The sequence below is a fragment of the Centropristis striata genome, chromosome 13, assembly GCF_030273125.1.
Source record: "Centropristis striata isolate RG_2023a ecotype Rhode Island chromosome 13, C.striata_1.0, whole genome shotgun sequence".
In the NCBI taxonomy this organism is placed as follows: domain Eukaryota; kingdom Metazoa; phylum Chordata; class Actinopteri; order Perciformes; family Serranidae; genus Centropristis; species Centropristis striata.
Window position 1 is genome coordinate 18002887 of NC_081529.1, and position 144179 is coordinate 18147065.

A 144179-nucleotide genomic window follows, 5' to 3' on the forward strand; every position below is an offset into this window, starting at 1 on the left:
CAGCTGCTTCTCCTTTGGCCAGCCTCCAAATGGATGACTGAGGAGAGTGAATGAGTTTTTAATTTCACTTGTTAATGCTCCATTCTCTCTGCTTCTCCTCCCTCAACCTGCAGTGCCAACACTGGCAGATAGGGGGAAAACTGGGAAACTGGGAGGAGAGGGAATAAACTTAAGAGGACATTGATTAGGCATGAGCTGAGCAATTTGAAGTGTGTCATTCTGCTTTCTCTTTTCTTTTGTCAGTTAATTAATCATGAAGGGTTTTACTCGAGCATGTCAGAGAAGGGGAGGAGGAAAGAAGAAGCAGTGATATTGTTCTGCTGCTCCCTAAGCGGAGACCTCCGCCACAGCTGTCGCTGCCTGTCTTAAGTGTCTTTTAACTCCAAAACCCCAGACAGGTGAATTCAACATGCCTCGGGCAACATGGCTGCTTTAGCTATGGCTGCTGTACATATGCAAAGAGAAGCCCACAGGCCACCGTGAAATCCTCTTCATAATTCGGCCCCTTTTCACCTTGCACTGACACTTTTACATTACCCATGTGACCTTTCTGCATCATCAAATGAGGAAATGAGGGGAAAGCAGCTTAACTGCTGCTGGTAAAGAATGCTAATAGACTCAAGTCATTAAAATGAAAAATAGATGGTGGAACGGCTTCAAAGAAACATCTCAGGTGATAGGTCAGGTCTTCTCATCACGAAAGTTGCTGGCACACATGATCACACTGTAAAGTTTCCTTCAGCTGTTTCCAAGGAAACATTTTAATTAAATGTGTTTGTGAGCTGTTGGTAAATGCACCTGAAATATTCAGGTCGCTTGCAATAAATACTGAAGACAACAAGGTGCTAAAACATGAAGTAGGTGATGAAATACAACACTACAGAGTATTTAGTCTGCGGCATACAAATAAGGATAAGACTGAGATGTTTAACACAGCTTGAGCCAAGTCAGAAATTTAACAGACAAAGAAATGTTTAAAGAGTAAGCATAAGTTCCTAGAGAATAGTTTCAGATACACCAGAGACGCATTAAAAACGACAGGCAGCTGGGCTGTGAAACTTATAAACAACTGCTGGAGTACGTAACCCCTGGATGCTTTAAACTGAGTGCCTGCGGCATGCAGTTGGATGAGTTGTGACACACATCCTAAGTGAGATGGATTACAGAGAGCCAGTTTGATTTGAATAACAAGCAATTTACCGGCTGATGCTGCAGAGGTGCAGGTCTCTGGCAGTAGAGGCCACGAGCTTTCATTATACCAGGTGTTTGAAACATCCACTTGTCACCTGTTCGAGCCCAATTCAGCCACGGTGCTGGGGGGAGGAGGGGATGGCTTGTGGTTGCTACTCTTTAACTACGCTAACGGCATCTTATCACATATTATTTGCATAAAGCTCATTTAGCATGATTATAATCAAAAAGAAACAGAAGTTCCACAGTTGATAAAACTGGTATTGTATGTTAGTTGTGTAGTTCTTGAGAGACACAAAGAAAACACACACACAGTGGCCTGGTTAGTGAGGAACAAATGGTCAGGTGAATAAAATACTTTCTTTTTACATTTAGTATGAACACTGAAAAAATTGTAAACCAACCTAAAAATTACTTAATTTGGTAATGAATTAATTGGTTTACCAATTGATGTAATATACGTTGGTTAACAATTCTTATTTCAGTGTACTGCACTAAAAAATATGTATTATTGCATGCAGTATCCATATAACGGGGACATACTACTTACATACATACCATGGCGCCTTAAACTTTCCTCTGGCTCGATACAAAATGTGATCATATGTCTGACTTCATGGTATTTTTTGGTATATTGCATTTCATATACTATGTATTGGTACATACTATTTACTATGCCAGAAAAATATTTACACTGTTCCAATGTCCTACTGCATTGGGACACATTTTGCTGTCTGCAAGCCAGCACACTGCACTGGCTTTTCTGACCTACAGCCCTCTGCATAGCATATCTGAGCCAGAGGGTCAAAGGTGCAGTGTAATAATACTTGTAGTATATTTAATTTATATGCACAAACTTTGTAAGGGCAGCGGCAGAATGTGCTTAAAGAAAAAGACAGTTTAAATACTTGGCCGTGTGTATGGCAGTATAGGTGTTGGAAAGCACAGCGTCTCATACAGTGGGTGATGTGTGCCCTCTTGTGGAAAAATATCAACATCGCAGTCCATATTTTACACATCAAATCCTTAATTAATTTCCCAGATCAGTGACTTGTAAAACTCACAACAGGGAAACTTACCACTGAGGTAGGAGAAATGGATAGTGAACTGTTTCTGTTTATGACAGTAAACAGATAATAATTTCACATGAGAACTTACTCCGCGATTTATAACAACCCATAAATAACTGTGAAAGCAGGAACTTTGAGAACATAGACTTTATTCATTTCATATAAAAATGAAACAAAAACTTTCAAAAAAAAAAAAATGCTTCAGCTAATCTTCACAGGGACAAGAGCCAGCCTGCATCATCCCAGACATGATCTCACTGAGGGTCGCCACACCATCAGTTCACATCGCTGCATATAAAGACAAACCTGTGCAGAAAAACCACCAGCAGAGGCCGGGGTAAGCCCAGGACACACTCCTCCTTCCCCTCTTCCTACTTCCCTGACTCCTCCTCACACTCCTCCTTTCCCCCCCTTTTCTCCTTCGTCTAGTTTTCCTTTTTTCAATCTTCTTTCTGACCCCTCATGTCCCTCAGCCCTCCTCCTCTGATTGGTTCCAGACGTGCCACTGAGCTCTTCTTGCCGACTCAACATTCCACAGCTGGAGACTGCACACACTCACGCACACACACATTCACACACACTTCTTCGTACTCCCTCTCCTCCTCCCTTCCCCCTCTATCTTGGTCCAACTCACGGAGCAAAAAAAGCTGTGTTTTTTTTCACAGCAGCTCTGTGAGACACCAAAAGCCTCAGACTGAAACGGCTCCAAAGCATTCCTGCAAGCAAAAAAGATAGAAATGCACTCGGAGGCAAGAGCTGAGGGAAAAAAGAAAAATATTTAAGGAGGCAAATGAACTCTCTGAAAACTGTGGTCATTATGCTGTGAAATCTTAAAATGAAGTGGAAAAAAGAACAGAAGGAGGTTTTCTTTTAACCACATAATGAATTCACTTTTAAAACATTCTTTGGCTCTTGTATATACAACGGTGTCATTCTCTTGAGGGATGTTTTCCTTTGTGGGGCAATGAGATGTTCAAGTGTTGGCAAATATCCCCAAAAAAGTAGGAAAGTTTCCGAATATCTTCACCAGTCGTATTTAAGTAAAAACACAGTGAAACCTGCATCATTAAAAAGACAAATAGATTTTAAAAAATCCAGGAGATAAAACACAGAGAAGTGAACTGTGGTACATAAAAAAGATGAATCAGACATATCAAATTGCAAACCCTTTTTTGTGGTGCATACAAAGAGAATTACTGCCCTTAAAAACTGCTGAATCAGCACCAGATGCTGGCTTGCAGATCCAAAACAAACAAGGGTTTGGGATCACAGGACAGCAACTGTGTCTTAAGGAAAGATTACAGTTGAATTAGCTGGAGATAATAGTAGAAAGTGCCGAAATGTACACGAAGCTGCAGAAGCTGAAAGTTTGATCATGTAGTCCACTTAAAGACCAGTTTCAAAACCAAGTGCAGAACTTAGTATTTGTGAACAATCCTAGTGTGCTGCCCTCAGACGGTCACCACTAACAATGGTCCCTGTCACCCTCCACACATTCACATTTGGACTTCTTCCCCCTCAGCCCATCCGACAGCTGGTGCTGACGTGTCAGGTCAGAAAGGAGGAGAGAGGCAGACCCACAAAACCACACATGCATCATCAGTAACAGTGCTTTACAGCTGCACAGATAATGACAAATCAACGGGAAGGACATGAACGTAATAACAAAAACACACCTCAAGTTCATGTTAATACTGTCACGGCAAAAAACTGAAAGAAAAGCAAATTTAAAAAAGTGAATTTGGTCCTGAAGAATATTGTGACTGTGTATTTAGAGGACGAGACAAATGGTTTTAGTTCAGAGTTGGCTGTGATGGTACTTTTTTGTTGTGTGAGTCTTTCAATCAAAATGGGAACAACAAAGAAAATATACACCGAGCAAAAATTTACACTGGCACCAGGGAAGACAGCGAGGAGTCATTTCATAAAACCGATTTATGTCGAACCTTTCCAGCTGCGATAATACTAAATTCCCAGTAGATCCATTTATGGCCTTCGTGAATGCTTTTGGGGAAAAGCTGAATGATCTGATTTGTCCGGAGAGAAATTGCTTGAACTGTTAAGTCTTGATGAAAGAGGATTGAGAAACTCAGGGATTCAATTTAAAACTAAACATCTGCTGCGCTCTACACAGCCCTTCAGCACTTTTAAAAATCTTTTTTTGGTTTCAAAAGAGACAACAAAAACATAAATGCCCAAAGTGTGTCTGAGTCAGCCTCTCCTGTGTCAGGTTGGGTCCAATCCCGGGTTCAGTCGTTCCGGGCCGGCTGTGCTACTCCGCCTGCTCGTTCAGCTCCATGTCAGACACCAGGATGTTCTTCTCCACCTGCTCTGCCAGGTTGGAGCTAGTGCGGCTGTAACGAGCCCCCTCGTAGGACCCCCGGGACCCAACAGTTCGCCGACGGTACAAGTAGATTACGCCGACGATCAGCGCCACCAGCACCAGGCCTGCCACCATCACAACAATCAGAGTGGGTAGGTGGTTGCTGTCCACTGGGAAGAGGTGAAAGATGAATGTCAGGATTAGTGTTAATAATTCACTCTCTGGTTAGTCTATGCAAATTATGTTGCAGCAAATAATTGTACTTACTTGTTGTAGCTGAGGTTTCAACAACTGTAAGTGGAAGAAGAGACAGTTAGTAAAAAAAATATTTCATTAATATTCTGCAATAATTGGTGGGAATGCTGGAGCCATGACTCAGCACATTTAGACCTAAATTTACATCCGTATCTCTCAATTTCTGATTGTAGTATTGCTCTAAAGCTGTTTTTGGGACCTCTGTCTCAACACACTACTATTGTGTTTTATCACTAGTTCTCCTCAACCATGACATAATGGCTATAGACAACTGCCTACATTTACATTGATTACTCCCATTTCTTACTGGTGTATTGATCTTATGCTTCTTCTGACACAATTCAGCTCTTCGATTAACTTAAAAATATAATTTTTTTACATTATTGGTATTAATCAATTTTTCATTGCATTCATATTAATTCCACCCAATCCTACTTTTTAAACTATTCCTACTTCAACTTCCTGACACAGAATGGTAGCCTTCCTACCCAATTTCATCAGAAATTGCATTCTCGAGTTTTGATTGCACTTGATCATAATTATCTTCTATTGAGTGATTTCTGAGGGATTGTTCTGCTCTGTTTTCATCCCTACAAATGTATGTTTGGAACCTAAAAAATAATTCTGGTCTCATTTTTGAGTTCAATTTCAATTGTTTCAATTTGTGCTTACCGCGAGGCAGTTTGCAGATGACCCCATGTGTTCGATTTCTGCAGGAGCCTGGCTTCCACAGGCCGCTGTTGCTCTGGATCCAGAAGCAGGAGTTTGGAGACAGAACAGAGAAGGCGACGTCATGCGTCTCCCAGTTGGTGTACGACATCTCTGTGTCCTCGCTCCACACTAGACCTCTACCTGCAACAGGAACGCATGCACACACACTTAGAAGAGCTTCAATGAACTCAAGTAAAACTGTTTCCTTAGTTTTATCTTTAAGGAGAGCTAATTTGTCATATCATGTTCGGCAACATCTCTGTTCAGTAATTTTCAAATATTGGATTAAATTTATCTCATTATCTTACCAAGCTTATTTCAGGCCATTTCACTTAATTTATCTAATTGCACTGACTAATAATGATGCAGTTTAAATAAATTAATTTTTCTGAGATAATGCACCTTGCTTTATCACATTTACTTGACATGAGAGAAACACTATTTATTGGGTTTCTTCTACTTAATTAATTGTTTCATGATTATTCTATGAACCATAATCATAATCAGGTAAAATTTATTAAATTAGGAGAATTATCTGCAAGCAGAGTGAGATAATTTCACTACAAGCAGAAAATCTGAAGTTTAATAAGTTTGCTGCTGTAAGGAGAGATGGAAGAGACTGTCTGATGCAATGTGGCTGGACCTTTCACGCTGATGCCCAGCCAAGCTCCATGCGCCTGCTCTGCATAACTCTGGATGTGTTCCCACACAAATCCGTTCTCTGTCTCATCCAAGATAGAGAGAAGTTCAGCTCCCACTAGAAGAGACAAAAAGATAGAAATACTCAGAGATGTAACAAAGGAGACATGGGGATTGATCATGTCAGGAGATTTAACAATGGTGCAGCCAGCTCGATGAATAACACTTCTAAATTTAGACATATTGACGCAATTGTCAATTGCAGTGGGGAAGGTCAGAAGTGTTCAGCTTAACTGGCTTTCAAATTACAGTTTATTTTTCACTTGCTAACATGAATTTTAAACTAAAGTCACATTGTGAAAAGTCTTAACATGATTGGCAAAACAAGTGGCTATGTGGAATAGACTGGAGAGATTATAATTGCAGCACTGGCATTTCTGAAATTAGTTTTTTGTTGATAACTTCTTAAGTAAATTAGTATATGCAAAAATATTGAAAAACAGAAATGATGTGTGAGCAAATTGCTTAATTTCTGAAATTTTTTGTTGCGTAATCCTTCAGTCAATACATTGAAAAGGTCTTACTCTTATTATATTATGAAATACTGACTTATATGAAAACATTCAAACTTTAAAGACAAAAAAAAATGTAATGCTTCTTGTTGTTAGTGTTATTTAGACAGTGTGTTATGAGTGACAATATGTGCCATGTCTCTACACTGTCAATCAATATGTGCTGTGTGTGAGTCTGAGTGTGTGTTTGTGTGCGTACATGACTAAATGCGTGTGTGTGCATGTTTGTGTATGTATACTTACAGATGTGTATGTGGGGGAGGGAGGGGTGGGTTTTGTCATTTTTATTGTCTGATTTTATTCTTATTTTTTGTAAAGCACTTTGTGTTGCATTTTTATGTATGAAAAGCGCTATATAAATAAAGTTTGATTTGATTTGATTTGAATATAGGAGTACTGCTAGTGTTCTGGTCAAATGAGCTTATTTTGAGAAATGTGTGAAGTGTTTTGGTGGTTTAAGTTTTGTAGGCGACATTAAGTGTTTGGCCAAGATGCATGTAGGTAATGCAGTATGTATGAAGAGTTTTGAGAAGATTGGCTTAAATATTGATGGATGCTTGTTTAGTTCAACAATAGATGAGTGATGGAGCCTCTGAAACTCTTCCCTACCTTTTTTGCAGGATGAGCGTGCATCCTGCGGCAGTCTAAGGCTTTGCAGGTTGAAGGCGTAACAGTGGTTTCTGAAGGGCACCCAAGCCCACTCACCCACAGAGTGGGGGCACTGGCCGGGGTAGATCCAATTGTGAAACACAGGCTCATCTGGCAAAAAGAAAAAGAACACAGACTAATACATTTAATTTATGGTAACCAAAAGCCGACATATTTTCTGCCGGTAACTTGTTTCAGTTTGTACAAGATGCATTTGCAGAGTTCAGTACTTAACAGTTCCAATCAGAAGTGTGATTCATCAGGTGGAAAATCAAATCCAAAATCAACATTTGAATCAAAAAAGTGTTTGTTCCCTCATCATATTATGTATCTACATTTACTGGGAGCTCCATTAAAACATCATCACTTTCATATGAACAATAACTTCGAAGAAACATGAAGAAAGAAACATGAAGAAAGAAATTTGAAGAAACATAGTTAAGAAGAAGATTGAAGCTTTGAGTGTAAAGGAAACTATATGTGGTCCAGCTCTAATGAATAAACATACATACCACTGATTTGACAGATAGCAGCGTCCAGTTTGGCATCACAGGGAGTCATAGTCCAGTGCCCAGTAGTGGTCATGTGACCGCATCCCGCCATGTGGAAGGGTTCCCCATCTTTCCAGTTTGAATACTGCACTTCTTCTTCACCCAGCCAGGTGAAGCTCCGTCCCTGAAAACATAAAAAAATAAGTTGCAATTCACTGGCCAGAAACACTGTTCCACTTACGTAACTTTAATAATCTCATAATAAGATGTACTGTAATTTAATAGGCTCACTCCATAATTGTAGAGACCGATCCAGGCAGGCTGGTGCAGGCTGTTGATGAGCAGTGTGAGGTAACCCTGCTGGTAAGGATCTGTCACGGTGGCCAGGGTCCCATTTAAAGATTCACAGAGGTGCAGAGCTCCGGTCCAGTCCAGACGCTTCTGCACAATCCGGTACGTCACCCCACCCAGTTCCACAGGCTTTAACAGGGTGGCAGGGATGAGAACCGGGGCCGGAGGGATACCTGAGTCTGTAGAAACGACAAAGTCACACACTTCTCTTTGTGCTGCAAATATTTTGCGCTTTAAAACAGACATTGTTGTGGTTATTATTCAACATTACACCTTGTTGCCTTTGACAGATGAAGCCATTGCTTTCCATCTCACAGGCTCGGGAGCCCCACATGCCAGTGTTCTTCACTGGGTTCCCATGAATCATCGCCACACAGTTTCCCTGAGAGGCGACAGTGAAGTCATCAGAACAGGAACACATCAAGGACAAAAACTATGACATGCGTGCTGAGAAGGGAGTGCTGTACATACGGGGGTCCTGTTGTGGTGCGGGCCACTGTTGTCGAGTGGCTCTCCAGGAGCCCAGTTGGTGTAGCTGAGCAGGCCAGCTTTGGCCCACTGGAAATGACCTTTAGAGTCTGAGGTTAGACCCACCCAAAAGTCAACACTGGTATTTTTAAGCAGGGTGGTGACGAAGGCTGTGAGGAAGAGAATCGATTGCATCAGTGTGTGATGAGACTCTTATGAGACATTTATAAGCAATTAAATGAAAATGTGCCCCTGTACAGTTGTCATGAAGTGATAAAATTAGCTAAAAAAACCAAAACTGCTTTTTGTACCAGGCTGTAAACATGTTTACTTCTGCTGCAAAGTTGGGTTCTATGAGGACTGACTCGCTTTTGGATCCAGCCACGTTTCCAGTCGAGCAATTGCAGTTTAATGCACTTCAACGCTTCACTTTTTATCTCAGGAGGTTGCTGCTTGCTTAGAACACTCGCATATTTACGAAAGCATTACTATTTTAAACACTTCCACCACGCTTTTAAGGGTGAAGAAACCTTGTAATTCTCATAACGTACCATGACATACAATATCCCTTTGATGCAGCTCACAGTGGGATTATACACATTTACCGAACACAAGTAATTACAGGTTAGAAAAAGCATCTTCATTCAAGTAGAGAGGTAGGTTTAGGAACATTAGCTTTATTCTGGCTGTATTCAAGTGTAATTACCTTGCTCCAAATGATTGGACACGATGGCAAGTACACCTCCCTGAATGTCACATTTCAACTTGGCTGCAGACCATGTGACTCGGTTTGGATGATCAAATGCTCTGAAACACTGCAGAACATTAAAAAATAGAAGATTTCTCAGGTTAGGTTAAAACAGGAGCAGATGGATGAAATAAAACATTAATATGTTTAATTGCATTCTAGACATCCTGCATCCTTTATAAAATGATGCTGGATTACTGGTGTGTTGTAGCTCTACCTTATGTTGAAAAGAAGACCAGCCGTCAGGACAGCCTGCAGGTGGGTGGGGTGTTGATGGCGTTGGAGGAATGGTGCCTGTGACATTCACTCTCTTACAGATGTAGGGCAGGTCAGAGTGGCACTTCTTATCAGCCCACCCTGCTGTTTTGGGGGTGAAAATTACAATGTATGTGTACTGTGTTTGATTTAGTCTCTTGAGGTGTCTTTTTCCAGCTGACCTTACCTTTGGGGGTGGACAGGTGGACACATCTACGATCACGGCTGAGTGGATGTGGCCTGCCAAGGTCCCAGGACACATAATTGAGCACAGAGTGGTCAGACCAACGGAAACGGCCATCGTTTTCGAAGGTGTGAAGCCCCAGCCACCAGTCATCACCTGCCACCTTCACCATCTGAAAGTGAGAGAGGAACTGTAAGGGCATGTCGAGGCCACCGTGCAAAATATAGACACACTAATTACACAGATCACACACAAGTTACTGCTTGTTAGGTATTTCTGAAGGTTTGTGTCCTCATGAGGCTGGATGTTTAACCGCAAGTAAATAATTGCATCATTTTGGATTAAATCAACTCATACAAACAATGATGAACTTTTTGAAATAAAGTGTGCAGTGCCTTGTCCAAAGTGTTGGCCAGGAAAGTTTCTTCTGCTGCTGAGTGGACGGAAGCCAGTGAGGAGTCGAACCAAGAGCAAATCCTCTGGGCCTGGTCCCAGGTGGTGCGATGGTCAAAAAACTTATACTCAGCCTCCTCGAAGCCAATCCACTCCAGTGAAGTGGTGCCTGACAAACGAGGGGTGAGAGACAGTCATGAGACATAATAGGAAGGTTCTGAAATAAGCCCTCAGGAGATCAGCTCAATATGCTGAGAGAAGTTCAAAGCTAAGAAAATAAGACTGACCTTCAGAGATGTCTGGTTCCTTCTCGACACTACCTAAAAACACACACAAGGTAACAGTGTATTCATGCGAAAGACCAAATGTTCAATGAACAAAAAAGGGTATTTCTAAAGATGGACTGAAAATGTGCAACATTAAACAGAATACAAAAAACACTAATTCTTAGGTATAATTTCAATATATATATATATAATATGCAGCAGCGTTGTTATATCACTGTGTATTGTTTTGTGCTTCATTTTCACACAAAATTCACACAGAATGTGGCATGAGGCATGAGGTGTGTTTATTTGTGCTTTAGGATGTAATCACTGTGAAACAATCCAAAATCCTTCTCTTCATTCACTCCCCAGCTCGCTCGACCACCTCCTTTTTCCCTTTCTCTCCATGGCCTGTTTGATGCGTTTACAAACACCAATTGGCAAAAGTTAAACAGTATAACTTTAAAGGTTTCTGGTGCTAATGTACCAATAGAGTACAGTGCAATCTAATGCTGTTCCCTCTCTTCATTCACTTTCTAGCTCGCTAGACCACCGCTGCTTTTTTCTCTTTCTCTCCCTGGCTCATTGATCCTGTGTGTTTTCAAACTCCAACTGACAATAAGTTACACAGTATACCTTTAAAAATATACAAAGCATCTGGTAATATACCAATACAGTATAGGACGATCTAAATAAACCCAAAGAAAGGGTCTGGTGTTGTTGTACCTCTGGGGATTTTGCAGATCCAGTCTAACTCAGAGTCGCAGTGCATGGCCAGCCAGGTCATAGTGCCCAAGTCTGCTGCAGCACATTGCCGGACATTGTAGTAGTAACGGCCAAAGTTCTGGTAGGTAAACTGAGACACAAGCAAAGAGTAAACAGATTGCACTTCAGTATCTGTTCACAGGTAAATTGCATCTTGTTTTTACTCACAGCCAGTCCATCGCTCCACTTCCAGCTGCCGTTGTCCATTGGATTTCTGCGGTTTAGTCCGATCCAAAACCAGTGCTGCTCATGGTCCTCTGACTCCCTGTGGGCCACATCATCATCATCATCATCATCATCATCATCATATTACATCACATCAAACATCACCTGGTCTGAGTGCACACCCACCCAAAGGCCTCATGGAGGACCTGCAGAACAAAGTGCTCCTCCTCAGGGCTGCTGATACTCAGCAGGTTAGCTCCTTGTCTCCGGCAGGCCAGGTGAGCCTGCAGCCAGCCTAGCTTCTTCTCCAGCTGGGAGGAGTGAAACACCTGCACACCGGCGATAAGGGTGGAATTATAGTCCGATTAACAATGTAATACTGGTGGAAAACGATGAGTATTATCAGTAGTATTACTTCCACTCCTGTGTCAACAACTTGACAGTAAAAACTGTCTAGAACTTGGTGCTGTTAAATCGTTTTTTTGTTAGATTTAACAGATTCATATGAAAACTGTGTTTCGGTTTTGGTACTGAAACTATACATATGTCTATATTCCTATGCAAGGAATGCTATGTATTCATTATATAACCTTTGAAAAACACATTTTCTGCTCTATGTCACATGTTACAGAAATCCACTTTCCTACGGACTATTCTATATGAAAGATGTGATTTATTCCAGTTATGAATTAAAGTATCATACAGTGGGTTTTGGCTGGGTTTTTCAATGGTCGAGAGGGATATTTAGAGGACAGGGTGGCCGATGGTGGATACATCATTCAGATGCTACAAATTTTCCTCATATTATCATGTGGACAAGTCACTTGGAATGCATAAAAGATACATAATTTTTCACTCTGTAAAAGTTGAAAAAATTGTTTCTGAATCACTTTGAGAACATTAATCATCTTACTCTGTAAAATTTGATCATTCTACATCTATAATACACTCAGACGCTTCAGCATTAAAATGAGTAAAGGTTAATTAACTATGCAAATATCAGCCAAGGCCATTTAAGCCGGAGACTGAATTAATTAATTAATGAAAATACAAGTGTGACTGGAATAAAAAGACCCTCCCAGCAGAGCACTGATGGTGTAAAGCTGTGAAACATCGCCGCGGTGAACCTTGTAACAGTAGCGCAGGTTGCTGTTGCTCTTCCAGCCGCTGGGACAGGCGCCGCTGAGGCTCGGGGTTGGCTGAGGGACGGGGGGCTCGGGGCTCAGAGACGTGTCCTGGTTCTGACGGCAGATGAATTTCGCCTTCGATGACGCACACTCCCTCACCTCCCACAGACCTGTTGCAGAGCCCATCGCCATGGAAACGCAGCCGCCGTGGACGTTGACTGAAATAGATACAGGGTGAAATGTAGGTGAGTGGAGAGGAAGAGAGAGGCGCTGATGAAACGTGTGGAAATAGAGGAATGACAAAAAATGTGTGGAAAATGTGATTACACATTTCTCATAAGACAATGATGAGTGTTGGATGCTATCTTAAAGTTTTCTCAAAACTAGGGCAACACTTCCTGTAAACCCTGTTGGAGCTTTTTTTTCTAATATCCATAATTACCTGCTATGGATCATATTTTTTTTGAATGGTGTTTGCACATGGATGGATGAACTAAGGGCCCAAAATGTTGCTCGAAGAGACACATACGGAGCACGGAAAATGCAAAATGACCACAAACAACCGAAAAACTATGACAAAAAGACTCAAAACAAAACCAAACAACAACAAAGAAACTCAAAGTGACAACAAAGAAACTCAAAAAGACAACAAAGAGACATAAAACAACTAAAAAGAGATGGAGAATGACTTCAAAAAAGGGGCAAAACAATCACAGACAAAAATAACTACAAAAAGACGGCTGTGTGTGGACAATAGTAGTGGTCCTCATGACACAATCACAGGCTTTAAAAACAGCAAATAGGAGTTGGAGTTAAACTGAAATACGTATTTCTGCCACTACTCGATCTACAGTGCAACCTAGAGGGTTTATTTTATTCAGGAGGATTATGAATATCATGAGGATAGAATAAGGAAGCAGAAATCTACTGATACATTAAAAAATAGTCAGAGCTCCTTTAACCAGCCAAGTGCAGCTATAATCTGTGCAGAGGTCAGACAGACATATCTGTGGATCTATCTGTGACTCAAAAGCCAGAAGTCCACCCGCCCACAACGGCTTTATCCCCTCCACGTCTGGTTTAGAAATTAAGGCTATTGTGGATCCAAAACCCATGATGGCCTTTCATAAGAAGTATTCTGCCTATTTACTACCTATTTCCTCTGGTGCTAAAATGATGGTGACACGGTGTTCAAATGTTTTTTTTTGATACATTTAATTTAAATGAGAACATACGCCTGCTGGCTGGCTTTAACAGCTGCTGATCTTTTTCACAGATTGTCAGCTAATCAAAGCTGCTTTATAGCTCAATCTGGATATCAGAATGCTGAATAAAAAAATCTGCCTGGGACCAATCTATTTCTTTCTTTGGAGATTAAATCATTAAATTGCCTTTGATTGAGAATGGACCTCATGTTAAGTGATACAGCACTGAAGATATTAATGACAGCAGATCTGCACATTCTGTAATAAGTGATCAGATCACAGTATAAATCATTTACATGCTGATTTAAGACACATGTAAATCACCTGGCTGGTCACGATTCCAGTTGGTGTAGGACACTTCGTCCCCGCTGAGCCAGTGGAAGGAGCCGGGGCTGCCCTGGTCATGGAGACCAATCCAGAAGGAGTCACCAGATCGACCTAACACCAGGCTGCTAGCGAAGGCCTGCTCGAACCTTTAAACATTTACAGGAGCTATTATAAAAACTTTCTATTTAGAAAATGCTGGCAAAATGCACTTTAATGTGTGTGTGTGTGTGTGTGTGTGTGTGTGTGTGTGTATTAATTGCTGTTGGTACCTGTTGGTAATAGTAACAAGAGCAGCTCCCTGGGCCTCACACGACTTCCTGGCCTCATCAAAGGTAGACAGGTCTTCTCCGACCCAGTAACATGATGGACTGTGCCACTTCCAGCCCTGAGAGGAGAGGAGAGGAGAGGAGAGGAGAGGAGAGGAGAGGAGAGGAGAGGAGAGGAGAGTTTAATGAAATATAAATAAATAAATGGATAAATACATAACAATATAGATAAATACAAAAAATAAACCATTCAAAGAGTGCCGTGGAAAACTTTAAATATGCTAATTCAGTCATTTATCTGGATGTGCATCAAAATACACATGGCAGACAGATTTCTGGATACTGATAATCTCTGCAATATTGTTGCTTTGAAAAACGAAGGATTGTGCAATATGTCAAAATAATCAGGCATAAAACTGGTAATATTATAGTAGCAATTTCTAGGTGAACAACAAGGAAAAGGGAGAATCACCACAACACAGAATCTTAAAGAGAGTTTTGGATGGATGTGTGATGGAAACCCATTTGACCAAGGAGTCATCGAAAAAAACTCACAGAAAGACAGACAAGAAAACAACATATTAAACATATCCCTTCACAGGGATTAAAAAAAACATCTGCTGTCTGTGAGAGAATAATTTGAATACCATTATAACAGTGAAAACAGAAGTGAGTCCACTGACACCAGACAACTGTATCCCAAATGCAGATAAAAAAGAGCAGGTCTAGGCATGCAGAAATAACTTTTCCCTGGCCTCAATCCCTCCTGACAGCTCTGGTAGGCCTACTGTAGTTGTGGACGTGTACAGATGCAGAGCGCAGCCAACACGCAGAAGGTCACAGGGGGAGATTTCTGCAGGAGAATGATCGTGAGAGACACTTCGTATACAGCTTTGTGTGAATAAGCCCAACCTCAGGCTTTTTGCACAACCACGTTTGGCATCTGGACAAAAACCTCAAAGATTACAGCTGCTGGAGAGGCTTGATCTGTTCAAACTCACGTCTTCTTAACACGCTTTCCTATCCTTCCTTTCCCTGTTTTACAGTCAACAAGCTACAAAGTAAGCTTTTTTTGGAGCAGCAAAATAGCAATATCTTTCTAATGCAGAGTGCATGAGTACAGCCTGCTATCTGGGCAGTGAAAACAAGCTGTAAACTTTTTACATTAAGCCCGAAACATTAATATTATAATTTATTTGGAGTTGTGTTTCTGGCCACCTGATGGATGTCCAATATTCATTCTATTTTATCTCTGTATTTGGTCTCTACCAACTCCTGAGAGAAATATCAGGCTCTTTAGCCGCTAAGTGCTGCACTATGCTCACCAGCTGGTCACTAATAGTGTCCCTCTGCAGTTTGGTGCTGGATAGGTAGTGTACAGTGTGTTTTTAGAGCTTTCCTGCTGAAACATAAGCCATAAAGCTAAAGAGTGAGCTGAAACACACTATAACGCTGTAGCCGAGAGATACATACATCCATTATCCTTAACCCGGGGGTCTGGTGCAGACATTGGACGAGAGTGGGGGTACACCTGGACAGATCGCCAGATTATCACAGGGCTGAGACATAGAGACGGACAACCATTCACGCTCTCATTCACACCTACGGGCTATTTAGAGTCACCAATTCAACTTAAGCTGCATGTTTTTGGACTGTGGGAGGAAGCCGGAGGACCCAGAGAGAACCCACGCTGACACAGGGAGAACATGCAAACAAGCCACAGGCCGGAATCGATGTTTTCGGTTTGATTTGCTTGTATTTCAGCAGGAAAATTACAGAAAAGCTATTTTAAAACACAATTTTTATGAAACTTGGTAGACGGGTGAAGCACGGACCAAGAAAGACCCCATTCAGTTAAGGAGTGAATCCTAATCATAGGGCGGGTACACTACACAAATTATTTTGCACTTTCGTTAATATTGTTTTATGGCGCATTTGTGCTGCATTCAGGTAGGACCAGAATAATTGAAAATAAGAGTTCCGGACGGGGAAAATTCACATGGATACCCTCTCAAGTTTAACATTTCACACCGTCTTGATAACACTTTATTTGTGCATTACTTTGTTATCATCAAGATATAGTTTACAGTCATTTAGAAATACACTTCCTAAGTTTGTTATTGTGCCTCCAAAATTCATTATTTGTTATAATTCCAATCTTGGAGGACATCTGGGGCATTGCTTGGAGAAAAATAAGAGTCTGTGTCTTTAAACAGCTAAATAATCACAAAAGCTTAACACAAACCAAAAGACCTCACAATAATTGTAGAGGCCCCTCAGTCACTGAGGGGCCCGAAGCAGCTGCTGTCGCCCGGGGCTGCCTCCAACGTTAGAGATGTTGTCCCATCTCTCTGTTTATTCACACATGAAGCAACTCTCGATAAAATCACTCTGGAAGCATAACCTACAAATGTAGCCCTCATGCAAGAAGTGACTGCTCCAGTGAGTGCATTACAGTGATAAGCAGTCCATTACTTTTCTCTGAGTAATGATGCCAGCTCTGGATGGGGTGTATGGTTTAGGGATCATGTGGTGTAGTGTTGCTGAAGCGGTCAGCGGGCTTTCAGTCATTGTTGTTTCACATGTTGCGTGAAGTGAGGCTCATCTGCTCGAGACAAACCACATCGCTGCGGGGCCCTGCAGTGAGTGCCATGCCAAATGACCCCCGTCACATTACCACCCATGATGCTTTGCTCCCCAGGGAGAGGAGGAAGATTCATTACACCAAGCAAATGGTCCATCCATACAAAGATCTCTGTTGAGTGTAGCAGCTGAGAAACAGCACGACTTTCAATGTCAGACACCATAAATCAATGCTTTACAGAAAGATGCTGCAGGGCAAAACACACACTAAGATTATTTTTATCTCTATGATTATACCAATGGTGGAATGTAACTAAGTACATTTAGTCAACTATTGTACTTAACCCTTTATCAGGCAAAGAACTATATTTGGAAACTTCAGGTAATATTTCGGTAATAAAAAAGTTGCAAATTTACTAGATTAAAGTGGCAAATCTACAAGAAAAAAAGTTGCAGATTTAAGAGATTTAAAGTGGCAAATCTGCGTGAAAAAAGTTGCAGATTTACGAGAAAAAAGTGGAAAAAAACAACTTTTTTCTCCCAGATTCACCACTTTAACCCTTAATAGGACACTCATTGAAATAATTGCAAATTCCAAATTTCAACCCTAGAGAATATTGGAGGATGTTACATACAGCCAGAATGTGTAAAAAAAAAAAACACGAAAATAATATTTTGAGAAAAAAGTTTACGAGATTAAAGTGGCAAATCTACGAGAAAAAAATGCGAAGATTTATGAGATTTAAAATGGTGAATCTGGGAGAAAAAAGTTGTTTTTTTTCCCACTTTTTTCTCATAAATCTGCCATTTTTTTGCACAGATTTGCCACTTTAAATCTCTTAGATCTGCAACTTTTTTCTTGTACATTTGCCACTTTAATTTAGTAAATTTGCAACTTTTTTTTCGAAATATTACCTGAAGTTACCAAATATAGTTCTTTGCCTGATAAAGGGTTGAATACAATTTTGAGGGTCTTACTTGAATATTTCAATTTTATGTTACTTAATACTTCTGCTCCACTACATTTTAGGGGCAAATATTGTCATTTTAATCCACTACATTTATCTGCCAGCTTTAGTTACATTTCAGGTTGAATTTAACTGAAATACATGATACATTTAGAATGATTACACATGTTTATAAATTGAACTGATGTACATTAGTAGTTAATATATTAACTTGTTAAAATTAGCTCTATCTATGTTGCTAACATAAATGCATCAAAAATAATAATCCAATATTACATTTGGAATATATAAAGTTTATATATATAAAGTTTTGATGCTGACTTTAGTAAGTTTTGAATGCAGGACTTTTACTTGTAGTGGAGTATTAGTACTTTTACTTAGTAAGATATCTGAATATTTCTTCTACCACTGGATTTGACCCTCTTACTTGGGGAAATAACTCCCTTGGACAGTGACCAGTAGCAGTAGTGGTCAGGTAGGAACAAGTCAGGTATGAAAGGCCTAAAGTCTCATATGGGGAGAATTATGAACTGGGAAATCAGAGACAGATGTAAATGGCTTCTCCAGATGGGATTTAGCTCGCCATGTCAGCACAAGTTGTGGGCGTGTTAGTGCATTTCTGTTGTCTGTACTGAACACACTTGTTGAATGAAGATATAAACAACGTGACCCAATTTGAATGCCTTAGAAATATAATTGTTTTTGCTTCGTTTTATTGAGCCGTGTAAAAGTACAGCATGCGATAAGCCAAGGGAAGAATCACAGTCTTTATAGAGTGATTTACATTACAGTTACAGATTGGGGGCGGACTTGTGAAACAGTGGAAGGGTGAGAGAAAAAGGAAAAAAACGGGTCAAAGGTGAAGGAACGGCTGAAATACTTAGAATAATAATTATGCCCGCAGCAATGCTACGGACCGTCAGCAGCTGGAATAAGAGCACAGAAATGCTGCAAGCGAGGGAAATCGAGATATATGGAAGAATAAAATGTATCTAGTCCAGAACTGGAAAAAAAATCTGAACTGAATACTGAATGCATGCATACTTGTTTGCAGTCTTGGTGCTGTGGCTTCCCATCACTCTTTGTTCCTGGTTTCTTACAGATGGAGGCCAGAGTACCATTACAGGGACTGTCATCCCAGCGGCCCTCCTGACACAAACAGAGAGAGAGGACACAGCTGTTAAATGTATACAAACGGAGGAGACTCGCTGACACCGAGAGTCCATTACTTTGAGGTGATTAAGGCCCCAGAGTTCAGGGCTGAAGTGTGAGGGGGCGAAGCGAGGTCACTCACAGCTCCCCACATGGAGACGCAATCTTCTGGGGTGTTGCGGAAGTTGTTGGGTTCAAACGGGTGCCAGTAGGTGAAGATGACGGGCGTGTGGTCGGTCCATTGGAAGTCCATTTGCATATCAGTGTCGTGGAGCCCGATCCATAGCTGGTCAATGTCTTACAGAGACAGAGGGGGAAGAAGGATTCAGATATTTATCTTGAGAGGAAAAGTAGCAATACTACAGTGTAAAAAATTGTCTTTTACAAGTAAAATTCCCCCAAAAAATTGTAAAAAGTACAAAAGTTTTGCTAACACTTTATAGAAAATGTTATCAACAGTGTTTTCACAGACTTAGGAGGTCATATTTGGCAGGAGGTTTGGGAAGAAACTTTGACATTTTCCAATAAAAAAAACATTATTTGACATATTTTGGACCATTATTATTAACAAATATGTGTACAAAAAGTTGGAAAAGCTATTGAAAAGACTTCCACTTGGGATAAACTACAACCCAGACTTCAAAAGAGTTGGGGTACATATAATAAAAAGAACTGAGTGCATCAAATTCAGAATTCAGACTGTATATTTACAAAAAAACAAACAAAAGTTTCAGTTTTGATCAGTTTAAACATTAAATAATGTTTTTTTTTATATTTTTCAGGTGGATTGATGTCACAAAGGATGAGCAAATTATCACATTCTGTTTTATTTTGGTTTGAGACAACGTCCCAACTTTTTGGGAAAAAAGTAAGTTAGTTAGTTTTGATTCTCTCCATAATGATTTTACATTTATTCAGTTTGAGTGGTGCTCAAAACAGCTTGGGTGCACCTAAGCTTTATAATGGTAGAGATTAATAAATGATACATTTATAATAGTATCCAAATATTTTATTTTTTCATTTGGTAATAATTAACATAAACTTAATAAGGTATAAATTATGTTAAACACGGTTAAAATAACATAAATTATGGCATTACTAACAATTAGTACACAGTAATTATAATGTCATTATTTGTTGAGAGTAGAATACCTCAATGATCAATCTACCATGCATCATGATGAATACTATAAAGTGTTACCAAAATATTAGCTTCAGCATTGATGCATTAATGTGCTAGCAGAGTAAAATGTCCAATATTTCACTCTGACTGTATTCCAGTGTCTATAAAGTAGCATAACATGGAAATACTCAAGTAAGGAACAAGTAGCTTAAATTGTACTTAAATACAGTACTTGAGTAAATGTACTCGGTTACTTAAACAGAGAAAACAGATCAACAGTGAGGTTAGGGAGACAATCAGAGATACAGAGAACAGAAACAGGATTAAAAATAGGATTTGGGTTCCAGCTTTGCTGAAATATGAAACTGACAAACTTTTCCATGAGGTTCAATAACTACTTTGGAGTATTTCCATGACCTAAAAATTTGATTCCTCGCTTCATGAGCTGTTTTTCAGCTTAGTGAAAAGGAGTGAACTGCCTGGTTTTCACTATTACTGAGCTTTCTCTGGATATGTGGGCATACAATGCAGAAAAACAGCAGGACAATGCCCTATAATGTAAATATTTTACTTCTTTGAACAGAAAATAGAACAAAATCTATCAGAAAGTGTTTTTTTAACCATATTCTTTCTTCAGGGTTCATGCTAAAGAAAACACAGCTGAAACATCAGTGCAGTTTGCTCCCCTGTGCTTAAAATAGAGACTGAAGAATAGAATTTAAAATGCGTTCTAATAGATCTGAGTGTGTGAACTCTGTGTGAACCCTTTGGACTTCACCTTTAGTTACACGCAAGGCTTTCTTTCTCTTTTCCTTGCTTGTGCCTGATGCAATTTCTTCTCCTATATTTAAACCCTCACTTCACCCGTCGGGAACACAGGTTATCTTTCAAAATGTTTATTATACTCCTTATAGTCTAGAGCTCGTGTGTATCCTGTGGTGCACACACTTAACTCTGATTTCAGAGAATTATTTTAAGATCTGGCTCCCAACAGAAGGCAGCTCAGAGGAAACTTCACAGTAGAAGAAGTCAAAATGGGGAGAAAAAAGGGTCGAATTACCTTTCTTCAGGTTGCGAATGATGAACTCCAGCTCAGGCAGGGTGTGGATGCTGACCAGGTTGGCCTCCATCCTCTGACAGGTTTTCTGTGCTGTGTCCCAGTCAGTCTTCTCTGAAGTCAGCTTGTAGCAGCCAGCCTGAAAGGCCTGCCAGCCCACATCACACTCATATTTCTGATCATCTGCCCACGAGTCTGTGGGAGCCGCAAGATAAAACCCATCACTTGCTGGACTTCAGCACCTGGGCAGGACTGAAACTGCTATATTTGGACTGATCCAAACCTCTGTACTTACCAGTGGTGAAGGGGTCCAGGGTGGCATTGGGCCTCTTCTTGCAGACGTACGGCAGAGCGACAGAACAATCGCGGTTCTGCCATTGACCTGATGACTCAGTTCTTATCACAGCACAGTTCTCCTCCTCAGCATGGTTTGGCTGCTCTGCAGGATGACAGTTAAGAATAGAAACCATTCAAAGCATCACTTACTCCAAGGTGCCCTCTTTCAAGGCACTTAACCTCGAAATACTCAGCAGTAAAAGGCTGCAAAAGCACTGGAAGGCCACAGATAGTGTCTTTGTACTCGGAGCAGTATGTTTCCACATCATTCTGTGGGAAATACATGTTTTAAAAAAGGCACTTGAAGCTTAAAAAAGACAGAAAAGGTCGATTTTGCAGTCTAACCTTTCTCCCAGTTGAGATATTTCAGCGGTGAGGAGTCGGCCCATTGCCAGCCTCCATGGATGTCCAGGTCATTGAGGCCAATCCACAAAGCAGCGCTGTAGCCTGTCAGTAAACCTAAAACAGCAGAAAAAAACCCCACACTTCTCAAATATTATGTAATATGAGAAGAATTTGTTTGTGTAGTTTTGGGAAGGAAGACACAATAAAAGAAAACACTCAATAAAGTGCTTCCACATAAGCCGGACTATCCTTCCAGTTAGCCGATTTTAGCTGTCAGCACTGTATCGGTGAGATGACAGAGTGACTGATATTGGCAACAGAGTCACACTACTGCAGAAATCAATGACTCCTGTTGGGAGAGTGAATGTGCACGGCAAATATGAGTAAATATTATGCTGCATAGAAAATTCATTGCACTCAATAGCGTATCAATATTTGAGATTTCTTTCATGTTTGTCACGAGCAAACTGCAATAAAAAACAAAGGCATGACTATAATACATAACAGCACAGCCTCTTTGTGAAAGGTAATGTGGTGATCACTGATGAAAGACTTTTGAAATATAATAAAGAGATAGTTTGGAGTGTGGTTGCATGAGATACTGAGCCACAGTCAGTGTATTTCCTACAGTAGATGTCGGTCGGCGTGCCTCCAGTTTGGAGAAGACACTGACATGGAAGCGAAGCAATGTATTTCTAAAGATGAAGGCAGCAAAATGTAATTTAGCCACCGAAAAAAAGTCAATATTGCTATATTAACAATATATTTAACCCTTTTAAGTAGAAATGAGGCAGTAATCTGTGCTCCCTTCAAAGGCACCAGGCTCCATTGACAAAAACAGTAATTTTACCTTTGCAGAATATTGAAGTTGCTGGTCTACTGCTCCCTCAATCAGTTAGTTTGCTTGTGTTATTGTGATTTTATTGTTTAAAAGGGTTAGTTTAGATTCACCAAAGCCACACAATAACAGAAACAGACTAACCAGCCAAGGCAGCAGTAGACAATCAATTCCTGTGTTCTGTGATGTAAAATTACTTATTTTGTCAAGGGAGTCTGGTGGCTTTGAACATAATATAGAAAGCTGCTTCAATTCACCCTGTGCAGCCTTCAACTAATATTTATTTTACTTTTAGGTGACTAAAATACATTTTGCCACAGCAGTTCAGTGCTTAGTTTCTGTGTTGTACTTCTACCTGCCATTCCAAACTGGGGGTTTGCAGACCAGCATCTACTGTAGGTAATACACTGACTGCAGATAAGAACTTCACACAACTGCACTTCAAAAAATTCAAACCATCCCTTTAGGAAATTAATGTTATCATCATCATTGCTGATTTTTATCAAAAATGTGGAATTTAGAACAATTCTAAGTAATCTTTTGATAGGATAAGATTTTCTCTCATTTTTTATGCCAGGATATAAACCTGAATTGTCTAACTTTTTGCTCTGTTTTGGTTAATTTGCACATTTCCTGAGGCTTGATTTGATGATCTATTGTGTTCAGAGAAAACTGCTATTTCCGATACACGCCTCTGCATACAAACGTCCTGTACATGTGTGCACGTTGACTCTACCGTTGATGTAAGTCTGCTCATGTAGCTTGGTGATGCTAAGCAAGTCAGCTCCCTGCTGCTGGCAACTGATCCGAGCCTCGCTCCACGACAGTGTAGCCTGGAAGTTAAACTGGTAACAGCTGTCTGTCAGCGTGTCGGTATCCCAGAATGTCTCACAGCCACTGCCTGATATGAGTGAAGCAGATATGACGTTTGTTAGACTGGTAAACAGTTGGGTGAGAGGAAATTGTGGCGAGTTTCTGGTCATCAGTGCAAAGTCATAACTCACTCTTAACAGGACAGAAGCCCCAGCGCTCGTCTTTGCCGTAGTCGAAGGTGGTGGCGCACCAGAGGTGACCGTCCTCACGGCCAATACTGGTGCAGTTGTGGAACCACTGGCCGTCATAAAGGAAGGGCAGATAGCAAGGGCGGCCATGAGAGTTTCCCTGGATTGTGTAGATCTCTGAGGAGTAGAAAGAGGGAAGAGAGACTTTGAATCCCAGCATGCAGCAGGAGAGACGGGACATAAGAGTTACGGCTGTGAACTGTGCTGAACTAAATACCTTATCTGTTTTCCCAGTGAGTTGTACAATCAAACACACGGTGAAAAACAGAGGATGAGGTTACAGTCAAAACAGTCAAATAGTGGTCAGCAGAAGGAAGAGCAAACAAACAGAAATGTGTAGGTTAGCAGCAAAATGATTAGTTATTATCAGTGGTGGAATGTAACTACATACACTTACCCAAGTTCTGTACTTAAGTACAACTCTGAGGAACTTTGAGGTACCATTATATGTAACTATACTTTTTTCCCACTACATTTAGAGGCAAATGTACGAATTCTCACTCCACTACGTTTAGCTGACAGCTTTAGTTATTTTTCAGGTAAAGATTTACCATTAAAAACCTGTCATCAATTTAAAATGATTGCACATTCTTATTAATCAAACCTCATAACGGCAGTGGTGAAATAAGTATTCAGATCCCTTACTTAAGTAAAAGTACTAAAACCACACTGTGAAAATTACTCCACTACAAGAAAAAGTCCTGCATTGAAAACTTACTGAAGTAAAAGTACAAAAGTATCAGCATCAAAATGTAGTTAAAGTACCAAAAGTAAAATTACTTTTTATGCAGAATGGACACACTCAGATTGTTATATATACTCTAAATATATTATTGTATTATTATTATTATTATTATTATTATTATTATTATTATTGGTGCATTTATGTAAGCAGCAGTTTAATTTTCCTCAAAGTAGGGCTCATTTTAACTACTTAATATACTGTTATGTGGTTTAATTAAAAAAAAAAAAAAAAGTCTAATCACTTTAAATTCATGATGTTTTTATGTTAAATCCTGACCTGAAAAGTAACAAAATCTTACAGCTAAAACTAGTGGAGTAAAAAGAACAATATTTGCCTCAAAATGTAGTGGAGTAGAAGTAGAAAGTAAAATAAAATGGAAATACTCAAGTAAAGTACAAGTACCTCAAAATTTCACTTAAGTGCAGTACTTGAGTAAATGTACTTTGTTACATTCCAACACTGCATAACCGTATATTAAGGAGTTAAAATTAGCCCTACATTGGCAACATTCAAATTTTGCTTATATAAATGATCAATTATCATAATCCAATAATATGTATGGAATATATAAAACAATCTGAGTGGGACCATTCAGCATAACAAGTACTTTTACTTTTGGTCCTTTTGGTACATTTTCATGCTGATACTTTTGTACTTTTACTGAAGTAAAGGATGTAAAAACTTCTTCCACCACTGATTATTATAAAATATATTTCAAAACAGAATGAGCTAAATCTATTCACACAAAAAAAGACAAGATCTAAACATTGACATTCCAAAGCAAAATCCAAATAAGACCACAAGCATTTCTTCTACCAGGCTAGATTAGCTTATTAACGATACCTGATTTCTACAGTTTGAAAAACACCCAGAGGTTTCTGCTCTGCTCTCTAGATTCCACAACTAAAATATTGTTTGAAGGAAAGGGCGACAGAGACGGAGAGAGGGAGAGGCTGGATTTGTAGTGTTACCAGAACAAGTCAGGCCAATGGAAAGTAGGGCAGACATGTTAAACGAGGGAGGAAAGATTTCTGAAGCTCCCTCCCTGATTTCCCTCTCTGCTCCACCGCTGGCCGCTGGCTGGTTGCAGCCGAGCTAGCTGTCCTCCGCTGACTAATGTCAGAGGCATTTCTCTCCAGCAGCGAGTTGACTTCACAAAGAAACTTGTGAAGATCGGCACTTGAAAGTTTAAAAAGTGCCTGTGCCCAATTCCCTTGCCACAAAACAAGTAAAAGAGGCAGAGGAGGAGGAGGATAGAGAAGAAAGTAAAGAGATTTTCTGCTCTTACGTTTATGGCAGATCTGGTTTTAATTGCAGTGAAGCGGAGCCTGTTAACTGTTCAGCTGACGGAGCCTCGTATAGTTTGTCACTGTGACACTTGATATTGGTAAGAATGGTACTGACAGCGGAAATGAGGCTTAGCTGTGAACCACCATGGTTAGATTTAATCTTGATTGAAAACTATACATAAATACAAATACACTCAAGGGCAAGGACGACTGTGTGTGTTTACTGGAGTTTACAAACACCAGCAATGTTTTCCTTGGCTTTCTCACTGGCAGCCAGCCACTTGTCCTCAAAGATGCCCTAAAAGCAAGATTTTGCTTTATCCATTTGATCAGACACAGCTGTGGCATTCACAACAGTAAGTCTGTCTGCCGCACCGAGGCAGCACAACATACAGTGAAGGAGCCGCTCACTGGGTCACTGTCTCACTGCAGCTAGGGAGCAGGGACAATCATTTACAGAGAATGGGACCAATATTTGTGATCTCATTTCTTACATTTGGAGGATTTTGTGGGCTAAATAACACTCCAAAGTCAGGTTAAATTTGGGTGAAGGAGAAACTGGCACAGGCATTTTCCAGTTTATCCTGAAGGGGTCCCTTGACCTTTGATCTCAAGAAATCTGAAAGAAAACTGATTCTATGGGTCTCCACTTATGATAATCCCATGTAGTTTGGGGCAAGTTTTTCTTCTGCAGTATAAATGCATTATTTCCATCTATTCCTAAATACGTTATTTGAAAATGTCTTCATACTGGAGCCCCTAAACAGTCTTGGAGTTGTATAAATTGGGTATGACCAGAAAGCTGAGACTCTTGTGGATTCAATAAACCCAATTGTATTCATGTGTTATGATGTTAGCTCCCACTGTAACCATTTCATTGCAGTGAGAGCATTTTTAAAACTTGCTCTCGCTGTATAAAATGACCTGATGTGAGCTCTACTCTCATGAAACAACCACAAACTAGAGACCTAGAGCTTTCAGAGGACGGGTGGCTTCCCTTAACATATTGACAAATTTTCAGAACAGAATCGCTCACCATTTAGTCACAGTAAAATCAAATTCTTGTTAGTAGTGATACAAATATGTGTGACAAAGGATATCAACCTCTATAATTAAAACGTATAAGACATTATACATGGGAATGGCCATCATATACTAATTCAGGACTTAAATAACTTGACACACAGTGCTGAGCTGCACCTCAAATTAATCTTCAGGATCTCAGCTTTTATATGACCTTTTATCTCCCCCTGAACATCCCCTGTCCCCAACAGCCTCCCCTCCGGCCAAAAGGAGGGGAATAGTAAGGGGTAATTAGCCAAGCAGGCTGTGAAAATTGTCTTTCATCTGTTGTGCTGTCTATAAAATATTCTATGTTGCAGAGGATTAACGATATCGAAAAAAATGTTTTAAATCCCTGCTATGCAAATATCAAATTGTTTAATTATAATCATGCTTACCACGATTTGTTTTGGAGCACAGGTCCTGCACACCGCCATACACTTTCCACTTGCGCGATGAAGTGAAGGAGGTTGCGGAGGAGTTCCAGAGCGTGGGTGAGGGAAGGTAATTGTTGAGGTTTTCCAACACCTGGCCACAGTTCCAGGTCCAGCGGATTCCAGGTGGCTCGCGGTCGCAGGTGTACACACCCAGAGGAGACCTCTCCCATCTGGAAGTGACATTACCAGTGGTCACGCCCAGGCACCTTGAGGAGCCCAGGTTGAACAGGCGACCCCGGGTCACCCACTTCCAGCGCTGGCTGTCTTCCTGACAGTCGGTCGACAAGACGAGGGAGTGATCCTGCACCCCCAGGCACCCCTGGGCGCCCTCATGGATGAAAGCAAAATTGTCAGCGTCCAGTGGCGCTGTGCAGAGAGAGGGAAACAACAGCATGAGTCGATAATGTTGATGAAAACAGGATTACACGTCCTCTGCTAATGTGGCAAGAGAACAGGTCAGCAGCTGGATCAATATGTCCATTAATGGACTGGGCTGGACTAGAACTAGTTTCAGTTGTGGCCTCTGGTGTTCCTGCATTATATAGTTAATTAATAGTAATAAAATCCTGTACACATTATACCAAAGAGCTCTCAGCAGGAATTAATTGCAGAGTGGTTGCACATGTTTTTAGGTTAGCAACATCACGGGTGAAGTATTCCAACATGCACCAGGTGTCAATAATTCACCCCACTCCTTTTTGACCTGGGATTGCCTCTCACCTTATTCCCTACATTCTGAGGTGTCTGCTCTCATGTCGGGTTTGACTCTGTTGAGAGCAGCAGTTGGAGGTTTTGGGGGGGGGGGGGGGGGGGGGGGGGGGGGGGATATATAAAAGGTCTTTATCTGATACACTTGACCCAAATAGCTGAATGTTTTCACTTTAAATTGATGAAACTGTAATGATCGTCAGGGGGCAAACGGGTAGCTGTTTTCATTCTGCAGACTTTTCACTGCCGTGCTCTGACACCTTTATTGGCTCGACTTCAGTGTGATTCTCTGAGGAGCTTTAGCTGCCTGCAAGGTGTAAACCTACAGAGCTTTGCAGTATTCACATGCACACTTGTAAAAACATCAAAAAAATAAATAAAATGTTACCAGAAAAAACTGAGAGTTACGGAAAAAGTGTTGAACATAACACATTCAGAGCGGTGGCGAGATGCCAGCCTCGGTGACTGGATTTACAGGAACAAAACCCAACTTTCTCAAGAAATATATGTGGTTTTCCTTCATGCCTTTTCTATTTTTTTCTTGCAGGATTTAGAGATTGGTAACCTAGAACCCAGGATTGTGAATATAATAGTGTGTGGTTGTGTGAAGGTGGTAGAAAGAAAAGACAAGTCAGGAGCGTAGGAGTGACTCTAAATTAAGGTCATGCTAAAATTATGTCTTTAAAAAAAATAGCCCAATAATACACATAAATCCCTTCTCTCAGACTGGAGCTTCAGAGGAGAAAAGCGAGACCCTTAGCATTCCTACTCGGCGGGCTCCTGTGAGAGGCCAGGAAGTGGGGAAGGTGGGAAAAGATCACTGGGCATTCGGTTGAAAAACACAACTCTCCTATGTGTATACTTCAGTCCGCTGAGTCGGCAGCAATCCCTCGTTTCCTACCTCTGAGCTCAAACACTCCAAACCTCCTGTGCTGCTTTTATAGACACAGAGACAATAGAGTCTCATCAAGAGCCCCATAAAACCCCCTGTAATCTTGAGGAGACGACAAACACGCCCCTCTTCTCGCTCTCAGCCTCTGTGGTCGAGTTTCTCAGAAGCAGTGTTAGCTCATTTGGTCGGTAGCAAACAGACACGGAGGCACAGCGGTTCAGCGCAAGTTTGAAACTTCTCTGTACAGTGTAATCACATATAATCACCACCCTGCTCTTTTTATAAAGCTGTCCTCTATATATCTTACAGTAACACCCACCTGTTAGGCTTGTTTACTGCTACTTCATTGTTTTGAATCAAGAGAGATTCACCCTTAAATCTTCACTACATCTAAATATTGCTCCAGTGAGCACAAAAAGGCTCAGTAGGTCTGGGCGATATGAAGAAAAGGGTCATCAGTAATGTGGATATAAAGACTAAGTCAGTTAAGGCAAATAACAGAACAGCTAGAACGATCTGGTAAATAAGGAAAACTTTATCACTTTACTGTAATAAACCTTTAAAACCAGGAAATGTTACAAAAGCCAAGTTAAGAAATTATTAGAGGTTCGAGAAAAAAAAGTAAAGCGATATTTTGCGTGGCGACATTCTATCGATGCATGGCCACCAAGTATCGAGCGGCAGGCCGTCAGTATTTTCGCAGTTTTTTTTCTGGTGGTTGTAGCGGGCTCACTTTTATGAATATACTGGAGAAGTTGTCAAGATAATGCTGCAAAGTTCGGCTTTTTTAATGTTTCATTCAAAAAGATTCAGAGCAGTGAAGCTTATAGTTTTTGAAAGTTTGATAAAATGCTGCAGTTGTTGTCGTCCATACATGTTTGATATCAGTTGAGTTCAGTTTGACTGAATACTTTGTTGGTCAGTCTGTGGGTTTGACTCTCATTGTGGCGAAATAAAAAGACTGAAGTGAGATGAATAGACTGAGAATTTTCTCTTATTTGACAAAACAATTCTTGATTGAATTTAATTTTGCGGAAACAAATGCAGTTAAACAATTAAATCACAATATATTACATCACAATACTCACTCATATCGCAAAATGCTTAAAATCGCAATAATATCGTATCATGACTCAAGTATTGGGATAGAATTGTATCATGAGGACTCTGCTGATTCACACCTCAAGAAATTATGATGTCCAAAATCTAAACATATATATAAACACATATATATATATATATATATATATATATATATATATAAACACATATATATATATATATATATATATATATATATATATATATATATATATATACACACACTTTATGTATATTGCCGAGTATCACATGTCATTTTCCGGATGAACTGATTCATCAATTGGATTTTTTTTTTTTAAAAAGGCCAGAAAATCTGAAAAATGTCCATTACAACATCCCAAACCTAGTGGTCGCAGTAACTATAAGGATGCCACCCCAGAAGTGATGGTACAGAGTGTAGGAGCAAAGGAGAAGTGAGGATAACGAGTATAAAAGCAAGAAGTGAAGATACAGAGTATAAAAGCAAGAAGTGAAGATACAGAGATACAGATTTAAGCCAATACCGATCGATACAGATACATATAAGATATGCTAATATCCCAAACATTGATCTGGCTCTAATCCTAACCTTACTGAAGTAGTTTTGTTGCCTAAACCTCAGGAAGGATTTTAAGGGTAGGAACAAAGGGCAAATGTGGGTATTCCGTTTTAGTAGAAATGTCATGTGAACAAAACAGGGGAAAAAAGCTGATATTTCGGCGGCCTAATGTTGATGTTGATGCTTCATTTGGTTGTGATTTGCCATTAAAAAGAAGAAGCAAGTGTTATTTCCTGTAAGTGTGCAGAAGCCAATTTAAGACAGCACTGCCTTGTCAAAATAAGACATGAGGTCACTACATGAAAGTGTGCTCATGGGAATATCTGAATAGAGAAAGTATTGGTTTACTGTCAACCAAGACAAAGAAAACCAGCATTTGTGAAGACAGAATTGGTGATATTTTTTTTGTAGTTTTTACTTCTGTCAATCGACCAATGCTTTCATCTCTAAAGAACTCACAGATTATTTTGCATTAAGCCCTCAGGATAGTTCATATAAACCCCTCAGTGACAGACTGGTCCTCAGTTCTCTGCTGTAACTCATCTCTACTCTACAATTACAGTGGGATGTCTACCACAACAGACAATAAAATGCTGATCCACTATAATCTCAGCTCAGGATTTAGTTACACTTGTGACTGCGACTAAAAAGCCTTATAGATACTTGAATAGCCGGTGTTACACAATGCTGACTTGTTAACGAGGCTTACATGCCAATAAATCAGTCTGATGCCATTTTGTGATTTTCACAAAAAGAATTAAAGCCATTTTTAAATAGACCACAGTGTGAGCTCGTACAGTGCCTGTGGGAAGATTTTCACACCAGAACAAGCCCGGTAAGAATCAGCATTACATGTGTTGAATTCACTTCTGTATATGCATATAAGCTCAGTGTTAATATGATATGGTATATGAGAAGTTTTAGAGCTGCTAGACAACCTGAAGCTGCAGCTCCAGACAGCAAGAAGCAAATCCAAAAAAAAAAGAAGTTTTAATTCCAGTCTGGAGGCAACACAACTGGATGTTTGATGTGAGAAAACTCCGGGCAATCAGAGAGAGTGCAGAATTCCAGATTAACTTTAAGCCATTGAGCCCTGTGAAAGCTAAGCCACAACAGCTCTCCTGCTGTGATCTCATCCTCTTCTTTGCCCTGTCACCCCTCTTTTTCAAACGCTCAAGACAGTTTCCTGCTGAAGAGAGAGGCTGAAACTCACAGCCAGCGACACTCGCCAAAGAGCCGCACGCTTTCCCAGAACCTCCACCTCCTCAATTCGGTCATCGGTTGGACCAGGTTTGAGGATACTTGCAAACGTGGGTGACAGATCAACAGCAAGTCTTGGCTTGAGACATCATGAGTTCAACAAACTTCTCCATATCTCATTGTTTGCTGGAGTGTGACTCACTGCAGCTGCCAGATAAAACTAAATGGCCAAATTTCTTTCACATTCATTTGTTATATATCTGAAGATCTAGGTTGAGGTTTGAGCAGAAGGTTTTTCCCATAACCTCTCTTTTATTTTTACAGATGTGTGAGATTAAAAAAACACAGGCCTTTAACTGCCCAATGTGATAAAATGGCAACCAACAAATAGGCAGGAAATTCCAGCCTGCTGTGTTTGTTTCTTTGGTGTTTTATGGTGGTCTGGCCTCTGAAGCAACCCAAACTGTGGATAGGTCTAAACTCATCCCAGAAGCATGGGAGAGCAGAGGGAGAGACAGACAGGGGGTATCGGGAAAAACTGAGGAGCAGATTTGCTTCTTGCAGACACACTCAGAAAAAAGAAGCTAACGGGAACCTCAAGTAAAGTGTGTGTCAAGTTTAGAAAACAAAGCAAGAATGAGTGCAAACTTTATATCGTTCCCACACTTATGCACGCTATAATGGAGGTACAAACTTATCACAGTTTAGGTTTAACTGTTAAAATCATAACAATTGAGTGTGTATATTTATATACAAGTACTGTACAAGTATTTCCATTTTATGTAACTTTATACTTCTACTCCACTACATTTTAAGGCAAATATTGTACTTCTTACTCCACTACATTTAGCTGACAGCTTTAGTTTTCTTTTCAGGTTGAGATTTAATATTAAAAATGAATTTAAAGCAATTAGACATTTTTTAATTAAACCGTATAGCAGTATATTAAGTAGTTAAAATTAGTCCTATTTTTTACAAAATGAAAACACTGCTTACATAAATGCACCAATACAAATATTCAAATAATATATTTGGAACATATAAAACAATCTGAGAGGGTCCAATCTGCATAAAGATTACTTTTACATTTGATACTAATTTTGATGCTGATACTTTTGTTCTTTTACTTCAGTAAATTTTGAATGCAGGACTTTTTATTTTTTGGTAATAAATCTATTGAATATTCTATCTTAAATCATAGATAAGATATGCATGCTATAGTGGGTAAAGGAGAACAGTGCTCAAATTAATTTTGATGAGTATTTTGTGTGAGATCAGGCACAACTTTGCTCTGAAGTTTAGCACCAGAGACGACCACCACAAAGCTGAATCTGTCGCCACAGATAATAATCTTACTTTGAAATCCAATGACATGTTAGCCTGAACTTTCATGCTCAGACAGTTTCATTGCAGTTCTGCCAATAATGAATCAGAGGGGGGATTTCCTATAAATCATGGAGCATCCCTGTCACTCCGTTTCTTTTTTTCCTTTATTGATTCTTCGTGTTGTGGTGACAATACATGGCACAGAACAGCACAAACCTAATTTCTCATGACAATTCAGTGCATGAAAGTTCCTGACAACATGCTCAACTGTTCCCAATCAAAGATATTTCCAGTGTTAAACTCTGGTGGCTGGAAATGGCAAAAACAACAATCCACAGAACAAAACCAAAATGACAGCATTTCATAAAACAAATCAACAATGATTATTTCCCCCCTTAGATCCATCTGCAGCTTATCCATTTGGTCCAAAAGTGATTGAAAAGAGATTCTAAACTTTGGTGGATTTGATGGCAGATGGGTGCCAGTCATTTTAAAATTAAGAAACTAAGCCTCTCCAAAAACAAGAGCTCCAGGTTATTTAGGTTGTGTATCTTGTAGTTTATTGTTAGATGCGAGTATAAGAGTGTAAACCTACACAATCTAAGTATCTTATTCAAACCAGAAGAGGTAAATGAATGTTTTAAGAAGCAGTATGGTGTTCTGAATGTGGCATGATTAGACCAGAGAATCCAATGCAATGTGTTAACTTTGAAAGGGACAGTTCACCTCAAACAAAATCACATATGTTTCTCATGTAGTGCCATTCATCACTCTCACTTGTTTTGTTTTGTGTTCCCAAGTGTTAGAGATATCTGCCATAAAGATGTCAGGCTTCTGTCTGATATAGTGAAACTATATGACACTCTGTGGAGCTCAAAGGGCAAAAAACACCTAATTTAAACAACTCAACAGCTCTGTCTCTTTCCAGAAATCATGACCCAGTTACTCAAAATAATCCACAGACCTTGTTGTTTCTGAACTATTATAGTTCCTACATGAAGCTATGCACAACACCTGGTATTTCTTTTTGTACAAGTCAAACAGAATGAAAATGAAATGATGGGTAAATGTGGTGGTTAATAAGTTATATTGTGATAGGTTAGTTTCCCCAAAGTGTACAGTATTTACAGTTAAATGATTTGCTATATATTATTGCCCAAAAAAATAAAGCTGCTTAATAACCCGTGTTGCAAGTCCACTTCAATCAAAGCTACATATAACATTATAGTCCAACTGGTCAACTCTGATTTCCAGAAGCAGAAACACTGGAAACATCATTATGTGCTCAAAAAGATAGCAAAAAATAAATAAATCCATAAACATTGAATTTAATCTTAACTTGACATGGTTTAGGTGGATCACACTCCACAGCATCCCATAGCATGTAAAGGCCTAGCAGCAGCTCAGCTCCGGACTGAATGTGTTAATTGCTGCCTGTAACAGGATGCAAAGGTCACATCTGCCCTCAGGGTGCCAAATGAAGCGTCACTGCACGTCAGTTTTACCATGCAGCCCAAAAAAACCACAAGATACAAAAATAGAACAACAAAACCAAAAAGGTGCGTTTCTTTGCGGCTTTAAATAAACTTAACACGTGAATAAAAATCACAATAGAGACAGTACGCCAGCAGCCGCTTCCCTCCTCCCCCAGTTTCTCTCCACATCTGGTTCCACTCACTGCTCGGACTTTTGGTTCGTGGCATACCGACGCACCAAATCCAGCATACGCAGGAATATCTGCCACTATCTGCTTTCTGGTGCACTTTAGCACCTACAAGTCGTTACCAAAACAAAAGCATGCACAAAACGTGAAGCGTCGGCGCCGTTTTTCGACTTTTACATCAATGAAATTAAGCGAAAGTTGAAGTTTTTCCTCACCCGTAACGCTCCTCTTCAGTTCCAGACTAAAGATGAATAAATATAAAGTGCATTTGTAAAATATAAGTTGCCGATTTGTCCATGTTCTCCTTGAATCCGTGTTTCGGTGACGGCCGTTGCCTTGCATGCTCACAACTACAACACACGCACACACGCGCTGCAAAAAAAAAAAAAAAAAAAAACCCAAACCAGAAAAAAAAGCGAAGTCGGAGCAGCAACTGCCCCGGTGCTTTACTTTGAGGACGGAGGATGCAGAGTTGGTGGCGAGTTTGACCGCTAGAGCTCCGTCTGCCTCAGTCAGAGCACAGCGGAATGAATGGAGCCGCGTCAACAACGTGTGTGTGTGTGTGTGTGTGTGTGTGTGTGTGTTTCCCAACATGAGGTCCGGGGACCTCCAGGCGCCTGTTAGAGGACCCCCAAGAGACACAAAGTATACAGAGGATTGGTGACACTAAAATAAGCCAGTAAGTAAATGGCTATATAAATAAAAAGTCTTAAAAAAAAAACATTCTTATAGCTTTAAGGAAAAGTAAAATACATAAAAAAAAAAAAAAAGTAATTCTCATAGCAGTCAGGAGAAAGTAAAATAGCCTAAATAAATAAAAAAATGTAATACAATAAGTATCATAAAAGGAGTTACAATATTATAGCTGTCAGAAAACCCCCCCAAATAATCTAATAATTAAAAGAAAAAAGAAATATATATATATATATATATATATATATACACACACACACACTATCTGGCTTTATAAAAGCCAGTCTTATACCAGTCAGGAAAAAGTTAAATAAACAAATACATTTTTAAAATAGTGCCAAAATAAAATGTAAAATCCACCTATTTAGAGGATATTCAAAAAGTATACAAGTTTACATCCTAGTAATTTATTTTTTCAAAAAGTAGTAGTAGTAGTCCTCCTTTTATTATCTCTGCGTTAGAGATTATGTTTTCGGATTAACTTGGTTTTTGTTTGGCAGTAGGATTACATTACTGGCCTGAACCCAATCACAGGGCGGATATACGTATTTTTCACTTTCTTTAACAAGGTTCAAACAGCTTTTTCAGAGTAAGATTCAGGCACTTTCAAGGTGCTTAACCTAAAAAGTTTCCTTGCTCATTTGATAATAAATGTAACTTAAAATTATGAAAAAAATGTGCAGAAATTATTTATACCGACAGAAATCAACGTATATAAACATTTTTATTTTACCAGCTGTTAATGTTATATTACCTGTGATTATACATTTTAATCATGATTATTTCAAGTTGAGCCTTGGTGATGGTCTTTGCTGTGCTCTTCTGGTTTTTAGAGTTTTGTCTCTTTTGTGCAAAAAGTTCAATAGGACTTCATGTTAAGCTTTTTTGGTTTTATTTACAGGTGTGTCTTTTTGGTCACAGATACACAAAGGTGGGGACACTGGTGTGGTGAGCACTGCTGACTGGTTGTCGGGATGAGGAACATCACCTCTCTGGTGGGGAAAGAACCAGAGCTGTTCCAACTATACTTGACCTTACCTGACTGGAGGTGCGCGGAAGAGAGGCGCCCTGCAGGAGTGGAGATGAGGTGGTTAAGCTCCTCAGAGGAAAGGCAAGAGGTGTGGATGCAATACGTTCTGGGATGTGGAAGACTCTAAGTTGGGGATTTTCCTGAATGGGATCTCAAAGTGCAGACAATGTGGTTCCAGTGGCTCTATCACGATGTGACCTTGCCTTCAGCACATACTGTGGCCCTTTGCAGTCGAATTGGGATGAGAATCACCGTACCTCGAAAAACGGTGGATTTCTCCCTTTGGGTTCAGAGAGAGTTGCTGCGAAGGAGTTCCAGTAGCTTGGGGGTCTTGTTCATAAACTAGGGGGTTAAATGGAGCGTGAGGTTGACAGGTGGATTGATGCGTCAGCAGTGATGCAAGTGGTGAACCAGAACGGGAAGCGGAGTCGGAAGGCTCACATCATGTTCCAACTCTCATCCACGGTAATAAGTTTTGGGGTGTGACTGAAAGAATGAGATTGCAAGCAGCTGAGATGAGTTTCCGCCAGAGGGGGATTAGGGCAAGGAGCTCAGATGTCCGGAGGGAATTCAGGCGAGCCACTTCTCCTCTATGTCAAAAAGAGCCATTTGATGTGGTTGGGGCATCTGATCAAGATGCCTCCTGGGCGCCTTCCTTTGGAGGTTTTCCGGGCATGTCCGACTGATCGGTAGTTCAGACCCAGAACATGCTGGAGACATATTTTATCTGTTAGAGAAGTTAGATTGTTGCTGGGGAGAGGGAGATTGTGACTACTTTGCTTTCAAAGCTGTATAAAATGAAAGCATGGACGAATCGATTTGACAGCCAAAAGCTGATGTATCCTGATCCATAAACATGTACCGTAAGTGTCAAGAGAGAGCTATACAGAAAGAGGACAAAAATCAATGCTTGAGGTTCGCTCCACGGGCGAGTACATGGGCAAGTATTCAATTTGTGGAGTTTCACATCGCAGTTGTTCGCATTGTGTCTTTTATCATTCAAAATGCCACCACAGAGACAAAAGAGCCTCCTGAATATCGGCTTTTAAAGTGGTGTTTGTATTAGTTTTGTCCTTCACCTCCTAGTGGCCCTATGGGGGGAAACTAATATCAGCTGCTTGCAATCTCATTCTTTCAGTCCTCCATTTATAAATGAGAAAGCATTCATCATGATGCTTTCTGGCCTTTAACGAGTTGCTTGTTCCATTTATCAGAGAACATAACTTAACGCTAGCTAGGTGAGGCTGAAGATATATTTGATTTTAGTCTAGAAAGACCATAACAATAATTACACTCTGAAAGGTGAAAAAAACTAATAGACATAATACTACTGACTACAGTTAATCAAGGTTATTCCACAATGACAGCAATGATGGTTAATGCAGTCAGACAGAAGCCCAGAACAAACACATTTTAACCAATAGTATTTAATGGTTTATGCAACTCTCTGCTAAGGCCCAATCTCCCCCAACAGTACTATTAGGTAAACCAGTCCCTTGCATTTTATTGGCCAAAAATAAATTCAAACATACCTAAATAAATATGTGTGTTTATGGTAGGGGGTCAATCAAAACAATAACAGTTCTAATTAAAAGGCAACTTGAAAAACAACAGTTTTCTCCATAAAACTGGTTAAAATTGAAAAGTTTTTTAAAAAAAATGTAAAAGGGGTCATTTCTCAACAGCTTCCACTTCATATCAAGTAACACGACTCTAAAACCTTTCATTATAAAAACAGAGGTGGAACACTGCCACCAGCTGGAAGTTCTAAGCTTTGGTCACAGTTTGACGAGGAGACGAGGGAGAGGGGAAGGGGAATAGTAGCTTCTGTCCCTCCTTGTCACAAAATATCTAGGTCTGGAATTTAAGCGGGGCAGGGGATCCCAGAACAGTGGGTTGGGTGACATAGTGCCATAGATGTTTAGGGTTCAATACAATAATGGGCCAGACTGGTTCTCTCAATTGAATTCAGGGAGATGAGAACAAACAAAATGTTTGAGCTTGGGAGTTCAGACTACCTTGGACCAGAATGGCTCATGCATGGGTGTGTGTGTGAGTGTGTATGGGTATGAGGCCTTCCACAGTCCTTTCCATCTGGCTGAAGCAGTTCTAAACTTCTTTTTATTTTCTCTTTTTAAGCAGAAAAGAAAAATCCCAAACACTGAACCCCACTTTTCACTAACACAGTGCCAAACCTCGCCCCTTTACTGCGTGAGTTGTCCAGGGCTTTGACCCCCAGAACAATGCCACCTCTTTGAGAAAGGAGGACAGGTAGGCTGGGATGGGTAGACATGAGAGGGGTGAAGAGTGACGTGGGTCTCCCTTCCCAACCCGTCCATGACATCTCACCCACCCCTTGCCGTCATCTGACCTGTTTCTCTTTCTCTTCATGGCAAGGCGGGATGCTGTCGGGAGGGAGGACACAACGTGGCGTCGCCCCCGCCCCACCCCAGTCCCCCAAACGGTTCAGTCAGTCAGTTAAGAGGCATCGGCTCAGTTTGAGGCGCTGCTGTTGGAGGAGCTGGATGTGGAGGCCACGGCCATGCCCGAGGTGCCCGAGGAGGCCACCGACTTGCGGATGTGGGGCAGGAGGAAGGGGTCACTGGCCAGCTGGTGCACGTCGATGCGGTCCTCCTTACGGTAGACTAGACAGCGCCTTATAAAGGCCTGGAGGAAGGCAGAGGGAGATTAGAATGACTGATGAAATACAAATCTGAGGCGCTGATATCAGGCAAAGCAATATTTTGGTAAAAAGATAAGAAGCTCATAAATATACATACATTAAAAATTGAAAAAGAAAACAAAACCTTAAACTATGCATGTGAACATGAGGAGTAACAGCATAAAGAGAGAGTGTTTGGTTTTATTGTACATCTTTGACCTCCACAGTGAGGCGATAGAGTCAAGTACCTTAGCTTCAGGTGTGACTACTGGTTTAGGGGGAAACTGCACATCTGTTGCCTTCAGTATGGTGTTCTCCTGCAGGATGTCCTGCTGGGACTGGTTGTGGCCAAAGGGCTAAAGAGCAGAGAGAAAAGACAAATTAAAACATTCATGCAACCCAGGGAAATTATCCCTATTCCATTTGATTGACTTTGTCACCGACTTAATAGCTTAAATGTCTTATTGCAACATATTTCACAAGGTATTCTCATAAACGGCATCGTATAATTTCTTACAAAAACATATGCAATGTTTTTTTAAGTATATGATGCTCTTGATTACCTTTCAATGCATATATTCTCTCGCAAAATTATTTCACTCTAGCTATTTTCAGTTTTGTTATCTGTATGATCTTGCATGTTGTGTCTGTTTTTGTTGAGTAAACCAATAAAAAAAGTTGGGGGGGGGGGACTAAAAAAAACATGTAATGTTGTTATGTGATGGTTGCAGTTTTAAACGTGTTGTAACACAGAACTACTTGGTTATATTTAGGCAACAAAACCACTTCTGGTTAAGAACAGGGTTAGGCTTAAAATAAGTACTTCTATACAAAATGACTGGATGCAGTTACATCACTGATGTATAACATGAGTTAAGAACAGGAGACAAACACCAGTTTCCTGGGTCAAAGCCCTAGCTGTGTGCCATACACCTCATATCCTGTCTACCCCTGATGCATCTATGCATCTATATTGTTGGATAGCTTCCAAATTCAGTGCATTACGTTTTGTAGAAATAACGAGGAACCGTTCATGACAACAGCCTGTATTTTCTGCAGTGTGCGTCTCCTACCTTGCGACCGTACAAACACTGGTAGAAAATGACTCCCACGGACCACACGTCCACCTTGTTGGAGATTTTGGGTGGTTCCTTCCCAACCACGAAGCACTCTGGGGGCAGGTACCTAAAAAAAAAAAATGGGAGGGCCACATTAATATGAATCAGTTTCAAAACAAGAAAATTATAATGTCGAGCTTCAAGCTGCATTCTGTAGTTGTGACATGAAAACAGCGAACAATGTGAACGAGGTTGATCCTCAATGAAAAACAAGCTTTATATTGGCATCAAGAAAACAACTTAAGCAGATACTGATTACAATCACATGTTTATTGTTACTTTTGAATATTCACGTGTTAATAAGTCTGATACTTGCATGTTTTATGAATTCTCCTGCAAAATGTGTGAGCCATAAAACTGTTGTGCCTGCAGTGCTGCTTCTGGGAAACTAGAGCCAATCCAGTGTGCTGTCAGACATAGTAACCATGTATGACATTGCTCTGTGTGCCAAGCCCTAAAACTCACTGCTGCAGCATTTTCCAAAGCAATACAAAGGGAATTCCATCATTTATATTTACAGATATATTAGATATGGTCTATATTATTTTTGCATTGTGTAGCAAGGTTGAAAGTGTTAAGTTGGGAAGGTGCTGAAACCCAAAGAGTCATTCATCACAATACAAATTTTCTATTTTGCACTTTGTACACCTTTTTTTTTTATTTCTTTACATAATTCCCAAAAAGTTTGAGGTGTTTTTGCTAAAACACTCACTTCCCACTTTAGATTCTGTCATTTTGTTTTTTTCCTCTACAGCATAAAAAGCCTCCACACAGCAAAATGATGACTTTTACTTTGTAACGCAGTGCGCTGTGGCAAGGCAGGCATAAAGAAATATTTCAGCCATGACTCCCGAATATAAATTTGACCCTTGAGGACAAACGCTTGGTCATAAAAATAAACAGCACGATTCATTATATCACAGATGGTGGCACCCCTGCAGCACGGTGGCAGCTTCCAGTGTAAATCTCACCAGTATGTCCCTGCTCCCTGCGACGTCAGCTCCATCCCGTCCACTGAGTTGTAGCTGTCATCATCCATAATCTTCGACAGGCCGAAGTCTGTGATCTTGATCTCCCCGCAGGCGGTGCCGTTCACCAGAAGAATGTTACCTGAGTGAGGGGAGGAAGGGATTTACGAGCATGAAAGAAAATATCTGCATAGTTCAGATTTACATTTACATTTTGAGACAAACATGACACTTATAATCCGGATGACTCAATTCTGTTGAATGCACCAATTAAACACGATCAGACAATCTTAATGAAATAATGGACAGCCACTGGATTCAAGATATATCATAACTATAAGGAGTAGGGATGGGCGTTTGGAAGAAACCTGTCAACTCGAGCATCTATAACATTAATGATCAATTAATTCATTAATAGCTATGTTTTTATATACTCCAGTATGTATAAAACATGCATACATGCGCAAAATAAAATACATTTTATTTTTGATAACGGATACTTTTACTTCCTGTCTAAAACTAACTCAAGTTAGATTAAACTGTAAAGATAACATCAAGGAGTTCAATGTTTTAGCCCCCGAAGAGGCATGAAGTTAGTTTTCACAGTAATCTTGCATATATAAATGTGTTTTGTGTTCAAACAAGTTTTTGATAAAATTAAACCTAGTAATTCATGCTAGCAAGATTTGATACAGTAAGCTAGTTTTGCTCCCAATGAATACTCTTGTATTTCTGTATGTTTTATAATTGTTATTGCAACTTTCAGTTTGCAAACTGTAGCTTTATCCAACTTAATTCTCAGCTCATTGGCTTATTGGCGTAAGGCCGCAGAACTGAACGATCGGCAGTGTTTCAGTTAAGTGAGTACTGACACACAGTCAGAGATGAAAATAAAAAAATACACAGATCAATTAAAAATTCCATGTGAATGATCAAATTCTTAACGACCATTAATCAATAATCGATTAATTATTACCATCCCTAATAAGGAGCCCAAAAATTGTTTTGTGTTTGCACATTAAGCTGCTTGTAAATAATAAATGTTAAACACCAGAACAAAAATAATCATTTATGTAGTTGTCGTGGGCAAAGTGTTAACCAGCACTTTTACTGATTTACTTTAAAGTAGAACTGCCGAAAGAAAACTGTGACAAGGTCATATAAGCTTGTGAAGTTTAAGAGACCTACCAGGTTTAAGGTCGTAGTGGATAATGGGCGGTCTGATCTCATTGAGGTACTTCAGGGCGTTAACAATCTGCATGATGATGGAGCGGCCCTCCTTCTCTGACATGAGCTTGTGCTGCTTCAGGTAGAAGTCCAAGTCGTTGCCCTCGCAGTACTCCAAGACTGTGCAGAACCTGCTCCGAAACAAGGAAAAGTCCTTAATCCACGTCAGCAGGATTCATTACAGCAAATTTAAACAACGTTAAGGCTCTAAATATTGATAACTGGCTCCAATTAAACATAATCTGCACAAACATGAGTATATGTGAAAGACACACGTTTGTTTAAAAAAGAAATAACTTACGAGTCAGTGTCAAGCGAAAAGTAGTCGTAGAGTTTAACTATTCGTGGGTGGTCCAGCTCTTTATGGATTCTATATTCTCTGCACGCGTGTCTGAAACAAAGAGCACATCCAACGTTTACACCATTGGTTTGAGATGTGGTTATTACACAGTGAATCTGATGGGTTCATGAATAATGAAAGGACCATCATTTATAGCCACTGCAAATACAGTAGTATTTCATTAAAATTGCATAGGACTCACTTGTGATAATTTTCCTTTTTCTCGTCCCTCCAGTTCTTGTTTAACTGGTGGATTTTGACCGCAGCATACCTTTGCTCTGTTAAGTCAAAGGCCTGGAAAATAAATGTCTCGTATTAGTTAGGAACTGCTTTTGGCACCACTTTCTTTTAACTGCAGCGAGGCTCTTGCTTCACATTAAATGGCTGTGTTCATTCATCATTTTTACAGCGATGACAGCAGATTCTTGGAACAACTCTCACATTCTGGCACAATCATTTACTTGGAGATGCTGATGATGTCAACTTAGTGTAATGTAATGAAACACGCATACTGAATATTTTCCAAAGTATGCACAGCACAGCCACTTAAGTTTGTTTTCACCAGTTTAACACCACAATCAGTGACCTCAGAAATTACCACAGACTTGAATAAACATCACAAAATCACTCTTAAGAAGTAGAGAATGGGCAGTTATTGCAAGGCTCACACCAAACTGTGAGGAAAAACTGTAGTAACTGAGTTATAATGCTGCTCAGTCTCATACACAGGATGTTTGAGGAAAAGTCTTCACTACCTTAATTCAAAAATCGAGACTGGAATGTCTTTATAGTGTATAAACTATTATGGAAAAGAAGTGGGTCTGCCTTAACAGGAGAAGATAACGTTTCTCTCACCTTGTAAACTTCACTGAAACCTCCCCGTCCAAGTAAATGGAGCAGCAAGTATCTGTCATTTAGCGTGGGGTGATCTTTGAATCTGCACAGGGTGACAAATAATTCATGTTATGCAACTGAACAGGACAAGGACAAATCGAAAAGAACCATATAAAAAAAAAAGAGAAATCGTACTGAGAATTATCCTCATTGTGGATCCTTTTCAGCTCGCGAATGTGCAGGTTTCGCACTCGCTCCAACCTCTCCAGCTCAGCCTGGATCTCTGCTTCCTCCTACATGGGACAAAAATATATATATATCAAATTCTGCAGATACCAAATTAACTTAAAAATACAACACAATAGACATGGTAATCTAAAACAAAAACACATCAGACATTACCTTCTTAAGATGGCCTAGTCTTAGCTTAAAGATTTCCTCTTGCTCGTGGTACTCTGCCTGCGATAACCTGCAAGGACAGAGGGCAATCATGGGTAACTGCGATCATGCATGCAGGGGAAAACAGCTGGTACGAAAGAGAACATAAATAACAAAGAGAGGAATCGTACGTTTCACTTTCCGTTCCATTGGTTTTGCTTTTGCGTTTGTTTTGCTCCAGGCTCGGAGGTGGAGTCTGAGCCATGGAGGGCGGCTTGCGTTTGGCCAGCAGCTTCCTCTGTCTTTCAATGTCCTCTCGCTGGGAATTGATTCGCTCTTGTTGTCTGAAAATAGACGACACAAAGCAATGACATACAGACCTCATGCATTTACCAGTTTGTGTGTGATCGACTGTAAGCATTCTGGCTTCATTGATTTTTATGTATAAAGCATATTATTCTGCATTCAGTATAGAGGTGGAAATCCCCAGAGGTCCCACGATACGATTTTATCCCAATACAATTTCATGCGAATTAACTATTTAAGTGCAAATTCGATCCAGAATTGTTGTCAAATAAGAGAAAATTCTCAGTCTATTCATCTCACTTCAGTCTTTTTATTTCTCCACAATGAGAGTCAAACCCACAGACTGAGCAACAAAGTATTCAGTCAAACTGAACTCAACTGATATCAAACATGTATGGATGACAACAACTGCAGCATTTTATCAAACTTTCCTCAACTTTAAGCTTCACTGCTGTGAATTTTAATGAAACATAAAAAAGCCTAACTTTGCAGCATTATTTCGACAACTTCCCGAAATGATATCCTGACCTATAGATTCCTTAGATCTTTTAGTTTGATATGATGTGAGGCCGATACAGCCTGCGGAAAATACTAATGCTAAATATCAATGTAATATTGTCACTCAAAATATTGCGGTATTGATTTTTTCCCCCACCTCTAATTCAGTGCCACACACACATTTGTAATCTTAAAGTTAAAAGGATACTCTTAAAATTAAAACATGAAAGTCCTCACTTGATAAGGTTTTGGAAGGCATATCCATCGGTCCACTGCTCAGTGAAAGAAGCTCCATGTCGCACCGTGGTGAAGTGACCCAGTCGAAGCCGGTCCTGCATGCTTTTGTCCCGGCACGCCATCTTCTCCTGTTTGGACTGAAGGAAGGGAAGAAATACAGGCATCAGACCAGTGCTGTTGATTCCATGTGGCTTGAATAAGCTTCTAAAACTGGTAAGATTTTTTTTTTTTTTTTAAAAGTCACAATGATATTAGATGAACGTACTTTTTCAATCAGCAGCTTCTTGGACATGGTGACACACTTATTTAGGCGTTCTTTGTATCGTTCAAGCATCCTCTGCTGTTCATCAATCTGTCTCCTCAGATCGCAGTTTGCCTGGAGCAGAATATACAAACGAGCATGACAAGGTCAGGTAAAGAGAAATGACCAACGGTTAGCTTGTTTATACATGTACAGACAGAAGGAATGTGTCAACTCTAACATGCCTTGAGTGAAAAAACCAAGACAAAAAAATGTTTTCTCTCAAAATGATTAAAAATGGCAGGCAGAGTAGCAGTGATGAAATGTAATGAGATTAGTACCCGCAGCAAATCGTCTATTCGGCCCTCCTTCTTCTCCAGGTCAGAGTTCTTGTTGTTCTCCATTGCTGTTAGTTTCTCTATAGTAAGGTCAGACTACAGGGTACACATTGAGCACAAAAACAGTGTTCAGGTTAATGGTGGATCATTCTCCATCAGTTCAAAATGTAGCACAACAGGTAGTCCCATATAACAAACTCTTACAGTTTCACATTAATTGGATTACATACCAATTATTTAACAACTGCCTTTTAAATTATTATAAGAGTTAAATGCAATAAAAAACACCAGTGAACTGATGCCTGATGGCATGTCATGTACCTGTGTGGCTTTGTGGAGCATGTGAAGAGAAACAGGCTTCAGTGAACATGTCGAGTGCTCTGTGTTGGCCGAGCCTACGGAGGAAGGACTTCCCTGCTGCACCTGGGAGGGAAAAACATTTATTCTATTGAAACATTACAGACAGAGGGCTTCTTAATGAACACATTTCACCACATTTAAGAATTTATCAACACTAGCAGCTGCTAGTCACGATAAAACATAACAATCGAAAGAATTAAATTTGCATGAAAACAATGACCAATAACTGTAGCAACTCAAATAAACAAGCAGATGTATGTGAGACTTGTCACTGAAAGAACACTCAAATTTATTTCAATTACTTGAGGGCCTCCTTTTCCTCGAACATGCAAAAAAGAGAACCAAACACCGGACGTGTGCAACAGGTTCATCTAAGCTATTTTCTTTTATTACTTGACTGCCGGCATACATGTGCTCACTTTCATTTACAACACAAATTCCAAAAAAGTTGGAATGCTGTGAGATATTTTAATAAACGGAATACATATTCAATCAAATTAAAAATAAAAATCAGGACAGTTCTAATATTAAATATCTTTCCACTGTGTTCGATTGAATGACTCATTGCATTCTGTTTTAATTCATTCATGTTCTTTCACAGCGTCCAAATTTTCCAGAATCAGGGTTGTAAATCAGCATATTATTCTACTTCATTGTTCCAGAGCTTTTGAAATAACTTTTGACGTCACAAGAACTGATGCTTTGGTACCAAGTTGATGACAAAATTCTGAAACTGTGGTGGCACTCCACCACAGTTGTTGAGGATAGCAAAAAAATAAAATAGTAAGGGCCTTGTCGGGAAGTCCTTTTGTGCAAGGCGGATCATCTTAGATTAATACATTTACAAAAAACTGTACGAAAACAGTGACAATCAACTTTTCGGACGAAAGGACTTCTTACTTATCAAAGAAGAAATCAAGGTAAATAAGTTTATTTTAGATAAACGTAATATTAACAATGCAAGTGTGTTAACGTAACATTAATAATGTAAGTGTAGATTGTCAAATACATGTTACCATTGTTTGTCAAATGTTTTTGAATAAATAAGTCTATGTTCAAGTACATGGGATTTATGATTTTGTTTTGTGGCATCAAATATGGTGTAGAGAAATGTGCAATTTGACTGCTATTGGTATCTATTAAATGTATGGTGTTGTGACATCCCTAACAGGAACTTTGTACAAGTGTGTTTGAATCTGTAACTTGTGGCCAAAAATTGTTTAAAGACCACATCAGATTCTTTCCACCTAAGCAAAACTTGACCTACTGATGTTAACAATAAGTGTGGAAGAGAGAATAGCAGGAAAGAGTATTAATAGACTTTTAAGAAAGCATGAGATAGATCATAGAGCAAACATGCTCACCGTGACAGGGGGGTTGGAGAGGGAGTGTTGTGGGGAAGAGCGGACCACTGGTGGAATTCCCCTGGCAGGGCTGGTACCAGGACCGCTACCTCCCGCAAACTGACAGACACGCAAAGAGAGAAGAAAGCAGTTCAATGGAAAGACCACGGTGGTTTAAAAAGAGGGTTAGAAAGTAAGTATGAAAAGTTAATGCTGAAGCTTATTGAAGACTGCGTGCTTTGCCGGAGACACAAGAAATATTTGATAAAAACACTGAAAACTTAATTGCCACTTACCTCAAAATAATCACTAATTTTATGTCCCCTTGCACCTGCTTTACCTGGGAGAGAGACACAGGGAGTTCAGAGAGAGAGGGAGGCTGATATTTGGGAAACATAAGGAGAGATTTCTAACAGTGGACCCATCTTACCTTGGCTGCTGTCAAAATGGTCGGCTTTCCGTTTTCTCACTCTCTGGTCATTTGCTTTTTTCTCAGGAGTCTGTCAGGAAAGTAGTTTGAATCAAGCCAAGTATAATAGGGTGGCACAGAGAGATGGTTGGCAAAGAAACTTGTGTTCACTTGTAGCAGACACTAACCTCTAGCTCTTTGTCGCTGAGCGAGCCCACACTGCATAGACTCTGATTGGATGACTCATTTAGGTTCTGACCCGAGCCCTGTTAAAATGAGGTGGACATTCATAAAAAATAAATCACAAAGAGCAATTACATACAAAAGATGCATAAAACATGCAAGAGATATATTCGTAGAAGTGTGTTTATGTGTGTGCATGCACTTGTTAGAGTGAGTGCACAGAGTTGGGAAACAGAATAAAACGAGTGAGAAACTGATGAGGAGGTTTGGCTAAATACCGTCACCATTAACTTTCCACATGAATCTAGACCTGCATCAGCCCTAATGTTCGTTCCCTAGGTGATGCCTGTCAGTCAAATGAATCACATCAAAATTCAGCAGGCACTGTCCAATCAGAGAAAGATACTTAGTCATTCAGAGCACACTAGAGCTCCCTCACTGAACCCACCTAAAATGGCTGAACATTAGGCATGCTGCTGGGGATGTATTCCTCCCTCTGTCTGTCACCTTTAGATAATGTCATCCATTTTTCTCCTGTTCACCATGGTCTTAACTATTCTTTTCTTTCCTCTCACTCTCTGGAGGAAGCCAGCGAAAGATGCTTTACTTGATTTAAGAATGACAGATTGTTTTACCCCTCCCAGATATCTTGGTTGTTTGATCAGACTTGTTCAAAGGGAAATGCACTTTCCAACAATTTTAGTAGGCCCCGTCTCTTCCATTACCAAAAGGTGTGCTAGCCCTTTGTTCTCAAAGGACAACAATTCCTTTCTTTTACACCAACTCAGTGATAATAGAGAGAGCAGCAGTGCCACAGGGCTGTTCAAGGTCAAGAAAAAAAACTCTGTGCTGCTCTGTGACATTGAAGGGCTTTTAGACCACCAACCAATATTTCTTCGTAGCAATTTGTTGACACACTTCTCTCTCTCACTCCCCCCCCGTACACACATTGCATCTCTTGTAATACAGGGTGGCTGTGGCATGATGCCTTAGCAAGAACCGCCATTTTCTCTGCGGCAGCAGCCATGCCATGCTCTGGGCTCTGCTCTGCCTATGGCTGGCACGGGGCCCACTCCTGGCGCTGACTCTCGCTCCCTAACTGTTCCAAGATCACCTTCCACAAAGACGGCTCCATCCATGTAGCAAGCAAGAGGGCGGAAAGCTAAATGCTGCCTTCACTCACACCTGGTCAAGAACTATTTCTGCATTCCTCCTTTGCCTTCACTCCTCCTCCTCCCCCTACCACCCTTGTCCTGTCTGTGGCCTTTTTGGCAGGCATCACCACTTGCATATGCAGTCTCTACATCATGAGCCAGGGAGAGATGCCATATCACACTAGCCAAAAAACACAGACACAGCTCAACCTTCTCCAGAGACAGACAAAGAAAAGGAGTGGGGCCAAGCTTGTCCAGGCCAAATGGCAGAATGATACTGAGGTGGAGTGAGACAAAGAAAGAAAGATATTTACAAAAATGTGTTATCAAGAAAAATCTGTGATTACAAGTACTTCAGGAGAGGGTTCACATGCTCCACCTCAGCGACATCTGCTGTAATACACAAACCTTAGCCACGCCAACCCCGGTGAAGCGAGCCTCCAACAGCTCCTGCCGTCGGGGGTCCAGGCTATGCAGTTCTTCCATCATGGCTGCAGAGACAAGAGCACACATTAAGGAAAGTGTTGTTGGGTCTGGTATATTCAAGTGGGAGTGACGGATCACTGTTTCGAAAGGCATTGGTTGTGATGAGTCATGGCTGTTTTTAGATATATGTTAGTGGAAAATTCCTGTTCTGAGTCATCAATAAGCCTGACAATGATGTTTTCCACTATCATTGTTGTTTAGCAAGCACAAACCATGCAACTTTGGTACTCAATAAAATGCTCACACCACTAAAATGCACTAAAATATATCCAATAAACGGACACTGGATATGTATCAAGACTTGGGCCAGATGTGTAGAGTCATTGCCTGCAAAATTATAGCATCATGTGGTATCATCATGGCATTATAGGCCCAAGTTACATGGCGCTGGAGTTATGAAAGGTCAGTAATGGGGGAACTGCCAAGTATACTCACAGCAATGGAAAAGGCCACAACAGACAATAAGTGCCCAGCTTGCTGACCAGTGCAAAGGTTAATGTTTATGTTACACACCAACACTGACTGTTCTGTCTGATCTATAGCTTGCATATATTATATGAATAGTGTAACGTTATAGCAGTCATGTCCGTTTAGGGATACATTTTACTAGTAGTTATGCTTTTGGAACTTTCCCCGAGATTATACTTGCTGTAGTTAATATAACGACATGAAACATCACTGATGAATGATCAGCGAGGTAGCTAGCGTTAAATGAGCTAACAAGCCATCACTTAGCTAGCATAATGCCATCTGAGAGCTAACGGTTAGCTAGTAACAGATCTCATTTTGTCAAGTAATGAACCTAAACAGGGGGACATGTAATTAGTCGGCTCAGTAACAGTTGGCTGACTTGATAACGACTCGAAAAAGACAAATACCCAAACTACTGTCCGCCACAGTTAAATCATTTTGGCAAACACCCGTTAGACAGCTAGCGTTAGGTAGCCAACAGGCTACTCGTCTGTCAGAAAGAAGCATCTCGGCTCTGTAGTGTCAGTTGTTGGACTCATCGTCAAACAGCCCAGTCCACATATATTATGTTTTTTTCGACAACCTAACGAGATACTTACTGCAATTCAATATTTTCTCGGTCCTCCGGAGGGCCTGTTGTTAACACTGAGACCGTTCCCGTTGTTTCCCCGGTGCTCGTCAGACCCTCCCTGGCTAGGCCGCATCCACAGCCGCGACCCTCGCGTGCTGACTGTTACCGACCGAGACGCGGGACTGCGGGGTGGAGCTCACGGTAGACGACGGTGGATTCCCTCGGAGGCCTCGACAACTCCGGGTATCCCAAACCCGCCTCGCTGCGCTCCTTAAGCGGGGATCCCCATCACATCCCTCTCGTTGAGGACCATACCGTTGCCTGTGTCGGGTATCTCTTTCCACACAATGGCGACCCTCGAGATTCTGCGTTTTCCCCCCCAGGTATAAATGATGTCTTTAAACTAGCGTTAGTTACCCCTATCTTTTCCTCCCCCGGTGGTGAGATCAATTTCGGGTCCTGGCTTTCAGCTCGATCAAAACAAAGTTCGGCTCCAGTCGCCCTCCTCGCCGCAGGGAAGAAACCAATCTGTTTCGGAAGTTGTGCTGTTGCAGGCGTTTCAGTTGAATCCGGATCGATTCGGTTCGGTTCTCATGTTTTTACAATGTAAACAATAATCAGTAAAATCTCATATTTTCTCGTGAGATTGTTCAAGTATTTTCACCTTCGCTCAGTCCACGCCTGCCCCAAATCTCTTGTCTGGACCAATGGCAAATCCCTCCGTACACAATATAATTTACAGCGCCCACCCAGGCAACCACCAAAATGATCACTTATCAGAAAGTTGCCATTCCCATGATGTGGACACCCACGCACTAAATTTATATAAGCAGATTGCAAAATTAATGTCTTTTTTAGCAGCCATTCAAGCATGAACATGGATTTAAACATTCAAGTGATGTGTGCAAAGCAAGTATTATAGTGATTCCTTTGTTAAATTTTGAGTGCAACTTTAAAACACAGTCAAACAGATTTGTAGTTTAGATTTTATTAATTTTGAATGTACAAAAAGGTCATGAAGTCGTCTTAAAAATCATGCCGTTATTTTCAAAACATCACCTCATTAAAAACGGCATCTGGCTGGCAGAATGAAAACATTTCAACAGGGGTAACCAGCCCGTTCTCAGATTTCTGAATAATATCGGCACAAAATGAGAAATCATCACTCTTGTAGGTATAGCACCATCCGAAACACTCACTATAACCAAGTCCATCATCATTATAGCGGCTAAGATAGTGTAAAGCCTTAAAAGCGTTTAACTATCCAGTTGCATCCCCCTTTATCACAATAGAGCTTGTCAGTTCCATACATCCCCCAGAAAAAGGCAAGCATCGCCTCGATTTGAGCTTTCAGCTGTGGTTCAGGTGAAGGTCAAGCCAGACGGGTTCTCTCATTTGGCTCAGCCCTGGGTCTGAGCTGGAGCCTTGCGGTACTTGCACTGAATCCACACCCTGTACATGGTGAGCTGTTTGCCTCTGTTCACCTGGAGCCGTCTGTCCACGAGGTTCTGCACCTTCTCAAGGCCGGCCTCAGCGAACATCTCATGGAGCTCGTCTGAAATACAGACACAAAATTACGTTCATATATCAAGAACAATTCTGCAAAACAATCTCAATAAATATGTATTAATATGTCTTTATTTCTACCTTGAGTAAAGAAGTACACTCTTGTTCCATCACCTCGGACATAAAAGTTTTCTGACAGACACCTTCCTAAAAGAAGTGAAGGGACACAACATACATATTATTTCACACATTCAATAAACACTGACCATTAATGCAATGTAATTTTAATCTGCAGTGAACTACATCACGTACTGCATAATGACCCCACGTCTGACAGGTCTTGTGCAGCCAGACTAAAGTATAGAGACCCTGTGCAAATGTGTTTATTTATGTTTTTGTGCTCTTTAGTGAGGGCTTTTTGGGTTGGGAACGGGATGGGGCGGGACTCAGGGATTGGGGCGGGAACAGGTATTTTATGCTACCCTGTCATGGGATTTTGACAGGATAGGAGATATTTCTTGAAGGAGTGGGATGAGAAACAAATGAAAATCCACTCCTGTGTCACTCTCTCGTACATGTCCATTTGTTTATGGGCTGCCTAGATCAGAAAACAATGGATTTAACAAGACATTCAGATTTATTTCCAATTCCTATATTACATGAAGGCTAATTAGAATAGTCTGCCTCCATCTATGTATCTCCATCCACGGCTTGAGAACTAACTTTGCAAAGGTGCACCATAATTTTCTTGAAATCCAATAAGAGCAGACTGGCCTTTTTCTGGGAAGACGGCTTAAACAGGAAGGTGCTAAAAGAGTGTTTCATTGAGAAGGTGAATACAGGTATATTTAGACAGTCAGTATGAGAAAAATAGTGTTTTTTAAACATTAAAACATGCATACATGTTCCAGTAGAAACCCAAAATACGAGTATGAGCCTAAAAATTTGTATAATATGTCAACCACAGAAAGTTACTCCAGTGTGACATAATGCAGCATTCATTTCTGAATTGCTGCCAGAAAAAATAGACCTAAGTGAAACACATTTACCAGGATAAGCACTATTAAAGGCCATGAATAATGGACCTTTCTGGATCTGGATGTTCTGAACAGCTATTTGGACCGGAGCCTTGCTGAACATCAGCCTGACTAACCTTTCTTGAAGCGAAGCTGTGCCATGTCGTAGCGTCCGTAGTCTCTGAGCAGCATCACTCCCCCGGGCTTCAGCAGCCGCGCTAATCTGCTGATGGATGCCTGCATCCTGAAACAGGGTGAAACTTTAACACAACCAGTGCTATATTACACAACTCAGAGAAAAGAGGAAGAAAGACGGAGAAATAAGTTCATACTTGTTGGGATGCAACGCTGATAACACAAAGATTAGTACTATAACATCAAGGGTTCCATCGGGGACGGGGTAATTGGCTTCCACATCACTCAAGTCGTGAACAAAGGCAAAGCAGCGCTCAGGGTCGTACTCCGGATTAGTCTGAAGACGAGACAGCAAAGTTAATTCATCAGTTAGCCCACAACCCTAGAGATGAATAAATCCATCAATGCACCATCCTTCCATTAATCCCATCTCACCTTGACTAACTCCACAGCAGTGCTGGAGAAATCACAGCAGTAAACAAAGAGTCCCGGGTCACTGCAGAGAGCAAAGCTGCAGTTATACCTTTAAGTGCACACCGTAAGATGGAAGCAGAGTTTGGCTTGGTTTAACACGACATGGCAATGCCTTCACTCTACTTACTTGTTGGTCTTCAGTATTGGGAAAACTGTATTGCCTACACCGCAGCCAACCTGTCAAATAAACATACATTAATATGGCATTTATTTTGTTTACTCCAATTTGCACCAAGTGTGAAATGCCAGCACATTAAGTAGAAAAGTTTGTTTCAGGAGAATAAATCCTGACAAAAAGATTGATAACATGTCTCGAAAATGCATTTATTAGCACCAAGGTTATGCAAAAAAATAGTGTGTTGTGTGTTTAAAATGTCAAAGTAATAATGGACACCACAATGTGATCAGTAGAAATGTAGCAGGCTGCACTCAACAAAAAACAAATCAGCACAAAATGTTTTTGGCCATCCACTCTGTGGTGCAGCCATCCATCCTCCATCAGTGAGATAATGAAGGCTGGAGGGCTGAAAACATTTCACTCTTTGCTCTTTAGTAAACAGAGAATGATGATGTTTAGAAGGAGACCCCTCACTTCTCTACAACAAATGCTTGATCCGCAACTAGGACTAGATTTGGAACAAATTAATACACACACTAGACAATCAAGGAACATGTGCTATATTTGTATTTATTTAAAGGGATAGTTCGGATTTATTGGAGGGGGGTTATTTGAGATACTTATCAGCGGCAGCAAAATGTCTTTTTACCATTATTCACGCTCTCTTCAAATCCACCAGACTCCATCGACAAAAACAGAAATTTTACCTCACAGAGCACAGGAGTTGCTGGTCTACCGCTGCATCGATCGGTTGCTTTGTTAGTGTTATTGTGTGACTTCTGTGAATCAGAACCAACCCTTTGAAACACCAAAGTCACACAATAACACACACAAAGGACAAAGGACCAACCAATTGAGGCTGCCGTAGACCAGCAGCTCCTGTGTTCAAGGTAAAACTTTTTTTTTCAGTGAAATCTGGTGGCTTTGAAGAGAGCACACACAGATGGATAGAACAGCTTCAGTTCTCTGTTGTAAAGGGCTGTCTGAGGGCAAAAAAAGCTTTGAAAATGATGCAAATATAGATTACACTTCAACTGATACTGACCTCTGAGGTGGCTAAAATACATTTTGCTGCTACTCCCCCTTGCCTGCTTCTCCAAACTGTGGGTGTGCTTGAGCTGATACACTGACTCTGTATAGGAACCTCATACAACCCCACTTAAACTATGCACTATCCCTTTATTTTTTGTTGCTTTATATAATTAACAAACATGTTAACAATGCACCAAATTTCACTGAAATATGTTGTAAATTTTTTCAAAAGAAAACATATTAACAGACAGTTAACAGAACTGAAAACAGACACAAGTACTACACCAGGCATTTTGCTTTGTCATTTTATGTTTTTGGTTTAAATTTAGCTTTCAAATTAATCTCTCACCTCCAGGATGCGATATGAAGCTGAGGAGCCAGGGATGTTCCCTTCAGTGTGACACACAGCTGCAGCCTCCTTCATTTCTTCTTGATCCGGACCGTCCTGCTGACCGTCCTCTTTGACCTCGAGACGGGACTCATGGTTTTGGCTGCACTGTGGGGCCAATTCTGGGAACTCTGTGAAGAGCCAGTGACGGTCTTTGAAGAAACGGTTCTCGTGGATGGTGTAAAAGTCGTTCCAGAACTCATTTGCCCGGTTGTCGTATTCCTCTGAAGAAAAAGGCAAAACAGTAAAGAGTAAGATAATCTAGCACGTTTAGCAACAACAAGGTCCATTTGTGTATCTTTTCGCATATTGATCAGATAAAACTAAAAAGAAATGAAAATGCGAGCATATATTTAAATATATTTATTCATTGATGTTCATACTACTACAGTACATGCAACAACTTATTTAACCTATTTAACATGCCAAAATGTATTTTCTCCAATGTGCAATATCTGTAAAATGCAAAGTACTTTCAAGAAAACAAACACAAAAAAGATATACTTTTAATAAATGCCAGACATGTATAAAATGTATGTATATGTTTTATTTCTTATATTCCTAATTTTTTTTTTATATCTATATGTGTCTGTATCTTGAGCTGCTGTGACAACTTAATTTCCCCACTGCGGGATTAAAAAAGTCTGATTTTATCTTCTCTCATCTTATATAAAATAGCGGTTGTCTTGACAACAAAAACAACAACAACAACAACAACAACAACAACAACAACAGTACCTTGTTTCTCAGTCGGTAGTGGCTGATTGTTTTCTGAGACTTTCTTCTTAGCAGATGCTTCTTGTTCCTCAGTCCACTCCACATTGTCCCTGTAGACAACAGAGATTAATTATTCATTATTAAACAGCGCAGACACACTTGGTAATCCCAAGTTTTTTAAGGTTTTCATGTGATACTCAGACAGTGCTGTGAAATAAAGATAACATATCTTCTATTTCTAATATCTGGAAACATATGCCTACTAATAAACTGATGTTCATAAAATGAACTGCACAAAAAGATGCAGCTTTAAATATTTGGTTTAAATCTTATTGCATGTTATATGGAAGCAGCTCAAAATCACACATTTCCCTAAAGTATCTTTACAATCTGTTTAGCATGTAACATCCAGTATTCTTAAACCCTTTTTATAGATAAAGAACATTGCAGAAAATCAAAGAAACAATACAAAACAAAACAACCACAGTGAAAAAGGACATTTGCCAGGTTCCTACGGGTGCTGAAAATCCTTGAAAACACTTGAATTACAAAAAAAATGTTTCAAGGTTTCAAAAGTGCTTGGTACTTTCAAATAACATGCTTGAAATTAAAGTTATTTAGGATGAAAAATCTACTTACAAGCAATATGAAACTTTGTTGTGTTTTTCTCTTATTTGTCACCACATGTACGCTGCCACAAAACATTAATTTGATTGCTTATAACACAATAAAATTAAATTTAAAGTGACAACGATGTACTAAAATCACTGTTCTGTATGTACTGTATATAAATGCATATTTTACCACAGCTGTAAGGTGCTGGAAAAGCTTTAAAAAATCTTGAATTTGACTTTGGGTATATTGTCAATTTAGACAAAATAATACAGTCATACTACTAGATTATCATAATTTTATACACATATGATTATTAGAAGTACATTACATTATCAATGGCCAGTTATATGATCAGAGGATTTATGAATTATGCATTTAACAAGCGAAACATACACCATGAACAACATAGCAATAGCTTTTACATTGCTCATTGTTAGATACAATCAAATCAGCAAAATGCCATCTTATAAATAATGCAATGAGGCTTTAATGCAACATACACAGTGTATGGTGAGTAAAGATAGAGCCCCGGCTAGGGGACAGAAGCTCTGACAGAGATGGACCCCAAACATCTGTCTGCTTGGGGGTTTCTGGATTAAAGGACCCACCATGCGTTGTGCTGGAAGACCTGCCGCGGGTCTGTGAGGAAACGGGTCCCGAACTGAGGTCTCTTCACGTCGCCGGTGGTTGGATCTGGCAGCAGCAGTCCGGTTTCACTGTTGCCTGCCTCCACACCGACCACGGCATGGGGCACCGCCATGTTCGCTCTGACGCGGCGGAAGAGGGGCCGTGCATCCAACAGTGCTGCGTTCAGGGAACATCCGACTTTTGTGATTAATTCCCAATACTGTAAATACAACTCAGAAAATCTATTTTTTCTGAAAGCAAAAGTTGCAGTGCATCTTTTGTGATAACATAGATGCAATGCATTGAGAAGACGGAGAAAATAGTCTTTTAATAATATTATTTTTGGCTCTAAATATATGGGTATTGTCATGTTCCGATCACATAGGCCTACTAGAGCTGGATGTCACAAAACTTTTTAAAACTCAATGAAAATAAAACGGACATCATAGCCTTTGGTCCAAAAAAAAAGCATCCAACCTGCTTTAAAGCCAACTTGGTCCCCTCTCCCTGAACCTGAAGCAGGCTGCTAAAAACCTGGGTGTTATGTTTGATGCTGAGCTTTGTTTTGAAGTAAAAAGCATTGTAAAGTCTTGTTTCTTCCAGCTTAAAAACGTTTCCAAAATTAGATCTTTTTATCCCATTCTGACTTACACAAGGTTTTACATGCTTTTATCTTCTCTCGCCTGGACTTCTGCAATGGACTGTATACTGGAATCAGTCAGAGCTCCCTCCACAAACTCCAACTGGTGCACAACGCTGCTGTCCGAATTTTAACAGGAACCAAAAAATATCACCACATAACTGCAGTTTTAGCAGCTTTGCACTGGCTACCCATTTTATTCAGAATTGATTTTTAAATGATTTTACTCACGGTTAAAGCTTTAAATGGCCTTGCCCCTATTTATATCTCTGATCTTCTGGTCCCCTATGTCCCAATGCGTACATTGAGATCTGTGGATGGGGCTCTACTGGTGGTCCCTAGATCCCGGCTGGTGACCAAGGGTGACCGGGCATTTGCTGTTAGGGCCCAGAGTCTCTGGAACTCTCTACCCCTTGAGGTCAGACAGTCTTCATCACTAGCCTCTTTTAATTCCCTACTGAAAACTTTATTTTATCGCAAAGCCTTTATAACTACTCAATCTCTTGGTTGTTTTTCTCCCCCAGCTCGTGCCACTTTCTATGTTTTGACATTTGTGATTCCAACTTGTCTGCATTGCACTTTACTTTGCTTTGTTGTTTTATTGTAATTTTTTCTGTCTTCCACTATGTTTTTATCTCTTGCCTGTAAAGCACTTTGAAACTTTGTTAAGAAAAGTGCTATACAAATAAAGTTTATTATTATTATTATTATTATTATGACATAAACCCTAAGGCATACACATTTCCCGTTATTTTTTCTCTCCAAAATACAATTAATTAAATTTCTTCTTATTGGCCGAATAATAGATTGCATACTGTAATTTTATTTTACTTATTTTATTATTTATCTTTTATTATTATTATTTTCAAAATGTGTGTATTACAATTATCCATCATACCAATTAATCAAAATCAATCAAAATCACTTTATTTATCCCCGAGGGGAAATTCAGTTAGTCTGGTAGAATCTCTGGAAGAATGATGGCTGTAGTATATATGCTGCAGTACATATATGTAGCGGAATAAGTGAAAGAGGAAGTGTATAGCTATTTTATTTGTATTTTTTTTTCTGAATTTCACTGAGTAGGATCAAATCCTAACATATCTCATCAGTATCTCATCAGTGTAGTAGGCCTTTTTAGTAGCGATCTACGTATTTGCGATTTTATGCGGTGCACATGAACGCGACATGCTTACTGAGATATTGATACAGGATCATGAATTGATTCCTCTACTAGGTCACAGATCGACCTTAACCAGCTGTGTACACTGTATCACAGGCTGCTTGACAATGACTTGATCTGCACAACATTTCCATGCTGCACTTCTACAGGTGACCTGCAGCATCAGAGCACTACAGCATTTATACACTAGAGGGAGACACATGCCAGGATTGTCTTTGACTACTGCTTTCAGTCTGACTGGATTTAAGTTGTTCAAGTCAGTTGGGTTGAGTCTGTATCCACTAAAGTTTTAACCTAAAGTCATAACTTATAACTTATACAACAAATTAAAATCGTTTGGATTTGGATTTGCTGCACAGGCAACCCGCTAACACTACCCGTACTACATCTTACATGGTAGTAGTAGTTCTTCTTGTCACATAATGGCAGCTACTAGGGAAATGAACGTACACAACTGTGATGAATGTACCTTTTTATTATCAAAAGGAGTTTGAGTACCAACCAACAATATCAACAACCGGAAACAGCATTAACAGGACTCATCCGGATGCTGTAAACAGGATGTGGCAACAGAGATAATGCAAGTTGTGGAATGTGAGGGCAAGTGTAAAGTTTAGTGATAGCAGTATGTATCAGAGAAGTGCACATGAACAAATGGGTGAACTACCAGCTTCAGTGAAATGAGCCACGCAACAGGAAACATTCTATAAAGGATACGGAGGACAAGTTACCACAGAATGTAGTAAAAGGAAATGGTCGCCCCACACACTGACATTTGTCTTATTAGTATCATCATAGTGAATTTGCATGAATTGAGTGTAAGAACTAAACCTTATTTTTTTCTTTAATATTCATCTTACATTTTTAAATCAAAAAGTCAAGTTAAAAAATGTCTGATAATGTTGCTCTCTCTGTTATGTGTGAGGACTTTCAATACTTACATTTAGATTTTGTCAGTGTTTGTGTAATAGCTTCCTGTGGCAGAATGAAACATTCACCTTTTTACTTCAATCACACAGGTCATCAGTGATATTTATTGTAATGTTTGTCCGAAGTGTATTGCCGATCGACGTCACAGAGTGAATACACCATGAGTTTTTCTACTTCAGAAATTTTAGACATCTGAAATATGAATGTCAATGTCAAATACCTTTGGTACTTTAACTCTGATCTTAATGAAGGCTAAAAGCAGCTCTGACATTTGTTAAAGGAACCCAAATGTCAAGCATCACACGAGAGTTGGTGAATTCAGCTATAATGAAACTTTATGCATTCCCTTTGTGTAACAAACTAGAGCAAAATCCCAGGCATCTTTAAAAATGGTGCAAAAAACAGACAAATTTGCAACAACTTTGCAGAGCATCAGAGGACCAGAGCTGTACAACCAAAATACACCTCACATCACATCACATCTCCCATATGGAGGTTACAAAGAGTAAGTTTGGTCATCATCAACAACTGCTGGGCATTGTGGCCAATACCATTGGATGTGCTATAAAATCTGCTCATATGCACAAATAAACAACATGAAATTTCAGTGTAACACAGTGCTGCTCAGTAGAAAATCCAAATAATTTACAATTCAGCAATTTTACACATAACATGAACAACTAAAAAAACTCAACAAACACAAAACCAGGTGATGGTGCAGGGATAAAGAAATGCATCAAAGCAATTATAAAGTTACCCTTGCTGATAAGCATTTAAAAAACAATATAGAACACAAACTGTAAACCAAGACATTTAGTTAAGGAGACGTACTCCTTTTTACAATTATCAGTAACTCAATGGAAAAGGAGTGACGTAATCTTGTCATAATTGTGACTGCAACAAGTTAGAAAAAAAGGGAATTGGTGATGTACATGGAAACCCGTTTTAATAACTCATTAAAATTATACTACAGGTTTTATAGTAAACTTTGCGGTAAAGCATTTTGAATGGCCCTGTTTAAATGTGTGATAAGTGAACAGATGCATTATTTATTTCTTTTTTAAAGATTATTTTTTGGGGCATTTTTGCTTTTTATTGAAAGTGATAGATAGAAAGAGGGAGACAGAGGGGAGGACATGCGGCAAAGGGACCTTAGGCCGGATTCGAACCCGGGTCTGCCGCAGGAAGGACTCCTTATGGTACGCTCTCTACCAGTGTGAGCCACCGGGACGCCCCGGACAGATGCATTCTTAAAGAGGAAATTACATTATGTTTTAACAAAACTCAGCTTAGGTGGAAGACCCTGAAGAGGACTTCAAAATGTCTATTCATTCATGTATTTTCTATCGCGACTTATTACTTGGTTATGGTGATTCTTATTACTCTTTTTATAATTTGAGAAACTAAGAAGAAATGCTGAAGACCGTAACAAATGATGCAGAGGCAGAAGAGCCTCCTAAAAGTGCCACTTTCAGCAGCAGTTCCTCTTTGTGTATGGTTGTTTATGACTGTGGGAGGAAGCCGGAGAACCCGGTGAGAACCCACGCTGACAAGGGGAGAACATGCAAACTGTGTGCTACAAGAGTACACACCACCGTATAGAACTCTGTAACTTACATTTAAAGTTATTTCTACAATATATACAATTATTACATCATGTTGCTGACAGCATTGACTACTTTTCAGCTACAGTGTAGGATCTTCTTCCCTCCGTTTCTCTGCTTGTACATTCCATCTCTGTCGTTGACCCCTGAGTTTTTCTCATCCCCACTAGTCATTAGTTGCCTCGGTACGCTACATTGGTGAAGGTGGAGGTGGCTCCTTTATACAAAGGATTGTTAGCCTGGGAAATGAAAAAACAGAGGTATTGCTGCCACAACATGAACACATATCACTGCACCCAGAGACAGACGGAGGAGGATTTTCCATCAGGTAGTTATTATAAAAACAATAGAGATAAAAAAAATGGATGGTTTTGGTGAAACGATTTATATTATTTGGCCTGACACAATTTCAGCAATAATTCAAATGCATTTATGGTCACATAGGTTAGTGTTTGCACTGCAGTGTGATTCGAGGATAAAATATGAGATGCTACTTTTTCTATTTCTTTCTTTGACCGAACGTTTCCTTCGTAAAAAAGCGGAATATTGAGTTAACAGTGCGATGTGTGTGGAGGTCTGTATGGTTAAACTGTAGCAACATGGTGTTTTTTTTAGGTGATTTAATCAAGCAGTGGTGGAAAAAGTATTCAGATCCCTTACTTAACTAAAAGTAGTAATGCCACACTGTGAAATTACTCAACTACAAGTAAAAGTCCTGCATCCAAAACGTACTTAAGTAAAAATCCAAAAGTATCCGTATCAAAATGTAGTTAAAGTATCAAAAGTAAAAGTACTTGTTATGCAGAATGGACCCACTCAAATTGTTTTGTATATCCCAAATATATTATTGGATTATTATTTATGCAATATATTATTTATTTATTTGTTTATATAAAATTTACATTTTATCAAGGTAGGGCTCATTTTCACTACTTAATATACTGTTATGAGGTTTATTTTTAAGCAAACGTCGAATAACTTTAAATTTATCATGTTTTTATGTTAAATCTTGACCTGAAAAGTAACTAAAGCTGCAAAAAGTAAAAAGTACAATAAAAAGTACAATGCTTGCCTCAAAATGTACTTAAGTAAAGTCCAATAACCTCAAAATTGTACTTAAGTACAGTACTTGAGTAAATGTACTTAGTTACATTCCACCACTGTAACAAAGGAAGTAACCAGAGTAACATTTGGGTCAGAGTATTTCGCAACATATTCCTCCTGCTGCTTTAGGATGCTGCAATGATTTCATTAACCTAAGGAGACATTTAATTAAAGATTTTTGAAGCATGTTGCACCAAGAATTGCTGTCATAAAAAAAATGTATATTAAAAAAAAGTGCAGTACAGCAGATAAGGCCCATACCCTATGCAACAGTTCTAGTTTGGAGTCTCCCCTTCAAAGATCAGACATAATCTGTTACTGTATTAGTAGTACTCCATTGATCATCCCTGAATAAGAAGCTGTTCCTGTATGCAATTTCAATTATGCATATTTCTCACCGTGTCCCATTTGGCTTTGGCTCTCTCCTCCTCAAACTTGGCGAACTCTCTGCGGTCGTGGATGGTGACCAGCAGCTTCCAGATGAGCAGGCCAATGAGACCCAGCAGCAGAATGGCTCCGGCCGTCGCCAGGAGCACCACCAAGATGTTTGGACCCTCAGGACACTCTAAGAGACCAGAGACAGGAAAGGGAGGCAGAGGGAGAAAAAGAGTTAATTTCTCTCAGGCTCATTGCATGGCATGTCTTGGTTTCTGTGGTGTGGCAGAGTGCGGCTATGGCTAACTGGCTGATGATGTGCTAGATTACTGGATGCACTCACTGTTCCTCTTTTGCTCATCAGACACAGGCTGAAATGCCAACCAGAACACACTGTTCTGTTGCAATAATACACAGAAATAACAATTCTCACTTCTGACAGCTTAAACGTCTCGTACATGAACACACGAACTCTGTCAGTACCTGGCTCTTTCACCACATACAGAATGGATTTGCCACTCTCATCTTCGTAATACTGGAAGTGCTCCAAGCAGTCATTTTCATCTTTGTACGAACAATTCACGGCATTTCCAGGTTTTAAAGCTGTAGGAGGTGAAAATACAAAAAGAAAAAGAAATAAGGTGATAAAAATGATTTTGAGGTATAATAAGTGACCTTTAAAAACATAGAATATTCACCACTGCATAATCTTCTTCAACCATAATGTATTTATAAAGTCTTAAACTACTTTGAAGGACATTCTGTTCATGTGATCAGCAGCAGGAAAACATTACCACAGCAGCTTGAGGAAACAATATGCAGTAAAAAAGTTAGAGAAGAGCTCTCACTCAGTATTTCCACCGGTTCGATTTTATCTTTGCAGAATCTATTGCAGGTGTTGTCTTTGGCGTACTGTCCTCTCTTGAAGTGCTGACACTCAACACACTCCCTGCAAGCAGAGCCCCATTAGTTTCATACAGTACACAGTGTGTATGCTCTAAATGCTCTATAGTAGCAGTGCAAGGTTCAAGTAGATATGCAAGGGATGGACAAACTAACAGACACACCTAAGTGTATAGCTAAATTGATATAAATGTGTTAAGATAAAAGTGTTGAGATCAGCTCTCTGTCGATCGTTCTCAGCTGTACATAAGATAGGGAGTTCACATGAAACCACATGAAACCACACCTGCTGAATTTGCTAAAAATGTGTGTGGGAGTTTGTTATCATGTTGGAATGTGGAAATATAAATGACGCTGCCCTGCAGACAGCTGGTTTCAAAGTATTTGCTTTTCTTTTACCAGCCAGTGGCAGCACCTCAAGTCCAGAGCACTTTTATAAAAAACTGGCACACTTGTGGTCCTCAGAAGACGACTCTTAATCATTTTGGTGGCATCTTGACCTTTTGCCATTGTCAGTTTCCTTGACTAACAGTTGTCAAGATAAAGTATTTCAAAACTATATTTCCCATACCCATGCTTATTCATGGTTTCCTGAGGAAATGCTAACTCATCTCTGTTTTTTATGATTAATTCCTGCAGCACTCGATTGGTTTTAGTTGCACTACAAGGCCAAAAGTTTTGTCTCTAGAAATAGCAAAATCTAGTGGATTTACTGTAAATATTCATGGTCCTTAAAGGGTTAATCTTTTCCACTTTACACATGTTTCTTCTTACACCACCAAGGTCAAAATGTGACCTTTGGATACAAGTTAACGCAAACTAATTTAATAGTAGACTGCGTGAAGTTTTTTGAGCACATTCATGCTCCCAGAGAGATGAACCCTATGATCCTCTAGAGTCAACAACAGGAAAAAAAAACCCTACAGAATCCAAGATGTGGGACTTTGTGTAATTAAAAATGAGTTACTTGACAGATGAAACTTACTTTCATGTGTTCAGTTATTTTGTCCATTCCTTCATCTTTCTCATTTGTTAAAAATATTACGAAATAGAATTACTTTTTTATAGTGCAGGAATCAGGACAGGTGGGACATTTCTCACAGGTAGCTCCGTAGGCTCCAGGCTGAGTGCACTGACAAGCCCCACACTCGCAGTTCCCCCGGCCGCTGCAGAGCAGGCCGATGATGGACTCGCAGGTGTCTGTGCGTGTGGAGCAGTTACAGTATTCTCCTCTCCATCCAGCTTCACACTGACAAAAACCACAGCTGCACTTCCCATGATCTGTAAGAATCACAGGACGAGGAGGTTAATGCTGTAGCCGTCATACATTCTTTCAATTTAAATGAAATTTGTACAATTCAAAAATGACATCCTATTGAGTAAATTCAAGTAGGTTTTTCAGTAATCATAATCAAGGGTGGGGCCAGGCAAACACTACTGTGAAATATCAATTACACAACTGCCACTTGTTTTTACAGCATGTTGCATGCTTGTGCAAGTGTACCTGAGAATGTGTAAATGGTTTCTGTATCCTGAGGGATACAGACATTTGGCAGGCTGTAGGGGGGAGGGGCATCAAGTATCTGCACTTAATATCATGAGAAAGTTTTAAGGGGGGGTGGGTCAAGTACCCAAGTCATGTGACTGAATGGCAGCATTCAAAACTAAATTGATACATTTATGTCAAACTCCAAAATGGCAGCCTACGTGGACAGAGACACTGGCCATGAGGTGAGGTTTTCTTGTTTATTATGTTTTGGGGGGATTTGTTTTTGAAAATATTGTTCTTTAAGCATAATTTTGTGTATTCTTGTTGAAAAATAATTGACATTTACACGTCTTTGATAAACAGACATTGAATGTCTGTATCTTGGGGGTATATGTTGTCCAGATAGGGGTATAAAAACAGGCATAATCACTCTCAGATATACTTATGTTTTGAACCCTATACTCTACAGATAATCAATAATATAAAGGTGTTAAATATTGATTACACTTTATTTTACTCTTGAATGTGTATTTCTGATTAAATCACCAGTGTACATATGTTTTCAGGGAATTTTTACAAGTACTTTCTATGGTACAAGAAAGGGAGAGGTAGCATCTGTTGTGTTGCCACCTGATGGTTCATCTGATTCAGATGAGGGAACCAGTGAAGAAGATGAGGAAGATGAATTATATACAGAGGGCCAGAATCAGGACAGTAGCAGCAGTGACCAGCTCAGTGATAGCTCAAGTGACAAGCCAGAAGAGGGAGCAAACCACAGTAAAAGAGGGAAGATGTTCAGGTAATGAATAGAGTAGTATAATGAATTGTTCTGTAAGAGATCCAGTGATTTTGGTGCAGATATTGTATGTACAGCATATGTCTGCAACAAAACATGATCTGTTGTATGGTCATGTGTGTTAGTATCTCTCATTTGCACACACAGACACAAAGGAGTTTGTGTAAAATCATAAATAGTTTTGTGGTTTGTATTGGCGATCGGGGGAAGGGGGTGTCTGTTTTTTCACAGATATATTTTTTTTCCTTTTCAATAGGTGGAGAAAAACTAAATTTGAGCACCAGTGTACAGTTACCCAAAGTTGCTTCACTGCACCAGATGAGCTATCCACTCCACTGACATACTTTGACGACGACATCTTTGAGACTATTGCTCACCAGACGAACTTGTATTCATGTAAGCTTATTGGAAGCAGCATCAACCACTTTTTTGAAACTTTGTATACAAGACATTAAAGAGAGTAGCTAATGAATTGCCAAAGTTTCCAAATGAAATATTTGAACAATTGTAAAATGGTAAATTTATACCCTAAACAGACAATGTATCCTGGGAGATACAAACTGTAAAATGAAAAATAAAGGTCATATTTTGAAAAAAATCATGAAATTGTGTTATTTTAGCCTAGACACATTAGAAAATAGCAATTAATTATTTTTCCAAAAATTTTACATGTGTTTGCCCATTTAAGGGTTAAAGATTCTGCACCAATGTAATTAATTACTAGTGTTAGGTGTAATGGGTTACTAATGTGTTTGTGTACTTCATAAATCCGAGTGCATCTACGCTTTCTTCAAAGCCACCAGACTCAATAGAAAAAAACAGTAATTTTACTACGCAGAACACTGGAGTTGCTGGTCTATTGCTGCCCTCTGTCTTTTATGTTATTGTGTCAAAAAGTAACACTTTACACAATTATACAAACCAACTAAATTTATGTGGCGGTAGACCATCTACCGCTATATAAAGTTAGTTGGCTAATGAGTTCTGCCAGGTAAACTGACTGATTTTGTGGCTAAAATATATTTTGCTGCTGCCCCTGTACACAGCAGTCCATGCTTAGCTTCCATGCTGTTACTCCTGACAGCTTCTCCAAGCAGGGGCCGTGCCGACTACCATTTACTGTAGTTAATACACTGACGATGAAGTACCTCAAACAACCCTGAAATAACATGGAAACTAATTGTACTAAAATGTATTTCTCAGCAGGGGACATTACACATATCTCTTAATCATCCCTATTCTGACAAAGGCAGGAAACGCTCTATTGTGAATGAACACACTAATGATTCCCGACTCCTTAAAAAGCTGGAGCACACACTGACACGCAAACACTTCCTCAGACTCCACTAAAGTGTAGAAAGCACAAAAGCCAGGTCATTTGGGGAACAGTGTTACAGTGACGCAACCACTTGCTGACAGAATCTGGAGGCGAGTTTTACTCCCTGGATTACAGAGAGACAGAGAGATTAAGCTACTTTAGAAACAAAGGCACAGCCCCAGAGACTACAGTGTTCTTTGCAGGAAACCAAACAGGATTTGGCATTGGATGACTAAGAGCAGAGTGAGTGAGTCACAGCCCAGCTGGATCAGACGGGGGGAGTAGCTGGTCATGAAATATCACAAAGGGTCCAAGGGTCCCTAATTCAAGAATTCAAAACAAATCATCCACTGATGTAAACTTGAGGAAACAATTCCCCAGTCCCCACCCTGCCAACTCTGCTTCTCTTTTAGTATTTATAGCTGTGAGGGGACCAGACATTTTCACTGGTTAATGGTTAACTATCTCACATAAATGCTTAGCAAAGCAGTTGTTGAGTAATCTTTCTTCCTCTGCCAACAAGATAACGGCTGAAAACTTTTGAAAACAAGAAAAGCTGTGACATTTTTGTCAAAAACATCTGTAACTATGGATATTTTTACAGTGTAGTGCACTTAAACTTGACAAAAGTGTGTGTGTTGTTGTCTTGTTCTTATTAGTTGTAAAGTTGATTCATACACATTAGAGGGTTTTTTTAGGTTGACATCATTCTCTCTCTGAGACGGCACAGTAATCCCTCTCATTAATCACATGCCTGGGCTTTAGAGAAGGTTAACATGGGGGCCCATGATGAAAGGGCTGAAACAGGGATAGTGACAGAACAGTAAAACAGAACATTAGGCTGTTGGAAGAAGAGAGTGAAAAGACTGGAGTGCAGCGGGGATGGAGACATCCTGGAGAGAAAGGAGGTCGGGCAAATTGCCAGCAGAGGAATGCAAACTTTCCTGTTCTCCCTTCCCTCATATTTATGGGCCCTGGGGCTGTGCTTGCTGACTCCTGCTTCCTTGCCCTGCACCGATCCCAAAGCCCCTCAGCAGAGGAAGAAACACACAGCCACGGGGAATAGCACGGAGACAGAGCCTTTTGGAGCCCTGGGTTGCAGTAGCTTCAATTGAGCTGGGACCAAGGGACGCTCGCTCTTTAAAGACAACAACGCCATGACTCTACCGAGACACAACAACAACTCTGCGGTCCCAAATTGAGCTCCGTAGACTGTGTTACACCAGATATGGCTTTGTGTGTTTGGGCGTGTGGGTGGGCGAGTCGGGTGAGTGTGTGTGCCCAAGCCCTGGATGTCATCATGATACCTGTTTCTCAGAAAAACATCATCCTCCCGTGAGAAAGACTCCAGAAATATTACAACATGCCAGCACACACATGACACTTGATCTTACTTTAGGTCATGGTGCACAAGGAGCCCAGAGCATGTTTTGTTTACTTTTTACAAGCTGGAAGCTGCAACCCACTGGACTGAAAAATAAAGCCAAAAACTGCAGTTTCTCAAATGGTCACCTGAAGCTGGATCCAATAGACCCTCACTTTAAATACCGAAATTTACTAGGCTTGAAATAGGCATGTTTACAGGCTGGAACAAGAAACGGTTTTAATTAAGCTAATTTTCATACTAATGACAACTGTACAGAGGTACAATTAAGGGCTTTTGAGTGACAGGTGGGTGCTGTCATGTTTCATAAAGTCTATGTTTTGAATGTTGAACTTTGGGTTTTTAAGTCAAATTAGACCCATTTCTTGCATGTTGCGCTTTCTGTTCAGTTCAAACAGTACATATTAACATGAGATTCTTATTTCCATTTGAGTTAATATGCATACATTAAGTTTAATCTTATTCATGTTAATGTACATAAAGATAAAAGAGCAGTTTCCTATCCTGCTTCCTCCTTACAATCACAAGCCCAGACTGCTACATTACATTAAATTACCCAATGACAAAGCCTATTAAGGTTTTATCACTGTGATTGAGTAACTGTGCACAGAGCTGTGCAGACTTGTAATAGGGAGTGATAACACATCATGGTGCACTGCTGTAGGACATGAATCAAACTCGCTCCAAGTTTACAGACCTGACAGGACTGGGCATTTGAAAGCATGACTGTTTATGCTTGGCAGCTGAAGTACGCAGTTATTTACATGTCCTTTACAAGCAAGCAAAGACTGTAATAATACATGCACATTAGTGTTGCGAGGAGCTGTGCATTTTTGATTTGTCAAGCTCTGTATCAGAAAACTATGTAAACGGTTAGGTGTTTACAGACTGAGAGCGACTGGGAAGAACCCGAGTATGTCCCAGTGAGGTCAAACTGGGCCTCAGAGCAGGGAAAAGGAAGGGAAGGGCAACTCCATTTTTCCTGCTAACAGGAACATGCTTTTCTCCTATTTAAAATTATATTGATCCATGCAGATAGTTTGGGTTTTATGAGCCCAGGATCGACGATTTCTGCCACCTCCTGACTCAATGGAGGTAAAGCTGTTTAGTTGGTGGTGCTTACAGTAATAAAAACCGACATTTTACACACTTGCAGTTCTAACAAATGTCAGTCCCGAAGGGGAGCATATACTGTTGAGCAGTACCAGATTTACAGCAGAAATACTAGGCTATGTATATAGCCTGTTTAAAAAAAATGTCTACAAATAATTTCCACCTTTGCAGAAATGTTATATAACTCACCAGTTAAATCATATTAAGTCTCAAAATTATGCATCATTATGGATGTGGTCACTTTGAGCAACAAGGATTTCATTTGACCCATCTCAGCTCAGAAACCTAAGGGTTTCTTCAGAAACCTAAGGATTTCTTCAGAAACCTATGGGTTTACGCTGCATCTACATTTTTTATAGTCTATTGTAAGTAGGGTTGCCAACTCCCCGAAAAATAAATAAGGGACACTTCATTGGCAGGGCCGGCCGACCCGATTGCCTTCACCCATCCTGGCGTGGTGGAATTTTTTAGCCCCTTTTTTGTAGGTAAAATGATTTTTCAACAATTTGACTCAAACCTGAATTGAATTAGATGCATATTTTTGTGTGACATGAATACATAGAAAACAAATGATTATCCAGCAATTCATTTTAACACAAAAAAACAATTAGCCTGTTTTTCAAAGAAGTAGTGGAGTTTGATGATAACAATTTGATTCACTCCTTTAGTTGGCTTTTAAAATGCAGCATGTATGCAATTGAATGGCCATTTTGGAAGATTATAGCATTCCGTAATTCCAAATTGGTTCAGTAAAAAGGCATTAAATTCATGTCATGAACACATGGGGACCTGGTCTTCAAGAATGCACTGGAGTTTGCTGAGAACAAATTGATGTATTTATTTTATTGGAGCAGCATGAATAAAATTGAATGGCTATTTTGGAGTCATGCAGCTGACAAACGGGCCGTAAAGTGCAATGTAATTGCGCACTAAAATTTAAAGTGCAGATGCGTGACCGCAGTACTGGAAGCATGTTGTTTCAGGTCAGTCAGTCCACCATGGACTAAGGAAAAAGAGCGCCGGCACAACGTGCAGTGTGCTTTATAGATGTTATCACGCACTTTTTCCACCCAGGTGCTTCCTTTTACCCATTCTTCAGTATTTTTGCATCCTTTTCTGTTTTTTTTTTCGGAGGGGTACTAGACACATTGCTGCTTGAAGGTGTAGCGCCCCGTAAAGCAGTGTCGGCGTCTGTGTCACTGTCACCTACGCATGCTGCTTTGTTGTCTTCTGCTATCTTCTCCTCGACCAATGGGATGAGCGTATTCTGTATCGTCATACTCGTGTGTGAATATGCTGTCAGTTCATTGGTCACAGAGGGAACAAGTTTACCGTAAGTTTACATATAAAGCGCCCTGTTATTAAATTTTCATTGGCATTTACTGACTATTTTTTGACTGTCACAATAATACGGGACAAAGCGCGTCCCTTTTCACCTCAATACGGGACAGCTGCTTTTGTTTCTAAATACGGGACGATTCCGTTTTTCAAGGGACGGTTGGCAACCCTAATTGTAAGAGTGCCTGTCCAGTGTGTTCACCGGAGATGGTTGTTGCTTGTGTACTTACACTGAGCATGTTTTTAGCTTAACACTGATCATGACCGGACGAAGTGCATCTACTCACCGGAGCACAGTACCCCTTTGTCGCGCGGGCAGCTGAAGTCGTCACATTCGCAGTAACTGCCCCACACCTGACCAAACTCATTTGTATGGCAGGAGCACTGTCCGCACAAACAGTTGCCTCTCCCGCTGCAGATTTGGGCCTGATTTGTCTTCTGGATGCATTTGGCATCATCCGATGGACTGTAGTCCTCCACGGAGCACTCGCAATGAGGGCCCAGACGCCCCGGGTGACACTGACACACTCCACACTCGTGGGTCCCGTTGCCATTGGTACAGATGGTGCTGTTGACTTCGGCCTTCGCCTCACATTTGCAGTCACAGGCAAAGTCCACCGTGACCTCCAGGGAATCCTGAAAGCCTCGAGGTTTGATGGTAAAAGTGCGGCTCTTCTCTTTGGGGCAGCCACGCAGCTGAGCCTCCAGATTAAACGACACCTGAAGGGGAGGAAATGCTTCTGTGACAGTCTGTATGTGTAGATACCAGATGTGCAAGTAAACATCTCAGCAGATACATACTGTGTCTCCAATCTTGAGGCCAGAGCAGGACTTGAGTCCAGGGATGACCTCCCCATTTAGGCAGGAAGCATTGAAGGAGAGATTCAACTCTTCTGGGGCATCCACAAACTCCAGCTCCACTTTAGAGCGGATTTTCTACACAACACAAAGTGATGAGGTCAAACCAATTACATTTTATAGATTCATTAGATTAAATGAGTTTTATCTTCCACATTTGGGAAACCCTTACCTCATACGCCTCCTCAATGAGCTCAACAACATTCCCAGAGTTACCTGACAGCGTTCCCACAGTTGTGCCTGCAATGAGCTCACTGTACTTCTGGGAGGGCAGACATGACAAGCAAGATGATGACCCAGTTTTTGTGTTTTTCAACTTTAACTTTTTTATGCTGTGTGGTACTAGCAGTGCAGTTTGTTTACCTTGTAAAGCGCCACCACATCAATGGTTACACCTAAAATTAAATTGATGTTGTTTTCAGACATTTTATCTGCCATGAGCCCCAAAGAGGGATAGTCCTGGGAGACACAGGAAGCAAATAGTCCTCAATGAAAGCAGGTTCTCCACAAACTATTACAAAACCAAAGTGGATTAATGATGTACTTAAATTTCTGCCTTTACCAGCACAGCAGATTTGTTGTAAACATTATCACTATCAAGGTGACACTGTCCATCGTTGGGCCGGACGATTCCAGCTATACGTCCATCCAGAGCGATGTGAGTTTTGGCATCAGTGGTGAACACCAAAAGGTGTGAGGCATCCGGACGCCACCCAATCTTGTCCTAATGATGATAAACGCAGAAAAGATAAGCAAAGACTGATATGTATGTATGCACACTCTTAGCTCGCACATCAGCGAGCATGTTTTTGGAATTACATTTTCATACCTTGCAAACCACAGCCTGCATGACAGCATCAAATCCACCCTCTGGAGAATCTCTATTTTTAGACACCTGCTGTTTCTTCACCTCCTCAGTGAAGCGAGCCACCTTCTCCGTCAGTGACAGCACATGCTTGAACCCGAACTGAGCCTTGCATATCTCGTGACTTCTGTATGTATTGAATAGGTGAATGGGGGATAGGAAGTCAGTGAAGGAGAACTGGACTCTCTCAGATTATTAAAATAATCTTCACTTGGAATGTAGCACCAACAATAACCTCAGCACCTACCCATAGCAAGGATTCACCACTGCCTCTGGAGGATACATGAACATGTAAGGGGAGATGGTCTTGTCCACAAAGGCTCCAAACCCCATGCGTAAGTTGCTTGTTTTGCGGCCCATGGTCTTCGCGATTTCACTCCCCACGGTTTGAAGCTTCTTCAAGTCATCCTTCATTGAATTTGAAAGATCCATCAGATAATAGAGGTCCACTGGGTAATCCTCCACCTGCTTCACTGTCACGGTGAAACGCTTGGAATCACCTGAGAGAGAAAGAGAGGAGGGATGCAGAGATGGAGGAATGCATGGAAGATTAAATAAATATTAGATAATAATAATATATAGAAATCTGTCTGTTAAAGTGCATGCACAACAATAATAATGGCCCTTGGTGTTCATGTGTATCTGCTTTAGTGTGGCCTCAGGCATCTGGTCTTATGGTGATGTCTGGTTGGCAGTAAAAGCACCTGGTCTTAGTGTCATGTGGAGTTTCTGAGGCTTTATCTGTGTGACTTTGCCAGCACCGCCAGAGGCCTTGTTGCTGAGCGGGTCATCCTTCAGAATCCTCAGTTTGCTGTGGGGGAACTCCACAGTATTGCACCCTCCATCCAGCAGATTCTGCTCCTCGTCGCAGCGGGGTGCGCCGGATCCCCCTTTTCCATACTCCTGAATAAAGAACCATTGCGTCAAAGTAAATTAATTAATTAAATAAAATACTTTTTAGGTTTGCATTTATGACATGATTTATCCACACTCAATGAAGTGCTGCAAAAAAAGGTCCTTAAAACGAAACAAGTTGGCATTTTTACACACTCGGTTCCCTCATCTCCAAGTTAGTGGATTTTTGGTGAGGTGCTTGCAATAAAGTCACAAATTGTTAGCACATGTTGAAGAGATTTTCACGCTTAGTTCGATGACATGAAATACATCAGTAAATACCATGCTCATTGGTGGGATGTAACTAAGTACATTTACTGAAGTACTGTACTTAAGTACAGTTTGTACTTGTGGTTTACTTGAGCATTTCCACATTTGTAACTTTTACTTCTACTCCACTACATTTTGAGGCAAATATTGTACTTTTTATTCCACTACATTTAGCTGCCAGCTTTAGTTACTTTTCAGGTTGAGATTTAACATAAAAAAACATGATACATTTAAAGTGATTACGCGTGTTTATAAATTAAACCACATAAAGTATATCAAATAGTTAAAATGAGCCCTACCTTGATAGCAATAAAACGATGCTTACATAAATGCATCAATAATGATAATAATCTAATAATATATTTAGAACATATAAAACAATCTGTGTGGGGTCATTCAGCATAACAAGTACTTCTACTTTTAGTACATTTTGATGCTTTTGTACTTTTACTACTACTACTTCGAACGCAGTACTTCTACTTAAGTAAGAGATCTGAATACTTCTTCCACCACTGACCATGCTCTTGAATTTTGAACCTTTTTTACGTCTTTCAAAAAAGGTGATTGCTAACAGGTAGCTAAATGACACTCCAGAAGTTATCTGGGACATTACATCATCGTCAGTTCTGCATCTGTGTAGTCAAGTTCATACATTTGACCTGAGACCAACACCCATCCTTATCTTGTTTTCAATCTTAACAGTTCAGAGGCTCCAGTGTACAAGCATGTTCAAGAATACACATCTGAGGCTGAAAACTGGAGGAAAGCTGTTGGGAAATTAGGGTTTCTGTTTTAACTTGCTGCTGCAGTGAGCAATGAATGGGAGGAGCGACACTGTGTTTGTGTGTCTGCTGTTCTTACCTCCTGAGAGCACCATGCACAGCTCGGGTGAACGGCCAAGCACTGCTGACAAGTTGTGACTCCTTGTGATGTGCAGATGTTGGAACCTTTAATGATCACGCAAACAGAAATACAACACAAAATCAATGGTGGAAATACTCTGTTACAAGTAAAAGTCCAGCATTTAAAAGTACAGAAGTTTCAGCAACAAAATATACCTAAAGTACCAAATGTATTCATTATGCAGAATGGCCAATTTTTTAGAACGTTTATTATATAATTGATTATAATTATTGATGTACATTGTACATTACTTTAATGTTATAGCTGGTAAAGGTGGACTATATAGGTACTAGGTACTTTATATACTGCCAGGTAACTTGTACATTTCACAGGGATCAATAAATTCCTATTTTTATCCATAATAATACATCGTCTTTGTCTTCATCTCAATCTGCAAAGAAACAAGTAAATAAAGTTATCAAAAAATGTAGTGGAGTAAAAACTATTTCCCTTTCCTACCATTTACCTCTGAAATGTAGTGAAGTACAAGTATGAAGCAGCAGAAGATTGAAATACTCAAGTACAAGTACCTAAAAATTACAAACTAAGTACAGTTCTTAAGTAAAAACATTTAGTTATATGCCACCACTGCACAAGATACATCTCCTTCCACTTAATGTTTCAGGAAAAAAATGGCATAGATAACACTGCTGACCACACTGTCTGTCAGAAGTGCCATGCAGCTGTGTTCAACCACAAATTCAGATACCACAGCAATCACATTGAGAGCACTGTACAAACATTTAATGCCACTACAAGAGTTTCTACATAAGCAAACAAGACCATCATTGCTAGACTGCACATTTATATATAGGAATTTGAAACCAGACGAAACTATATCATCTCACAGACAGGAAGAGTCTATGTTTACATTGGAAGAAAAGCATTCACCAATCAACAAAACAAAAACCTAAAAAAGACAGTGGTAGAGCACAAGCAAAAACATGAGTCAAGAATCAATGAAGAGAATTGTGGGATTTGAGAGGATTCAAAACTGATTCTTAATTGGTTCTCCCAGACAGGAATATGTGGTTTTACATCAATATATGATTTTTTGTTGGTGGCAAAAACAAAGTTGACTTTGTTTCACCATCGTCATATTAGTTATTAATCTTGCCACAAACAGACACATAACCTTATTGCTGTGGATCCTGTAAACAGTTATGCTTAAAAAAAAAAAAAAAAAAAGTTGCATCTTTCTTTCTCGTTTCCTCGTGTTAATAAGATCAAGATGAGGCGGTGGTGCTCATAGAAACACAACCACTTTTGGTCACAGGGGGCGCCAAAGTCAACACAGAATGGAAGTTCTCTGTAGCTGGACGTTGACGTCTGAGTGCAGTTGATCATTAATGATGCTGATCCTCATTATGTTTTCTTTGACTCATAGTCAGCCTGTTTTCTTCTTGTGAGTCTGTGTATGTGTAATCATTGCAAAATGTGGTCCTGAAGACAACTACTGCAGCAGGAAATAGGAGTACTTTGCCTGGTGTTTATATGTCTGTCCGTCTATAAACAGTTTTTTTTTTTTTACTGTGATAGCGTCACAGCTGTGCAAGATGCAGTCATGAACTTTATACGTGTGTAGCTGAGATCAGAATGAAGGCTGAGTTCAAAGATGGGTGTAGTCTGAACAAGGGCACCGGTAGTATGAGCGGTGAGATCTAAAGAAGGGGCCATTGCCCCCGTTGGCCACTTTACGCCCCTGGCCTATTATGGTGTTGCTGGTGTGATCCCAATGCACGAGGGTCACTAGTTTGACCATGTCAGCAAATTGCACCAAATTCATTGCAACATATTCAAATGCCTTTGTATTTGTTATCTAGTATTGCCTATGGGTGTGGCTCACTGGAGTTAAACACAGTCAGTAATGTCAATCTACCATAGTCAAGACCCCCTCAAGCAACTACACACCGAAAAAGCATCATAAAGTATATATATATAATTTTAGTTTAGTACTTGAGGTATTCCAGGTAAGTCTGATGTTATGTAGACTTTATATAAAATAGGTCTAGAGACTTTATAGACATATAGTGTTTTATGTATGTATCTAGTTTGTTTGTGTTAATTGGGATTTTCAACCTCAAATCACACACATAACCTATATATATAATGCATACATATAAGCTACACATTCCCCATCATTTGGTAATAATAAAAAATTGCTTGGTTTTTGTTCTGGAGACCAGGGGAGCCTGAGCAGACCCCCAGGTCCCCGAGCTTTGGGAAAACTATTTTCACTCCCTTATAAGGAAAGGTGGCGAACGCTCCAGCAGAGCAGCGCAATTACAAGCAACAGCGTCGCTCCATTTATGTCTAATAGTGAATTTTTCTCTGTTACGTTTGAGAACAATACTTAGAATTATCAGCACATCTACTGAAAAAGTTAGCGGTAGGGAGCACCTTCAAAGATGACCTGCGAGCTGGGCGGAACCCCCCCAGCCAGGTCGCCTAGGCAGGTGAAAGTTTGAAAAAGTCGCTCAAAGAATAAAAAAAACTTACCGAAAACGTTTGATGCCGACAACAAAAGGAGAAATGGTATCAATAGATGGTTTAAAAAAGTTCCCATGGCTGGAGAGTAACGGAGCAGAGCTGACATGAGTCGTCTGTGTTCCCTGTGGGCTTGTTCTTCGCAACTTGAACGCCTTTCCTCATTCTTGAGTTGACTAAACGCATGTTGGGTCATACAGCTGCGCCTCAAACACCACACTTTCCATGTAGTTAATGTATCGGGGAACAGACACGCTCACGACATGTTGACACTCGTTTTTTTATGATTTGGTTACATTTGATAAGTCGAAAAAGGAAAAAACGAGCCGAAATTATTTTTACTTTAGCATAAGTGGAGTTAGTGACAGTCTGCAAAGTATTTTAACAGTCAGTGTGCAGGCTATGTTTGTTTTTTTTGTCTCAGAAAACACCTGGACAGATTGTCTCAGACTCCTGAAAGCTGAAAATCACATGGGGATTAGGTGTGGCGAAAAAAAAGACAAAAAGGAACACGTTATTTTGTACAAATCACTCTGAATCTCAAAACATGCCAGTAGGGTTTTTCCACTAATAACACTTTAAGTACAGTATATTGACAAATTGCCAGTCATCTTTTTTCTTCTCCATGATGAATGTATTTGTTCTTTTTTTATTTATTAAGTAAAGGAACTCAATCAAATTGAAACGGATGGATACAATATCACAATAAAATACAAAAATGAATTAATAAATCCGTTTTTTATCATTAACTAATAGATAAGTGTGAACCCAATAAAGCCAAATGGTGCAAATCCTCATTGTGTTTTCTGAAGAGTATTTCGACAACTCTATTAAGTCAAATAAATCAATTCCAACCCCTTTTCCACAGTGTTTGTTATCTAGCATGGCCTTAGGGTGTGTCTCACAGAGTAAAACATGTGGTTGAGTTATTATTGAACTGGACCTGTATTGATAGATGGAATGCAAAATGTGAACTCATGTGGCAGTTAAATTAAATAATGGAGATATGCAGCATTTTGGACCCTGTGCAGAGGTGTCAAGACACAACACTGCTTTCAGCACAGTTGGTGATTTGTTGCTTTGCATTGAGTTCATATAACAGATAACATCTATTTAAAATTACTACCAAGGTTGTCGTGCTATGATATGTAACAGTTAAAAGTGACTTGCATTCTGTTAAATGCATGCTTTGTAGGTCACCTTGCTGTCTCCTGGATTGAAAAGAACACAGTTTATAACAGTTAATACGTAAGCTGCACTAAATGTGTGTGCGATTTAAGGAAAGACTGGAAAACCTACCATAAACATGAATGATATTAATTTAGAACTCAAAATGAATGAATCACCACACATATTTGAAGCAGACAAGTTGTGTAGTTGTGGTAGAAGGACCCCTAGTGGGACAAATAATATATAAAAGAATATTTACAGCACTACAGTTCATGAGGTGAATGTGATCAGCAGTCACTTCTTGAATTTTTCTAGGGTGTAAAAGGACTGACTTTGCCCCAAGCTATTGCCATGTAATATGCATTCCCTAGAAACAGTCTCACCAAGCTCTCTGTCCTCCTCACTCAATTTATGAATCTGATGAGAGCTCGCCACAGAAAAAACTCTTCCCATTCCGCTGAACGACGGAGCAGACGGAAATTTGCCAGCTTCTAAAACAAGAACGAAAAAAGAAAATGAGGCAGAAAATGGGATAAAAGCTCAGATTGCCCCACAGAAATAAACTTTGGGAAGTGTGTGGTCTGTGTGTGTGTGTGTGTGTGTGTGTGTGTGTGTGTGTGTGTGTGTTGGGGCTTGCAGAAGCAGACAATGCTTCTTATCTCGGCACTTGTCCATTTATTGAATCTTTATCCCTGTGCCCTGCTCTTATTCTCCAGCTTGTTGCTAAGTTACTGCCACCCGTGTCCAAGAATTGCTGCGAGAAGAAATGACAAAAATAGAGAAATAAGTAGAAAAGCTATAATAGTCAACTGTTCTGCTGGCATTAAGCTCTCAGTGTGGGTAGATGGTGCAGGTAATACACTGGGGGCAATCAAACCCCCTCTCCAGTATTTACTGATTGGGATCTATTGGCTCTAAAGCCCTCTGTGGCGATCACCCCCACAGATGAATGGCATTTTCGGTACCGGCATCGCGCCAGTCGTCCTGAGTAAAAAGCCAGAGACTGGGTCAGATGGCAGCCAATTAAGACTGAACAAGAAGCGAGGACGGGGGCTGGAGGAGGAGAGGGGGATGGAGGGGTCCTGACCTATGTTACAGATCTATCTGGAGCCCTTTAAGCTTTTCATGGAGTGTGAGAATGCCGCCACGGAGAGCCAATATCAAAACGCAATTGCTCTCAGACAAAATCAGTGTTTGATTAACCACAACTGACTTACCCTTTCCGTGCCTCGCTGCGTTTGACTGGTGGGTGGGGGGGTCAAGTGTGGGGATATGACTTTTTTGCAGGTGAAGGGTTTGCAGGCTTATGAAATGTGCCCCGGAGACGCTGACGTGGGACAATGTGTGTTTGTGTTGTGACGTTTCGCTGTATGATGTGCCTTCCCCTGGTCCAGCCCCTCTCAGGGGATCACAGTGTATATGTGGAGAAAGTAAAAACAAATGAATAACTGCATGAGGGACGGAGAAATAAAACAAAGAGTGCGTTTATTTTGTTTTGTGTTGTTTTAAGTGCATCCAGACTTAAGAGCTGTGGGAAGTCTAATGTAGCCTGCTGTTGAATATAAGCCAGGCAGCTGGAAAGAAAGAAGGAAGGAACAAAGAAGACAAGGCAGATCATACAGCCTGCATTACTGAGATGTGGAGATGTGTCTAAATGGAAATGAGGTTAATGGGTAGCTGCTGGTGGAGTGCATGAGATGTCTGCACTGGAGAGGAAGACTTTTCTTCAATTAGATTCATGAAGTCTGTTTCTCAAACAAACAGATTTTCAACAGTGAGTCAAATGGACAGACTGCAGTCTGATATCCCCCTGAAAATCACAGCAATGGAATCATTAGCTCCTTAAAATAACTATAATGACTGATGGCTGCTTAGTGTGGGGTTGATGTGGGGCACCAGTCTGCGTCCCTGCAATCTGTATCAGTGTGTAATTAATGACTGTATTTACCTCTGCGTGATTAAGAGTCCCAAAGGTGGCAAGCCCCTTGAGATCAAAACATGGCCTCTAATGCGTCCACTGCATCTTGTGATGCTCATCTATCCATATTTAATACCCAAAACATGCTTTGTTAATGAACGGTTTCCTGGCACACACTCCAGCACATACGGGGACACAGCGGCGTCCTCGCAGTCCTGCGTACGCTTTCATCAGCTAATAAAAGAGGCATCTGTTAATTGAAAGTTGTGCAGAAGAGTCTGGGGTCGAGTCCTGAGTCATGTCAGCGCTGTGGCTGCCCCGCGGACACAAAGGACGCGGGGCTAAAGAGCAGAGGGGAGGTGGGTGTGGACAAACGCCACCTCCTTGTTGCTAGGGATGTCTTTACTTAGTTTGTGTTGCTAGGCTGCCAATTCCCTCATGTTAAGTGGAAACATCCCCCCCCCCCCCCCCCCCCTCTCCTCCGTCCAGGCACCTCATCGCTCCCTCCCTCTTCTTCTTCTCCAAACCAAAATAACTTCACCAACCATCTGTCACTGGGCTCATAGGTCTACTGTTGCTTAGGAACAAGTCAGACACTCACATTCATGTCTATATGCATCTTTATATGAATATATCTTTACATACAGTTTCACCAACAATAGGCACCAGTTAGATGCATATCTCCGCCTGTGACATCAAAAAACCATCCGGCTTTCACAGAAATTCCTCAGTGTGATGCTCCGTGAAGTTACAATTCAGCCACAGGTTCTTCCCTTCATGGAGCTTTTAAAGGGCAAAACTTCTTTAAAGACATGTAATAACGACGTGACAAATTTTCAAACGATTTTGGTAATTAGTTCAAAGGCAGCATGTTCACTGGAGTTTTCTCCTCCTTGACTTTGCAACCACTTTCCCCTCATTTGAAAATTCTTTGAAGTTTCGCAGTTTAAAGCCTCAAAGTGGCATTGTCAGGTTTTAACTGTGGCTGAGAATTTACATATTGACAGAGAGATGAAGTGTAAGTACAAGCTACTTTCCATAATCACACAGCAATGAATAATAGAAGAGAATCAAATTGCGAAGCATTGATTTACACGCTGCCAATTAATTTGCAGCAACCAAATCCTGCTGCTAATGAGATTACTTGATCTTATTGTACATGAAAAATATGCCCTGTTTTTGTGTTATCAGACATTAATAAATGATCTGACAGGAAACATCCTCCAGGCTTATGAGAGGTATTTGTGGATGGAGCTAATCATTGTTTGTACACAAGCTTGTCGGTTGGTGACTGAAAGCTGCTTACCCAGACATCAGGAGCGTCCCAAATTGAATTTCATGGCCTTTGTTTTTAGACAAACAGCAGATTAATTTGACAGGCTCTGCAGACGAGTCTGTTGCTTCATGTTTGAAGCCGTGTTTTACTAACCTGTTGAAGTTCATCAGAGAGACTCCTCAATGAGCGAGGCATTAAAAACAGTTTCCCTTTTCTATCTTTTAATAATTTGTTCATATATACTATATAATTAAAATGATATCAGAAGTTTAGGGGAGTTATAGCAGCTGCAATTCTTTGCTGTTTTAATTACATAATAAATATTAATTTGGTGCCATGATAGTTTAATAGTTTCTAACTTTGTTATAGTACCTCTTCCTCTTCACAGCAGTTACACTTCCATTAAAATGTGCAGAGATATTTTCATAAATTTGAAATGTTTTAAATTTTAAAGCACAGACTCAGAGAGATCTCACAGATCATTTTCCTGCAGCACAAATTGGCCTCTTTGGGTAATTTCTAAACTTACTAGGCAAGTATGCATTCATCCAGTAAAAATCTGTGGTGATGTCTAGTAGATATCTGCTTATAGTCATCAGAAAAAAGGGAGAATCTTGCAAACATGTCAATTTTAAATCAAGGTTCATGTATGGGAGAACATCGGCTTAAATATTCATAGGTACAGTAATCTAAAAAAGTTTAAAAAAGTGAAAATATATTATTAATTGCTGACCTTTAGAGAGAACCATCCTTTTCAACCACTCCATCCTGAACTTATTGTCATTTCTTTGAAGTCTGGTTGATAGGTAGAAAAACGCAGATTTGGGGGTATCACAATTTCAATTCTTAATTGATAATCACTCAAAAATTATCTTTAATTTCAATTATTGTAATCAGAAGCAGGATCAGTTAAATCAGGCATTCCCCAAAAATACCATGTATCCTTCCATTTTAGAGAAGAATTTGAAACTTATAATGGAAGTTTTCTGGGCATGAAACCAATGATCAGTTTGAATCAAGACTCCAAAGTCTAACATTTTCATAGCCTCAGTGCTGAAAGAATGTAAATGAAAAAAAATGTGATTGAATCATGGATTTGGAGAATTGTGACACCCCTCAGATGATAATAAAGACCATCAATAACAAAAGGTAACTCCAGGGTGAATGCCACATTCTGCCACCCTAAGTATTACAGTTCAGAGCTCATAAAATAAAACATAGCTGCATGCAGAAGGAGGTGAGTGACGAGGGAGAATCACATTACCCCATCATTGTAATAGAATCAATAATGATTTGAAACATCATGTGATATATTTGCAGTGAATCATGCTTACCCATGGCTCATATTTCTTTGCAGATCAGGTTTCGGGGGTTTCGTCTCCACCTTGTGTCCCAGGCAGCTGCGACAGATACACACAGCACCTGAAAGACAAAGTGATATTTGAATAACACCTCAGACAAAAACAGAGAGCTGTCTGCTGTTCAGGGGTTTCATTAAAGCCACCGTGTTTAGGGCGCAGTGAGAGCAGGGGAGCCAATATTTCTGATAAATATTTGCCATGGTTCAGTCATAGATTATTAATTCATGTCTTCATCTCTAAGTTATAGCTTGCTGTGCCTATATTGGTCTCTCTCTCTGTCTCTCTCTCGGGGAACCTGTGACAGTTCCCTCAGCAACAGACATTAAACTCTATAAATAAATCTCAGAGTAGAAGATGACAACCTGCAACTCATTTTGACTCTAACTGAAGGGAATGTTTTCAGGTTTAAAAAAAAAAAAAAAAGATTTTCAACACTTTCATGAGAAGCTTTTAAAGTTAATGTATGTCTTAATCAATATTGGCTAGGCTCTCAGGCATTATTGATGTGCATAAATGAGTGCTCCGTGGGTTTCAAAGAGCACACTTCAAAATATCCATGTTTAAAAGTCATTTAGTCTCGGTCGTACTTCAAAAGATAGAGTAACAGGAAGGGCCACTTCTTTGAAATACATTCACCTGTTGGATGACTTTTTAGGAGGCATATTGCTTTTTGAAAAAAAGGAAGAATTACTACAATAGAAATAAAAAACTGGGAGAATAAAAAGTGCAGATAATAATACAAACAAATCTCCCTTTACTCCAGAAGCAATAATTCACTAGAAATAAGGGGGAAATGTGTTTTGACGTGAAAATAAAGTTTTCTTTTTCTCTCTCTCTGTCTCCTTTTCTCTACATCAGAGGAGCAGCGCATTATCTGAGGCCATCTGACTACCTCCCCTGGTGAGGAGTGGTGGTGTGGTCCACGGGGAACTCATCATCACTTTAAAACGCACCAGAGACTTGGCACAAAAGAAGCGCTCGCAGGCGAACACAGACGCAAAGGGACTGTCTCTTATTACAACCGAGGAAACACGTTCTGCACCTTGCGCTCTCGAAGAATACTCACTCCAAGTCAGAAAGGTAGCCTTTGGACTTTTGAGTTGCAGAAACTTAGTTTTGGCAGCACCTGACGCGACGCGGATTGACTGCAGCAGCAGTCGGGTGATTTGGATGTGGTCATTACGCACTGAGGCTGCCTGTAGAGCTGGACTTTAAGAAGCGTATTGTTCTGGGCTTTCTTTCACTTATTCTTGTCTGAACAATCACATGACGCAAAGTTTCACTTGGAGTCCAGGTTCTTTGGTGAGACTGTGTGCCTGCCTTGTGGAGTCGCGTGTGTTTTTGCTGATAACTCGCAAGGAAACATGAACGTCTCCTTCTTCGACGTGACCCAGGGCGCGCTGTTTAACGGGAGTCAGACCCTCGCTGGAACTCTGGCGACATACTCCGGCAACGGCACCGGCAACGTGGTGACCGGCGACGGCGGAGGGTCTCTGGTGCTGGTGCAAGACGAGCGCAAACTCTTCGTCATGCGTGTGGTGCAGATCGCGGTGCTGTGCGTGTTGTCGCTCACCGTTGTGTTCGGTATATTTTTCCTAGGATGCAACCTGATGATCAAATCGGAGAGCATGATTAACTTCCTGGTAAAGGACCGGAGACCCTCCAAAGACGTGGAGACGGTCATGATCGGGCTCAGCTAGAGCATGGAGAGCAGGTACTGTGGAGAACTGGAGCGGAGATCCGGTATGAGGATCTGATGCGCGTTTTCCTCCTGCAGGTCAAGATCTGCATCTGCATGTACTTCTCGAAGACGCTCTCTGTGTCTTAGAGAGGAAATATATGCAAAAACTTCATTATTTCCTTCTGAAAACCGAATACAGGAAAGTAGTCCAGCGACCAATGTCCGTGCGTAAAGTGTGTGCGTAAAACACGGGAAATTGTTTACACGTGGGCCGATCTGTCTATTGATCTGTTTTGAGTGAATTTAATGTTGCCAACTTGAACAAAGTGACGAAAATGTTTACAAGTTACCTCATTTTTTTGTTTCGCTACTTTTTTCTTTTTTTGTAAATTTGAACTGATTGTTAATGAATGTTTTTAAAACTGTCAAAACGCATGATTGTGAATTCTTATACTTCCACGTCAGCCAGTGTACTATGTGGACGTGATGGACATGTGGGTATTCCTATACAAAGTATTTTTCTTGGTCTCGTTTGGTAAAAATACACTTTAATTGATGAAATCTTGCACGTTTTTCAACAAACTCCGTCACAGCTTTATGGAGTGGTTCTGGTCCTGTTTGGCATGCTCGCTAATTGATCTGTAAAGTGATTTTTGGACCCGTTTTGCACTTTTGAAATCACTGATGCTGCATGAATTATTTTGTACGAAAATACTTGAAATTGCAGCATGCAATTAAAACATTGAAATTACCATATTAAGCGTTGTCATCTGTTAATTAACATGCAACTTCAACATTTAAATGAAATAGTTTTTCCTCCAATATTGTACTTGCCTTTCAACTTGACACTGATTTAATATCAACCTCAAAACAAACATTGACTTATTTTTTAAATTTCAAACTCTAATGTAATTGGCTGTAACACACAAGTGCACTTTTACATTTAAAGATAATCTTCATGAATGCAAAAGAAGTTACTCCAAACTTGACATTTTACACAGTTGAAACTTGAAATTAAGCTGTAAGGTCACATGGCACAATCACACTTAATACTTAGGTGCTTAGTACAAGCAGTGTGGTATTTACTGCAGCTTCATATAGAGAGGTGATGAGAGGCCAGGCTGAGTTATCCACCTTGTTGACAAGAGGCCGAGCTCATATTGGCATCACGGCATTTAATCTGATCTCTCTGAAGAGTGACCAGCTGCAATCAAGGAACATTCAGGCTCGCCCTCAACTTCCCCGCACTGCGTTTAAGTATGGCATCCAGAGCTCATGTTCTTCTTCTTTTGTGCCCTCTGAAAGCGTGTAAATGTGAATTGAGAGAGCCTAAATGCAGCTTTAGAAGGATTTTACACAAAGAGGACAGAGGAAGCTATGAACTGTCCATTATGTGCTTTATCCTGCTCCTCAGTGTCTTTTCTTTCTCCAGAAAGAAAAACTTTCCAAACTATTTCTATTTCTGACAGACAGACAGACAGACAGACAGACAGACAGACAGACAGACAAGAAACCGACAGAAAGTGTCACTCCAGGTGTCAGATATTAACTCTCCTTGTATCCGGCTCAGCATTTTGGTTCAATTTCACTTCCATTTCTTCTGTATTTCTGCCTGTGCCCCCTCCGTCTCTCTCGTGCCCCACTCAGAAGCAACCATTGTTCTCATTATTATTTCAGCACTTGTTAGGAGAGCTGGGGTAGATGAATCCTTACAAACACACCCATGCATCCACACATGTGCCTATTCACCGTGAACACATTGGACACTGATGTGCAACAGACCAGCAAATCCTGACCCCAACCACAAGTATCTGAGAAAAACAACATGAATAAATAAACCTCATTAGATAATTAGACTTTAACAGCTTAGAATAACTTTACTATCTATTCCAGACACAACACATTATGCATGTATATGAAATATACAGTGTACTTATGTACTTACATATCTACTAACATGTTGACATGGTAACTGCTACAACCTGGATCTGAAGAGTTTAAGCTATTGTTGCCTTTAGGTTTTTAGTGCATGGCAGAAAGCAATTAAAGCATATTAATCATTATTCACATTCACAAAAATGTTTGAAGCCTGAATATCATATTTTCTTTTGAAGCAGGAAAAGAGAAGAGTAATAGGGCTGCACAATTAATCCAAATGCTTACAAGAAACGCAACATGATCTCATGCAATATCCAAATTGTGGCAGGAGCAATATTTTCTTTAAGCTAAAATATTTGTCAAAATACTATAGGTCGTGCGTCAGGTCCTACCGCAGAAAAAGAAGTCACATCAAGAACATTTTAATAGATTTACCAATGAAAATAACAAAGATAAATAACAGAATAACAAAAATGATGATTTCTTCCAATTTTGAGAATCATATTGCAATTGCAATACCAGTGAAAATAATCGCAAGCAGTATTTTTTTTTTTTTCAAATTGTGCAGCTATAAAATGTATGTGTGCAGGGTTTACAGATGTGTATTGTTTTGCTACTGTCAGGTGGCTCAAAAGTTTAGAGCAGCAGCCCTGCCTAAAGTTAGCCTAGCTCCAGACCTCTGCATTGGTGCACACAGCTCTTGGGTTTTTTTCCCACCAATTCAAACAGATCTGGTGTTGTGCCTGTGTCCCATGTTGGAAAACAACCGAGTCAATCAGAGCTTTGCAGGCGGGGATGTCAGAATATGACAAGAGGGACGTCATCTTTCTGTGCCAGTAGTAAAAAAACAGCAACAGAAAAATTCCCAGAAAAGAATGGAGAAAAAGATCAAGGCAGCTACTAAAGTTTGTAAGATGACTTACAGGAAAAATACCTCTTATAGGCATTTCTTCGATTAACATGACAAATGTTAATTACTTGTAGCAGCAACTACCACGGACCACGCATGTATTGACTAGAAACTGTAGTGACAGGAAGGATATGTCACTCACAACATTTTTAGCAAGACTGCAACCACAGAAACCGCATAGCATCCAGAAGCAGAAAAGTGAGTTCATCAGTGTAAATATATCTAATATTAATGCAAACATTAGGGATGGGAATAATTAGTCGATTAATGGTGGTTAATGACTTGGTCGATCACATGGAATTTTTAATCGGTCTGTGTATTTTTTCATTTTAAATCTCACTGGTATTAGTACTCACTGAACTGAAACACGGCCGAGCGTTCAGTTCTGCGGCCGTAATTGAATAAGCCAATGAGCAGAGATTTAAGTTGGATAAAGCTACAGTTTGCAAACTGAAAGTTGCAATAACAATTATAAAACACACAGAAATACAAGAGTATTAATTTGAGCAAAATTAGCTTACTGTATCAAACCTTGCTAGCATGAATTACTAGGTTTAAAACACATTATGCAAGATTACTGTGAAAACTAACCTCATGCCTCTTCGGCGGTGCTAAAACATAAAGCATTAAACTCCTTGACGTTATCTTTGCAGTTTAATCTCACTTGATTTAGTTTTACGACTGACAGGATGAAGTCTCTTTTCGTCCTTTTTTAAAATAAAAGCATCCGTTATGAAAACAGGCTTTTGCATAGTACTGTGTGTGTGTGTATATATATATATATATATAGATATATATATTATTTTGCCCATGTATGCATGCAGCGATTAATCGATTAATTGTTAACGTTATAGATAATTGAGTTGGCAGGTTTTTTCCAAACGCCCATTCCTATGCAAAACCATCACACCCTGACTTTAAACTGCACAAAGCAAACATTAAACAATTAAACATTGATATTGAAGTTTTGCTTCACATAATTGGGTGCCCGCAGGATCTGAAAAATCACTACAATATAATAATGACCACAATGTAAAAGCCAATTGTCTCTTTATGGGCTGATTCAAATAAGAGAAACCATTGAGCAGTTTCTCTGGTTCTCCTGTGTAAGTTTTGTCATTTTCTTACACTAAAGTCTCTTCTCTCTGACTTGGCTGAATGTCAGTTTAAATTACTCACCACCTTGCCTCAGAACCACTTAAAGTTCTCATTTTCTCACTTCGGAGGCACTATGAGTCGCCCACTACCACTGAGCATATGCTAAAGAGTTAGCATGTAGCAGCGTCCATGTGGCCAAAAATCTGTTGTGGACACATGGACGCTGCTCATTACGGTGCTTCTCTTCACCGATGGAATGACGTGCAATAATCATGGTACATTCTTCTGAGAGAGGAAGTCATGTACGGTTATGAGCCCACAAGTTGGACTGCCTGACAAGGCTGAGCTGTCGTTAATTATAATGAGTGCATGAGGAGGATATTATTAGGATAATGTTGAAGTGGCAGTGCGGGAACAACACGTTAACATGTTAACCCGTCACCCCAATCAACATGTGAGGAGCTGTGCAGGTTTGGTTTGTTTCCAGCTCTCTCTTCATAGGCTACTGTACATTTGCTTGTCAGGAAGCGTCACCGCTGACCTTTTACAACTCAGAGCTCATGGAAAATAATGAACCACGCTCTGACCATGAAAATATGACGGAAATAATGATGATTAAACCACTACTGGCATTCAGCACTTCACTGTAATAAAGATAGCTCTTCTGAGAAGCTTTAAGTAAAAATACCTTATATATCACTGTGAAGGTCACATGTTGTGCCTCACTTTTCACCGGAAAGGTTTGACACGCTGCAGATTTGAGTGTAAGGGACACTGTGTTTGAAAGATGTTTTTAAATCCCTCAGTATTTTTCTGATTAGAGGGCAAGATGCACAAAAGATGTGCTCTCTATGCCGACGCAGGTCCCACAAGGATGAAGTGGCCTTTCTCAGCCCCGTTCAATCTGTTTCTAATGGGATGTGCTGTATTCAAAGGAGGAAGCAATAACAATGCATGCAATGAAGTTGAGGAATGGAAATGGTATCTCTGTCTCACTCGGGTGAATGGATGTAAACACTTGCTTTTGTCTGTCTCCCTCTGGTCCACACATGGACACACGCACAGTAGAACGTGGTATGACTTGGCAATCATTTGAAAAAGGTGTCACAGATGCCCTTATCTGGTGTCTACACTCAAATTATAGCATGTATTTTGCTTTCATTCCACTTAAATGACTCACTTATGTTGACACTAAAACACAGTATTTGCTAAAATGCATTTTTAAAGCGATTCTATTAATTTTTAGAGTTGTTGTGAGACCCCACGCTGGCTTGAGCCCGTTGAAACTGGTCGAATTTCCAAAAAACACTAAAAAGCACTGTAACAGGCATCCATGCACAAATGCACACACATACAGACAAACATACACACTCCTCTGCTCCACATCACCCCAGGCAAATTGTGCCACATCCAATTCAGCAGGGAGCCGGCAGTCCTTGCATTCAAACTCATGAAATTTTAAATAAATCTATTATGTGCAGGCAAATGAACAACAAACAACAAAATTGCCTCATTCTTTCCATTATCCACAACACTATGAAGTTGCTGCTTACGCACACACACACGTAAACACTTAACTCAATTAACGCATTTCGAAACCATCTGCAAAATGACACACCTACATCATTTCACACTTGCAAATGTGTTTCTATGCAGCACATATTCTCAGCGTGAATGTAAGCATCATTTGCCAGAGTGACTGTTGTTGATTTCATAATAGGTCTGTGCTGTCAGCTATAACCCCGACATATTCTTCAGTTTTTGGGTGATGAGTGAGATGCGCCACACTGCTTTTGTACCTGCCCTGTCCTGAACTTCACCTAGCAAAGGGTCAGTGTGTTCTCACTCCAGCAGCTTGGTCCCTTCAATCTGTCTGCACTCTCAAAGATTTCTTCCTCACACACTAAGAACCAGCAGCACTGCTGAATTCATACAAACACGTTTTTCATATTATAATGGATGAAATTGGGAGATAATAAGGAATAACAAGATGGTGATAGAGGGCGAGTTATCACAGTCACCTTCTTGTTGTTCTTTGTTTGGTTTAAAAATAAATTAAGTGGAAATGTGGCTCTGTGACATAAAGGGTAAATTAATTTTCCAGTGAAAACAGAGAACAACAAAAGCTCTGTAGTTAAAAGAAATGAATTACCATGCTTATGAACTTCTTAACGGATGTGGACACCCGTTTTTATTTGTGTGCATTAAAAAGTACAATATAAACTGCCAATGTAATCTCAAAGAGGTAATGCTTTTACACTTATGAAAGGTGGGACTTTTGTATGAGTTACTACAAACAATATGCAAATTAATATTTAGTATTCACAGGTTCGGCTCTCATGTGCTAAAAGAGCCTAATCATATTCAGAAGGAGCAGATGTCTGCCATAAAATGAATCAAACAGAGAAAGCCAGTGTTAGTGAATTTTCTGCATTGAGAGAAAAAGGGGAGGGCAGAGCAGGTACATCATTGTGTGAGTCACTGTTACAAATAGCTTATGATTTCATTGAGAAAATCATAAACTATTCTAAATTAAATAATTTAATGAGCCTCCAACCCGAAGGAAAGTTTTAGATGGAGAATGAGACCACAAAGGCTCATTGTCTGTGCAGGCCTTCGGCGGCGAGGTTAAATCTAATTCTCGTGAGGAATGACGAGTCATACGTTGCGCTGAACCATCCCTCATCTCTGTTTCTGCATTTAATCGAGGATCACGTCCAGGTCAATCCCGCATCTGGATGTGCACGGATCCAGCGAGGGGCGAGGAGACAGCTTGGCACTGGGGATGTCAGATCAAAACACAAGAAGGGAGCTTGGCACAGGTTGTGTCTGATTAAGTCAGCATTCAGCGAGGAGTGCTGGAGAGAGGGAGCTGAGACACAATGACACCAGCTTGGCTGCCTTAGATGGATACGATCACCATGGGACCAATCAAGCACACAATAAACAAAAAGCAAACATCCAGCAGAATGGGAGCGAGTGGTATTAATATGCTTTTCTCTAATGACCGCGTCGTCTCAAGGGGATGCTGGGTGTCTCATCCCATTGATTTCCACTGTAAATCACTTGTATTGACCATAAACTGGTGCACTGTTCTGCAGCATCATTATAAACCCTTCCCACTGCCTACGACACACGTCCCCAACCTCTTACATTTAAATGGCCGAATGCGTGATAATTGGTGGCCGTGTCTAACTAGTTTATTATGTATTAATAAACTCAGAGCGTGCATGGAGACGTGTTAATTGGCTCGAGTTGGTGGTAGGCACTATACAAAGCTTGCCCACAACCGAAGGAGGAGGAGGAGGTGGTGGTGGGGAGTGTCTGTCAGTCAGCTCTCCTCCTTAGGGAGAGGAGAAAAAGGAGAGGAGTGAGAGGAGATATATTCAAAGCCTTATCTCACATTGCTTCTCTGGCTCTCTTTCTACCTCAACCCTACATGCTAGACAGTGGATCGCCAAAGAGAGAATTACGTCCGTGATCTCTACTCCTATACTCTATTTTGGCTCAGTCATACCACTCTTGTGCTCTCAGCGTCTCTATATATTGTGTCTTTTAATGTCTTCCTTATTGTCATTATGTCATTCACCATAACAGAACACTGTCGCTGGGAAGGCTCCAAACTTCTGCTTCCCTAAAGGGGTCGACGTGACATTGGATGGCCCTTGATGAGAAGAAATACAGCTTTTCTTACTTTCTAGTTGTTCTAAACAGAGATTTACCAATCAACAGCTTGCACAGATCAATCACAAACAATTACAACACAGCGGTAAACTTATTACAAAGCCACAAACATTCACCGGACTGCAACCTGTGACCACTCTGATGTTGAATTTCGTGAAATAAGTCGACATTAGACCTTAAAAAATTGATTGTAGTCCTCATTGACATTATCTAAACAAACCTCGCACCCATGCACACACCCCCACACGTGATTTGGAACACACACACACACACACACACACACACACACACACACACACATTGCTACCAACACATGAGGGCTGCAGGGTGGTGTTGCCATAGGAACGAGAAAGGTAATGGCCATGTTCTTGAGCTGATGCCGCAGGGGGTGAGGGGCAAAAGAAGGGTGTGTGTGTGTGTGTGTGAGACAGAGAGGGGGGGTGAAAGTGAGTCAGAGTTATGAACTAATGATAACAGCTTTAACTTCAAATCTCGCGTCTTACTGTTGCCATCCCTGACAGCAGGCGACGCCAGCGTACTAATAGGATAACATTTGAAGAAGTTCTGTGCAACAGTACATCGGTTTACATCCAAAATAATCGAAAATTTTAACTGAATTTAGAGAAAATTGGCCAAAGAAAATGCTAATTAATGCTGTTTTCTATTCACTTAAGTCTTTTTGATATAGAAAAATGGGAAATTATGGGTTATCTTATTGGTATAGGTCATTGAAGCAAGTAATTATCGGGTATCAGTATTTAAAAAAAGGTCTATTTTCATTCTAGCTCAAAAAATTACTTTATTTGCCACAATATCAGTCATCAATGAATTCCCCCCCTTTAAAATTGAAATCGCTGAAAAAAATCCATATCCTGCCATCTATAAGAAGGATGCAACAAGAAGGTGTAATTAAAAGAGCGCCAGTTGGTACCTCGAACAGTGAGAAACAATGCAAGAAACTCAATGAAACGATGACATTTCTGTTTGTTTCATGTATTAATGTGAGGCAGGTTACATCACATCTGTGTGGAGTGTTGAGAAGACTGTTAATCTGCTTGTGACTGTTTTCATCCCTTCAGCGGAGCAGAAGTTTCAATGGACTTTGAAGTCATGCTTCAAGTAAGTCAACATTTATTCCCTAAATCTGTTTCCGTTGCACTTTGTCGAAATTTCCTTTCATCAACACAACCAACTTTTCAAACTCAGCAGAGCATAATTTTTTTTGCAACTTTTTGAGTTTTTTTCCCCCGTATTAAAGCGTTTCCACTCCACTTGTGACGCCATCAGCAGAACATCCAGCTAATGTGGTTAATGCTGTGAGCTATGGTGCAGAGAGAAGTGCTGGGCAGCTCCATGCATGGCCTTCCCTCTCCACCCCTCAGGTATGAATAAATAATCCCTAATGCAATGAGCTGAGCCTTTAACCAACACTGATGACCATTCCTGTGTGTGTGCATGTGATTAAATATTACTGAGAAGTGCAAATAATTTAATCATACCCCAGCAGCCTAGTCCTTATAGAGAGCAGTTTAAGTGTCAGAAAGCTCTGGGGTCTCATTTATATTTGACATATGTCACATATGCATATATATATATGGTTCTTGAAATGTTCTATTTATAACCCATGGATACTCAGAGTACACATGTATCGTGACCTTCTGTGGCCTCACTTCACTTAATTTTAGGGTTCGGTGGTTATGTTTGTATCAATATCATGATATCAATAACAATAATTATTTTTTATATGAACCAAATACATTTACAGAAGCACTGTACTTAAAGGGGACCTATTATGCTTTTCTTTTTATTATCATTATTACATATTAAACATGGCCAAATAGTCAAATCATGGGTTAAATGTATATGAAAGAAATCTGATGATGTTGTAGAGTTAGTATGTTACTTTTCAGATTAAGTTTTTACATATCAAACATATGACCAACTTAATAAATACAGAGGAACTGGCTCCTTTTTTTCAGTAAATGATTGTTCCATCACTGCGATATGGTAATTGTTTACAACATTACATGAAGAAATAATAAACAATACTCCAATAACCATTTAAAAAAAATCTTTTACTGCAATTTTCAGATTTCTGCAAAATGAGAACAATAAGTCATTTTATGATTTCAATAAAAGATGATAAATTATGATATTGAAGTATTGCCCAGCCTTTCTTTATGATATAATTGTTGTCCAGGGATTATTTGATTTGATTATTTCTTAAATATTAACATGAGATTTTATTTCTGTGGTGGCATTCGTGAAGCACTTCTCCCTATAAAAAAACAAAAAACAATCTGTTATTCCAACGAAGTTGATGTGAAGTGCGTGGGCTGCGCTGGATAACAGGATGAGAATTATCTTTAGGCCACTCTGCCAATTAAACATAGTTTATTAGTTCCCTCATCTCTCAGAATTGGTCATAACCTGCCGATGCGGTTGTTCCAAACCCCCCTTCCTCCTCCTCCTTCTCCTCCTCCTCTTTTCACTGCTTGATGCTTCTCTTTGTGTCACTATACCCACACGATGACAGGGGGGCTTTTAAAAATAGAGACGATCCACCCAGATTACAGCGTTTTAATTACAGAGCTGAAGATGCGATGGGGGTGTAGAGGCCCCTGCAACTGACAGGGAGTGGGGAGGGCTGAGGAGGGAGGGAGAGCTGGAAGACAGAGTGGTACAGTGAATGTAAACTGTGTGCTAATTAGTGTCGTCTGCCATGGTGAAGCGCTCGTGCTGTAACCGCCTATTAAACATGGATTGTTGGCTGTGTTGCATTCTGAGCACCCCATAAATGCACAGCAGTGGTCACATCACTATTACTTAAATATTAATGCCAGAAAATCACCTGTGGGGAGACTCGGGGCAAATCCTGACAAGCCAACTGTATCACAGTCCTGGTCCTACAGCCATGACACTGGTTTTGTGTGCTCACCAGGGTTTTCTGTCATAAAATACTTTTATTCACCCCTAGCATTTGTTAGCAGTATAAACAATAAGAAAAATGGTTTAAAACATGGTCTCAATATGTATTCATCAGCTGCTTCTTTAGAGTTTTAAAATTGTTTGAATATATTTTTAAAAAATCCCACATATCCTCATAATTGCTTGCTACAGTTGTGTGTGTAAATTAAACATTTAGGTAAATAGTAGGGCTGGGCGGTATGACAACAAAGATTGTCAAAATGATCACATCTATCGTATCATCAGTACATTTTTTTCTATATGGTTAAGATTTGTTTAGAGCTTGGCCTTTGTTACGTTTGAGCCCCAATATAGACTATTTATTTATTGAATTACCAGAAAAGAAGCTATATGACTTATATTGTTATCTATATATGAAATGACCTATACCCGGATAGAAGATTTTGGCCATATCATTCTATCATGGGTAATATAAATAACCACTGTACTGGAATAGGAGAAGCAATAGTTTCGACAAACTACATATAGAGACCACAACATGAACCTATCTCCTTACAACTATAATTATGTGCTATAAATTGTATTCACTGTTGTTATAGCAACAGAAAACAATAAAGTGTCGCTCACTTTAGTTTCTCAAGTTTCTTTTTTTCTTATCTAAAATATCTGTTTACTGTCTGTGTTCTTGATTAAAGATGTAGTCTATGTTATCAGCTGTTGTAATGCTGTATCCATTAAGCAGCATGTAAATATTTTATCATGTAATTGAGCCATAATGTAAGCAGCACCCTCTCTATCTGTGTTCACATACTTGGACATGAAGATGGAAAAAAAATCTGCTTTATTTAATTTTAAAGTAAAAACTAAATAAACTATATGAATAAAAAGATGTCTCGTGTATGCTGCTGCTGCACACTAGATTTTAGTGCTGGAAGAAAACTGTACTTAGAAATGCCAGCCTGCAGATTAAAATTACTCACGCAAAAACAAGGAAGGTCTAATTAGCTTCATAATTATTATTACTTTCAAATTGGTTGCTGATTAGCTGGTGACTTGTACCTCTGAGTAAGTAACCTTACAGACTAGAACACCTACCTGTGTTTTATTTAATTGAACTAGCAGCTATTTTTTACTTTGACATTTAAGAGGTTTTTTCTCTCTCATTTGATCGTGTAATGAAAAACTAATTACATCCACTGTGATGTGTGTGATTCACTGTTGAAAAACAGTAAAGCATAAAAAAGTCCAGAGTGGGTGGTTGCTTTTTTAGACAATGTATTATGGTTTTAGTTCTCTGAGTTACCAGCTGCTCTGCTTTTGGCTTCCAAAGTGAGATTAATTACACAAACAGCCTGTACTGCGTACTGCAGGTCAATGTAGTGATCATAGAAGGAGGAAGTGTGTGTGTTTGTGTGTGTGTATGTGTTATGTGGGAGAATGCGTGTGCATATGCAGACTGTTGCTTCTGTTTTGGCACCTTGGCAACCTGCTACTGTGTGCCTCTGCATCTAAGCAAACAGGTTAGAATTACATAGTGAGCATCTTGTAAATCATATCGGCTGAAGCTCTCACATATGGCGTGGACAGAAGATATTTATCCACACTTTGAGCCGTATGATCCTCGCGCTTTTCAGATATTTCCTGTAAGTCTACATTATTTTCACTCATTTACGCTTCTGTGGTTATTGTGCCGTCAGCTAAAGCTCTTTATCTTTTAACGACTAACCTGCTGCTCTCTCTGAGCCCAAACCCGTCACAGAGTCTTACGTCATAATACAATCATTTCTAGCATTACAAGAAGTGATGTTTTTAATATTGTTTGCATATGGGAAGATAATTCTTCCATTTCCCCCCTTCCTGTGGAGTCGAGCTTCCCCTCCCGCATAGATAGAGTTTATTCTCAGCCACTGTGCCTCTAGGCAGAGTGCCTCATTACAGGCCCATCTCTCCTCCCCAGGCTCCTCAGCAGCCCACCACTATCCTGCAGCAGCTCCCAGCGACCATGATGCCTCCTGGCTCTGCTTCCATTAGCCCTGGTGGTCACGTCAAGGAGGGTATGGCAGACTGTCACCCCACACAAACTAAATCTCAGGATTTCACACTCACCGCTGTTCTTGCCTGTCTGTCACATTACGAGCTTGCTAGCAAGCACTCAGATATATTATTTATGGTCGACTCTTGAGTTTGGACAATTGCATAAAATGTGTGTGCATGAATTTGCCTTTGAGTGTGTGTGTGTGTGTGTGTGTGTGTGTGTGTGTTAAATTCATATCCAAGTGCTGCAGCAGGCTTTAGTCAGCCCGGTTTACAACTTTTAAAGAGATAATTCAATTATTTAAAATAAAAGTTTTGTAAGTCAGTGGAATTTAGTTCAGACATTCAAAGGTTAAAAGTCTTTAGTGATGGTAAATACAATGTGGTCCAGAAACGTCCAATATTTGTTACTGTGCATGTAGATTTCAGGTTATAAGTGTTATAGTGGCTGCCTAAACCAAGCTACAGTGTCACTCTGCGTTTACTCAGGTTATGAAACAATCCTGAGCTCAAACTATCATTTAATGGCCAAACTTGTGGTTCGGTATATAAATTGTATACATTTGCATTTTGGCACAAATGCTTCATAATTGGATGATCTGTTACCAGATCAAAAATACCTCTTAAATCCTTTCCTATTAGTGGCTGAAAAAGTTGAATGGTGAAAGTAAAAATCTTTACAATTTTCTTCGGATGGAACATTCTGTCAATGCTGAGGTTTCATATTTTCATTTTTAACGTATATGCAGTGAATATGCCCCTATCAATCATCAAATTTCTCGATTTCAATCTTCAGGTCTCAAATTACCCTTCACTAAGCTGCTCCCAAGAACGTCCACAGTCCAATTCTACGATAGCAACCATAAGTAGCCATGGGAGGCCTGTCAACCATTCAGGGTTCTGTTTCCTAATATTTCGTTCGATGTCTTATTATGGGATGCACGCCCTGCTGCAGACCTCAGAAGCATTATTCTTATTACACCAATCCTGACTGGCTCCCAGCTCGACCTAGCCGCGGTTCCCCAGCAGGAGGAAGATGTCCTGTTACTGGACTATGGGGATGATGAAGATGACACCTCAGGATTCCTTGTTTCAGAGGATGAAGACGAGACGATGACATCTTAATACAGCAGCAGGAGCCCGATTTCCGGTGCCTCATCCCTCGACTGTGAGGCGATGGACAGCCTGGGTCTGCTCCACATGCCTCCGATGGGGCCACTCGTTGCAGCGCACCTTCACCCAAGGCGGCTGTCAGCGGTGTCCTCCAGGAGTCCCAGCTTGCCGTCCAGATCTGACCATTTTCAGTCAGCCCTGACTGAAAAGGTGTACAAGGTGGTGGCGCTCAATGTCCTCTTCCTGCTCACGGCTTATCAGGCTGAGTTATGTGAGGATTTTGTGCGAACTCAGGACCCAGCTACGTGGGACGAGATACCGGTCATCACCGATCTGTGTCTCCATGTCCAGCGCTGCGCAGTGCGGGCCACGGGGAAAGTGATGGGGACCATGGTTCTGCAGGGCGTGGTGGCTAAACCTCGCCAGCCTGCCTTGAAAGGCCCCAGCTCTGTCTCCACCTGCGCTGCATAAAAGCTTCGCGCAGGCAGCTTCCCAGAGTTTGCAGTTTAAAGTACCCAAACAGTCGAATCCCCAGCTGGCCCAAGAAATCTGCAGCCCCAGTTGCAGTTCCGCTGGTACAGCCCTCGCAGACCGTTTCCAACCAGGCTGGGAAGAAAAAAAAGTGGCCTGACCGCCCCTCTCTCCATCAGTGATGGCTGGCTGTTCCCCGTTCACCAGCTCCCCCTTTTGAGCGTGCACCGAGGGGCCCACCACACCCCCGTCTCCCGGCTGCCACGGTACGGACTTTTGATGGCAGAGGGTTCAGCTGTTGCCCCTCTCTCCTGTCCACAAGCACGCACAATCACACACGAGGGCGAATGCCCTATCCTGGATCTATGTGGCTCTGAACAAATATCTCAGGAAATACAAGTTCAGGATGCTGATGCACGGATCTCTGCTGCGCCTTGTGAGACAGAGCGATTGGTTCACTTCTGTTGATCTAAAGGATGCATATTTCCAGATCTCAATCTTTCCTCCCCACAGAAAGTATCTGAGATTTGCTTTTCGGGGGGGGGGGGGGGGGGGGGTCTGTCTTTGAGCCTGAGGGTGTTTGTGTGGTGCACGGAGGCGGCAATAGCCCCGTTGAGACAGGAGGGCATCCGCTTGGCCACATATCTGGACGATTGGCTGCTGTTGGCACAATCGGAGCAGGAGGCCAGGGCGCACACGCATATTCTTATACGACACCTCGCCGATCTGGGTTACGTGATAAACACGGAAAAGAGCATGCTGCAAGTTTTCAGGGCATGTCTTGTACTTTTTCAGCCAGGCAAATCTGTTCAGTTCAGATTATTTCTTCGGTTACTCGAACTAATGACGTCTGCCATTCTCGTAGTCCGTCTTGGCCGGCTCCACATGTGGGAATTCCAGCTTTGGGTGGCCTCATGCAGGCTGGATCCCGTGTGTCATGGCGCACGGAGAGTGCTGGTCACACCGGGATGCGTCAGGGCGCTGCATCACTGGCAAGTCCCGCCCTTTCTGACTCGCGGGGCGCCCATGGCTTCCAAGTGCAGACTCTTTTAGCGGTGTTCCTCACCCTGAAACGTTTCCTTCTGTCTCTCATGGGTCATCATGTCCTGGTGAGGACGGACAATATGACGACGGTGGCGTATATCAACTGTCAAATTGCATATGTTGGTACGCAGATTGATCCTGTGGAGCTGCAGTCGTTTCCTCTCTCTGAGAGCGACGCACGTCCCGGGTGTCCTGAACACAGGCGCGCCAGTATACGGGGGAGTGGACTTTGCATCCAGAGATTGTGGAACAGATATGGGCCCGGTTCGGTCGGGCCGTGGTGGATCTGTTCTCGTCGAGAGACAATGCCCAGTGCCCGCTGTTTTTCTCTCTGCGCAGCAGGGATGCTCCCCTCGGGGTGGACGCTTTAGCGCACGCCTGGCCGCGCGTGGGTCTTTATGCATTCCCCCCGCTGGCCCTCATATCCCCCACTCTCTCCACTTTCCCGTTTTATGAAGGGAGCACTCAGGCTTCTCCCTGTGTCCAGACCGCTGGTACCACTGTGGGATATAGCTGTGGTTCTGGAGGGGCTTAAGGGCCCTCCTTTTGAGCCACTGGAGGTGGCAGACTTGAAACACTTGTCTCTGAAGACAGCGTTATTGCTGGCTCTGGCTTCGGCTAAACGGGTTAGTGATACCCATGCGCTTTCGGTGCATCCCTCGTGCACTCAGCTCTTCCCGCGGGATGTGAGGATGATTTTGAAGCCCAACCCGGCTTTTGTGCCTAAGGTGGTGGGCTCATGTTCTCCTATTGAACGTGTGGCTTTTGCTGCCTCACCAGTTGGGCAGGGGTCACATGCATTATGTCCAGTCTGTGCGGTGCGCAGTTACATGGATAGGACAAGGGGTGTCAGAAGGAGCGATCAGCTGTTCGTCTCCTGGGCTAACCCTCATAAGGGGAAACCTGTCACAAAGCAGCGTCTTTCCCACTCGGTGGTGGAGGCGAGTCAGGGTTTGCAGCCACCTGTGGGCCTGCGAGCAAACTTGGCTGCATCCTGGGCCTCTCGCTTTTGTCTGTTTCTATATGCTGGATGTCTCCGCCCCGTGCATGGCACGAGTGGTTTTGCTGCCCTGATTGGAACAGAGTATTTTTCCCTGTGGGTTGGTGGATGCTGGATAAGCTTGTCTGGCAATACAGGAGAAACCATATCCCATAGTGAGACATCGAACAAAATATTATGAAAGAGAACTTTAGGTTATTTACATTACCCCGGTTCTCTGAGTAATATGAGTGAGATGTCTCACTAGACAACCGTTCTTGCTTGGGCGAGTGTGAAGAGGTGCTTATCTTGAATGATGTGGTGCCGTCTATTTAAGGTAGGTGGTACTACCTAGGGCGGACGCACACATTTCACCAGCCAATCAGGATTGGCGTATTGAGATTAATGCTTCTGAGGTCTGCAGCAGGGCATGCATCCCATAGTGAGACATCTCACTCATATCCGGGGTTATATAAATGACCTAAAGTTTTGTCTGATATATTTAGATGATAATGTTATCCATTGATTTGCAAGGGAAAATGCTGAGATGCTATGCACATGGAACCTGAAGGTCTGACAGCAGTCTAAAGTGAGCTTGAAATCAGCAGGAATAAGGAGATGGACTTTTTTCACAATACTTAACCCACAAATTATTTGACTTTGTGAAGCCTGAAAAAAGACAGAACATTATTTTTGTTTTTTGATTTTAAATGAGGAAAAACCATGGAGGGGGACAATACTGACAAAACAATTCCCCCAGAGAGGAAAGGGTAGCTGGATGTTACAGTAATGTTGTCCATGAGACAGATAAGGGCTGAGCTTATCCAGCCCAACCAATCAGCACATGTGAGTACAAGTGACATAATCTTCAGTCGTCAGACTAACATTAACTGACATTATCACTTTATTATTTATGAAATTGACATAACCCCTTTGAGATGGGGCAATATTACAAAGTTTGTCGAGTTACTGAATGTTGCATCACCAGAGACCCAGATAGATAATTTATATTACCTGGAAAGCACTTAATAATTTATCAGGGTGGCAAATATTTGGTAAAAGTTACATAACCACCTATGAAAAACAATACTTTAAATGACAGCGGAATTATAATAACTAGAATACACTTTCCTAAATCTTGGTCAGAAAGTGTATTTGTATTGCTGAAAAGGAGTGAAAGAACTTTGCAAGGTGAGTCATCTGCGAAGAAATACTGGGTGACAGGAAGGTGAGAAAACTCACGTTCACCGCCTCAGTTTGACACAATGTGGGTTAATGAGCTATTCGCCCTGACGGAGGAGGATGGTATAGCTGGCTGATAAAATAGATAAGACAATCAGAAAGTGCTGATTGTTCTCTGAGTGAGTGAGTGTTTGAATGTGTGTGTCTGTGTGAGATGGGGACCATCAAAGTGTAATATTCTCAATGCAGACCTTGTAGAGCTGATGATGATCCAGAACGCCCAGATGCACCAGGTCATCATGAATAATATGACCATGTCAGCTCTCAGCTCATTCGGATACTCCAGCCCTGCGCCGGGCCCTGCGGTGGGTATCAGACAAGGATCAGGGTCAGTTCAGTCAATAAACTGAGTCTGATTTTATTAAAATGAGCTTTGACTTTTGAATTGAAATGAATTTGGTCATAACTTGCAATATGAGATAGGGTGTGAATGTTCCACCTTTATCTTGATATATCAATGCAGGAAAAAAATAATTTAATTCTACTACACACAAGACACAGAATCAAATTCTTCAACTCCATATGAACAAACAATCTCTGGTTTTATTATTGCATCCATAATGAATTTTCCTCCTAGCTCACTGTTAATGTTTTGAAGATCAAATGTGCTGATTTAAAAAAAAAAAAGTGTTTAACTTCTATTTGTTGAATGGAACTGGAAAACTATGGACATAATCCAGGAAGGAGTCAGACCTAATTTAATTTCATCTGACAGTTTTAAATTTAAATATTAAGAGTCAAGAATCCACCTTGATGTCATTCTTTATAAATAAGTAAGCGTTTTCCTGACTTTTCTTACAATAAAGACAGAGTTACTAGACTAAAACTTCAGCAGTGAAACTGTTCTAATGATCTGAGTCCTGCATTCAAAATAAAACTGGACTGTTTTTCTCCTCCAGTGTCAGACTCCCAGAGACCTGGTTATAATTCAAGAGAATGAGACTGACCCAGAGGTATACCACCACTATTACCAGCCTGCCCCTCATCTGTCCTACCCTGCATGGCTGCTGCCTGGGGCCACAGTGGTCTACCAAGACCCCAACAAACCCACATCCACTCCTCCACACAGAGACAGGTGATCAGAGCTCCTGCGTGGCCATTACATTCCATTATTTTCACTGGAGTTTTAGGTGGGAAATTGTTGAGTGCAGCTACTTTTGATACATGTAAAGCCATAAAATCGCCTTGCCAGGTGGTTATCAGACTGAGCACATACCTGTTGCTAGTCAGTTCCTTGTTTCTGTGCACTGTCAATTTGGGTAGCTGTGTTGTCCCTCTCAAAAATAAGTTTCAGATCCTAAAAAGTCAGTTATTGACCCCCAAAAATACCCCCTCTGAACCTTCAGCGCACACTGGAAGGTAAACTTTGTTGACAGGCTTACATTTTAAAGTTAGCTTAGCGGTTAACGTTGCCGTTTTTTTAAAAACGGAAACGCACTCTACGTTAAATTTGATTATTTTACCAGCGGTTTGAATCAAACAATATCCACCAAGGTGTTTCATTTCCAGTTTTTCTTGAAAATAACGACTTTAAAATTCATGTGTTGTTGATAATCCAGTTACTATTTTCTAAAAGTAATACCAGAGCCATCTTTTTTTTTTTACACGATGATGAGATTCTTCAGTGATTTCAAACAATTAGTACTAGCAATGTTATGATACTATATTATATACAAGGAGCACACCTACAACAAGCATTCCTTTTCAAGTATTTATTTATACAGCAACCTATGCCCTTTAACCTCAGAATGTGTGTGTGTGTTTGTGAAACGTGTATCTGGAGGAGTGTGCGCGCTTACGTGCGCATTTGTGTGTGTGTGTGTGTGTGTGTGTGTGTGAAGCATGGGGTATTTTATGCCAGCGCACTATACTAAAACACGTGTACAGCGCCTATGCGATGACATCAAACCTCTAACGTGCGCATGTAAATTCCATTCGCTTTCAATGGACAGACGAGCGTCACGTAGGCGTCATGCAGACGTCACGCAGACGCTGCACATGCGTTGTTGTACATATGCCTACGTGATGGCTGCGTGACGGGTGAACTACGCTTCAAATACGTGACATGAAGACCCGCAAGACTGTTAAGTACAATTCTACATGAGCGTACAAACACACGCTGTGTAGTGTGTGTGGAAATCAAATAGGGATGGGTCTTTCGTGCCGTGCCACTTGCGAACGTAGTGGACGCCTGTGCGCACGCTCGTCTCAATGTACAAATAATTATTTACTTTACAATTTTTTTGTTGAACAGCTGCTTCGCTTCACAATTAAAGCAGTTCATGTATCACCAAGAGAGACCGATGAGACAGTTTGGGCTGTTTCAAGTCTACACGTGCACACGTTAAGGCGTCTGAAGCGTTGGATTTAGGACAATAACACATACGCGTTAACGCGTGTACGCCTGTAACATTATATCAGGACTGGACCATTGCTCAGGAACAAACTGAGGAAGAGGCTGTGCGCATTTACGCACGAGGTCCACTGGATCATCAGGACCTGTCAGTTATTAATTTTCGATGTTCTGCAGAATAACTACACAGATCAGCTGTTACACAGAGTCTCAGGTTCATACGGGATTGTTTATAAGAAAGCAGAAATCATAGATGAACCCCAAGCCCCAACAGAGCTGTCAGGATATTTCGAGTATTTTCAGGCCCGTTTTTAGTTTCTTGATAATGAAATCTCTCTCTCTCTCTCTCTAGGTTTGAATGATATCGAATTGATATTTAATGATAGCAAGGGTGAAAGGGATAATTAAAATAATTTCAGCTACTTAAAAATAGTAATAGTAAAGTGTGACGCTCACAGCCAGTTCCCAGCTTCGGGCGCAGACATACAGTTCATTGCGCACCAGCTGTAATTAGGTAGGTCTCCTGGCCTCAAACAGAAAGCATTTTTGGCAAAACCATAATACCTATCATTGATCCCACTTCACTTTGAGTGTCCTGAGTCCTCCCTTAACAGCTACATATGGTATTTGTGAAGAAAAATGAAGAAATAGCTTTGTAAGAGCGATCTGAAAAACAGTTAAATATGCTTTTCTACAGTAATCTTCCTGCATTTTTAATATGGGAGTCAAAGGGGCTGTTGGTGTGTGTTGGTGGCGCATCTGTGCATCCTACACCCAAACTATAACTCTGACAGCTTTACCAGAGGATTGTGAGGGAGAAGACAAATTTTCCCACGTTTATATGTATAAATTATCTCTGTAGAGTGGAAATTGCAGCCTGGAGCGCAGTTTTCAAATGTATTTTTTGACAGTTTTTTTCTCTCCCTCTACACTCTGAGCGATGACATCACACACACTAACACGAACATTCCATGCAATACACACCCATTATAATCTCAGAATTTCTCCAAAAATGATCATGGTCATTGAACAGGGATTGATAAAAAAAACTATATGCCATATCGAAACGTGGATTAATACACCAATACACAAGACTTGTGTCTACTGTTTAAAGTTTAAATGGAGTCTCTAGGGTGAAATTATTAGAAGTAGACGTTTGAAAATCTCCAATTATTGTTCTTTTTCGCTCATTTTTTTTCGGCCGTCCCATTCACTTGAATGCAAAGTTTTGGGCAGTAATTTATATCGCGAAAAATTTGTATTCCGTAGAGAAAAGTAATACACACCGATCCCGATCAAAAAGCACGTTTTGTGTCCGGAAGAGGAAGAAGAAAAAATCCACACTATAACAATAGTTCTCGGGGCAAAGCTACAGCTATTGCTGTAGGGGCCAGTGCTTGGTGCGATTGCCCCGTGGCCCTAACAAGGAATTCAGTCATACCAGTTCACATTGTGGGTGAAAAGGGGGTGGGGGTGGGGGGAGAAAGAAAAGGAAAATATAAAATCAAAAATAGAAGAAGAAAAGCCAACATTTATGGTTGGAAAAAAACACCTACTTTTACGCATTATGAAAGACTTGGATATCAACAGGTTTTTGGATATGCGCAAATATTTCAGCGTCCTCTGGAGCGCAGTTAAACACTATTTTAAAAATATGCCATCAGCCAATGACCAAAAATTGTAGAATAATGATGCTAAATAACAGCAGCAACTAAAAATGTTTAGTGTTGTGGATGAATCCAGAATTACATGAATTTTCTAAGTAACTGAGTACCACTTAAACCACACTTTCTTCTGCTGCCAGCAGGTGGGGCTTTGTCTGGTGATGCAGAGAATTAACTGTCTGATAAAGTAAAAAGTAACATAAATTTCTCTCAAACAGAAATGATAATCCTGTAAACTAATCAGATTAACATTGTATCAAATCATCAACAGGCTGAGACATTTTTATAGCAGGCACAAGAATCTAATTTTGACAGACAGAGCAAATCAATGAGGTTTTGATTAAAGGTGAAGGGACATGTTCCCTACAGAGGCTCCACTGTATTGAGCAGATAAATTTTCTTCCATGAAAATCGTTAAAATAGCTCAAACTTCCTCATGCTTTGAAGATAGCTGGTGTTAATTACTGGAGGTGTGGAAGGGCTTTACATTTAGTGAATCTGAGTGTTATGTTGTAGATTTCATCCTATTAATATAGCTCAAACATCAAGCAAGAAGTCTGCTAGAAATCTATTTAAAGACATTTCATTTCACATCAGATGAGCTTGTCGGTACGGCTCACCAAAACATATTTTTATGAGATATTTTAGGATGTTTAGGGGCGCGATTAACAGATGGAATGCTTCATGTCACATCACTTTGCTTGGAGGACTTGTTCTCATATAGCCTAAAAATCACAGCTTAGTTCCTTTTTTTCACATCATCAGTCAGTACAATAGACAAATGCATTGTATGTAAACTAATAATTGTTTTCCAAACTGGCATACATCATTTCATCATGATTTGTAGTAGCTTTGCTTCCACTGAGCCTGAAATAAACCTATTACTCATTGAGAAAACGATAAACTCAAACATATAAAAATACTTTTTTAAACTTCTGGGTGGTTGACAGTTACTTTATGCTGAATAGACTTGGAAGATTTCATACAAAGATGCCCCTAAACACAGTGGAATGAATTTCAAAAATAAGGTCAATCCTGGCTCCTGATTCTGGCTCCAATCCTGATTAATTGAGCTTCTGTGACATGAACAAAAGGGAGCCATTCATGAAAAACATTCCTGAAACACCAATATAATTAAAACATTTTGTACAGAGAAATGGTCTAAAATTCCTCCTGACCAATGTGGAGATGTGATCAACACGTGCTGGAAATATTTGGTTGAGGTCACTGCTACAGGAAATAAGGTCTAACTAGTTGCTTAAACACATAATGTAAAAATAATAATAATTCAATAAAAACATGCACTTGGTTTTAGGTTATTTTATGTAGTTTTTACTATATTATTTTGACTTTGAAGAATATCAGACCACATTTATGTCGAAATTACACAAACATGCTGAGAAATCCAAGGGGTTCACTTACTATTCCTTGGCACTGTATATGATAAGTCATTGGGCTCTGTATTTATGCATTTATACTGAATAAATATCCAGGAGACGTAACACAGTGATTCATATGTTTGTGTTTTGTGTGATCAGGCCTGCTCCCCCACGCAGCAACACTGATGCCGTAAGAGCAGACGTCACACCTGCAGCAGGTAAAAACTTACCACACAGAAACACCCAGCCAATGGCCAATTAATAAGCCTGCTCCTTTGAAGATATATAGGACCCTCCCAAGCTGTGTGACAGGAGAGCCAACAGCAGCTTCACAGTAATTGTGATGAGAAGGGTACTGATTAGGAAAGCTGCTAGTGATTATGGTGCTGTTGATTATGAATGGCTGAAGAGATGAGTTCATCAGATGCTTTATATTTGTGTCATTTTTAATATTTTTCTTTCATAGAGAACAACAGTGCTGCTGAGCCAGAAGCAGAGAAGAAGAGAGGCTGATTATTAATTCACTCACCATATCTTTTCTTAAATCAAGCATAATAAATTCACGCCTACGTTTGTCATTTTATTGCTTATTACAATTAAATGTATTTCATGTTAATTTACAATAGATGAAACAGGCAAATAATAATGAATCTGTGTGATGTTAATAGTATCTTTGTGCCTTCACTTTGTCCAACCTGCATTACCCAAATTATCCAGTAGGGAGCAGCAACAGATGTTAAGTGGGAAGGCAAAAAGACCACAGGCAAGATTTATTTCTGTATTGACAAGCATGTACTATGACTGTGCATGCTATAGTGCTGCTGTAAGTCATGCATACCACTGTATGACGTAGCAAGAGTGTGACAACACTTAGGATGTACTACTGTGTAACACTGTGTGACCTCGTCTTTAAATACACGGTGATGAGTGGCTACAAGGATGAGAAGAGGCACACTCACATACTTACAGGTGACGATACTTAATCTCTACAGGTGATGACAATAAAAGCAATGAAAATATGAATATTTTGAATATGTTTCAAGAGGTATTCACTGGTCCAAACTTGGGTAAATGTTTTGAGTTGAAGTTACAGTGGAATTCATTTCTTTGCAGGGTTGCATTAACTTGCTTGCAATAGCAGATCGGTTGACTTTGCCAAATGGGACAATACAGCAAGCAGCATACTGAGACAGCTGAGTCATTGGAAAGAATTTCAATGTCAATTTACAAGATTTGTCTGTGACAACACGTCTCAATTCCTACATTTCTTGGCATCCACTAAAAATAGTTTCAGGATTTCCGAGATTTATTTGGAGTTTGAAAACTGTGCTGTACTGTGACAGTGCAGGATGGGGAGCACAGGACTCCAGCAGGGTAATTTTAAAGATAGGGGATGAAGGCAGCACACCCAGATCTCTGATAAAACACTAGGATTAAGAGCTCAAATGGGAAGGACGTGCCAATACAGCTGTCTCGGCACTGTCTCCAGGGTAATTCCAATGTTTACCCAGCTATTAATATCAAACCACCACACGCTGCCTATCATAGAGACACAAGTGAGAGCAGTGTGTGTTAGAGAGAGGGGGACAGTGAGTCAGAAGGGGTTAAAAACAAATATTTTCAGAAGGAAAATGAGATTCGAGAAGGGTAGAAAGTGAAAGAAGTAATATTTGATAAGCGAGATTGCGCTTATTGTAGTTTCAGAGTGTTAAATGAAGAGGAGGTGGTGCAGTGCGTCCAGTAACGCTCCGCACACTAACAGGGAACAGTGCGTTCTGTGTTGGAAACAAACACAGGTTGTGGAACATGAAAGATAAATGAGGGATGTAAAGTGGTGAAGTGGAGATTGTTCAGAGGGTGGAGGACACTGTCACAGTATCCAAATTATGGGTGACAGATACCCAGCTATTTATTTCAGCCTGTCTGGCATCATGGTGCCTCCCAGAATGCATAATTTTCCATAATGATCCGTCCCTTTCAATGTTCTCTCAGCATGTTTTACTGCTGTTGTTAGTCACATATTTATTGTTTATAACCCCTTGTTACTTTAATATTTATCCCATTTTCTCTTTGTTGTAGCCCCTTTTCTTCTTAAAAAAAATCGAATCCAATCTTTTACACAGTGTTATAGTGATACCTGCCTAAAGCTGCAAGATAGTGTTATTAGAGTTATAACACTTTTCATGTAGCCTGCAGAATCCTTGTAAACCAGGCTGCAATACACTTTAATTGAATTGTCACTCAGGTTCAAATTTGATCTTATCTCCTCAAGCATCGTTTTATTCACCAAACCTTTACTGTGCCACAAAGCCGCTTTCATTCACTTAAATATAATGAGAATATGTTCATGTTGCATCCAAAAGAAACCACAGTGACAGAGGAGTGAAAAGCTGTTCAGTTTTTATTAGTAAAAATATAAATATCTAGGAAAAAAATAATTCATCATTTCACAAATTTCAAATTACACATTTCACAACATCGCAGCTAATACAGTATCTGTTCTACTATATCAGGTAATACACCATAGTAAGGTTATTAGGTTCTATAAGTCCTCTTCATTAGAGGTGTCAACAGGCACACACACACACACACACACACTCTTATGTGTTACAGCTGCAGTGTGCGATCATGCCGGAGCATTCTGTACTCTTCACAGAGATCAGAGACTGTCAAGAGCTTGTGGAAGACCTGGATGTTGACCAACTCCAAGACCCACTCCCCCCTCCCCATCCACCTCTGACTCTCCCTCTTTCCTATCGCATGTCATTTTCCGTCTGTCACTTTCTGCATCATCGCGTCCCTTCGTCACCTACTACAGGTACAATCCATGAACCTCAAGATCACTTTAATTTACCTTAACAAGGATATTTCCACTTTTAAAATTATGTAAAGGCAAAAGAAAGGAATAGTTGGGTCGCAGTGAGAGAGATAAGCAGATATGGTGAGGCCAGCTGGCCAGCACGGCAGAGATCAGCCCCTGGCACAGCTGAGAACACACCCTGCCTCTCCATCACAATGCCTTCACATATTTAATACCACTGACCACCACAAATGTCACCACTGTTGCTGTGCTCGCCAAGAAACACAGATAGTGCTAAAAGATCTACAGTATTTACGGTTTGTGATGAACGTCACTAGAGATTATTCTATATATATCTTGTCATGCTCTTTCCTGACACATGTAGCTCAATGACTGTTCTTTCCCAATCGTCACCCGTCTCATCTCTCCCTAACATCCCTTCTTTCTCTTTTTTCTTTTTCACCCTCTCTGGGCCTCTTGAGACATTGAGCGACCCAGGTCTCTGGGTGCTTTGACGAACTCCATGAGGGTGGGCTTGACCGGGGGGAGGTCTCGTGTGATCTCGTCCACGGTCCTCTTGGTGGGACAGGCTCCATCTGGGGTCGGGAAGGGCTGCAGGTCCTCCTCGGTGTGTGGGGCTCCACGTCCGAGCCTGACACCCAGCTCTGCGGGGGTGAAGATGGGCAAGGGGAGGGTTCTTCTCTTTGGCAGCAGCTGGTGCTCCCTTACGCCTCTTTCCACAGTGCCCACTCTGAAGACACCAGAGGGGCAGATCTGTGTCAGGGAACGGGCCTGCCACTGCCGGGACAGAGTCTCCCTTCGAGAGTCATCATTCATGTTCATCGTCTGTCTGCGGGAATCAGAGTGAAGTTGTAGTTAGAAACTTGCTGTGATGCTTAATTAGAACAATAACTGACTTCCAATATATGAACAGTTCTACCATGAATTGCCAAGCAAGAGCAGGTACATCAATCTATATCTGATCATGGTGTGAGATGGTAAATTACAGCCAGCATGTTCAAAGAAATATAAACTTTTTCCCACTCTGATGACACATTTAACATTAAGAAGAGCTGTTTTTGGTTGCTCTGAGACCTCTTACCTTTCCTGAGGTTGAGTCTTGAGACTGACACTTTTCCAGTCAGCGGTGTAGCTCTCCCTGTGAGCCTTGTTCTCCTCCCGCACGCTGCAGGTCAGCTCAGCTCCCACCACCACGCCATTACGCTTTTCCAGGACTGTACAGATTGGCACCATCTCTGCTGCTGTGGGAATATCTGTCTTGGATGTATGACCTCCAATGGCTCTCGTTGATCAGTCTTTAAGTCTGGTGTTGTGGCTGTTTGTTCAGGGGAACAGCGATGCTTCAGCTGGCTCTGTCTCTCCCTTTGTGCAGTCTGTGTTTGGGCTCCGGTCTGTCCATGACTTTTATAGATGTTCTGTTGCTATTTCTGATACATGTTGTCACTCTACAATCAGTGTACACTGACATCCAACACCAAGTGCTCTGTGTCTCATTCCCAGGGAGCTGGAAGCCGAAACTCTGAGGAGGGGTTAAGGGTAATTGGGCTGAAAATCCCCTGATTCTCAAATTGTACACCCAGTGTCTGTGTAATCACTCAGCCCAACATCGTGGTGTCTTGGGAGACACTTTGTATGGAGATTACATAAACATGTAGACAGACACACACAACAGGTTTAGTCTTCAGAGAGGAATCTTAATAGGGTTTTGGTCTTGATGTACACGGAGCAGCAAGTGTTAATGTGGAAGGATAACAATGATGCAGCTGTTTTCCATACACAGGATATTTCAGGCACGTAGGTTAAATGTGTAGGCATCAGAAGCAGTGCATCTGTCCCATGGGGATAAAAGGTGAAAAGCTAGAGATATTTACTGAGTAGCTCATCATATCCTGCTGACTAAGACACTGGGACAGCACTCTACCTCCACAGACTTTCCTTATGTAATTTAATTCATTTATAATGAATAAATAATGAATTTGTTTCATGAAGTTTCTAGAAATGAGGGTAAATAAACGAATCACAGGGCATAAACAGAATCTATGCCCCATGTCAATTTACGTTGTTTATTTATTTTCTCTCCTACTATGCTTTACAACTCTAAAGTACAACTAAATTGAAGCCATACATTTATTCAAGTACTGTTCCTAAGTACAATTTTGAGGACCTTGTACTTTTGAGTATTTATTTATTTTTTATTTTACTTCTCCACTTTTGAGGCAAATACTATACTTTTTACTCGACTAAATTTAGCTGACAGCTTTAGTTACTTTTCAGGTCAAGATAAATAAAATAAAATAAAAGACATGAACAATTAAATCTTTAAATTTTGTATTATTTTATTTTTAAACCTCATAGCAGTAGGCCTATATTTAGTAGTTAAAATAAGTCCTATCTTCCCAAATTAAACGCTGCTTATACAAATGCATTAATACAAATAATCTAATATATTTGGAATATATAAAACAATCTGAGTGGGTCCATTCAGCATAAGGAGAAATTTTACTTTTGATACTTTGAGTACATTTTGATGCTGATATTTTTATGCTTTCACTCAAGTAAGTTTTGCAGGACTTTTATTTGTAATTGAGCAATTCTGCAATGCAATATTAGTACCTTTACTTAAGTAAGAGATCTGAATAATTCTTCCACAACTGCATGATATATTATTGGTGTGGTTTAAGATAGTAAAGTATGTTATACATATATGGCTATTATACGACATAATAAATATCTGCAGGTGAGAGACTTAATTTTTAGCACAGAAACTAACGTTAGCTGCCCTGCCATTCCACCAGTTCCTTTAGTCGGGTTGTATCCAGTTCAGAAGCTTTATAATCCAGTCTTGAACTCCGTTTTTTTGGAGACTTTGTTAAATAAATCCATGATGATAACTCCATGATGATAAATCCAACACTTAATGTCTTATTTCCACTTTTTCCGTGTTGAAAACAGTTGTCAACAAAAACAATGAACTATGATGCAAAATTATCATTTGTTTTGCAAAATGTTTCATCCACACTAATAGAGTTATGAAATCATCCCCCAAATTGATTGTCTTCATGAATTAATTCAAATTGTACTTAAAATCCCTAAAAATTCTAACAATAACAAAGGCACAAAAATGATATGATATCTTGAAAAATGTTCCCACTGAAAACAGTTAAAACGAAAGTTACTTATGTACCTACGGTTCTATGAATCCTGGATGACTTCGTCTTGCGCATCTACAGGTCGAGTAGTTATATCAACAAAGTCACCTGTGACCCCCTGATGACCCCCAGATAGGTTATATCTTCCGGTGTCATCAGAGGATCTGTTCCTGCAGAAACTTCACACCTCGATCTTTCTGTGCCTGTGCAACTTGGTGTCCAAGTGAAAGCTGTTTAGCCACTTCTGGAGGGGGCGCAGTGACAGCAAGCCCAAGGGAACGACGGCTGCAGCAGCCATTAGTTTGCCCAAAGGCGCAGGAACTGGAGGAAGGGCATCCGCTGGCCCAACCGGAAGACAGGGAGGAGGCGAGAGATATCGGCCACCCGTCGTGTCGATGGACAAGCCCTCATGGTGACAGTGTCCAGAACCAGACCCAGGAAGGTGATATTTTGGGAGGGGACCAAGCAGCTCTTCTCCAAGTTCACCATGAGACCCAGTTGGGCCACATGAGCCAGAAGAGCAGCCGTATCTAGAGCAGCCCGAGACTGGGACGGCGCACACCCCAGCCAGTCATCCAGGTATGGAAGAACTTGCGACTGCAGGGGCGAAAGGGCTGCAGCCACACACCGGGTGAAGACCCGCTGGGACAGTGAGAGGCCAATGGGAAGCACCAGGAATTGGAAATGATGGCACTGAAATGCAAAACTCAGGAACTGCCTGTGGTGGGGTATGACGGGAATGTGGAAGTAGGCATCCTTCAGGCAGTCTGGGTCAGAACACGCCTGAAAAAAGCACTTGCTGGAGGCAGCTGGGCTTGTGGCATGTCGAGTTGTATACAAGCCAGGGCCATACGAATAGCCCTGATGGAGCTACCCTCTGATCCCCCTCCGAGCTGCGAGCCGAGGAACGGGAGCCTGCCCCCGAGGCATGGGAGATGGTGTCCTGAGGGCCTGCGATTTCCCCATATTCCCTGAATGCAGTGGCCGAGGCTGTGGTCGAGAGGACGTCGTCCTCTGGGCCAGACATTGTCACAGAAGTAGTAGGCGTACCCGCACTCCCTGCACCAGTCTCAGGCTGGAGAGCCAAAAAGATGGACTTCATCTGATGAAGCTCTGCCAGGGTCTGGGCTGGGGGCAATTCTTCTGGCGAGGACACACCACCCAGAAGCTGCTCCACCCCAGCCAGCCTAGCAACCCATACCGCTTGGGGCATGAGGCTGCAGTTCATGCACGGGTTCTCTGAAAGGCCCTCCCTTAGGTGCTCAAGGCCAAGACATGAGGGATAAAGGTCATGGCCATCCTCAGGCTGCAGAAAAGCCATGCAGGCAGAGCAACAACGAGTGGTCATCATAATTGCAACCGCCAATTACTACACCATCAAAGCAGCGTATGTTGGGAGCGGGAGCGAAGACACTGCCTTCACCAACAAGGCTGTACAAAGAAAAAGGCAGCCTCTGTACTCTTGTTTTTTTCTCCTTTTAAATTATATATATATATATATATATATATTTATTTATTCCATTATGATAATATACTATGCAATTTCAGCCAGTAGACATAGCACTGCTAACTACAAAATGAAAGTTTACTCAAAATCCAACAGAAAAGCGGTACCTTGAGGGCAGCACGGGCACAACCGAGTACCCTAATAATTCAGTTTACACAAACAAGGTAAGGCCCACCTATGCTGGGAGAGGGGGCGAAAACACCGCCGTCTCCAACAGGTCGCCGCTAAATCAATGAAACAGCCACCAGGCGTTCTGAGATAAACAAGTTAACACGAGCGAACACGCTGCTGCTAGCCACAGCACACCGTTATGATGGGAGAGGGAGCGGGAGCGGTTATACTGCCGTCACCAACAAATAATAAAGAGACAAAATTACTCACCCAGCCGAGAGGCCAACCTTGTTTGGATGCATGACGATCCGAAGGAAGGGTGCTCACAGTGACGTGAGAGCGGCCGCACGCCGCGTCCCGGAGGCCGGCTTGCCGCAGTCTTTGGATGGCGAGCTCCTCGCGGCTCCGACCGAAATGGCTTGGTCACCAGGCTACCGGCGGCAAGCTGCTAATTACTTAGCTGCGGCGTCAGTTAGGGTTTTTTTCTACAGCTGTAGTATACCTGCGACGCGAGAAGAACAAAGGAACAGATCCTCTGATGACACCGGAAGATATAACCTATCAGGGGGTCACAGGTGACTTTGTTGGTATAACTACTCGACCTGTACATGCGCAAGACGAAGTCATTCAGTGTCTATTTATTTTTGTTTTTATTTTATTTCAACTGCTCTGAATGTACAATATTGATGTTATTATTATAAGTTTTACTGTTAATTGATGTTCACCTAGCATTCTTTCTACACTTATGGAAGGTATACTGTGAAAAACGTGCCAGAAATGTTTATTTTTGTAATTTTCAATGAGCATTGGAAAAAAAACCAACAGTTGTCTGCAGCCTTACTTCAACAGTGTCAATCGTTTTTTAAGAGTAAAGAGAACATATGCTTATATGAGCGAACAATAATTGGAGATTTTCAAACGTCTACTTCTCCGGCATAATTTCACCTAGAGACTCCATTTAAACAGTAGACACAAGTCTTGTGTATTGGTGTATTTATCCACGTTTCGATAGGTCATATCGTTTTTTATCAATCCCTGTTAAGAAAGGAAACTTTGCTCATTGGAGAACTGTTCGCTATTTGCCATACTACACACAACACGGTCAGGGAGGGCAGAATAGTCGTTGTTGTTGTTAGCCATCAACTAGCCTGGCGATGTGCTTTCCGGTCTAATTGTGAACCAATCAGATGCTGTGTTCCTAATTCATCGATCAATCGGAGGCAGCGTTTATATCTGTTTGGCATATCTGCGCTAAAAACAATGCGCAGTAGAAATACTATCCTCATTTATAACTGCAGTTTAATTGACCATGGTGGCGGTATAAGTATTGTATAAATACTCATGAATATTTTGTGTTTTTATAATAGCTTGTATGATTCAGAACACGGAAACACTTTGTTTTATTTAAACGGTTATTTTCATTATCAACCAGTTTTGGTTGAAATCATAATAGGCCAGTTCAGTTCAGAGGGGGTTCATACAACAGCTGTGGCAACATCAGACCCCCTCATTAAATGCCATTACAGTGTGCTGCCTCGCAGTAGCAGTGAGAGCTCTATCCCCAGTGATTCATTACCACGGTGACAGAGCGCCACGCAAGCAGTAATCAACTCAGGTTACCTACTGTGAAACACACACACACACACACACACACACACACACACTAACCTCTGACAGTTGTCTGCTGGTGTGATGTTACTACCAGTCCCTGACTCTGACTCATTCATCCACTTCAGGTACTGATATCATCAGATAACAAAGATCAGATATCACACACACAACAACACAGCATTTAGTCTTTAAATGTGTTTAGCATCATTTTCACATCAAGATATACAATCTCTCTGACAATATACAATCTGCTAAATCTGTGCCAAATTATGACATTTAATCTACAGTATAGCTGTTTCAATGCCTATATTCAAGCGTAAATGACTGACATTCCTTTCCAGTGACTCGTCAAGCCCCATATGGAGCAGTTAAATGCTATTTTCTCTCTACCCCTCAAGTATGACAATATTTCAATTTCCTCTCTGTCATTTCTCAGCATGATGACATTGCACATGTAAATTATTGCTCAGTGTCAGAGAGGGAAAAGTGAGCAAGAGCACCGTAGACATCCTTAGGGTCATGCCTTCAGCCATAGCAGCCATGAGATGCCATTTCAGTAACCTAGTAAGTCACTATGCAAGGTCCTTGAGATCATATCTTTTTAGACACTGAGCAATGAGTAAACTAGAGTAGATAGTACACAGTGTTTTAGCTATAATTTGGGTGTCGACCTGAGGACATGAGATGGCTGCTACCTCCTCGCTGTTTGCCGGTGAGTCATGCTATCCTAATAAAGCCAGAGGTGTAGAGCATCTGTGAAGGTGAGCAGTGATGAGATGAGCCCTGTCACTGTGATCACCCCCCTCCTTTTCTCTTCGTTCTCATCGCTCCACCAGCAGCAGGCCACGCCTCGCCAGGAGGAACTTTGTGTTGCGTAAGAGCGCCGCCACAGCTGCTGGGAAGTGACATTTAAATGAGCTGTCACCGAGAAAGAGACAGGGAGTGGGAGGGAAGGAGGAAGAGAGGCGGAGGGGGGAGAAGGGCAAATGCAGGATAATGCTGGGGCCTGTGAGGGGTCTGGTAAATCATGTAAAATGTTGTGAAAATCAACGTTTAAGGTTGTTATTACTTTTGTGATAGAAGAACAGATTTAGGAGGACAGAGAGGATCATTCCACACAGGTCTGGCTGACACATGACATTTTGTTTCATATTTATTCTAATTATTATCTACCTGAGAGTTTTCTCATTGGCACTGATTTGGTTTATTTTATTCAAAGAGAATAAGTTTAACCATCTGAAACCCAATCATTGCTTTTAGCAAAAACTTTGAGTTTTAATAAAGTCCATACATTATTAGATATTGATTATTTAATACCTGATTTCTTAAAATTAAAATTAATATTATTGCTGTATCCAGAATATTATTTAACATTAAAAGGCAACAACATCTTACTAGTTAAATTTGTAATTGTGATCCATGTTATAAGGTATGTCTGCATGATTAAAAAATGTAAAGAAAATGATGTTATGAAAGGGTTAATAAAATCTTGTTGAAGTCTCATGGTGAAGTGTTAATTGAAGGACATTTGTACATCTGTACATTAACATGAGTGCAGGACGGTTGACAATGTAGAACACAGGACTTCCGTCATGCTCAGTTATTGATTTAGTGACATTGTTTCAGTACAGACCTTAATCAGTTTAAACCAGTTTAACCCTTAAAATAAATATTTTTTCTTTGGACAAAACATAGAGCTATTGCTCGTTTTGCAGGAAGAAGAATCTGAGGGAAAGTTAACTTTCCATCGATTCCTGCACACAATCTTCAGCTTGACTTTTTGGTCTCACACTGGCACCAAAGTCAAGTGTTGCCATCTATTTCAGAGAGTGTGTGTGTGTGTGTGTGTGTGTGTGAGCCAGTGTGCCAGGGTTAGGGTGCCGTGTTTAAACATGTGCCCTCAGCAGAGTGTTTCTCTTATATAACATTAGCAACAACAACAACAGCAAGCAGCTGACCACCAAAACACCATCTTCACCATCCATCTTGCAACCTGGTCTGGTCCCAGTGGGACGGTCAGACGCCGTACAGTCAGCACCAGGCCAGGACTTAAGCCATGTCCGCGGATCGGATTGTAAACCCAGCATGGGTACACAGCCGACAGGCCACGTGAGGGAAAAACAAACTAAAGAAGACCCTTGTGTTTCACTTTAAAGGAATGTTGCCCATGTGCCACAATTTCTGTGGAATCACAGCTCACTTGACTCTCACACAGCAAATCCTACATCAGTTTCAGATTGCCGATGGTCATGCAAATTCTTCTTTTCATCTTTGTTTAAATTGTGAGTTAATGGAAACTCATTTTACATGAGGCACGCCACGGGAAGGCATCATACCAACATGTGATACAGGATTTAGCTGGAACTTTATTTCATCATAAACTGGACACAAACTTCCACATGAGCTTAGAAATCTTTCACATTTACTGTAAATTACTGGAGGCAATAAAAACATCCTCATGCATCACCTAAAAGTCACATACACTCCCCATTTAAAAGGCTCAACATACTGGACTAACCACATCGTTTTTCCATCTGCTATGATCCTAAATGTTTGAAACTAATTGCAGACTTTGAAAGTTAAAAGTACCAATTATATAAACACACATTCTTATGAAACTGACATCAGATTACTGGGCTATTTATTCAGTGTTGTTACCGATCATGTGATAAAATGAAATGTGTGCTGATGGTCATAGGACAAAACATAAAGAGGCTCTGCTCACAGGAACATCACTACCCTGAAGGTTCACAGCAGCTGAACAATGAACAGGCTAAGAACTTGATAAAACTCTGTGGTAGACAGAAAAAAAGAGACACAGACATTAAACACCACTGTAACATTTACCAGAAAACCTGCAAAGCCCTTTTAGATTTTGACCGGAGAATGAGACACAAGTGGTGCAGTTAGGGGGGAGAAAGGATAAATTGTTCAGAGCCTAAAACTTCCAAGAAGCAGCAACAGACACTTGAAGGTAAGAGCTATGCATTTCTGTCGCCCAGGTCTCCAGGGTTGATGACTACTGCCCCCTGCCTTGTGTGTATTATTATTGCAGCCAGTAGATCTTAAGATCTGTCACTCGCATTTCCATCGCTCTCCTCCTCATCATTGCCTCTTCCGTTCATGGCCTCCATCCTGGCCAACAGCAGCGGCAGGTTTATGTTGAGGCCCCCCACCTCCTCATCAGAGTCCTCCTTTGGAGGATAGAAGCGCCTTGCCTTTGCTAGAAAATCTTCAGCTATATCTAAATACAAGAGACGATCCTATGAAGAGAGAAGAGAAGAAAGAAGTGAATGTGGTTATTATCAAAATATGGTTGTCATAGAAGCAGTGTCTTGTGCCACAGGAGTTGGATGTCCTCCAGTGGCTGTGATCTGAACCTTTGGAAGAATCTTGATTAATTAATTTTTTTTTGACCAATCAAAAATGATAGCCGTAGAGAGATAATCAGAACAAACTAAATTTGAGACAGATAAGATAAGATAAGCCTTTTATGACCCCTAGAGGCCATATTCATACTTGTGGCCCAGCAATCCAGTCTTCAAAGGAAAGCCTACCCAATATCTCCTCCCAAACTGTGAGAGGATTCACCATAGGGACTTTATGCCCTTAACCATACAGATACAAGTAACAGCTACTCAATTGATTTTTGGAAAACAAAATTAGTTGCAGTTCGACCTATTTACAGCTGTAAGGGGTTGAAGAAAGTAAGCCTTGTTGTGACCTGGAGCACAGCAAACATGCACACCAAAATCTTGGGTTAGGTTATGCATAAGGTGAATTTAACATTGGCAAATATTTTCCTTCTATTCACTTTCATTCTATGTGAGCAAAGGGGCGAATAAAAAATGTGCTTCCGGTTGCAAAGCAAATTTGCATCTTTGCATTGAATTGAGTTCAACTTTGACTGGCAATTTCACAGCCTCAACTAATAACAAAGACAAGTGTGTGCCTTGGACTAAAAACAAGCAAACAGATATCCTTGTGTGTCACATCCTGCATTCGTTTAAGTGTGACCTCAGCCTAAAGGTTATATGAAATGATAATGTTCCCACCCTCTACCGGCCTCAGTTTTCAACCCAGAAAGCCGAAAACTGCCGAGTGTGAAGGTGTGTGTTTGTTTTATGCCACTTAGCCAAACTGGGGCAGGATGATTGGATTGTCTTCATTGCAAAAAGCTGCTTAGTTTTCAAACTGATTCATTCTGATTTATATTTTGTGAGAAGGTTGGTGATGAGCCAAAGGACAGTTGATTAACTGTTTGTGCCAACTGGCAAAAAGGGGGTGTGACAGTGGGAGGGGCTTGTAACAAAAAGGAGCATTACTTTTAAACGGATTCATGCACCATTACCAAACTGTCAACTGTTTGTCGTGGATTCTTGTGGGAGCCATTGTTGCATTGAGCAGAGTTCCTGCTCTACAAGTGACTGTATGCTCTGCTCATCAAACAGTCCATGAACCCCTTTTGTAGACACCATTGCACTTAGCAGAGAGTTCCTGATTAAACAGTGCAAGTTAGGGCTGCCTCTTTCATAACTAATCAACTATTTGTTTTATAAACTTGGGAAACATAATTGGTCTCAGCAGAGTTCTTGTTTCAGTGGTGCGAGTTACTCGTGTTCCCCTTCCACAACATAAACACAACTACAGCTCAGTCTCTTACTTAATTGGTCCACAAAAATAACCCTAGGTGGCAGGAATTTGGCATGGAGGTCAAGTGTTTGTTAGGTTCTGTGTGTGTGTGTGTGTGTGTGTGTGTGTGTGTGTAAATTCATGAACGTGTGGATGCATGCATGCATGACTGCAGCTACATTTAAAGTTTACCAGGATTAGTAGATATCTTTCTGGTGGTGGCTCTTTGGTGCAAAAGATGGATGTCTCAGTGTGCAGGGTATGAAGCAGGGCTCGTGCTGCTGGGGCGTTACGCATACGGTCATTTGAGGCTCCAGCTGACACCGTCAGCAGCGAGTCTGCCTCTGCCATGAAACCTAAAAGAAAGAAGGGAAACCATCCCTTGTTACTTTGCATCCAGAAGTGACAACATGTAGAACATCTCATCTGACCAGCTTTACCTAAGTTCTCCAGGATCGTCTTCCATTTTTCTCTGACTTCTCGACGGGTATCTCTCATAGCCTCAATGTCAACACTTAGTCGACGATAGCCCTAAAAAGAAAAGGACAAAGCTAAAAACGATTTCTTTCAGCATGGTGTTTCTCTCTTGGGCGAGGCTCTGCTGGTCTACTCTCTTGTAAACAGATAATTTCATGATTGCCTGCTGCATCAAAGCTGGTATGAATGACTAATCACAATTTTATACAGCTGAAGATGATTAATCATTAATATCAACCTATTTGACTCTTTTGCACCATGTGTGGTTACATTTAGACCCTTTTTACACCAGTTAGAGCTAGAAAACCCTGTCTTACGTACCGTGGATCCCATGCGGGTCTTGTTCCTGGCCTGCAGCAGGCTGTAAAGCACTCGGTCGTCAGCTCTCTCCGAGTGGCTGGGGTCCCCGGGCTCACTCCACAGGTTGGTCTCCTCATCGCGGCGCTTCTGGACTTCACGGTTAAAATACTCCAGTGGGTCCTGACTGTGTCACCAAACACACACAAGCACAGTTATTAAACTATACAGTGGTTGCATGTGCATAATCAGATGTGACACACATGATAATCAGTTAGTGACATTAGAAATTATTACAACAATACTCATGTATTAAAGTTTCTGTCTTCTTACGGTACTAAAGGCTGCTTTTCATCATCATCGTCGGCATCATCGGCAGCAGGGCAGCAGCAGCAGCAGAGCTTCCTCAAGACTGAACCCATCTGGAGTCAACAGGGAGTAGGTGTTCACAATGGCTGATAATCCAGATGTGAATCAGGTTTTAGTTCTTTGAATGGCAAAGAAGCGTCCTTTGTTCTTCAAGGAACAGCAAAGCTGATTCCAGTGGTGGGTCTAGTTTGCTTTTAACTCCACGATTCCTCTGCCCCTGTAGATGCTCTGAAGTGGTTCTTTAAAGAGGGGACCCTTACTCTCAGCCTGTGTTTCAAAAACAAAAAAAAGCACAAGGCAGCTAGAGGCTCCACTAGAATGACTTGTAATAATCAGAAAGAGTTCAAAAAAGTTGTAAAAGTCAATGATCCCCAAACTCTACCTAATTTTCAGCTTCCCATTTTCAGGGCCCGGCCACGACTCGTCCTCCTGATCGATAGCCAGAGCTTGTCCGGGTGGAGACGCTCAGGCAGATGGCAGCCCAAGGACTGGTGCTTCTCAGCAGTCTTACATGGAGGACAATGAGAGCAGTTCTCTCATCGATTCAAAAAACACACATAGTCGCACCCCCACAGCCTCAGAAGACAGTCACAACATAATCATGTGAGCTGCTCCATCTCTTGTCCTTAGCATTGTTTTGCCCCGAGGACAACACATCTCCTCTCCAACAGTAGCTCTGATTACACACTCTGTATCCAATCCACCATGGCTGCATTGATTTTGGGATTATTTCGTTTTACTGTATGTGGCTGCTGAGATTACTTACCCATGAATCTGTGAAAATGCGGTTCAATAAGAAACTTTGAATAGATTGCTTTGAATTCCGATGACCACACATCCACGGATTATCAACAGAGAACAAGCATAAGACTGGTAAAGCATTGTGAACATTGCGGCCTTTTGCAGCAGTAAAACCGTCATGCATGTGACATAGGCTCAAGTCACAGGGTATTACTGCTCGTGCTGAGTGTGTTAGATCGCTACTTTCTTTTACATTTTGAAGATTTTATTCAAAATTCTGTCTTATAAATTTTCTCTTTAACTTTACAGTTTATTTTTTTATTCATAACTTTGGAGCTACCCTGTGCTGTATTCTTGACATTGTTGAGAATAAAGTTTGGTGAAACCACCCATTTATTACTATATTTTTTCCCTTATGCTTGCCTAGTTATTCAAACAATATTGTGACATTATGACACATCTGACAGTCATATGTCAGCCTGAGGTTGGGATATACCGCATATCAGTGGTGGAAAAAGTATTCAGATCCTTTACTTAAGTAAAAGTACTAATACCACACTGTTAAATGACTCCACTACAAGTAAAAGTCCTGCATTCAAAACTTACTGAAGTAAAAGTACAAAAGTATCAGCTTCAAAATGTACTTAAAGTATCAAAAGTAAAAGTACTCATTATGCAGAATGGATCCACTCAGACTGTTATATATATATATATATTCCAAATCTATTATTGGATTATTATTATTGATGCATTGATTAAAGCAGCGTTTTCATTTTCTATGTAGGATTAATCTTATTAATATACTGTTACGAGGTTATGTTAAATCTCGACTTGAAAAGTAACTAAAGCTGTCAGCTAAATGTAGTGGAATAAAAAGTACAATATTTGCCTCAAAATGTAGTGAAGTAAAAGTACAAAGTTACATAAAATGAGAATACTCAAGTAGAGTACAACTTCATCAAAATTGTACTAAGTACAGTACTAATACAGTAATACAGTAAAAAATATAGTATAAAATACTTCTCTAGGAACAGGGGTCTGGATGACTGCTGGTACGTCACTAATACAGCAGTATGAACTCGAAATCAGCTGATAAATTGGATTAAATGGATCAAAAGTTTGCTGAAATAACTACAACATGATGGTGACGTGTAAAAAGATTAAACTCATGATTTGTCAGGTCTGTTTACGAGATGAAAAACAACTTTTAAAGAGCTTGTTTTCTGAACAGCGTTTGGGCCGAATAGGACTGTGCTAACCCAAAATAAACTGTGATTAAATTACATTGAATTGTTTAAAAGTATGCTGAAATAACTACACAATGATGCCAATGTGGAAAAAAAATCACGCTTTGTCAGGTGTCTGCAAGACGAAAAGCAAACAACTTTTAAAATGCTTGTTTTCTAAATGGAGTTTGGATCAATCAGAGCTTTGCTAGTTAACAGCACTGTCATGAGTTCATATATTTTATTAGACATAAGACACTGGTTAAGACTGAAAAACTGTTGGTCAGTATTCCTGTGATGGCTTTAAATTAATAAGTTTGATGAATCATCTATTGACACTTTCAAAGTATTATAAAAAAAAACTATTATCAAAGAAAACAAGTAATCTAAGCAGGCTTTATATGCATACAAGATAACGTAGCTGAAGGTATTAACCAATGATTTAACAGTATAAAATAAATGCAAATCTAAAGAAAAGGCAGACATGTAATGTTACTGTGATAAAAAGGCACCAAATTGTTGATATCAATTTCATTCATTTGACTTTCTCCCTGTACAGTATGTAGCTAAAATAAATCCTGACAGAGTATTCAGTTAAACCTCAATTGCCACTTGTTTTCGACATTTCAGACTGTGATCACAGTGTTCACAAGTAGATAATACCTGGGCTTACAGAGTAAAATGCCCCAAGGTTGTCTGGCCATGGTGAGTGTGATGTGGTGAATCAGTCACAACATCACATTTAAAGCCATAAATACGCTCCTTCAACGTGTGAACAGCTCAGAAAAGATGTTCCGTGCCTTATATCTCAGGAAAAGGAAGAACAAGTGACTCTCTTTGGTTCAAACTCTGCAGTAATTTGAACCTGAAAACCAGACCTCAGTCTTTCCGGCTGCCATTACAATGATAAATCATGATTTTTTTCGAGGTACAGACTTTGACACGAAGCTAAAAGTTTACATGCTAGAAGTGATTAAAAGGGACAACATGCTTCATGATGTAAGAAATCATAGAAAACCTCATGCAGTGTCCTATCAGGCCTTGAGGGGGAGGCCACAACTTAAGTCCATGGAAATCAATTCAGTACAGATAATTTGATGATATATAATGAGTCAGCTATTTTACCATAAGGCCACTGGAGGTTATTGGCACCAAAGCTAGCTTTAGTAAGTACACAGCAGCCTAATTTATGAACATAATCACCATTGTTTCATCCATCTTAATGAGCTCCATAATGCATTTACAACACAGATTAACAGCCTCCTGATCTGACTCCTGGTTTGACTTCCTGTTTTATCCCAAAGTGCCCTCAGTAATAGCTGAATAAATATCAGATGAGATTTTTTGCACCGTGGGATATGAGGATGATGTCAACCTTTAGAGGCTTTCACTATGTGGAAGTGGTGTCTCCCTCTAGTGGTGATTAGACTACAGGTGACTTCCATCTATCACAGTGTAAAAAGAGAGTAAATTGTGTGACAAAAGCTTTTAAGCATTCAAATTAAATGTTGAAAATATGGCCACTGTGAGGTGCGGATTTGTTTGAGGACAGGTGCACCAAAAGAAACAAGATGGTGCAGGGCAAACACGCACACTAAACAAATAAAGAAAAAAAAGCAGCAAATCAACTGGCTTACAGTTTGTGCAGTAAGATAAGGCTCAGAGAGACAGCTGCTTCATGTTGTTGGACCAGTACTTTTGTAACAAGTGAGACAGATGCCTAAACAGTGAGAATCAATGACTCCCTCATCCATCTTTTTTAGCTTGTTTCAGTAATGATCACCATGCCACAAGATGGCTTAACAGATCCAGGAAAAACTGTTTTTCATTGGACGACGACAGGGACAGAGCAAAATCAATTACAGGTCCAGGTAAAAATATGTGTGATCACGCTTTTAAAAAACAAAGTTTATGGATGAGGAGGAAAATTGTCTTTGAAAGGTGAAAAACTCCTCTTGTGACTGAAATGTGTGGTCACGTCTCACGTTTCTTATCCTTAGAAGTGCAGTCTTCTCAGTCACGGTAGGCAGCACATCCCTTCAGCTGAATGTGCCGCTACGCCCATTTTTTGTTTGTTTTGGGTCCACTCAAGAAGAAAACAGCAGTGCCACCTCTCGACCAGCTGGCGTCCGTCATACGTCCTGCTTTAGACGTGGTGGTGGTGGGAGCGCAGAGATGGCCGCAGCTCAGAAATACGTTGGCGTAGATGGGACATGAATTCAAACATGGTGGCTGCCAGACTCTGGTGGATGAGGTAGCGGGGCAGCCGGCCCTGACCAGACACAAAAAAGGAATTTTAAATTAGCATTTCTTTCACATTATACATTTTTAGTCACTTGAAATCAGTGGTGGAAGTACCTAAGTACATTTACTGAAATATTGTTCTTAAGTACAATTCTTAGGTACTTGTTCTTTACTAGGGTATTTCCATGCTATGTAACTTTACACTTCTACTCCACTACATTTTGAGGCAAATATTGTACTTTTTACTTCACTACATTTAAGCTGACAGCTTTAGTTACTTTTCAGGTCAAAATTTTACAAAGAAACATGATTAATTTAGTGATTTTTCTTTTTTTTTTTCTTCAATTAAACCTCATAACAGTATATTACATAGTCAAAATGACTATTCTTCCACCACTGCTTGTTATATATTATTATTATTATCATATATTGGTGTATACTGTATTTTGTTTTACTTAAAATTGGGATAGCTGTTTATATTCTATAGACAATTAAATATGCATATATTGCTTTGTTCCTACCCCCTTTAAACAACTATATAGGTTTAAGTGGAAAATGTGTTTATTGAGACTGACATCGTGGTTTCATACAGGCTTTTTTTTTTTTGTCTTTGTTACACCATTGCGTAATGAGTCTTAAGGCCTGTTTGCTTTTATCTGTTTGTTTTGTTTTTAAACATGTTGGAAATAAAGATAGTTAATGTATTATTTTTTTTATTACATGTGTGCATTTTAGTAAATTTTTGCATTCATCTTTTTTTTTGCCATATCATGGTTCTATCTTCTATGTTCTGGGGTGTTTTCCCCTTATCCAATGATAAGGAGGAGAACAGAGGGTCCTGTGTGCGCTACAGATTGTAAAGACCCCTGAGGCAAATTTTTGATTTGTGATACTGAGTCATCTAAATAAAACTGAGTCCAAGTGTTTCCTTTTCTTTTCATCTAGCACCATCATCAGGTCAACATTTCAAATTGTTCAGTCACTTTCCCATCAGCCACAGCCGATGACTCTCTTTATCTCAGTTTGTTCTGTTATTCAAATGTTTATCCTTGTTATTTATATAGTTCTGTTCATAGATTATTGTAAGATTACTGATGAAAGCATGTTCAAAACACTCTTTTTGCTCTATTTTCTCCATTTTTCTGCAACAACCACTTTTCTCAACACATACAGTTTTAATTCAGCAATTTCCAAAGGCAAAAGTGATCCTATTTTGCCTGAAATGACTAACTGCAGTGTTGAACTTCTCACCTTCAAGTCAGTGTTGAGGACCCAGATGAAGGTGCAGACGGACGGGTTACTGCTGGACTTGAGGACCACAAACCCTCCTGGACCGTTCTCTCCCCTGCAACCAACAATTAAAGTGGAACAGAAGACAAAAAAGTTTAATAACTCAACTGCACTTTTGTCAAATCGATATGATGTTCGTGGTTCGTAGTCTGACCTGACGTAGCGGCCGACTGGAGGTTTGGCGTCATGGTCTGTTGCCATGCCGGCAGACAGGTAGCAGTCTCGTTTGCGCTCCACCCGTCGAACATTAACAAAGTCCCTAAAGGAAGAAAAATCAATGGCTTGGTCGATTTACTTTATATCAGGCTTAGAGAGAATACGGTAAAAAGATAAAAAGTTGGGAGAAATGGTGCAGATAAGAAAAAGCCACATATTGGAGTGTAATGTACCTGGCAGACACGACTCCCCCTGCTGCTCCAGAGGAGACGTCGTATGACACCAGAGTGTTGTCGTCGACCCTCTGAAGGATCTGAGGAGAAGGCAGGAAGCACCGTCAGACTTTGGCACAACACAATGAAACAGTGAAAAATGTGCAAAAAGAAGAGTAATAAGTAATAAGTTGTCACCTGGCAGGCGGAAACAGTTTTGTTCCACTGGACCATCTTCTCTGGCTGCAGAATCACCTCCTGATACACAAGCTCAGCAGGACACTGCATAAAGGCCTGAACAAAACAATAAAACATATAAACATTTAATACTTTATTGTGGAATTTTACTCCACTTTTATATCATAATATTTCTTTTTAGGACAGTGAAGCTGCAAGCTCTCAGCTTTTCCAAGTTAACTGGTGAGCTGCTGGCTACATGAAGGAAAGTACTTTATCCAAAGTCTATTATCTAGAGTAGATGAAAGTGAGCAAAAAAAAAAATCAAAATCAGTTTTAAGTGTTAGAATAATGGTTACCTTGCTGCTTGACAGCCTTTTCCAATGGGGAACTGAGGATCTTATATCCATGTGTGCTCTTTTTAAAACTACCAGACTCCATTGACAAAAACAGTGATTTTACCTCACAGAACACAGGAGCTGCTGATCTCCCATGGCTTCAATAGGTTAGTTTGTTTGTGTGACTTTGGGGAATCCAAACTAAAACGTGAAAACACCAAAGTAACTAGCACCATCTACACTCTGACATTGGATAAGTACCTCATACAACCCCACTTCATAGAATCTGAACTATCTATTTTTTCTATCTCGAGTTTTTAGCTGCTCATAGTTCTGAGAAACATTTCACGCTGCTGATGCCTGCTGATCGAGAAAGAAAAATATAAACACGACTGAACACATGGCTCATTTAAACACAGCAGAAGTGTGTCTAAACGTTAAAGAAATCTGAGGCTGTGTTGACTGCGACCAGGCTTTGTTTTATCATTTTCAGCAATAACTCCGCAAGTTACAACGGTAAACAGAGCACCACAAAATAGCTTTAAGTTATGCAGCATCCTGTAAACAGTAGGCGTCCTCTGGAATCCTGAAGTCCTTGTGCTGAAGGAACTCCTGCAACATGCCTCTTTTTTCTCAGAGGCTAGTTAGAAAGCAGTGACTTTCTTTAATACCTGATTGAATTTAACACCGCATTTGTCTCAATTATTTCATCACGACGCCCTCTTAAGGTCATTTAAATACATACATGCCCATCAGCTGCTAATTTAATTCAGTTCAGTTTTTAAAGTTATTGTGAAAGCTGCACTGATACAGCCTGACCTACTTTTTTTTCTTTTGCAGCTACAATAATGTAGCACAGAATCACTCATAGACAAAAAGAGTCAATTAGACTGACTAGGGCATTACACAAGCTTAAAAAACAATGCTGATAATGCTTCATACATTTGGAAATATTCACGTAAAACAGCTCAAATATGAATTACTATATCAAGTGTCTAAACATTACCAAAAAATCCAGTATTGTGGGTTTACATTTGACTCATTTGGATCACTACTGCAACACATGTCTGGGGAAAGACAAAGTTTCAAAATGAAAACAGAAACTGCTGATTTACCTTCAATATGAAAGTCTTTCCATGGAAGGGAATCTCCAGAGTGTAGACAGAGTCGCCCATGTCCTGACAAGTAAAAAACAAAAACGGTTAGTGTCACGATGCTTTCCCCTTTCATTTCAGTACTTCTACAGAAAGTTACAGTAAAAGACACAGATCAGCCTTTTGTAGATTGAGAAAAAAACCCTGAGGTGAGCCACATGTAAACCATCCCTGCCTGTGGTGAATAATGTGGTATGGCAAGAGTTTGGTTTCGATAGGTGCTTCAAGATTAGATCTCATTCCAAGCTACTAAAATATGTGGTTTCCCAGGGTCATCACAGATATCTCACTGAATCTTCTGCTTAATTAAGAACAAAGCAAATGTGTGACTAATCAGGCAGTAGGTTACAGTTTTAGTACTCAAAGTTACAAAACTGGATCTGTAAGAATTTAAAACGATACATACACAGTACTGTCTGATCAGTAGAAGATTGGTGCGGCTGTTACTGATATTGGGAGTTTTAAATCAGATGAAGATATATCAGCCACAGCCAAGATGTTGGCATAGACGACAAAAAAATTGGGATGCATTCATCTCATATGGATACTGCGAAAGACTGAAAGCTTTTCCTGGCTTAGTAAGTAAGTGAGTGAGTAAGTAAGTAAGTAAGTCAGTAAGCGAGTAAGTAACTTAGCGCGTAAGTAAGTGAGGAAGTAAGTAAGTAAGCGAGTAAGTAAGTAAATAAGCGAGTAAGTAAATAAGCGAATAAGTAAGCGAGTAAGTAAGTAAATCAGTAAGTGAGTCAGTAAATAAGCAAATAAGTAAGCGAGTAAGTAAGTAAATCAGTATGTGAGTCAGTAAATAAGCAAATAAGTAAGCAAGTAAGTAAGTAAGCGAATAAGTGAGTAAGTAAATAAGCGAATATGTAAGCGAGTAAGTAATTAAGCGAGTAAGTAAGTAAGAGAGTGAGTAAGTAAGCGAGTCACTAAGTAAATAAGCGACTAAGTAAGTAAATAAGCGAATAAGTAAGTAAGCGAGTAAGTAAGTAAGCGAGTAAGTAAGCAAGCAAGTAAGTAAGAGAGTAAGTAAGTAAGTAAGTAAGCAAGTAACAAGTAAATAAGCGAATAAGTAAGTAAGTAAGCGAGTAAGTAAATAAGCGAATAAATAAGTACGCGAGTAAGTAAGTAAAAGAGTAAGTAAGGGAGTAAGTAAGAAAAGGAGTAAGTAAGTAAAATAGTAAGACAGTGAGTAAGTAAGTAATAAGTAAGTATATTTATAAAGCACCCTTCGAGATGTCACAAAAGTAATTTACAGGGCAAAATAAACATGCATTCAAATAAACACAAAGAAGAAGAAAACACTAAAATAGACAATTACACAAAGGCTAGTCTAAACAAATGAGTCTTAAGCTGCTTTTCAAGGTTGTCCACAGAGTCCACAGATCTTTACACCAAAGGGAGAGAGTTCCAAAGTTAAGAAGCCACAACTGCAAAAGCACAGTCTCCCTTTGTCCTGAGTCAAGATCAGGGGGCAACCAGCAAATCCTGATCGATAATAAGCTTAATCATCTACTTGTTTGCATGGCTGGAATGTTCTTTTATACGCAAGATACATAGTATTACAGTGTAAAAATCTACTATCTATCTACTCAGTGCTCTGCGGTGGACAAACTTATTTTTGTATGCAGAAATTTCTTACTTATGTCATTACTTATCAGCTGACATAAAACACCACTACAAACATCTCTAAAATATGCTAATGTAGGAAGACATATAGGTCTAACTGTTAATACTAAATTCCAATCCATTAAATTGCAATTAAACCACAAACCTTCATATGAATGTAGCAGAAACGATTTTGGTGGCTTGATACTTTGTCTACACTGGATGTTTAGCAAAAAAGCAGAACATTAGCAGCACAGCTTCATTCCTTTGTCAGTCCCACATATGCATTTCTGCACTTCATTGTTAACCAAAGAGGAAGAGAAGACATTTCTCTATTGCGTAAATCAAATGTTGAAGCTAAATCACATACTCACATTGTTTTTCTCATACTTCCAGTTCTCCTCCTGGGTTAGGATCTGTTCGACTACAGACATAGCCTCACGCCCCTGTCTGACGTACTCCTTCTCCTGGAAACAAAAGAGAGGAGGACAGAAAATCATCAGTCATGATCATGTGAGGAGCATAAAGACTCTTCGGAGTGATGCAGGTACCTGTGCAGTGACAGCTCTGCGTCCAAGACCCTCCTCATCCAGATCCTCCTCGGATCCTGAAGACACAAGTTCAGAGGCAAAACTCAAACTGTGGCTCAAATAATGAATGTACAAACAAAACGGAAAGAATGAACCCATTGAAGTGCATACACAGGAACTCATTTATAGACATCACCTGCGACAGATTCAGGTGGAGAGTAAAACTGTCCGTCTGAAACAGCACGGGGGTAGATCATGGGGGCTCGTTCACAGGCTGCGTTGATCGCCGCCAGGTAGGCTGAGGAGAAAATAGTTTTTTAAAAAAAAAGGAGAAACATATTCCTGTGGACTCATGTTCAGACTTGTCAGGATCATTTCTCTCACCTCTCTCATCTTCAGCCTCCTGAGTGAGCACCTTGAAGTCAAGAAACCAAGTTTCGAGCCAGGCCACCACAAACGAAGTGATGGGGATCACGTAGCCAAAGGCATTCCGGTACAGCAGCTGTGTGGAGACAGAAAATGTGTCAACCTGATGCTCCAGCGTATTAAACCAATGTTTTAATAAGTTGTATGTGTGGTTGTATTTATGCTGGTTTACTTCCCCATTGAGAGATATCAAGTAAGGTAGGAGGTAAGGTAAGAGGTAAGAGAGCTGTACAGGGCATTAAAATCATAAAAACTCTTATCAGCTCATCGTCCGGTCAGGCAGCAGATTACTGGTATAAATGCAGAAGTGAAAGAAGCCTCTGTGGTTTTAGTGACATGCATGCACTTTACAATATGTACACAAGTGTGACAGTGTAGCGGAGACAGGAAGGAGAAACTCACATTAGAAATGATGACCTTTAGTACGAGGAAGACGCTGGTCACTAGAGTGGTAACCTGTGGGTGGAGGATGGAGGATTTAGACTTGGGTTATAATTCACATCCAGATCTGCCAATGAGAGATATATATCATTATTTCAGCGTGTGTTTCACTGTGACTGAGCTCACTTACCGCAATAACCCACCAGTGCCTCAACCGAAAGGCAGCGTAACCCAGTTGTAGACACAGGAAACGAAACACGGCAAGGAGCTGAGACAAGGAGGAAGGAACAGAAAAGGAAAATGACCTCAGGCCTTTCAATGTTATCGCTTGGTGTAAACTTGTTGACATATGTTAACATTTCCTCTTCTTGTGTCAATACATGCAGATATGTGACCAATGTTGGCAGCTCATTCAGACACTATAATTCAGGCGATAAAACAATATAAATCACCTGATGAATAAAAGAAGTTACAAGAGCAGGTTTATCACAAGTGTCTGCTCACTCAGAGAGGACAAAGCTTTCCACACAGGATCAGATTGCACACTATGTGCAAGTTATCTACATTGAAATCATATCATTTGTAAACAGACTTGGATTGACCCACTTACAACAATATCAAAGAAGGAAGACCTGTAGTTATAGAGGACAACCTCATTTTTTAAGCTGTCCCAGATTGAGCTGTTGATCTGCAGAAGAAGAGAACAAAGTCTTACCCATCACTTTTGTGGCAAAAAAACCTTTAAGACTTAACATCTTTCTGTTGAACCCAACACTCACATTCAGCTCAATAATCCACAGAAGCGAGATGAAGAGCAGGTCGAACGTCACAAAGAGACAGAAGGTGCGGCGGACGTCAGAGATGGCCCTGCGCTCAGCGGGTGGTAACATCAGGTACGGGGATGGGAGGGACATGGATGTAGAATACGAAGCATTCAGGGAGGCAATGGCAGGGAGGCTGCCGCCGAGCTCCCCATAGTCTCCACCTGGCATTCCTGCGGCGAGACAGGAAACTCCCCCTGCAGAAAAGGGAGATAAAGTCCTTCTGTGTTTATGAGTGTGCATGGAAGGGCTCACCAAATATGGATGTAAAAACACTCCAAAAGCGGAGTATAAAACGCAGTTTATACTGCTTAATGTGTCCGACAGAAGCACATAAACAATGAAATGTGACAGTTTTCATTAAGGTTTGCTCATATTATTTACATTTTAAAAGATTAAGATCCACTATATCTCACTTGTCTTCACCCAGGCAACATCTACATTTAAATATTTGGTGAATAAACCAATAGAGAAGAGTTATGCAACATTTTAATAGACTTGCTTACTAGTCTGCTTCTTGTGTATGCGATTGCAGAAAAAAACTGCAGAGGATACATTCCTTCCTTCTTCACGACTCTTGCTGCTTTGTGTGCAGTCTCATGACATTCCGCACCTAACCAAAGGCCATTTTATCAGGCCTAAGATCCAAAAATCCACATGATCCACTCTCCCTGAATTTAAATATATATTTTGATTGTGTAAAAGTTTTTCTATTACTGTCCTGTTATTTATATTTTTACTGACTTAGATATACGCACAAGAATTCAAATGCCCTTGTACATTTTTGTGCCTGAGCAAATGGCAAATAAAAGTCTTGAATTTTGAATCTTAATGTTCCTTGTTACATTATCTCTGTAGATGTGGTTAAGATAAAAAGTGTTAGCTTTGTTAGCTTTTTGGGGTTTCTACAAAAACAAAAACAGATTTTTCGCTGTTTGTCTGTTGTCAGTGTTACATTTAAGATGTTTATCCACGGAAGATGTTGCCATAAAACAACCAAGACTGCAATCTGGATCACTGGACTGTGTAGACAAACTAATTATGCATCTGGATGTTTGAAAGCTGACACACAATGCAAGATTTAATCTAGTTACAGCTCAGAAATACAAACTATATAGCTTTTATAAGCACATTATGCAACTATCAGTACGGTTTGGCACTTGAGGATTTATTGGAGGTTGCCTAATCTTTGGCATTAGATTTGTTCAGCAGAATAATTGCTTGCAACAGGAAGATAGTCTGTTTTATAGCAACAAGTTTGACCATTGTTAACCAGTGAATCACCATCAGTCGATGCTGAGTGACGTTCAATATCTCAAACTATTTCTAGACAATGAACTTAAGTTAATTAGCCTCATGGGACTTGACCGGTTCATCTACATACCTAAAGTGACTACATTCGTCAGAATTTGGATAAGACATCTTTAAAATTGGAGTTCAGTTTTCTTTCAGCGGTTAAAAGACCCCCGAACTCTCCCTCCTCCTCACTTCTGCTAAAAAAAACAAACCGTCACACTGTTAAAATAATCGCCTAAGTCATTTTTTGTCAAAATTGTTTTGTTTTTTTGGGCCTAAATCATCTCCTCATGACGCCGGCCACCTATGGTAAAATCGCCTACATATTCAGTTGATCAGATAGTGATTTTACCCATAAGATAATGGCCTATGTCAAGTGTGTGACTTAAGCGGATTTATTATGCCTAAGTCAAAATAAAATGTGACTTAAGCAATTTTTGAACATGCCTTTGTGACTTAAGCAAGATATGGCAACACTTTATTTCGAAGGTGTCTACATAAGAGTGACATGAGCGTGTCATAAACATGACATGGGATGTGTCATGAACATTAATGACATTTTGAAGTAACATTAATGCTCATGATACTTGTCATGTCATGTTTCTGACAGACTTGTGTGACTCTTATGTAGACACCTTCAAAATGTGTGTGTGACTCTTATGTAGACACCTTATATTCAAAAAGTAATACCACTTGGTGAAGTTTTTAGTGTTTCCTTCAAAACTTGAAAAAATGGGCGATTATTTTAACGGGCGATTATTTTAACAGGGTGACGATATGGCACTTCTGTGTCTGTCAAGCAAGCTAACAAGCTAACTCACAATTGACAACCAGCGTTACGGCTAAAAAAACATACACAAAACAACCAACGTGATTGTTGGTACATCTTTATATTTAACTCGTGTAAACAACGAGAATAAAACGAACGGTAACTAGCTAACTAGCCAAACATGTTAGCTGCCACGGTTAGCTTACACTGGCTAACTTACCTTCGTTTCTGAGCAAGTTACTCTCATTTGCTGCGAGAAGAAAAACGCCACACACACATTATGTCTCGAGTGAACAGCTACACAAAGTAACGCTACGAAACAAGGACATTAAGTTACAGTAACCCCGCGTTTAATTATACAGCAAAAACCCAAATTAAAAACATTAAACTTACTTGATTTACCGCATCATCATCGCCGAACGTTACTCTTCCGGTCTGACCTTCCGAAGATTAAATATCACAGCAAGATGTCTCACTGCCAACACGCCGAAAATCACATGACAACCCTAATGCTTTGTTTTCAAATGTGTTTTGGCTGTACAATAACATTTTTACACATTCTCAGACAAAAACAAAACATACAGTATACTTAAGTGAAAACTAACATTTCATAAAAAGCTGCAAACCATGTCAATAGTCATATAAATCAGTGTTTCTCTCTCTCTTCATTGCATCACACTTAAGTACAATTTACAGTTTAAAGTACAATACTTGACTTGAATATTTCCATTTTATGTAACTTTATACTTCTACTCCACTACTTTTCAAGGCAAATATTGTACTTTTTACTCAACTAGATTCAGCCCACAATTTTAGTTACTTTTCTAATCAAGATTTAACATAAAACATGTTTTTTAAATAAAACCTTATACCAGTAGCTATATTAAGTAGTATGCGTCATGAATGCATCAATACAAATAATGTTAGTATAATTAGATTGTATAATACAATATATAGTGACTTATGCATAATCACCCATTTTTAAAAGTTAAAATTGGAATTATGTGCAAAATTAAACACTTGATATCGGTGCATTGTAAGACTACATTTTGTGGCAAAAAAATAAAAATAAAAATCAGTCTGAAACAATGTGTAGGCCTATAGCCCTTTAACTTTTGCTATAAAAGAGGAAAATTCGCAATATTAACCAAAGTTATTCGTTATAATATGAAATATATGCAAAACCGAACTTTTTATGGGAAGACATCTCCTGTACGTTAAACAGAGAGGATATATTTTGTGGAAGGCTGAAAATACAGACTGAAAGGATGTGTGTCTCCCTATAAGGAAAATAATAACTTATCTTCATTCACCACGGTTATCAGTGATAGTATGAAATATTTGCAAAATTGAACTTTTTATGGTAGGACATCATCTGTGCATTATAGATAGGTGATACTGACTGCCTGTTCGACATGGGAACATAATCACTCTGTGTTATGAAAGGCTATGATAATGATGATTGTTGTTGTTGTTATTATTATTATTTAATGTTTTATTAATGTATTATTTACTGCACATTTCGAGTCCCGTGGAGATAATTGAGGCAAACAGTATCCACTGCGTATCAACGTCTGATTTACAGCCTGTTGATCTTAATCGTCCAAATGTTGCTTTATACCGTTGTCAAATTATCATGAGAGAAACTTTATATCCGTGCAATAAATAGGCCTAAAAATCATTAACATGTACTAAGCTTTTGTTTTGATAGATGAGAGAGGCGGTACTCTGCAAAACCTCGTTGACAAAACAACGATACTTTAACAATAAACAATCCATATTTTTCTATTTTAATTTATTTAGGTGAATACATCGCTGAATGCATGCGCGCTCCCGGGACCAGGGGCGCACTTCCTATCAGGGTATTGCTGTGTTTTATGGGAACAGAAATTTTACGCTGCAAACCTCCAAACACAGTGGCCATTTTAAAGCCAAGCTGCCGCAGCAACATGTATCAATCATAGACTGTATAAAATGTATAAATGTCTCAAATAAACAAGCCAAAATCACGGGACCGTTGCCAACTCTGTCAAACAGCGCAAGAGAATACATCGCTTTGACTTCCGGTTTCGCATAGCAAGACGAAGTGTATTATTAACACATTACACGTTACCTGTTCACTAAGAAATATCATAAACAAAATTATAAATACGAATATTGGCATACTTAGTTACTTAGAGCTGTTTTTAAAACTTTCTGAAATAGTACAAACATTTAGTAGAATGCAATTGTGACTGTATGTGCACAATAATTACATTTTGATGACATGTTTAGACCTATTAGACCTCACTAATGAATGACTTTTTGTTAGTTAACATTTTAATCCTTTGTATCCATACAACTGTATAAATATAAAGACCTAAAGCTAGGTTATTAACTATTAACTATTTTACTAAGGTGAAATGCCCTTTTTAAAAAGGATTTTTGCATTAAAATGAAGTTAAGAAAAACTAAGTTGACCAAGTGTGATAAATCCAGGCTACAAATATTCCCTATAATCTATGGTGATCCATATTTTAAATACAAAGTTTGTTTTTTGCAGTACTAATTAAGCATTAATATGTTGATCAGATTGTTTCAGTGTTTGTGACAAGGACTGGAAAGGGATTTGTGGAACATTACAAAATTAATGGACAAATCCAGATTTCAGCCTCTCTCTCATTCACACACAATACGTGCAGATCATTTTAAAGGAGAAAAGGATAAACTGTTTATTTTGATATCATATTGTTGCTCACTTTATAACAACCACATCACATTGAGAAACAAGAGAATGGAAAAAAATAAAATAAAAATAAAGACAGAATAAGCATAAAGAGTTCATACATGTCTTTCCATGGTTGTCTTCTTCTTACCCAGGATGAAGAGGGGAGGTGGACAGAGCGGAGGAGGGAGGACAGCGTCGGCTGCGGAGCCTCGTCCAGTCGCCCCACTACTTGGGCAGGTCAGAGGTCAAAGTTTCACACAGTTTTTATATACAAACCACAGCCCAGATGATACAAAGAGCAAGATTTATTCATCCTGTGCTGCAAATGGAAACCTTCTTATACATCAAAGCCTGTATTTTCAATTAAACTGTAAATTACATGAGATAAAGACTGACTAAAACACTCATACATTGTTGTTAACTCCAAGAAAAGAGAAACCAAGTGAATATCTGTGGTAAAAAGACCTAGTGCAGTTACCTTTCAGCCATAAAGTAGCCGCAGTGACTGGTTTCAGGCTTGTGAGTTGGATACAGACAGTAGAAACAGGACAGATCTGGGCTGGACATTAGATTAGAAAAATAGCTCTTACAACAGATATAGAATTAAAAAGATGAAGATAGAAAAGCGTTAACATACAAAAGGGAATCTGTGAGCATTGAGGAATCCCAAATGAGTCAACTGTATTGGGTTTTAAATCACATTTTTCTTCATTTCTTAATATGACGTCAGTTCACAATGAATCCAGCTTAAACGTGTGATGCATGGAGGCGAAGGTTGGGTTATTCAAAATAAAATTAGAGGTAGCTTTGCCCTTTAAAGATTCATTTTTAAGTATACTCAAATATGAAAAGTGTGCTATGGAATACCAACACACAGACACTCATTTGCTCATGGATTTAACATAACTATAGACAAAACAATTTGTTGCTTATCACTGAAACTTACATAAAGTGATACTCCACCTAATTTTTTTTGTATTTTTAGAACATTTATTACAGATTCACTCAATTTTGATTGACGTATTGGAGAATATTTCTAAGCAGAATAAAAGCAGGTTGTATAGAAATGGTATGAGAAAGTGGGCATTTTTAGACCATGAAAATTTCTATTATTGTAACAAACATGAAGTAAATTTGTTTGAATTTTAAAAAAATGACCCCATAGGTCACTTGTTAGTATACATTAAGACCCATATTTTTGTTTATTATTTGGGCAACCTCAAGTGGCAAAGCAGGAAGTCAGGTGATGTAGTATAAAAGCGGCAAAGTCCGCACACAGAGGAGACCTTTGACCTAGGAGACCGCTGTTTGTGTCCCGTGTGAAGTCAATGCTGAATATTTTAACTTAAATAAGCAAATTAACTAATGCAGCCTATTTCACTTACATCATGTAAGATATTTAACCAACGTAACTTGTGTCTCATATGTAACTTACAAACATATTTATTTAAACCAAAACCTTGGATTTTTTCCTGACCTGACCAAGTAGTTTTGATGTCTAATCCCAACCAACTGTGACCTTTCACAACCTATTTTAAAACTGTGACTGTCTAGGTATGAGGGTGTGTAAATTTAGGAAACACTCCTGCATGTCATATTGGAGGGAAGGAAAAAACCCTCATATGCTGATATATGGCTGTATGGCTTGGAGGACTTGTTGAAAGTTGACCACATCCCTTTTGCAAACCATCTTTCAAGCTGTTAAGAGGTCCACAGGATTTCAGTATGTGGTTACTTAACACAGCTCTGATACAGTGTGAGGAAACTGAAGAATAAAGAGTTGGGCTGATATCATGAGATAATTTTAAATTAAATGAATTAATGCTACATTGCTTCCTGCAAATCCCTTGTGCTTAGGTTGGCATTTTGACTCCCACATGGGAATGGCTGACCCCGCCACTAAAAAAGAGGAACTACAGTATAGAACTGAATGACCAAACTGAATTGACGACCATAACAAGCATTAAAACTGGATTTCGCTCCATGAAAAATATTAAGGATTATAACTTTAAGTACTTAATACAAGGCAGATATTAGCTGGAGTATCACTTTAAACTTGCTGTTCTTACTTTCACCACAAGATAGCAGTGCATGCACATTTAATCTCAGGGTAAAACAATGAATATGCTGCAAATCAGAAAAATGAAAATAAAGTGGAACACACACATTTAAAGACCTTCAAGTATTTTTGAAAGGGTCATACCAGAGAGAGTCTTTGTTGAAAATGTGCCCAAGAGAGTTTACATGTGTGAGTGAGACTATTGTGGTAATTATGGCCCTGTTTAAAGGAACATTAGCTCTGTGCAGAAGCATTGAGGGGAAGGGAGGACTGGTCTTACAGGATGTTTGGTCGTGTTGACCTTGTTGGCCCCTCCACTCTGGTTATAAACAAAGGGACATGAGGGCCAAGGTGGCGTCTGTATTCTGCTCTGTCAGTAGATCACTCCTCACCTGCTCATAAAGGCTGACTTCTTACACACAAACTGCCTCTCTGTCCTCTCTTTAATCCACCTGTACCTTTCAATCTTTAGAGGTGAAGTACAGAGATCTTTGCTCATGTTTGATTTCCCGGATCTATCATTCAGATCTCACTCTTCAGATTTTAACCATTTGACAAAACACCTTCACTCCTCCCAGTAATTCCCTGCAAATGTTTGCCCCTCTCTCTCTCCCTCTCTCTCTCAGTTACTCCCTCGGCTGTTCTCCTGTGTCGTTTCCTTGATTTTGCCCCTTTCTTCCTCCTCGTCCTCCTCGTCCTCCTCTTCCTCCTGTGCTGCTTGGATCTGCCTGGCCGTCTCTCTCACGCTGGCAAACCTGACTGATTGCCCGGTGGTCGCAGTCTCTTGGTGATCTGAGGAGACAAAGATCGTCAAAACAAGCTGTAAAACCACAACAACAAGTTCTGCTTTTGGTTATTACAACCATTGATATCAAGGTAACACAAGTATCATATGAAGTTCTTATTTCTGGAGTTAGTTTAAGGGAAAGAGATGAGTGGTGGGCAGGAAGACACAAGACAGTAGAGCTGGAACAATTACCCAATTATTCGATTAGTGACTTAACAAACAGAACTGGCAAATAGTTTGATAATTTACTAATTGTTTACCTCTTAAAACTCACCCAGGTGCTTGATCTGTATAATCTACGTATAGTAAAGATACAACCATAACTCATCTTTTATAGCTTTGGACAAGATTGTGGAGACCATTGACACCACAAACTAAAAATTCCCTATCTCCCAAAAGTCTAGACCTAGAGGTCTGGAATTTTATCAAGGTATGGTTGACAAGATGTAGAAGTTATGTGGTGATTTGCATAGTTTTGGCATAAAGCATGCCCTAGTTATTGCTATTCACGTATAAATTCATGGACAAGGCCAATTGAGCCATGTTTGAACTGATGCAGTTTAGGTTGTGTTTGAGCCATATGCTAAACATCCACATTTTCAGAAACTTTCAGAATTTTACATTTCAAATGAAGCCTCAAACATGCATATTAACCTTACACTGCCTTCTGTTTAGGCTTTTCCATTTGGGTCTGCCAAAATCCCAGAAAACTAAAAAAAAAAAAAAAATGGGTGGTTGTTCAAAGGCTAAAAAATATTTTAAAGCAAAAATGCCAAAATGTTGCTGCTTTTCTAGTCTACTATGATGGAAGAGTTTTGGCCCTATTTTCTGACATTTTATAAACAAAATGATTATTGGATTATTTGAGAAAATAGCTGGCAGATGACAAAGATGATAAAAACAATAGTTGTTTGTCAGTCAGTTGTGGTGCTCATTGACATATTTTCTCTGGGTACAGGAAGGCAAACATTGTTTAAAATATTAAATACTTTTATTTCTAATCATAATTGATTTAGTGTTAATCAGAACCATATAGATTGAGCTTCAGGAGCACACTTGATGAGACTGAGAGGGCGACTGGGCTTGTCTTGAAAAGGTTTTACATTGTCACAAGATTGACATCTGATGATAAACACTTGATAATATAAAACTCGTTCCCCTTGATTCGTCTTGTGTTTGTGATAAAAACAGGTCAAGCCCCAACTGTGTGACTTGACTGAAAGAACAGATGAACTGTAATCAAAAGACCCGTTCCAGATCTTTCAGCATCCCGTTTGGGTGCTTTGTGTTACACGAGGCTTCCACAAAGGGATTTATTGAGCGAGCCTGTCAGCTGTGCCGACAGAGCAGTAACTCTAAATGAAATGTTCTCATGTGATATAATTCACAGACATAATTTTCAGAGCTATTTTTTAAAAATTCTTATGGCGATCTGACTCGCAGATATTTTGTTACTGCACGTAATTCAATCTAAGTCAAAAACACTAAATTTAAAATAAAAGAAGAGGAGTTGATTCATAGGAGTAGAATACAGAGCAGGAGCCGCAGACAACCGGCTCTGTGTGCTTGTTAAACCTGTCTGGCCTCTCTGACTGCTATAGGTGTTGTGTCCGGGCCTTTTGGCAGCTCCAGTGTTCCCTCTGACAGATTTGGGGTGCGAGACAGCGAGCTAATATGACAGCGGGGTTGTCTCAACCCACAGAGCGTTATCTGTACTGCTGGTCGGCCCACATGGAGCTGACATTACCAAGAAAACTGCAGTCGACGTTCCCCGAGAAAACCCTCTGAAAACCTGTTCTCCTGCGAACAAGTAGAGTTTTATGTTATGTTTATTATAGGAGAAAACGCTTTTTAAACAGGTTGAAAGTTGTGGTATTTCTTCCCATTTTACCTCTGCCTGTGCCTACTTGACTTTTGTGTTTCAATTTGTTTGTTCATATTTTTAGCTCCAGCCAGCAGCTCTATAGTTTCTCTGCTGGTTATTTAGTTAGCTGGTTCTCTAGTCAGTTGGTTGTTTATTTTGTCTGTTTGGTTGTTTTTTTTTTTTGTCTATTGGTTGGTTAGTTGGTTGTGTAGTTGGTTGTTTAGTTGCTTGGTTGGTTTTTTAGACTGTTGGTTAATTAGTTGGTTGTTTAGTCTGTTGATTGGTTAGTTGGTTGTTTAGACAGGTGGCTGGTTGTTTATTCTGTTGGTTGTTTAGTTGGTTGTTTAGTCAGTTGGTTGGTAGGTTGGTTGATTAGTTGGTTGGTTGGTTGGTTGTTTAGTCAGTTATTTGTTAAGTCTGTTGTTTTTTTTAGTTGGTTGTTAAGTTGGTTGGTTGGTTAGTTTGT

General features: G+C 40.2%; 10 protein-coding genes across 12 annotated transcripts in view; 2 read left to right on the plus strand and 8 right to left on the minus strand.

Moving 5' to 3' along the window:
* Positions 1–3974: 3974 nt before the first annotated feature.
* On the minus strand, positions 3975–35397 carry mrc2 (mannose receptor, C type 2). The gene is made up of 29 exons (XM_059347355.1): positions 35060–35397; positions 27378–27782; positions 23827–24000; positions 23559–23723; positions 21985–22098; positions 21599–21742; positions 21307–21498; positions 19266–19420; positions 19016–19120; positions 14424–14539; positions 14152–14300; positions 12623–12840; positions 11682–11824; positions 11499–11595; positions 11292–11421; positions 10587–10619; positions 10302–10468; positions 9910–10078; positions 9685–9827; positions 9426–9534; positions 8723–8889; positions 8525–8633; positions 8192–8430; positions 7922–8084; positions 7371–7520; positions 6194–6307; positions 5512–5691; positions 4852–4875; positions 3975–4754 (listed from the first exon to the last, which is right to left on the minus strand). Exons 1-29 carry the CDS (start codon positions 35184–35186, stop codon positions 4534–4536), a joined length of 4422 nt encoding a protein of 1473 aa, XP_059203338.1. The 5' UTR covers positions 35187–35397; the 3' UTR covers positions 3975–4533.
* A 2589-nt stretch (positions 35398–37986) lies between these two features.
* On the minus strand, positions 37987–51419 carry tlk2 (tousled-like kinase 2). Its single transcript, XM_059347356.1, has 21 exons — positions 50720–51419; positions 49572–49654; positions 48015–48092; positions 47848–47917; positions 47714–47757; positions 47439–47537; positions 46036–46137; positions 45718–45810; positions 45401–45511; positions 45136–45272; positions 44286–44438; positions 44119–44185; positions 43912–44009; positions 43738–43819; positions 43085–43176; positions 42844–42933; positions 42504–42673; positions 41319–41457; positions 40303–40414; positions 39478–39585; positions 37987–39234 (listed from the first exon to the last, which is right to left on the minus strand). Exons 2-21 carry the CDS (start codon positions 49650–49652, stop codon positions 39061–39063), a joined length of 2100 nt encoding a protein of 699 aa, XP_059203339.1. The 5' UTR covers positions 49653–49654; positions 50720–51419; the 3' UTR covers positions 37987–39060.
* Positions 51420–51663: 244 nt separating this feature from the next.
* On the minus strand, positions 51664–57452 carry mettl2a (methyltransferase 2A, methylcytidine). The gene is made up of 9 exons (XM_059347357.1): positions 57301–57452; positions 56099–56187; positions 55322–55584; positions 53950–53999; positions 53784–53844; positions 53546–53685; positions 53351–53457; positions 52339–52404; positions 51664–52246 (listed from the first exon to the last, which is right to left on the minus strand). The coding sequence occupies exons 1-9, from the start codon at positions 57450–57452 to the stop codon at positions 52092–52094; spliced, it is 1083 nt and encodes a 360-aa protein (XP_059203340.1). The 3' UTR covers positions 51664–52091.
* Positions 57453–59599: 2147 nt separating this feature from the next.
* On the minus strand, positions 59600–77938 carry itgb3a (integrin beta 3a). The gene is given in 16 exon segments (XM_059348697.1): positions 59600–61915; positions 63179–63345; positions 63639–63758; positions 64004–64104; positions 65117–65339; positions 71784–72216; positions 72298–72432; positions 72527–72616; positions 72718–72813; positions 72917–73078; positions 73184–73346; positions 73467–73719; positions 73924–74122; positions 75245–75330; positions 77786–77896; positions 77899–77938. Coding segments are annotated over 16 exon segments (2445 nt in total). The 3' UTR covers positions 59600–61849.
* Positions 77939–84465: 6527 nt separating this feature from the next.
* rprml (reprimo-like) lies at positions 84466–85930 on the plus strand. The gene has a single exon (XM_059348433.1). It carries the CDS (start codon positions 84863–84865, stop codon positions 85196–85198), a length of 336 nt encoding a protein of 111 aa, XP_059204416.1. The 5' UTR covers positions 84466–84862; the 3' UTR covers positions 85199–85930.
* Positions 85931–97251: 11321 nt separating this feature from the next.
* On the plus strand, positions 97252–108469 carry LOC131983373 (proline-rich protein 29-like). Its single transcript, XM_059348094.1, has 6 exons — positions 97252–97320; positions 97635–97731; positions 102750–102865; positions 103466–103635; positions 108116–108174; positions 108423–108469. The coding sequence occupies exons 1-6, from the start codon at positions 97252–97254 to the stop codon at positions 108467–108469; spliced, it is 558 nt and encodes a 185-aa protein (XP_059204077.1).
* Positions 108470–110700: 2231 nt separating this feature from the next.
* Positions 110701–112251, minus strand: tcap (titin-cap (telethonin)). The gene is made up of 2 exons (XM_059348833.1): positions 111859–112251; positions 110701–111606 (listed from the first exon to the last, which is right to left on the minus strand). The coding sequence occupies exons 1-2, from the start codon at positions 112008–112010 to the stop codon at positions 111216–111218; spliced, it is 543 nt and encodes a 180-aa protein (XP_059204816.1). The 5' UTR covers positions 112011–112251; the 3' UTR covers positions 110701–111215.
* Positions 112252–119521: 7270 nt separating this feature from the next.
* On the minus strand, positions 119522–124972 carry mreg (melanoregulin). The gene is made up of 5 exons (XM_059348018.1): positions 122895–124972; positions 122586–122748; positions 122228–122318; positions 121980–122143; positions 119522–120418 (listed from the first exon to the last, which is right to left on the minus strand). The coding sequence occupies exons 1-5, from the start codon at positions 122981–122983 to the stop codon at positions 120221–120223; spliced, it is 705 nt and encodes a 234-aa protein (XP_059204001.1). The 5' UTR covers positions 122984–124972; the 3' UTR covers positions 119522–120220.
* A 152-nt stretch (positions 124973–125124) lies between these two features.
* Positions 125125–136880, minus strand: stard3 (StAR-related lipid transfer (START) domain containing 3). 2 transcript variants are annotated; one of them, XM_059348016.1, is made up of 15 exons: positions 136690–136880; positions 134190–134428; positions 134021–134098; positions 133601–133678; positions 133432–133485; positions 132988–133105; positions 132800–132901; positions 132625–132680; positions 132448–132540; positions 130430–130492; positions 128998–129093; positions 128821–128900; positions 128586–128690; positions 128393–128486; positions 125125–127169 (listed from the first exon to the last, which is right to left on the minus strand). In XM_059348016.1, exons 2-15 carry the CDS (start codon positions 134400–134402, stop codon positions 127044–127046), a joined length of 1356 nt encoding a protein of 451 aa, XP_059203999.1. In that variant the 5' UTR covers positions 134403–134428; positions 136690–136880; the 3' UTR covers positions 125125–127043. The 2 variants fall into 2 exon arrangements, with proteins under 2 accessions (XP_059203999.1, XP_059204000.1); XM_059348017.1 differs by lacking the exon at positions 136690–136880 and adding an exon at positions 136517–136662.
* A 2101-nt stretch (positions 136881–138981) lies between these two features.
* ppp1r1b (protein phosphatase 1, regulatory (inhibitor) subunit 1B) overlaps positions 138982–144179 on the minus strand; it is a 29817-nt gene continuing 24619 nt past the window's right edge. For both annotated transcript variants that reach the window (XM_059348339.1, XM_059348340.1), the window contains exon 5: positions 138982–141854. In XM_059348339.1, the coding sequence (XP_059204322.1) occupies positions 141685–141854 (170 nt within the window). In that variant the 3' untranslated portion in view covers positions 138982–141684. The remainder of the gene's footprint in view (positions 141855–144179) is intronic.

Coding starts and splice junctions, on each gene's coding strand:
- mrc2 (XM_059347355.1), bottom strand. CDS start 35,186: ATGCAAGGCAACGGCCGTCACCGAAACACGGATTCAAGGAGAACATGG. Junction 12,841..14,151: donor CTGGAATCGTGACCAGCCAG/GTGATTTACATG, acceptor TATCTATTTCAG/TCAACGTCCACGGCGGCTGC. Junction 11,825..12,622: donor ACCTGCGCTACTGTTACAAG/GTTCACCGCGGC, acceptor GCCGGTGTGCAG/GTGTTTCACTCCTCCCAGCT.
- tlk2 (XM_059347356.1), bottom strand. CDS start 49,652: ATGATGGAAGAACTGCATAGCCTGGACCCCCGACGGCAGGAGCTGTTG. Junction 47,538..47,713: donor AAATTAGTGATTATTTTGAG/GTAAGTGGCAAT, acceptor CGTGTCTGTCAG/TTTGCGGGAGGTAGCGGTCC. Junction 45,811..46,035: donor TGCTCCACAAAGCCACACAG/GTACATGACATG, acceptor TGTACCCTGTAG/TCTGACCTTACTATAGAGAA.
- mettl2a (XM_059347357.1), bottom strand. CDS start 57,452: ATGGCGGTGCCCCATGCCGTGGTCGGTGTGGAGGCAGGCAACAGTGAA. Junction 53,845..53,949: donor CCAATACTGAAGACCAACAA/GTAAGTAGAGTG, acceptor TGCTCTCTGCAG/TGACCCGGGACTCTTTGTTT. Junction 53,458..53,545: donor TCAGCGTTGCATCCCAACAA/GTATGAACTTAT, acceptor ACCCTGTTTCAG/GATGCAGGCATCCATCAGCA.
- rprml (XM_059348433.1), top strand. CDS start 84,863: ATGAACGTCTCCTTCTTCGACGTGACCCAGGGCGCGCTGTTTAACGGG.
- LOC131983373 (XM_059348094.1), top strand. CDS start 97,252: ATGGCGTGGACAGAAGATATTTATCCACACTTTGAGCCGTATGATCCT. Junction 97,321..97,634: donor GCGCTTTTCAGATATTTCCT/GTAAGTCTACAT, acceptor TCTCCTCCCCAG/GCTCCTCAGCAGCCCACCAC. Junction 108,175..108,422: donor AGACGTCACACCTGCAGCAG/GTAAAAACTTAC, acceptor TTTCTTTCATAG/AGAACAACAGTGCTGCTGAG.
- tcap (XM_059348833.1), bottom strand. CDS start 112,010: ATGGTGCCAATCTGTACAGTCCTGGAAAAGCGTAATGGCGTGGTGGTG. Junction 111,607..111,858: donor AAGACTCAACCTCAGGAAAG/GTAAGAGGTCTC, acceptor TGATTCCCGCAG/ACAGACGATGAACATGAATG.
- mreg (XM_059348018.1), bottom strand. CDS start 122,983: ATGGGTTCAGTCTTGAGGAAGCTCTGCTGCTGCTGCTGCCCTGCTGCC. Junction 122,749..122,894: donor GAAAAGCAGCCTTTAGTACC/GTAAGAAGACAG, acceptor TTGGTGACACAG/TCAGGACCCACTGGAGTATT. Junction 120,419..121,979: donor AAAGATATCTACTAATCCTG/GTAAACTTTAAA, acceptor CTCTCTTCATAG/GATCGTCTCTTGTATTTAGA.
- stard3 (XM_059348016.1), bottom strand. CDS start 134,402: ATGCCAGGTGGAGACTATGGGGAGCTCGGCGGCAGCCTCCCTGCCATT. Junction 133,106..133,431: donor TAAAGGTCATCATTTCTAAT/GTGAGTTTCTCC, acceptor GTCTCCACACAG/CTGCTGTACCGGAATGCCTT. Junction 128,901..128,997: donor AAACTGTTTCCGCCTGCCAG/GTGACAACTTAT, acceptor CCTTCTCCTCAG/ATCCTTCAGAGGGTCGACGA.